Raw genomic sequence first — 112,154 nt, 5'->3', positions numbered from 1 at the left:
TTTATCTTTCTGGCTTACTTCACTCTGTATAATGGCTCCAGTTTCATCCATCTCATTAGAACTGATTCAAATGAATTCTTTTTAATGGCTGAGTAATATTCCATGGTGTATATGTACCACAGCTTCCTTATCCATTCATCTGCTGATGGGCATCTAGGTTGCTTCCATGTCCTGACTATTATAAACAGTGCTGCGATGAACATTGGGGGTGCACGTGTCTCTTTCAGATCTGGTTTCCTCGGTGTGTATGCCCAGAAGTGGGATTGCTGGGTCATATGGCAGTTCTATTTCCATTTTTTAAGAAATCTCCACACTGTTCTCCATAGTGGCTGTACTAGTTTGCATTCCACCAACAGTGTAAGAGGGTTCCCTTTTCTCCACACCCTCTCCAGCATTTATTGCTTGTAGACTTTTGGATAGCAGCCATTCTGACCAGCGTGAGATGGTACCTCATTGTGGTTTTGATTTGCATTTCTCTGATAATGAGTGATGTTGAGCATCTTTTTCATGTGTTTGTTAGCCATCTGTATGTCTTCTTTGGAGAAATGTCTGTTTAGTTCTTTGGTCCATTTTTTGATTGGGTCATTTATTTTTCTGGAATTGAGCTGCAGGAGTTGTTTGTATATTTTTGAGATTAATCCTTTGTCTGTTGCTTCATTTGCTGTTATTTTCTCCCAATCTGACGGCTGTCTTTTCACCTTACTTATAGTTTCTTTTGTAGTGCAAAGCTTTTAAGTTTCATTAGGTCCCATTTGTTTAGTTTTGCTTTTATTTCCAATATTCTGGGAGGTGGGTCATAGAGGATCTTGCTGTGATTTATGTCGGAGAGTGTTTTGCCTATGTTCTCCTCTAGGGGTTTTATAGTTTCTGGTCTTACATTTAGATCTTTAATCCATTTTGAGTTTATTTTTGTGTATGGTGTTAGAAAGTGTTCTAGTTTCATTCTTTTACAAGTGGTTGACCAGTTTTCCCAGCACCACTTGTTTAAAGAGGTTGTCTTTTTTCATTGTATTATCGTCTCCTTTTGTCGAGATTAAGGTCCATAGTTCGTGGATTTATCTCTGGCTTCTATTTCTTTCCATTGAGGCTATATTTTGTCTTTGTTGCCAGCACCACACTGTCTTGATGACTGTGGCTTTGTAGTAGAGTCTGAAGTCAGGCAGTTTGATTCCTCCAGTTCCATTCTTCTTTCTCAAGATTACTTTGGCTATTTGAGGTTTTTTGTATTTCCATACAAATTGTGAAATTATTTGTTCTAGTTCTGTGAAAAATACCGTTGGTAGCTTGATAGGGATTGTATTGAATCTATAGATTGCTTTGGGTAGAATAGCCATTTTGACAATATTGATTCTTCCAATCCATGAACACGGTATGTTTCTCCATCTGTTTGTGTCCTCTTTGATTTCTTTCATCAGTGTTTTATAGTTTTCTATGATAGTCTTTTGTTTCTTTAGGTAGATATATCCTAAGTATCTTATTTCTTTGTTGCATGGTTAATGGTATTGTTCCATTTTCTTTTCTGTTTTCTTGTTTAGTATATAGGAATGCAAGGGATTTCTGTGTGTTAATTTTATATCCTGCAAATTTACTATATTCATTGATTAGCTCTAGTAATTTTCTGGAAGAGTCTTTAGGGTTTTCTATGTAGAGGATCATGTCATCTGCAAACAGCGAGAGTTTCACTTCTTCTTTTCCTATCTGGATTCCTTTTACTTCTTTTTCTGCTCTGATTGCTGTGGCCAAAACTTCCAACACTATGTTGAATAGTAGTGGTGAGAGTGGGCACCCTTGTCTTATTCCTGATTTCAGGGGAAATGCTTTCAATTTTTCACCATTGAGGGTGATACTTGCTATGGGTTTGTCATATATAGCTTTTATTATGTTGAGGTATAAAACGTACCTCTTTTTAAAGTTGTTATAGTGCTGATTCTTCTTCATTATTGTTGTTGATTTTAATTAACCTTTCTTTTTCATATCTTTGGGCTTCCCTAGTGGCTCAGCTGTAAAGAATCCCCCTGCAACGCCGGAGACCTCAGTTCTATCCCTGGGTCGGAAAGATCCCCTGAAGAAGAGAACAGCTACCTGCTCCAGTATTCTGGCCTGGAGAATTTCATGGACTGTATAGGACATGGGGTTGCAAAGAGTCGGACACGACTGAGCAACTTTCACTTTCATGTCTTTAAAAGTCTTCTGGATGTTGACTCTGTATAAGGCATTATATTACATGTGTGTAAATACAGGCAATTTATAGTCATACCCTAGTTCTGTATTTTCTATTTTCAAAGAAAAATACTTGAAGAAACTTAGTAGGCTATAAAGAGATAGTGTTTGGAGAGTCCAACTGCCAGAAACCCAGACTTATTAGTTTATGCAAGAAGCGAAGGACTACAGCTGGAACTCAGGTAAAATAAGAACCATGGGGACTTCCCTGTAGTCCAGTGGTTAAGATTCTGCACTCCCACTACACAAGTTTGATCCCTTGTTGGGGAACTAAGATCCCACATGATCAGAGACATGGCCAAAAAATAAAAGCAAATTAAACCAAGAATCATGAACTGGAACAGCCTCAAGATTCTGCATCGTGTGTCTCTGCTCCCATCTGTGCTCCTGCCTCTGCCTTCTCCCACAGTGCAAATCCCTTTTCTTCACATAGTAGGAAACATGGTTGTAACATCTCCCAGTTTCATGTCTCACTACCTCAGGCACCAGAGACAGCCTTTTAAACACTTTTTCTGGCACTAAGTTTCCAAATCCTCTTCAGGGACTCCTCAACTTAGGTTAGGTGCTCACCAGGAGGAAATAACAATGTCCATGGGCCAGGATTATAGCAGTGCATTGCAGTTCCCAGTGAATCCAAATAAGAAAGGGGAGAAGTGCATTTTGTGGAAGAGTATACAGATGTACAAACAGAGTTTTCTTTTTAAATATAATTGACTTGGGTTTCAGTATACCAGATTATATGTAATTTGTCAAATGTTCAAAAATTAGTTCCATTTGAAAACAAATCAGAAAAAATTAAGCATCTCTAAAATTGACTTAAATCAATGGCAAAATGAGATTCAATTAACAAAAACCAAATTAATAAGCAACCTTGTAGGGACATAAATTTTATATAAAGTAAAGTAGAATTAACAGGCTGTTAAATAGAAATTTAACTAAGATACCAAGACAACATATATCCTAAGACAAAATGAGATGCAAGGCCATAAAAGCAGAATTTTCAAAGGACATTTAGTAGAAAGTCAGTTTTGTGGCCCTTGAACCCCTCACCCATATTGAGAATAAAAAGGGTTGGGTTGGGATTAGAAGCTATTTAGAGAGGCTGCTACTGTACTGAATGTCCCCTTCCACTCACCCCCACCTCCTACCTAGGGAAAAGGGTACCTGTCTCTCACCACAGCCTAGGGCAAGGAAGTTCAGTAAGACTACCTGAAAAGTTTGGTATAAAATTCTTATGGTTTTTAAGACACAGTGGACTGGTATCTGATTCATGCTTAGGAAACATGTGCTAACCATCCTCACAATAAAGTGAAAGAGAAGCTGTGCCGTAGACAAGTTACACCCTCAGAGTTTGTTGAAACAAAGAATGTGTGAATATTTCTCTGGTACTCTTGTACCAGAAGTAGGCTGTGAAAAGAGAACCAAGGTGGAGTTGTCTTAAATCCTGTCTGAAAGGACTAAAGAGCTGTTTGAAGAGATTAACTTCCTCAGGAAAAAAAAAAAATGGTGGAAGTACCATCAGATATCTAGAGATTGTTCAGAAGGAGACATAAGTGACCAGCATGATGTCCAACAAGAAACTACAGAAGAGATTTCCTAGTAACTAGGTGGGTCTACAAAGAACCCACAAAAGAGCTGATAAGGGAAAGAAAGAGCTTCACGAGACGTCAGGGCAGAAAACTCAAGTGCTGCTCACCATGGTCTTAGGTAAACACTGGCCTGCTGGCCCTTTCCTCACCTCTCTGTTCTACTGGGACTCTGAGGGGGTTGGCAAGCTAAAGAAACTGAATCCTAGATGGGAAAAAACAAGAAGCCAAAAATGCCTCTCTCTCATCATAGGCCTTTTGTCTGTGGCAGGTCTGAGCAGAGGTAGAGAAAGAAATTTTAGTTTAAATCAAGACTGAAGTTTTGATGACTGTGCTAGGCCAAACATTTTATTAATTGAAAGTGATAAGAAAGGTGGTGAGATTTGCCCTGAAGTTCATCTAGAGCAAACAAAGAACCAGCCTCAAAAAACGAGTTCAAAGAGACTCTGGGAAAAGTCACAAAGGCCTTTACATCACACAAGTTATACTTGTTCCCATACTTAAAATACTCAGCTACAATACAATCTCACACCTGTTAGAATGGCTGTTAACAAAAAGACAAGAATAACAAGTGTTGGGGAGGATGTGAAGAAAAGGGAACCCTCATGTACTACTAGTGGGAATGTAAACCAGTGCAGCCAATAAGGAAAACAGTATGGAGATTAGTCAAAAAACTAACAAGAGAACTACCACATGACCTAGTTGGGGCTTCCTAGGTGGTGCGGTGGTAAAGAATCCACCTGCTAATGCAGAAGGTGCAAAAGACACAGGTTCAATCTCTGGGTCGGGAATATCCCCTAGAGTAAGAAGGGGCAACCTGCTCCAGTATTCTTGCCTGGACAATTCCATGGACAGAGGAACCTGACCAGGCTACAGTCCATGGGGTCACAAAGAGCCAGACATGACTGAGCAACTGAGCATGACCCAGTTATCCCACTTTTGGATATTTATCCAAAGAAAATAAAAACACGAATCCAAAAAGATATATGCACAGTGAACTCCAACAGTCATCTTGGTCATGTGGTGGTCTGATCAGCATCATCTTGATTGTTTTAAGCATTAGTTAATCTTCATTTCTAGGGCTGATTTGTTCCCACTTTCTTGAGGCCAGTTCTTGGAAATATGCAAGATGGAGCAGCTTATCTCATGGCTACAGTCTGGTTATCATACAGTTAGCTTTTTCACTCTGGTTATAAGTAACTGCAAGACAACTCAGGAATGTGCATCAGACACTGTTATCTATGTCCTTCAGGGAGGAAATAAAGATTCTGTGATGCTATTGTCCTAATCATTAACTGCCTGAGCACCTGTTTTGTGTGTGTGTGCGTGTGTGTGTGTGTGTGTGACTAAGAGGAGTCCTGGATGACTACAGATTTTTTTACAAACAAAGAGGCAGGCAACATAGAGGGGCTTTCATACCTCAGAGGGCCCTGCACGGTCTTGCTTGGTTTCAAAATGAATTGAGGCAGCTGTTAGAGAAACATCCTAAATTCTAGACACTTTACATATGTAATTCTCATATAAGTCCTATAACAATCCTTCAAAGTAGGAATTAATAACCCCTCTTTTTTTTCACATATGTGAAAGAAGACTGAGTGACTTTCTCAAAAAGCAGAGTCATGATTCATATTCATGTTTATCTGGTCCCAACAAACATGTCCTTTCTAAAGGTCACATTAGTTCCTGTTTCTGACATCTTTAAATTCCAGATAATTTATCAAAAATCTCTGAGCTCTAGTTTCTTTGTGGACAAGATTGTATTAAAAATGCCTGTTCTCCTTCCTTCTAAGGATACTGGAAGAATCATGAGATAATACATTATACATTATAAAGAGGAAAGGAACAATACTTTATTGCTCCTTCCTCTGCAGACAGATTTATATTGGAGGTAATCATATGAGGGGATCATATATATAATCATAAATTGCTTGGGGTATACTATACTAAAAGCCATTGTATCTTCTCTGAAAAACATTTAAAAACGGAAATGCTTGCTTTAAATATAAGTTTACTGGCCTACGAACATAAAAAACAAAAGTAGAGAATGGAAACCATTCCTTTTTCACTTGTTCACTGAAACAAAAAACTTATTTGGATTATGCAAATCATTACCAATCTGATAATTATCTTGGCTACAGTAATCCAGACTGTACATGCATGATGTGGAGGAAGGCTGGCCACTATGTGCACCTATTTGAATTTTCTTTGGGCAAATTTGTTTAGCCTCAGAATAACTTCCTGTTGCCTACATAACATCCTGCATAGACCTCTTGGTAGCCTTTTGTGATATGTCAGGGTGAGTAACTAAATAACATTGTAAACAACATTTCAACTTGCAGTGAGGCATTATTACCATCCTCTCCCTAGGAAAACAAAGGTTATTTATGAGAAAGAGAGGATGACTAAGAAAATTGACTACTATAAAATTACTAAGTTTTAAAAAATGAATTAAAATATGCCCATTTTAGTTACCTTTTTATTCTGTTTAAATGCTAAGGCATTTAATCTTAAATGCGAGGCTTCATTAGCCGCCTGTGTTATACTAAAATTTTTTTCAACCATTTAAAAATTCTCCCCTTTATACCAATTTCTTTTGCTATTTTTAACTGACCTATATAATTTCATTTCTGATTACGAAATGATACATGTTTATTGTGTGGAAAATACAGAAAATCACAAAAGAAAAAAAGTAAGCATGATCCCACTGTCCAAAGGTTTAACTTAAATGTGAAGACTTTCACTTCCTCCCTCCGCTGTCTTTTGTATAACTGCTTTACTGCATATTCCTTTTGTTGATTAAAATAATCTCAGATTACATATTACTATTTTGAATACTGCCTTTCCTAGTTCATATAGTATAGCCATTTGTCCATGTCATTAACACTCCTATGTCATTATATCAAATAACTGTTTAATACTGTATTGTGTTATGTTTAAATATTTTGTTAAACATTTTCATTATTACAATTCTCTGCTATTATAAACAATGAAAAATATAAACTCTCTAAAAGATAAATCTTAACCTTTTTTCCCCTCTCTTCCTCTACTGCTTTATTTTGCATTACATGAATATTTTCTACATAAAATGGCCACATCTTAATAGGGTATTAGCTCTATAAAGGGTTTTTCTTTCATTAATTCACCAAATACTCAACAAGAAGCTTGTACTGACAGGCTATATTGCTTTAACAAATAGACCCAAAAATGTAACCAGCTAAAAGTAATTATTTCTCACTCACATAATAGTACTACACAGGTGTTCCAGGTCACAGTTACCTTTCCTCCATGCAGCTTCAGGAAATCTAATTTCAGGCTTAGAAACTGTACTTGTCATTTCCACTCACAGTTCCATTGGAAAGAACTTCACCATATGTCTACCCTCACTACTGGGGATGCTGAGAAATCTTTAGGTGTATTTCAAGGAAGAAGGGGAGATTGCATATTTTTTGGACACCCAGACATCTCTTAACTTAGTACTATGAAGAAACCTGAGGAAATATGTTTCTCTGGATAGTTCAATATTCTGGAATTAACTCCTTAATTTACAAGCAAAAATCCTAAGCTTTATTTTTAAAAATTAAGCAATATATATACTTTCACAAAAGAAAAATTAAAGCAGGCTACAGTGTCACGATGCCTTAAAATTTTTTTATAGACCCACAAAATTTAGAGTAGGCTTTTCTTTCCAGGATCACCTGTAGGAGCTATTCCACTAAAGTCTATATATTACCTAGTGCTTCACAGTATGTCTAATGTACCACTATTTCTTGGTATTCTTAATCTATCCTCCCCTGATGTGGTTATTGAGGTCATTATACTCATATGGTCCTTCCCTCGACATAATCTTCCATTTTCCTATGGCAGTGTTCTACTGGTCTGACTTTTCCAGTAATAAGATAAAATTTTATGTTTTCACATAGCCCTGTGTCTTCCTTAACCAGACTTCTTTTTAGTCATTCACAGAACCCATAGCTTTTATAGAAGGGACTTTTAAAAATCATTTCCTTCCTGATATTTTCAGTGATTATAGTTATTTTAAAGGAGATATAGCAGATGTCAGGTCAGAAATTCATTCCTTCCTCTTAAGGCTTTTCTTCTCTGATTATAGATCCACTACCTTGGCTAAGAAAAATCTCTGCTGAGGCTGGTATAAGTATGAACTCTAACAGAACAATATTACATTTCTTAAAGTTCAGTTACTACTCTACACAGCAAGGAAAGTCAACTACACTAATTGATTACAGGAAAATCACATCAATGACAGTTTTCACTTGTCCTTCCAGTAATAGGTCTGAGAATTCAAGTGTATTCAGGAGTTTCTAACTCCCTCTGTTCAGTTCAGTTCAGTCGCTCAGTCATGCCCAACTCTTTGCGACCCCATGAATCACAGCACTCCAGGCCTCCCTGTCCATCATCAACTCCCGGAGTTTACTCAAACTCATGTCCATCGTGTCAGTGATGCCATCCAACCATCTCATCCTCTGTCGTCCCCTTCTCCTCCTGCCCCCAACCACTCCCAGCATCAGGGTCTTTTCCAATGAGTCAGTTCTTCACATCAGGTGGCCAAAGTATTGGAGTTTCAGCTTCAGCATCAGTCCTTCCAATGAATTCAGGACTGATTTCCTTTAGGATGGACTGGTTGGATCTCCTTGCAGTCTAAGGGACTCTCAAAAGTCTTCAACACCACAGTTCAAAAGCATCAATTCTTCTGCACTCAGCTTTCTTAGTAGTCCAACCCTCACACCCATACATGACTACAGGAAAAACCATAGTTTTGACTAGACGGACCTTTGTTGGCAAAGTAATGTCTCTGCTTTTTAATATGCTGTCTAGGTTGGTCATAACTTTCCTTCCAGGGAGTAAGCGTCTTTTAATTTCATAGCTGCAGTCACCATCTACAGTGATTTTGGAGCCCCCCAAAATAGAGTCTGTTACTATTTCCATTGTTTCCGCACCTATTTGCCATGAAGTGATGCAACTGGATGCCATGATCTTAGTTTCCTGAATGTTGAGCTTTAAGCCAACTTTTTCACTCTCCTCTTTCACTTCCATCAAGAGGCTCTTTAGTTCTTCACTTTCTGCCATAAGGGTGGTGTCATCTGCATATCTGAGGTTATTGATATTTCTCCCAGCAATCTTGTTTCCAGCTTGTGCTTCATCCAGCCCAGCATTTCTCATGATGTACTTTGTATATAAGTTAAATAAGCAGGGTGACAATATACAGCCCTGACATACTCCTTTCCATATTTGGAACCAGTCTATTGTTCCATGTCCAGTTCTAACCATTGCTTCCTGACCTGCATACAGATTTCTCAAGAGGCAGGTCAGGTGGTCTGGTATTCCCATTTCTTTAAGAACTTTCCACAGTTTGTTGTAGTCCATACAGTCAAAGGCTTTGGCATAGTCAATAAAGCAGAAATAGATGTTTTTCTGGAACTCTCTTGCTTTTTCGATGATCCAACGGATGTTGGCAACTTGATCTCTGGTTCCTCTGCCTTTTCTAAATCCAGCTTGAACATCTGGATGTTCACAGTTCATGTACTGTTGAAGCCTGGCTTGAAAACTCCCTCTGTAGTTTATCATTAATATCCCATCATCAATATTAATGTAATTAACAACATCATCATTGTAACAATGTACTGGGCTGAACATCAAATTATCTAGTAAAAATATTTCATACAAACCCTATGGCAAGTGAAACAGTGTCATTAGCTATTCCTTTAAATAGCTAATGCGTGTGTGCGTTCCCCTTTACCTTCAATTTTTCTAGGTGAGCAAGCAGAGGGAAGCCATCAGAGCTTAAAGTTTGGGACTAATTCAGTAGGTGTTCAGTGAGCACAATACCACCTCCTAGAAAGCAACTTGAAAATTTATGAAAGAATTTTAAAATTATTCTTAATAAAAAATTAATTTTGGAGTAGTTTGAGATTTACAGGAAATTTGTGATGATCATACAAAGAATACTGAGGTATTTCATGCCCAGTTTCCTCCTGTTATTAACATTTGTAATTAGTAAGGTACATGTATCATAAAGAAGCAATATTGCTAAGTTATTAACTGAAACCCATAGTTTATTCACATTTCTTTGTTTTTAACCTACCACCCCTTTTATTGTCCAGGATCCCACCCAAGATACCACATCCTGTCCAGTCATGATGGTTCCTTAATTTCCTATTGGCTTGGCTATGAGGGTTCTCAGATTTTCTTTGTTTTTGATGATCTTGAAAAACTTTGATGACAGTTTTGTGGAGTACTAATCAAAGAATTTTGTAAACTCTCACTCAGTTTAGATTCCTCTGATGTCTTTCTTATAATTATGGGGTTTTGGGAGGAAGACACAGAGGTAAATTGCCATTCTCACCACACAGTACTGGTAATACATATGATCAGTATTGAGCTTCCCTGGTGGCTCAGACAGTAAAGCGTCTGCCTACAATGCGGGAGACCTGGGTTCAATCCCTAGGTCGGGAAGATCTCCCGGAGAAGGAAATGGCAACCCACTCCAGTATTCTTGCCTGGAAAATCCCATGGATGGAGGAACCTGGTAGGCTAGAGTCTGTGGGGCCGCAAGAGTCGGACACAACTGAGCGACTTCACTTCATATTATCAGTATAACTTAGCTGATACTGACTTTGACTAGCTGGCTGAAGCAATGTTTGTCAGATTTCTCCAATTAATCTAAGTAACTTTTCCACCTTCCATATTACACTCTTTGAAAGTCACTATGCATAGCCCACACCTAATGAGTGGAGAATTGAGGAGTTAATTCTACATAAATTATTTGGAATTCTTCTGCAAAGAAGAGTTGTCACTTCTCTCCCGTTTATTTATTCAATCATTAATTTACATTAATGTGTACTCATGAATATTTTATGTTGGATTATAATGCCATACCACTTCATTCTGTTGCTAAAATTTCTCCAGCTTTGGTGATTTGGAGCTCTTTCTGTGGGCTCCTGTGCCCCGTCGACATATCTCCTTCAGTGTGTGCACATGTGTGGGTTTGGCTTTTTGTTTTATTTGGTTTTGTGAGCACTTCTTTACTTTCTGGCACTACAAGATGCTTCAGGGTCATCACAGGTCCTTACTTCCCGATTCCCAGAACCAGTTATTCCCTGGAGTCCTGCTTCCTTATTGGAGAATGGTATTAGAAACCAAGATTTGGGCATAAGATGTGCTCACTGCTACAGGGGTGTTGTTTCTCTGGGGCAATTTCAGCTGATGATGCAAAGAAACATAGGTGCGTATGCTGTAAATACAGCTAACTACAAATGTTCCCTAGATGTAACTATCTGTATCTATATTAAGATAAATATGAGTTCTTACTGATGTCTCCAACAGTAGTCCTTAACACATAGAATAGGGCCTCCTGCTCTTGTTTATCTCTAACTTCCACTCCACAGTGAGAAAGGTGGCTCCCATCATCTGCCATCATGTACTTAACTATCAAATTTCAGTATCCATGTATGCACATGTTAGTTGCTCAGTCATGTCCTACTCTTTGCAACCCCATGGACTATAGCCCGCCAGGCTCCTCTGTTCATGGAATTCTCCAGGCAAGAGTACTGGAGTGGGTTGCCATTCCATTCTCCAGGGGATCTTCCCGACCCAGGGATCAAACCTGGGTCTCCCACATTGCAGGCAGATTCTTTACCGTCTGAGTCACCAGGGAAGCTCATACATGCATAGTGGTTTCAGAATTGTTAAACTGTACCTCTGTGGGAAGCAATTTTTATCAACTATAGCATAATGCTCGTGTGCAGTTCTTTTTGCCTTTAGTCTTAACAGACTTGTGGAAGCACTTTTTGATGGTCATAATGTTTGTAGGGGTGGCTCTGACATTTATAAGGGAGGATTCAGGAATACTAAATGTCCTGAAATGTGATGCACAATTCTGCACAAAATATTGCATACATGACTTAAACATCCCACTGGCCATGTGTGCAAGTAAAACCTGTTTATTATCTATTTTTACACAGTTTTAATTTTCATTAAACATTTCAAGAAAGTATCATGTAAATCAAGGGAAAATCACATTTCTTTTGTTCAGAATGTTACCAAGTAAACATTTACCATTTGGGAAAATAATGACACTGATGGTAACACTGCTTGTGGTATTTGAGCTGCCAAAGCAACTTCTCTGCATCTGTTGTTGTCACATTTGTGTAATTCTGTGTATGTATACAATCATGCTTATTTATCCTTTATTTTAAATGTCAAATACAAGGAAAAATTGTCTAAAGATTCAACTGAATATATTTGCCTTACTTGGAGTTCCTGGTTCCGATGAAATGAAGTAGATGCTAAGTTTTTAATTGTTCTACTTCTCTTAGAAACTGGAGGAAAAGTAAAAGGAAATAAAATCCCTTAAATACATTTCAGTGAAAATGGGAGAGAGTGAAAATCTGAAAATTTCAAAATTGGGCATGAGTGCTGCCCTATGGCCCCTAAGAAGTTGGCATAGGAGTTTGTAACACATGTCCTAGGGAGGAACAGAGGACTCAGCAGTAGATCTCAGAAATCTCCACAAAATGTTGTACTCTCATAGAGGGCCCTATGTGTAGAGGAAACTATGTTGAGCAAGACTGAAACTGGATATGACACATGAAGGGGAGAGGCAAAAATAGAATGCTCAGAAAGTGCTGGTGGACTGAGGCCCTGAAGGTGCAGATTTCACCAAGTTCCCACACACTAAACCTTCTAAGATCGCAGCATCTTGGAAGGTGATTACTTTGTTTCCTGGTAATGGAATCCTTTAAAGAATGTGTGCAAGTCCACTGGTCCTTAACTAGGCTGGGTTTAAGAACCCAGCAAGAGGAGATATGACTACACAAAGGCAGCGATTTTAAGTTGTCCCTTCAGCAATGAAGCTTAGAAAGCTACCTTGGCCTCCTCTACCAGAAAAAGATGTGCCCTGGAGAAGAGATGAAAGTATTCTGGCTAATGGAAAGTATTAAGCGCCATTGTAGATTAATAACTTTGCATTATGGTATAAACCTTAGACTTGTAATTTTGGTTAGTTTATCACCAATAAACTGATCACCTTGAGGAAATGAATAAAGTCAAATTTTCATATCAGCAAGGCTAAGTCTCCAGGCCTGGACTGTATCTGTTTAGCCTGGAAGTTCTTCAGCTGAGTCTGTTGTGGCCACCAGCCCATTACCACTGTCTCATCACACTTTTTAATTTCAGCATAGAATATGATTCTTTTTTTCATAAAACCAAGAAGAGAGAGTTGGAATTTCAACTGACTCAATCAACTCCTAAGTTGAAATAAGAATTGCTTTCAGAAATAATGGATTTAATTTTAAAAACTCAAATGTTTTTCAAGCAGAAGATAAAAGAAAATTCCTCCAATGCTAATTTGTTTTCAGTGCTGACTTCCTTTAAACAATTGAAAGTATCAAGAATAAAAACCAACAATGTTTACATTTGCAAATGAAAGTACCCAGAGAAATAAGCAATGTGTTATGTCATCACTATTCCATCTACAATCTGATAGAAGGAATTATGAAACTCACATTTTATTTTGCTTAAAAGAAGGGAACTAGACTAATCTTCCACACAACATCAATTTTAAATACACTGATTTTTCTTCTAGTGTATAAAATATTTTCAAGCTCTGCTTTTTAAAAAATTGTTTAAATACAAAAAAGCTAACACAAACTGCTACAACTAACCAAATGTCTTATACAGTGTTACTATGGTATCTTCCAACCCAATAAAAACAAGTTTCAAGTTAGGATTCTGAGTAGTGGGAAATGTAAATTGAATCTGTGGGTGTGAAGGATTTCAAATAAAAGAACTTTAACAGAATAATTATTTAATATATAAATTCAGTAATAGATAAAAAGAAAATATTTTAACAATTACTTGATATCTCTTTCCTTTCAGGAAAAAAGTCAGTTTCTCCTTACAAACAAGTATTACCTTACATAGTAAAGGAAACAATTTGATATTCTACTTTCTAAGTGAATCCCACATGTCCTCTCACTTTTTCAAAAGTCACACAGCTAATGCATACTGAAGGAAGCACCTTTATGATGTTTGGCGTGACGCCCCTGAAAAATCCCCTTTTTCCTTCTTTGTTATATATATCTTGAATGAGCTGAATCATAGACATTGTTCCTTTTTCTTCCAGTGCTATAAAGGAAAAAATCAATGTAATACAATACTTAATCTAGAGATAGTTCAATGGTTAAAGTGAGAATTCATAGAGGTTGAAATTACTTCAGAGTATATGTCTCTCCCTACATGTAGAATTTTCCTGTGCAGTCCAAGCTATAGTCTCTAGATAAATGAAGCTACACATTTAAATTAATTAAAATTAAGCAAAACCAGAAAATCAGTTTGTCAATTGCATTAACAACATTTCAAGTGCTGTGTCATTAATGGCTACCATACTGGATAGCACAAATAAAAAACAATTCCATCACTGCAGAAAGCCCTCTTGGACAGCACTTGAAATTCTTTCACAAAGGACCTCAAAGGAGCATCTGGAATTGTGTATGACATACATAGTTTGATAGAGGGATAGACAGATCTTCACCTGAACTGCAATATAAATAAATTTTTAAAAATCTCACTAAAAAGAGGAGAAAAAGCATTTAAAAAAAGATAACTTACCACATGACCCCTTGAATAGTTAACTCAGGATGACAATCAGATTATGTGGGGTTTCTTTTTCTTATCAAAAAATGACATGTGTATTTTCTTATAGTCTAAATTCCTAATATTTCACTTGAAAGAAACAAAACAGATACCCTCTACTTAATATCTCTTGCTAAATGTACTGGAATACAGAATAACTGCATTCAGATCCACAAGTGTATTAAGTTCCTGATGCAGACTATGATAAGAGCAGAACTAGGGGGAAATACGTGCATATTGAGTAAATGATGACTCAGTTTGAAGAAAGAAAAATCTTTTCTATTGTTCTGCATGGAACTGCCTAATTTGAAACTCTATGAAAATCATCAATAATTGAAGGAAATGTGGAGAGTTCCAAATAGAACTTTGGAGAAGAAATAAAATCTAAAATTTGCAAGACTCTGCAATAAAACAACAAATCCAAGATTCATGCTTTAAATATCAGAGAATTAGCTTTTGACTTTTTTATTAATTCTACCATTTTTGTTTTTGAAATCATTAATTTCCACTCATTTAAAACAATTTATTTTTAACAGTCTTAAGTTAGTTCTTACTACTGTTTCATTAAAATTATTTTAAATAACTTTTAAAACTTATGATTATTTCACTTATATAAAACTCACCTTGAGCCTGCATACGAGTTCTAATAAGGTTCAGGGGGAAGCTGGCCATCTGACCACAAGCATGAGACAGTGTACTACATCCCAGCAAAATCACTATTCCAGGGTCTAGAGAGCTTGTGTGTTGTTCTAGCCAACGATTCTTCAAATGCTGGCAGAAAAAAGAGTAGTAAATACCCTTAAACTACTATGCAAGTCTAAGCACAGCACAGCAAGTCTAAGTAGAACAAAGCTCACTGCTCACTCAGTTTCAATAAATATTTATGAGTAGCTTCTTGATTCAAGAATTATAAAGAACATTTTCATCGACATCATCTCATTTAATCCCTACAGAAATTTGTTAAGTTAATACTGTCACCTCATTTTATAAATTTTATAAATGAAGAAAGTAATTCAGAGACTAAATGAATTATCAGGTCAGAAAGCTGAAAAATAATAAGTCAAGCTTGGTCACTTGAATTTAGTAACTGTTCTTTCCAAAACCTTCACAAAAGATTGTTCCTGCTCTTCCTTGTACAGAGGAGGCATCTCTGGTGTCCTATTGGGCATCGAGTGCACAGATGTTTTCAAATTAATGATTCATACAATCTCAGTGTGAGTTCTCTGTTTGCTCTCTGTTCATGCTTTATTTTGTTTGGCTTGATTGTTTTGGTCTGTGAGGATATTCAAAGACCTAAGCAAAATCCGGAGATTCTCAGAGGGATTAACAGGACACTGCAGAGAAGACTGGATAATGCACTCTAAATTAACAAATCCATATTTTCTCAAATTTTAAGAAAGATTCATCTTTCTAGATTTGCTTTTCTGTGAATAAAAATGGCCAGAAAAATTATATACAAGTAATTGGTTGAAAATATCAACTAGGTGCTTTTAGAACTATTAATGAATTAAAGGATACAACTCCACCATTATATACTGGGACAATTACTATCAAATATATAATTTGACACTTTTGAAAAAATGAATTTCAAAATGTCCTTACTCAGTGTGCATTTATTAGAGTTATGCAATAATAAAGAGAGAAATGTGTAATGGCACTCTGTCACAACAGCAAAAAATATTTAACTGTAAAAATAAAAGAATGGAGGGAGCCTAACATAAACAGGGGCAAATAATTTATTTTAATATGATCATAGAAAAGAAAATAAATATATGGTATAATATTGAATAAATTCTATGAAAACATAACTGTATTTCTTTCACAGCTAAATGAAATTGGCTATCTTTCATATAATGGTGGTACCACTTACCAGAAATACCACTAGGCTTGTACCTAGAGAGACAATTTCTTGTACTGAGAAAGAATTTTAAGTTAATCTAGTCACATACTCTCAATGTCCTTATAACCAAGGACATTGTTGGTTGGTATATATTGTTAAATATATGGTATATATTGTTATTTAAATGGTATATATTGTTAAAGTGGTCTACCTGAAGCAGATGAATAGCCATAAAATGAAATGACTGGCTGAAGTAAGGGGAGCAACCTACGCTTCACTAGAAGGCTATTTACACTATCACTCTTGCCTCTCCCCCCATGTCCCCCAATTACTACTCTCCTCAATTCTCATTTTCACAACTGTACACTATTACCTCAGTTTTCTTAGTTTTAACTGATATTACATCAGATTTTTCTAGGGAGCTAAAAAACCTGAATTTCAGGCCTCTTCCAAGAACAATGAAATCAGAATATCCTAGGATATAGCCCAAAAATCTTATTTTTTAAATATCCACAGGCAGATGATTCTGATATGCATATAGAGTTGAAAACAACTATTTTATCAGCCCTGAGGTACTTAATTATTTTTTCAGACCCACCCCTCTTAATTATGACCTCATAACTATTCTGTAGCTTTTACGTTACTTATAATTCACAGTAAATGTCAGATGTCAACTTAATTCTTCTTCATATGGGTGTTTCAAGTTTAAGGTAACTGGTGCAATAGAAAACTGTGAGACAATCATAAAGAGTAAATTCCTAGGTAAAAAAATGAAGTGATAAGTTTAGAGTAGAATATTTAGAATTTGAGTAATCGCCACAAATAGCTTTGGAGTATATTCAGCTCAGTTTGGGGGTTTTATTGTTCTTTCTTTTTTTAATTAAACTATAGTTGATTTACAATATTGTGTTAGTTTCAGGTGTACATCAGAGTTTTGTATGTACGTAAGTTTTCAGATTCTTTTCCACTGGACAAGATATACTGAATATAGTTCCCTGTGCCATACTATAAATTCTTGTTTATCTATTTTATATATAGTGATGTGTATTTGCTAATTCTATGCTCCTAATTTGTAGCCACTTCCCCTTTGGTAATCAAATAAACCATATGTTTATTTTATGTGTCTCTGAGTCTGTTTCTGTTTTGTAAATTAAATCATTTATACTATTTTTTAGATTCCACATATAAGTGATCAAATTGCCAACAAAGTTGACAGAAAAAGCAAGAGAATTCCAGAAAAACATCTACTTCTGCTTCATTGGCTACACTAAAGCCTTTGACTGTATGGAACACAACAAACTGTGGAAAATTCTTAGAGATAGAAATACCAGACCACCTTACCTGCCTCCTGAGAAATCTATATGCAAGTCAAGAAGCAACAGTGAAAACTGAACATGGAACAAAGGACTGGTTCCAAACTGAGAAAAGGAGTACGACAAGGCTGTATGTTGTCACCCCTCTTATTTAACTTATATGCAGGGTACCTCATGCGAAATTCTGGGCAGGATGAAGCACAAGCTGGAATCAAGACTGCCAGAAGAAATGTCAATAACCTCAGATATGCAGATAACACCACCCTAATGGCAGAAAGAAAATAAAGTTTTGCACTATTTCCATTGTTTCCCCATCTATTTGGCATGAAGTGATGGGACCAGATGCCATGATCTTCATTTTTTGATTGTTGAGTTTTAAGCCAGCTTTTTCACGCTCCCTTTCACCTTCATCAAGAAGCTCTTTAGTTCCTCTTTTTTGGAAAAATGTCTCTTTAGGACTTCTGTCCAATTTTTGGTTAGGTTGTTTGTTGTTGTTCTTCTTTTCCTTTTTTGATACTAAGGTATTTTTACATTTTAGAAATTACGCCTTTGTCAGTTGCATTGTTTGCAAATATTTTCTCTCATTGTGTAGAATGTACTTTCATTTTGTTTACAGTTTCCTTTTCTGTGGAAAAGTATTTCCCATTTGCTTAATTTTGCTTTAGACTCATTTAAGAAAACACTGGTACAGGAAGGGATACAAGATGGTGGAATAGAAGGACTTGAGCTCACCTTCTCTCAGGAAAACATCAAAATCACAACTAACTACTAAAGAACCATAGATAAAATATGCACACTACTAGATAAAAGATCAACAAGGACCTAATGCATAGCACAGGGAATTCTACTGGGAAAAGAATTGAAAAAGAAGGGATATATGTATATGTATAACCGAATCACTTTGATGTACACCAGAAACCAATACATTATACATCAACTATCCTACAATATAAAATAAAAAAAAATTTAAAGCAAAATATTGGTATGATTTATGTCCAAGAATGTTTTGCTATGTCCTCTTCTAAGAGTTTTATGGGGTCATTATTATATCTAACTCTTTAGGCCACTTTGAATTTATTTTTGTGTATGCTATGAGGAAGTGTCCTAACTTCACTGATTTACATGAGGCTGTCCAGCTTTGCCAACACCACTTTCTGAAGAGGCTGTCTTTTCTCCATTGTATATTCCTTTCTCCTTTGTCAAAGATTAATAGATAACAGGTATGTGTGTTTATTTCTGGGCTCTCTATTATTCAACTGATCTAGATATATATGTTTTTGTGCCAAAGACACGCTTTTTGGTTATTGTAAATTTTGTAGTATTGTCTGAAGTCTAGGAGGGTTATGTCTCCATTTTATTCTTTTTCTGCAATATTGCTTATGCAATTCTGCTCCACATAAATTTTAGTATTATTTGTTCTAGTTCTGTGAAAAATGTCATGTGTAATTTGATAGGGATTGCATTAAATCTGTAGGTAGCATTGTGTAGTATGACCAATTTAACAATATTGATTTTTCCAATCCAAGAGCATGGGATATCTTTCCAGTTTTTAAATCATCTTCAGTTTCCTTTATCAATGATTTATATTTCTCAGAGTACAGGTCTTTCACCTCCTTGGTTAGGTTTATTTCTAGGGTTTTTTGGTCCCAATTTAAACAGGAATTTTTTTAAACTTTCTTTTTGTAATATTTCATTGTTAGTGTAAAGAAACTCAACAGATTTCTGAGTGTTAATCTTGTACCTGCTACCTTGCAAATTCATTATTTCTGGTAGTTTTTATGTGGAGTCTTTAGGGTTTTCTATATAGAGTATCCCGTTATTTGCATATAATCACAATTTTACCTTTTCCCTTCCAATTTCCATATCTTATAGGTTTTTTTGTTGTTTGATTGCTGTGACTAGGACTTCTAATACTATGTTGAATAGAAATGGTGAGAGTGGGCAATCCTTGTTTTGTTTCACAATTTAGAAAGAAGGCTTTTATAATAGCTTTCACTGTTGAGTATTATATTGCTGTGGGTTTGTCATAAATATTCCCTCTATATCCTTTTGGTGAGAGTTTCTATCATGAATGGATGTTGAATTTTATCAAATGCTTTCTGTGTATTTATTGAGATGATCATGTGGTTTTCATCTTTTCTTTTGTTGATGTGCTGTATCACACTGATTGATTTGTGTATGCTGAACCATCCTTCTGACCCAGGGATGGATCCAACTTGGTTGTGGTGCGTGATCTTTTTTATGTGTTGCTGGATTTGCAACAAAATGTGTTTGGATTTGTAACAAAAATGTGTTGAGCATTTTTGTATCTATATTCATCAAAGACACTGGCTTGCAATTTTCTTTTTTTTGTAGTATGTTTGATTTGCTATCAAGGTGACAGTGGCTTCACAGAAAGGTCTTTCTCTATTATTAACAAAAATGAATTCAAACAAAAAAACACAAAACAAAAAGTTATTACTAGACTAGCAGACAACTAACATATAAAAAGAAAAGCCAAATAAAACAATTCAGTTTACTTCTTGGTTGGAAGCTATTTCATGAAAAGTCCTTTATAGCCAGATTTTTAGAATAAAAACTAGTACTGAATCAAATTTTCAAATATAATACAAAATATCATGTTATAAGAATAAGCTCACCTCATAAACACAAAGATCTATGCCTGCATAAGGTATAATTCCTAGCAAGTTAGGAATATAACCTTTGAAAAAGGCTCTAGCACCTTCTTGCTTCAGAAGCTGCTTGCCACAATCAATAATCCCTGAGTACTGTCCAGTTTTACCTACAGCCAGTCTGGTCTTTATAACCTAAATGTGAAAGAATACAATAAAAATATATTGATCAGATTCACTCAACTCACCTAGCAATCTATTAAACTGTATTAGGGCAGGATGTTTGCTAATTATCACAGAAATAAAAAAAAGCAATCTCAAATATAATTTTAACTTTTTGCTAACTCTTAATTATAAACAACTGATACAGTACAGAGGTTTTTTAAATTATTTAAACAGGAAAATATTTGTGGCTTTAATTGATATACCCACTCAAACACCTTTCATGTGCTATAGGAAACATATTCTAAAACAAACCAGCTGAGATAACATTATTGATTTAAGATAAAGCAATAACATTCTCGAGGCAAGAATACTAGAGGTGGTAGCCATTCCCTTCTCCAGGGGATCTTCCTGACCCAGGGATTGAACCTGGTCTCCCACATTGCACACAGATTCTTTATTGTCTGAGCTACCAGGGAAGCCAAAAATAAAGCAGCTATAGCCAAAATTCAAGTTTTAAAAAAGTATATGGTCATGGTAAAGTGAACAACAAGTGCGGAAAAAACATTCTATAACATACTAAAAAATACATACTCTGGGAACTATCATTAACAACAAGGTCTATAAACTAATTTAATATAACTTGGGTTCATTTTGTGCTCATAAAGTAATAATATAACATGGGTTATTAAGACAATATAGCCTCTTGTAGGCTGTCTGTGATCCATATTCCTGTGTTTAGTGTAATTCTTCTGATAGAACTTCACTTACTGTCCTTTTAATTTTTATTAAGCTAATTTAACGGAGTTCCAGATACACTTTTCAAAGGAGGAAATGGCAACCCACGCTAGTACTCTTGCCTGGAGAATCCCATGGACAGAGGAGCCTGGCCAGTTCTGGCCCATAGGGTTGTAAAGAGTCAGACACAACTGAAGTGACTTAACATGCACACATGCAGATATACTTGGAGAAATGGCTCTCTAAAATATCCAAGACAAGAAAAACACAAACTTTGTCTTGATTGGGCAACTGTATGTCCTGATGGAACTTCCTCTGAGTAGTCAGTTGGAAGCCCTCTGTACGAACTTCTCTGTAGGACCCAACACTTTGGATAATCCCATTCTTAAAACTCTTTGCCTTCTCCAGGGCAGTGCACTCTCTTCTTACCCAAGTAAATTTTTTCTGTCTGCTTCCCTGGCATGTTTTTTGTTCCTTTCATTCTCTAAACTAAGATTTTCTCAAAATTTAAAAATAAAATTATGACTTATTTCTAAGCAGTTTCAAGGCTTTAACTAACACCTCTTCACAGATGACACATCAAGACTTGAAATCTCTCAAGTCTTATTACTACATTTGCAACTGCCTGTAGAAAATCATGACTCAGTTGCCCACCAATAACTCAAATTAAATACAGGCAAACCTGAACTCATCATCTTTCAGAGTCTGGCTCACTTCCTTCATTCTGTACCTCTGTTAGAGACCTAACTCAGATATAACTCTCCTAAACACTTGGGCACAGAACCCAGACAGAACTTTGTCATCTTCCTTTCCCTTTCTTCTGTTCTCCATTTCTCAAGTGATCTTATGACTGTTCTAATGACTATTCTAATGTGAGTCAGTTTCTGCTAGTCAATATCATATGTCAAGTCCTTATTATCACTTCTCTGAATGATAGCAATATCTTGTATCTAGTCATCTCATTTCTCTAGTCTCTAAAAAACTTTACCAGGATTACACTTCAAGCTCCAAAGTCTTTAATGGCTCTTATTTTTTTAAGAAATTAAAGCTAAATTTCTTAAGTTGCATTGACGAGCCATTCTGATCTAGTTCCAACCCATTATTTATAGTATTGTCCCATCTACACCTGAATATCTGCTCTTATACCCCCATTCCTTTGCTCAAGTTGTTATCTGCACTTAAAATCCACTTCCTCATCATCTCCAAACATCCAAATTCTAAGTCAAACTCGCACATTCAACTCATGTCCTTCAGGAAATCCATTAACTGGAATAATATCTCCCTTCTGAATTTCCATAATACTTGGTATTGATCTCCCTTCTAGAATTTATATTTATATTTGGACCCACTCCATTTTTCTGGCCTGGAGAATTCCATGGACTGTATAGTTCTTGGGGTTGCAAAGAGTTGGACACAACTGAGCAACTTCCACTTTCACTTTTCATCATTACTGATGTACATATTCTATCTCCCCTTCTGGACTATAATAAGCTCCATGACCAAAATGTCTGTCTGATTCAACTCTGGATCCAGAGAAGTACTTTAAAGTTTGTGGGTGTTCAGTACAAATTTGATTTTATTAATGAATAAGTGATTCTATCAATTAATTAATCAATGAAATTATTTATCTTCTTAGTACAATACTAATTTTTTCCTAAATCAAAAATGACTGGGCAACTGACAGTTACTAAGGGCAACCGACACTTCATGTGAGACACATCTTATAACTATAAAGCTATTTATTGTATAAAATACTGATCTGTGATTCACTTGTTTTTTTAAATTACAATTTGCATTAAAAACATTCCTTTGGTTAAAATTTTGTAATAGTACATACCTCCATAGGGTAAATACATGTCTGTGCAGTTGCACCAGCCAATGAACCAGAAATAAATCTTTCAATAATTCCTATTTTAGCACCATCAGAACTAAGCCATTTCTTATACTGTATAAATAAAAATATTAAAATGTAGAAAATTACTGAAATTGAATATACATTGTTTATTTGTTTATAACATTAATATTAATAACAATTATTTGAAAAAGTATTTCAGACACCCAACATTAGAATATCTAGTAGAATATCTGATTTTAATTTTATGCAATTAATTATCTAAGATAATAAGTAAGACCCCTCTATTTTCACCTCCTTTTCCTCTTTTTCTGCAGAAGAAGTTAGCTATTCATGAATTCATAAAAGTATTTCATAAAAGGCATGCAAATGACACAAAGGAACTGTATTCTCTTATCTCTTTTTAGCCCCACCCCTTACACATGGAACATACTTCATATTGTTTAGATAGTAGATAATCAGGAATAGTAACTTTATGTGAGAGGCTTTTTGTTACAAAGAACAACAGTTTCCTGTTGTTAGCTTAATAACAGAGATTATTGAATTACATGTGGAAATAAGGAAAACAGAAATATCAGTGTAAAGGTCAGGCTTCACAGGGACTAAACTAAGTTTCATGAAAATTGAAACTGGAAACTCATTTAGGATCCAAGATAACCTCAGCAAGCAGATTATCTTGTTACTTCCTAGGCAAAATGTTTTTCCATTTGCCTCTTCTGATGGTGTTTCATCAGCATGATTCAGCCACTCTCTATGAACTAACTCTCTGGTCCTCAAATCAGTAACTCCCCATCAGAAAGTGTGATGGTTCACTTAACGTGTCAGAGACTGCTATCTGTTCCCATCCGTGTGTGCTAAGTCACTTCAGTCATGTCCGACTCTGTGACCCTATGGACTCTAGCCTGCCAGGCTTCTCTATCTATGGGATTCTCCAGGCAAGAATACTGGAGTGGGTTGCCATTTCCTCCTCCAGGAGATCTTCCTGACCCAGGGATTGAACCTGCATCTTTTACATCTCCTTCATTGGCAGGTGGGTTGTTTACCACTAGCACCACCTGAGAAGCCTAGTACTATCTATTCCCAGTCTTATTTGTTCCAAATACCCTTTATCTTTTTCTTCCTTTTAGTGTAACACAGCTGACTCAGCTACAAACTACATTTTCCTCTTCTTCCTTGCAATAGACTGTATGTTCTGATTCCTACCTCCCTCTCAGGTTTATTCTCTGATATCCCTTCTCAGGTAAGCAGAAGCCTAGCACACTTGACAGACTGAGGTACAGGGTCCTGGAACTCTGCCCTAAGGATGTATAACCAGAGACTGTCCTAAGAGACAAGATCCAGGGACAAAAGAAAAATAAAGCCAAGAAGACAGTTTGCTTGCCATCAATCTGAAAAGACTAAGCAGAGTGGGAGGATATAGGATTGAGATGAGATAATCAAACCAGAGCAATACATTTTTGGAGTACAGAACTCAAGGAATTTCCTGAGCCATGGGAACCATTTGGACCTCTAATACACACATACACACACACACACACACACACACACACATCTCACTGGTAGAAAGCTGAACAAGTAGGTTAATATCAGAAGACTGTTTTGCACTGGAAATAAAATGATTGTTTTCTCTTGGTATTCTGAAACTTCCATCTAAACAGTTTTTAAATAATCAAGATTCATCTAGAAAAAAAAAAGATTCATCTAGAGAAGAAAGGCATCCCTAATTTAGGCAAAGTACTAAAACAATCAGCTGAAGAGTAAATCCATGGATCAAGGTCTGACTCCCCTTGGGTCTTTGGTATGGGATCACAGCTCTGGGAACCCAGGTGTGCCTGTCATTTGAAGAAGACTCTGAAGCATGAATTGTGGGTGGTGAATGACTAGAGAAAAGATAAAGTCTTTGACTTCTGCACTGGCAAAGGCTAATGAGGCCTGTGAAATCCTGTGCCAGTTCAGTAAATGGTGAATGAGTCACCAGAAACCAAATCAGCATCTTCCAAAAACCCCAAGAGGAGGTTCTGGTGTTTGTTCAAAGTGATCACTTTAAGAAGATGGAGACGGTGTTTTGCTGGGCTACCTTTTCCCTCATGAGAGGCTCAGGGAAGTTATGCCCACCCAGGACCCTTGGGAGTGCCTCTGGAAAGGGCAAGTCTGGATTTGAGACAGGCTAGGACCTGGGACCCTTTGCGGAAGTGCTTGCATTTTCCTGGACAAACATCTCCTGGAGCAACAAAATACAAAGAAACTATGAAGGACTAAAAATAACGAAGTGGATGCACCCTGGAACAAATTATGGACAAGGTACAAAAAGACAAAAAACCCAACCACCACTTCTGAAGAACCTAGAGCAAAAACAGAGATACTGCCCAGGCCCCCATGCCAATGGGATGGGCAAACCACCTAAGCCACCCCTCCTGCCTGATGGCCTGAACACATTCCTACCCTAACCCCCTAGTAGGAATCATCTTGCTCCCGCCTCTGGGAGCAAGTAAGGAAAACTGTTACTTGTTTACTCTATATACCCTGTTGCAGCAGTGGCCCCAATAAAGCCTTGCCTGAATTTCCTGACTGACCTCTTATTAATTTTTATTGATTAGGGAAACCCAAGAATCCTGGTCCAGTAACACCTTTACCCTCTGCCCAGCACCTCTCCGGACCCGCGGGGCCACTCACCTCCCGGGCAAAAGAGGGGTTCCAGTTTTTCAGGCCCTCTTGGAGCTCCAAGATGTCCACCACGCCGTCCCCGTTGTGGTCCAGGTCTTGGAAAAGGATCTTGTAGTGTAAGTAGTCTTCCTCGTCGGTGTGGCAGCTCGCCGCGGGCAGCACGAAGCCCCGCAGCCGGCGCAGCATGGTCCGGCCGGCGCTGCCCCGCGGCGGCGGGGACCGCTGGCCGCCTCTCCTCCCGGCCCCAGTGAGGGCGCCCCGCCGGCGGCCGCGCCACCTGCCGCCTCCTCGACGCCGCGGCTGCTCAGGGCGGCGGGTCCGCGCGGTCAGCCGGGCTGCCGCAACCGCCCGACTCAAGCCACGGCGGTTCTCAGCCGCCTGAGGCGAGAGGGTCCGCGCCAGTGGCTCTCGGGCGTCGCTTGAAGAGCCTCGTGGGGGGGGCGCTGGCCGGGACGCCGCGGGAGCGTCCGCCCTCCCAGAAGTTGGAAGTGCCAAACGCGGCGGCCGGGACCTTCCAAGCCTAAGTCGACCTCGAGCCGAGGAGAGCTTGGGAGAGAGGAAGAACGCCCTCCCTTGGGAGGGAGGAAGGCGTTCCTCCCCGCCCCCGGCGGCATCTAAAGAGCGCTCCGGTGTCAAGGATCTTCCCTGCAAACTCAGTGCATCTGGGGCAGCAGGTCAGTGAGTTGCTCTGACCTGCACCTCTGCTGAGAGTGCCCAGTGCCACAGCGTAGGTCATCGCTTTGCAGTCGGGGCCCCGCTGACCCAGCGGAGGAAGAGCTAAAGAAGGTAGTCCCCAGCTAGCAGCCTTCATCTCTGTCTCTCTCTTCCTCTCCCTGGGAACCTGCGGTTGTTTCCTCTTCAACCTGTCTCCTCTTCAACTCCCACTTTTCTCCTGGATCCACTGCAGTCTCATCTCTGCCACCACCACCTACCTCACTGAATTTCCTCCTCACAGAATCCAGAGGACACTAAAACGCTTGCTTTATTTAATCCCAGTTCTAAGACACTACTGACCACGCCCTCCATCCTGAAATATTTAACTTTTTACTTTGTCTTCTGGAACATCACATATTTCTGCCATTCCTGCAACCCACTCCTGGTAGGCTACAGTCCATGGGGTGGCAAAAAGTCAGAGACGACTAAGCGACTTCACTTTCTTATACTCTCTTGCAGGCTCCCACAAAAAGAGCCTGAAATCATCTACAGTTGAGGCTCTACAGATTGCAGTAGATAGGGTTGAGGGAGTAGGTAAAAAACTAGTTCTGTAATTTGTTGCATTGAATCTTTGCACCCTCAATCCCTAGTCATATCCTTTGAAAGTCAATGGCATAATCTAATGACAAACCCACCAGTGTTTTGAAAAGTTTTCTTGTAAAATTCCACAGACCACAGAATAAAATTCACTTATTTTTCAAAATAACAGTTTAAGATGTTATTTATTCCATCAGTTTTTATACCATTTGTTATTAATAAGTGTTAAAGATATAAAAGTAAAGAACATTGAATCTGCTCTCATAGAACCTCACCATCTAGTGTGCTCTAGGTGTGTAACCAAATAAAATTCAACCTAATAAACTTTAGGCCTAAAGCCTAATAAGCTTTATATTAGATATAGTGAAGTGAAGTCGCTCAGTTGTGTCTGACTCTTTGCGACCCCATGGACTGTAGCCTACCAGGCTCCTCTGTCCATGGGATTCTCCAGGCAAGAATACTGGAGTGGGTTGCCATTTCCTTCTCCAATATTAGATACAAAGCATATATGAATAAAGATAACTGAGATGTGACTACACATGATAAAATACATGTTATTTAAATGAATGAGATTTAGGAGTTAATAAACAGAAGGCTATTAATAAAGCTTTTAGAAAATATTCTAAGTAATAGGAAAATGTAAATATTAAGGACTTTTTCTTTAAAAGATAATTAACTGTCAAAAACAAAATATATTGTGGAACTTATGTAGAAGTAAAATGTATGACAGCAGTAGGAAAAAGGATGGTAGAGGAGACATAGAAGTATACTACTAAAAGCTTCTCACATTATATGTGAGGTAGTATACATTTAAATGGAGGAGGACCTGGCAACCCACTCCAGTATTCTGCCTGGAGAATCCCCATGGACAGAGGAGCCTGGCAGGCTACAGTCCATAGAGGTGCAAAGAGTTGGACACAACTGAAGCGACTTAGCATAAATTTAAAACTGCATGCTAGAAACCCTTGAGCAACCATTGAAAAAACATGGAAGTATAGCTAATAAACCAATAGAAGAGATAGAATACCAAAAAACACTGAATTAATACAAAAGAATATAAGAGGGGAAAATGAAAAAGAACAGTTGAGATAAGCAAAACAAGAAAGATGTGGGACTTAAAACCATGTCAATAATTATTCTATATGCTTCAACAAAGACAGAGCAAACAAGACCCAACTATATACTTTCTAAAAAACTGAAATATAAAGATACGAATAGGTTAAAAGTAAAAGGATGGACAGGAAATACTTGAAAACACTGATCTTGAGGAAGCTGAGGTAGCTATATTAATATTAACCAAAGAAGACTTCAAGACAACAAAGACATTTTATAATCTTAGGAGGGTTTATTCACCAAGATGGTATACCAATCATAAAGTATATGGAGCTAATAACAAAGCTTGAAATTACATAAAGTAAAAATGGACAGACTGCAAAGTGAAATAGATACATCCACAATTAGAGCCAAACAATTGACAGAATGAGGAAACTGTCAATAGGGTATAAAATACTTCAGTAATATGATCAACATTATTTTCAACTGCACATGTAAAGTTAAAAGACTAAGGAAGATCATATGCTGGGCCATAAAGCAAGTCAATAACTTAAATGACTGAAATCATACAGAGTATTTCTTTGATTACAATAAAATTAAATTAGGAATCAATCACAAAAAGATAGTGAAGACTACACAAACACTTGGAAATTAAATGATTTACTTCTAAATAATACATGGGTCAAAGAAGAAATCACAGGAAAAACCAGAATATATTTTGAACTGAATGATAATGAAAGCATATCAAAACATGTAGAATACAGCTAAACTAGTAGTAAAGTAATGCTCAAAATTCTCCAAGCCAGGCTTCAGCAATACATGAACCATGAACTTTCAGATGTTCAAGCTGGTTTTAGAAAAGGCAGAGGAACCAGAGATCAAATTGCCAACATCTGCTGGATCATCGAAAAAGCAAGAGAGCTCCAGAAAAACTATTTCTGCTTTATTGACTATGCCAAAGCTTTGACTGTGTGGATCACAATAAACTGTGGAAAATTCTGAAAGAGATGGGAATACCAGACCACCTGACCTGCCTCTTGAGAAACCTATATGCAGGTCAGGAAGCAACAGTTAGAACTGGACATGGAACAACAGACTGGTTCCAAATAGGAAAAGGAGTATGCCAAGGCTGTATATTGTCACCCAACCTATTTAACTTATATGCAGAGTACATCATGAGAAATGCTGGGCTGGAAGAAGCACAAGCTGGAATATCAAGAAAACATCAGCTTCTGGTTCAAGATGGCAGAATAAAAGGACATGCACTCATCTCCTCCTGTGAGAGCACCAAAATTGCAACTAGTTGTTGAACAACCATTGACAGGAGAATGCTGGAACCCACCAAAAAAGATACCCCACGTCCAAAAACAAAGAAGCAACAGCAAGATGGTAGTAGGGGTGTAAACACAATCAAATCAAATCCCATACCCGCCGGGTGGATGACCCACAGACTGAAGAACAATAATACCAAAGAAGTTCTCACACTATTGTTAAGTTTGTGAACCCCACATCAAGCTTCCCAGCCTGGAGATCTGACAAAGGGACTGGGAATCCCCAGGGAATCTGTCCTTGAGGGCCAGCAGGATTTGATTATAGGACTTCCAGAGGATTAAGGGAAGCAGAAACTCCAGTCTTGGAGGGCACAAACAAAAATTTACACGCACCAAGACCCAGAGTAGAGGAGCAGTGATCCCACAGGAGACTGAACCAAAACTACCAGCTAGTGTTGCAGGGCTTCCTGTGGAGGTGTGGGGACAAGGGCACTGGAAGGTCCCCCTTGGCATAAACCCTCTTGTAGTTTGCCATGAACCCTACCACAAAGCCTGTAAACTCCAGATCTGGGTTGCCCCAGGCCAGACAACTACCAGGGAGGGAGTGCAACCCCATACATCAGCAGATAACTGGATTAAAGCTTTACTGAGCAAGGCCCTGCCCACCAGAGCAAGACTCAGTTTTTCCAATCACCAGTCCCTCCCATCAGGAAGCTTACACAAGCCTCTCAGCCTCATCCATCAGAGGGCAGACAGAAGAAGCAAGAAACAGTTTCACAGCAGCTAAAACAAAAACCATATTACAGAAAGTTAATCATGGTGAAAAAGCAAAAAGTTATGTCCCAGATGAAGGGACAAGATAAAATCCCAGAAAAACAACTAAAGGAAGTGGAGATAGGCAGCCTTCCAGCAAAAGAATTCAGAATAATGATAGTGAAGATGATCCAGGATCTTCAGAAAAGAATGGAGGCATAGATTGAGAAGATACAAGAAATGACCTAGAAGGACTAAAGAACAAACAAACAGAGATGAACAATACACTAGAAGGAATCAATAGCAGAATAACTGAGGGAGAAGAATGGATAAATGACCTGGATGACAGAATAGTGGAAATCACTGCCACACAACAGAATATAGAAAAAAGAATGAAATGAAATGAAGCCAGCCTAAGAGACCTCTGAGACAACATTAAATGCACCAACAATCACATTATAGAGGCCCCAGAAGGAGAAGAGAGAGAGAAAGGACCTAAGAAAATATTTGAAGAGATAATAGCTGAAAATTTCCCTAACATGGGAAAGGAAATAGTCAACCAAGTCTAGGAAGCACAGAGACTCCTAGGAAAGATAAACCCAAGGAGGAACACACCAAGACACATAGTAAACACACTAACAAAAATTAAAGACAGAGATAAAACATTAAAAGCAACAAGGGAAAAATGACAAATAACATACAAGGGAACTCCCATCAGGTTATCAGCTGATTTCTCAACAGAAACTCTACAAGCCAGAAGGGAATGGCATGATATATTTAAAGTGATGAAAGAGAAGAACCTACAGCCAAGACTATGCTAATTCAGCAAGATTCTCATTCAGATATGATGGAGAAATCAAAAGCTTTGCAGACAAGCAAAAGTTAGGAGAATTTAGCACCTCCAAACTAGCTTTACAACAAATGCTAAAGGAACTTCTCTAGGCAGGAAACACAAGAGGAAAAGACCTACAGAAAATAAACCCAAAACAATTAAGAAAACGGTAATAGAATCATACATATCAATAATTACCTTAAATGTAAATGGATTAAATGCACCAACCGAAGGACATAGACTGGCTGTGTGAATGAAAACATATGCATATATGCAGTTCCACTTACCACATCACTTTGCCTGGCACCCCCCCCCCAAATTGTATGTAATTATTTTATATTGTTAAGTTAATTATGTTCCCATTATGGCTTAAAATTATAATTATCTTTTATTTTTTGTCTGGTTATTGATTGTGAAAACTGATAAAACATCTTTTACTATTGTGATTATGTAACTATTTTTCACTTAATACCATTGTATCATGATTGGTCAACAGAAAAACAAGAGAACTCTATATCACCAAAACTAGGATCTAATAGAAAAACTTGTAATCACTTTTTAAAATCCAGCTGCATATCAGAATTATCTTGAAATTTTTTGAAAAATACAAATGCTCAGGTATGGCATTTTCTCCAGAGTGCCTGATAGGTCTCTAATAAGCCGTCATGTTTAAAAATAATTGGACTTATTATGATCCTTTACCTAGTTTGTTTCACTTTCTCTATTTCATATTCAGTGCTCCCATTTCATTTAGTTTATGTTCCCCAATTTCTCCATCTCTCTGTTTTTGTTTTTGATGTTCTTTCTCCAGCCTTTAGCAAATGTAGTAGAAAAGCTTTATACACACACACACACACACACACACACATATGTATTGTTGTTGTTCAGTTGCTCAGTCATGTCTGAATCTTTGCGACCCCATGGACTGCAGCATGCCAGGCTTCCCTGTCCTTCACCGTCTCCTGGAGCTTGCTCAAACTCATATCCATTGAGTTCGTAATGACATCCAACCATTTTGTCCTCTGTTGTCCCCCTCTCCTCCCATCTTCAATCTTTCCCAATATCAGGGTCTTTTCCAATGAGCCAGTTCTTCACATAAGGTGGCCAAAGTATTGGAGCTTCAGCTTCTGCCATCTGTCCTTCCAATAAATATTCAGGATTGATTTCCTTTAGGATTCACTGCTTTGATCATCTTGCAGTCCAAGGGACTCTCAAGAATCTTCTCTAACACCACAGTTCAAAAGCATCAATTCTTCAGCACTCAGCCTCCTTTATGATCCAATTCTCACATCCATACATGACTCTTGGAAAAACCGTAGCTTTGACTGCACAGACCTTTGTTGGCAAAGTAATGTCTGTTTTATAATATGCTGTCTGGGTTTGTCATAGCTTTTCTTCCAAGGAGAAAAAAAATTAAATTATTTTAATTTCATGGCTGCAGTGACTATCTGCAGTGATTCTGGAGCCCAGGAAAATAAAGTCTGTCACTGTTTCCATTGCATCCAAGTCTACTTGCCATGAAGTGATGGGACCGGTTACCATGATCTATTGATCTATTTTCCGAATGTTGAGTTTTAAGCCAACTTTTTCACTCTCCTCTTTCACTTTCATCAAGAGGCTCTTTAGTTCCTCTTTGCTTTCTGCCATAAGGGTGGTGTCATCTACATATCTGAGGCTATTGATATTGAAATTTCTCCCAGCAATCTTGATTCCAGCTTGTGCTTCATCCAGCCCAGCATTTCTCATGATGTACTCTGTAAGTTAAATAAGCAGGATGACAGTATACAGCCTTGACTCCTTTCCTGATTTGGAACCCTTCCATTGTTCCATGTCCAGTTCAAACTCTTGATTCTTGACCTTCATACAGGTTTCTCAGGAGGCAGGTAAGGTGGTCTGGTATTCTCATCTCTTGAAGAATTTTCCACAGTTTGTTGTGATCCACATAGTCAAAGGCTTTAGTGTAGTCAATGAAGCAGAAGATGCTTTTCTGGAATTCTCTTGCTTTTTCTATGATCCAATGGATGTCGGCAATTTGATCTCTGGTTCCTCTGCCTTTTCTAAATCCAGCTTGAACATCTGGAAGTTCTCAGTTCACATACTGTCTTGAAGCCTAGCTTGGAGAATTTTGAGAGTTACTTTGCTAGCATGTGAGATGAGTGCAACTGTACAGTAGTTTGAACATTCTTTGCTTTGCCTATTTTTAAAATCTTAAGAATTTTTGCCTAACTAAAAAAATTATGACATTTTTATTCTACTTCTTTGACTTAGTATAAATAGAATGCTAGACTTCTAATTTAAAAATAGATATGCAACAAGCAACCGAAGTTTACTGTATAGCATAGGGAGCTATAGTAATAACCTATGATGGAAAATAATTTCAAAAATACTATATGTGTATTTGTATAACTGAATCACCTTGCTGTGCACCTGAAACATTGTAAATCAACCATACTTCAATAAAATATTTTTTTTTAAAGAAAACATCACTACAAATTCTACGCATACTGAAATAATAGAGAACATTATGATCTCCTCTATGGCAATAAATTTGACAACTTAGATGAAATGGAAACATTCCTTGAAAGACATATTTTCAAAGCTGGCAAAAGAAGAAACAGTAAACTTGAATAACCAGTTATGTAAACCTAAAGCTAACATTCATACTTAGTGGTAAAAGACTAAGTGTTTTCTCCCACTAAGACAAAATGACTGGGTAAGAATGTTCTCACCCCTTCTATTCAATGCTGTACTGGATGTTCTCTCCAGTGCAGTGAGGCAAGAAAAACAGAAAAACACATATTGAAAAGAGGCAAGTCAAACATTGCTTATTTGCAGATGGCATGATCATTTACACAGATAATCACAAGGAATGTACAAAACAACTCTTTGAATTGATAAGTGAATTTAGCAAGGTTTCCAGAAACAAGTCAATATAAAAAGTTATATTTCTATATATATAATAACAATTGGAAAATAAAATTTAATAACACTTAAACAGCATCAATACTTAGTAATAAACTTAGTTAAATATGTGCACCATCTAAAAGTGAAAGTATTTTTGAATTAAAGAATACCTAAATAAATGGAAAGATATATCATCTTGATAGATTGAAAGGCTCATAGATAGAGTTGATTCTCTACAATTTGATTTAGAGATTTAATGTGATCTTAAACTAATTCCTAAGTGACTTGTTTATACAAACTGATAAGCTGATTCTAAAATTTATGTGGAAATGCAAAGGATGTTGAATTACTAAAACTATCTTGAAAAAGAATAAGTTTCAGAGGTCAGAAATAAACCTACACATGTATAATCAATTTATTTTCAACAATTCCATGAGGAAGGATAGTCTTTTCAACAAATAGTACTAGAAAATAAGATATCCATAAAGAAAAAAAAAACTTGAAACTGTGTCTTGAAAAGATATTGTTATGAAAACAGGCAAGACAGAGTTTGGGAGAAAATATTTCAATACTTTTATCTACAGTACTTAAGAACACTTAAAATATTACCAAAAAAACAATTTATTTTTTTAATGAGCAAAAGGTCTGAACAAAAAAGAAAATATGTGAATGACCTATTTTTAAAATGCTCAAAAATCCTTAGTCGTTATGGAAATACAAATTAAAACCACAATGAGATACCACTCTAGAATGGATAAAATTAAAAACACTAACAGTATCAAGTAGTTCTGAGTTTATAGAGCAACTGAAACTCTAGTATGTAGCTGCTTCAGTTCAGTTCAGTTCAGCCGCTCAGTCATCTCCAACTCTTTGCAACCCCATGAACTGCAGCACGCCAGGCCTCCCTGTCCATCACCAACTCCCAGAGTCCACCCAAACCCATGTCCATTGAGTCAGTGATGCCATCCAATCATCTCATCCTCTGTCGCCCCCTTCTTCTCCTGCCTTCAATCTTTCCCAGCATCAGGGTCTTTTCAAATGAGTCAGCTCTTCACATCAGGTGGCCAAAGTATTGGAGTTTCAGCTTCAACATCAGTCCTTCCAATGAACACCCAGGACTGATCTCCTTTAGGATGGACTGGTTGGATCTCCTTGCAGTCCAAGGGACTCTCAAGAGTCTTCTCAAACACCACAGTTCAAAAGCATCAATTCTTCGGCGCTCAGCTTTCTTTATAGTCCAACTCTCACATCCATACATGATTACTGGAACAACCATAGCCTTGACTAGTTGGACCTTTGTTGACAAAGTAATGTCTCTGTTTTTTAATATGCTGTCTAGGTTGGTCATAATTTCCTTCCAAGGAGTAAGCGTCTTTTAATTTTATGGCTGCAATCACCATCTGCAGTGATTTTGGGTAGCTGGTAGGAATGTAAAATAGAACAAGCAAAAAGACAGTTTGCTAGCTTCTCATAAATTGAACAAATAGTATATAATCCAGCAATTCCACCTCTACATTTTAACTCTAGAGAAATGAAAATATGTGTCCAAAAAAAAGGTGTTGGTACATGAATATTCAGAGCAGCCTTATTAATACTAGCCAAAAGCTTAGAAGCAACATTCTTCATCAGTGGATAGATGAATTGTGGTATAGTCATGCTATGGAATACTACTCAGCATTTAAAGGTAATGAACTACTGATACATAACACAGATAACACTCAATACATTGTGGAAATAATAGAAGTCAATGTGATAGTCATTACACAAATGTATACTTTCATAAAAATTCATCACAATGAATACTTAAAATGAACACAATTTATTAAATGTAAATTATGCATCAACAAAGTTGAATTTTAAAGTTAAGTAACTAGCTATTACTAACTGAATATTGTTCAATATTTTCCTATACATATAGTATTCTGTACATTTTGGGTTTATCAACATAAAAGGGAACTATAGTAGGAATGTTCAAGCTGGTTTGAGAAAAGGCAGCGGAACCAGAGATCAAATTGCCAACATCTGCTGGATCATCGAAAAAGCAAAAGAGTTCCAGCTGCTGCTGCTGCTGCTGCTGCTAAGTCGATTCAGTCATGTCTGACTCTTTGCATCCCCATAGACGGCAGCCCACCAGGCTCCCCCATCCCTGGGATTCTCCAGGCAAGAACACTGGAGTGGGTTGCCATTTCCTTCTCCAATGCATGAAAGTGAAAAGTGAAAGTGAAGTCGCTCAGTCGTGTCCGACTCTTAGCGACCCCATGGACTGCAGCCCACCAGGCTCCTCCATCCATGGGATTTCCCAGGCAAGAGTACTGGAGTGGGGTGCCATTGCCTTCTCCACAAAAGAGTTCCAGAAAAACATCTATTTCTGCTTTATTGACTATGCCAAAGCCTTTGACTGTATGGATCACAATAAACTGTGGAAAATTCTGAAAGAGATGGGAATACCAGACCACCTGACCTGCCTCTTGAGAAATCTGTACGCAGGTCAGGAAGCAATAGTTAGAACTGAACATGGAACAACAGACTAGTTCCAAATAGGAAAAGAAGTATGTCAAGGCTATACATTGTCACCCTGCTTATTTAACTTATAAGTAGAGTATATCATGAGAACGCTGGGCTGGAAGAAGCACAAGGTGGAATCAAGATTGCCAGGAGAAATATCAATAACCTCAGATATGCAGATGACACCCTTATGGCAGAAATTGAAGAGGAGTTAAAAAGCCTCTTGATGAACATGAAAGAGGAGAGTGAAAAAGTTGGCTTAAAGCCCAACATTCAGAAAACTAAGATCATGGCATCTGGTCCCATCACTTCATGGCAAATAGATGGGGAAACAGTGGAAACAGTGACAGACTTTATTTTCTTGAGCTTCAAAATCACTGCAGATGGTGACTGCAGCCATGAAATTAAAAGATGCTTACTCCTTGGAAGAAAAGTTATGACCAACCTAGACAGCATATTAAAAAGCAGAGACATTACTTTGTCAACAAAGCTCCATCTAGTCAAGGCTATGGTTTTTCCACTAGTCATGTATGGATGTAAGAGTTGCACTATAAAGAAAGCTGAGCATCGAAGAATTGATGCTTTTGAACTGTGGTGTTTGAGAAGACTCTTGAGAGTCCCTTGGACTGCAAGGAGATCCAACCAGTCCATCCTAAAGGAGATCAGTCCTGGGTGTTCATTGGAAGGACTGATGTTGAAGCTGAAACTCCAATACTTTGGCCACCTGATGTGAAGAGCTGACTCATTTGAAAAGACCCTGATGCTGGGAAAGATTGAAGGCAGGAGGAGAAGGGGGAGACAGAGGATGAGATGGCTGGATGGCATCACTGACTCAATGGACATGGGTTTGGGTGGACTCTGGGAGTTGGTGATGGACAGGGAGGCCTGGCGTGCTGCAGTCCATGGGGTCACAAAGAATCAGACATGACTGAGCGACTGAACTGAAATGATAGTAGGAATGTAATCAAACCACTCACCAGGAAAAAATTACATTTATCATATTATGGCTGACTATGTTTCTATCTGATGACAGGAATGGAGTCTTACTCAATTTCTGAGAGTAGCAGAGTTCTGGACAGAAAAAAGACTTAAGCATATGTTTAAAGTTTTATTAAATCTATAAACAAAGTTATACTATCCAGAGGGATTTTTCATTCCATTGTCCTAGAAACTTAACTTTTTCTAGTATTCCATGTTTGGTGGGGGACTTAGAATCTCTTCAAAGTTTGTTTCATTTCTCTACCCCTTTATTAACTTCTTTCAACCATATGATTAAAAGCACTAGAAGTCATACCTGAACTTGAATCCCACCTCTACCACTTACCACATATGCAACCTTAGGCAAACTACTTAACTACTCCAAGACTCCATTTTCTCATTTGCAAAAAGGGGATAACAATTATACCTACCTCATAAGATCATTATCAAAGTAAAAAAAAAAAAAATGATGTAAAGTGTTTGCAACTAGCCCATGGTAAGCATTTAAAAGTTTGCTATTACTACTTTCCTTGTTAGAAACCATATCCTTACAACATGCAGTTTGGAAATTTCATTAGTGGGATATTTTGGTGAAATAGTATCCGTTGTTTATAGAATTACTTGGGGGCTATGGCAGATACTTTGGACTGGCTCTTCCAACCTTCATTCTACATTTTTCTTTGGAGACTGTGGAATGCTCAAAACTGCGTTGCTAAACTCCTTTGAAGTTAGGGTTCTATATGAAAATTAGCTTCCCCAAAAACCTTACACAGATTTTGGAAAGAATAAGTAAGGCTGCTTATTCCTGTTGTTTTCATGGATATTCCAGTTTAGATAAGTTTTGGTGCCTGGACTCAGCAATCCAATGTTTATTCACCGATTTCACAGATATCTTGAAGCAGATTTGACAGTGGTGATGGCAGCTAAACAAATTTCTAAACTAGGAATCACAACTATATTCAGCTTATTAGTATAGTTCAGGGATTATCTTTTTTCCCTACAAAGAACTAATTAGTAAATACTTTAGGCATTGTAGGTCACATACAGTCTCTTATTATTTTTGTTTTTACTACAAACCATGAAAGGAAAATTGAGAAATTATAGACTTCATCAGCATGTGGAATTGCTGTTCATCCAATGACACAATTAAGAAAGTTGATATTCCAGTCATAAACTGAAAAAGGTATTCACAATACATACTGCTAACAAATGAGTCCTATGCAGAAGTTTGAAAAAGTCCTACAAATCAGTAAGAAAAAGGCAAACAATATTTAGATTAAAAAAAAAAAAAAGAAGAAGACTTGCCCAGACACTTCAAAGAAAGAATATCTAATGACTTTTGCTTTGGTCTCTTTGGCCACTCTGCATATCATACGGAACTTCCCAAGCAGGGATAGAACTCATGGCCCTGTAGTGGAAGTGTTGAGTCTTAACCGTTGGATCACTAGATGTTCCAATGACTTCTTTTTTATGATTTTATTTTATTTTTAATTAATTTTTATTGGAATATAGTTGATTTACAATATTGTGTCAGTTTCTGCTATATAGCAAAATGAATCAGTTACATATATATCTACTCTTTTTTAGATTCTATTCCCATATGGGTCATTTCGGAGATTTGAGTCGAGTTCCCTGTGCTATACAGTAGGTTCTCATTAGTCATCTATTTTATGTATAGTAGTATGTATCTGTCAATCCCAATCTCCCAGTTTATCCCTCCCTGCTTTCTTCCTTAGTAGCAATAAGTTCCAATGCCTTCTTAACAGAGCTGGTTTTGGGGGTTTTTGTTTTGTTTTGTTTTGTTTTGTTTGGCTCTTCTTGCCATGGAGCATGGGCTTTAGGGCTCATGAGCTCAGTAGTTGCAGCTCCCCGGCAGGCTCAATAGTTGTGACACATGGCCTTAGTTGCTCTGTGCTGTGTGTGATCTTCCCAGGTGGGGAATGGAACTTGTGTCTTCTGCATTGGTAGGCAGGTGGATTCTTTACCTCTGAGCCACCAAGGAAACCCCAGTAAAGGTATATTATTAAGATTAATCAAGGGGGAATTCCAGACATTATGCTGTGTTTTTAACCCCGGAAAGTCTAAAATTGCAAATCTTAAATAGTAATTTATCACTCTGGTAATAATGTTTAAATTGACTTCTCTGTTTTCTGAAGTGTGAAGTTCAAGCGCCTTTGTTTCTTCATCAATTCTGAAGAGACTCTTGGATTTCCCCCATCCTTTGCTCATAAAAGTATAAAAACCTCTAAAATGGGTTGAATTTTTACTCTTTGAAAGGAGTGCTGTATAGATGGAGAAGTCTTGAGCCTACTGTAAGAATAAGACTGAAAACCAGAGGCATGAGGCTTAAGTCCAAAACCTGAGACCAGAGAACTCCTGACTCCAGGGAACATTAATTGATAAGAGTTCATCCAACAGCCTCCATACCTACACTGAAACCAAGCACCACCCAAGAGCCAACAAATTCCAGAGCAAGGCATACCACGCAAATTCTCCAGCAACGCAGAAACATAGCCCTGAGCTTGAATGTATCAGCTGGCCAAAGTCACACCAAACCCATAGACATCTCAAAACTCACTACTGGACACTTTATTGCACTCCAGAGAGAAGAAATCCAGCTCCACCCACCAGGACACCAACGCAAGCTTCCCTAACCAGGAAACCTTGACAAGCCACCCATCCAACCCCACCCACAGGGAGGACCCTCCACAATAAAGAAGAACCACAAACTGCCAGAATATGGAAAGGCCGCCCCAAACACAGCAATATAAACAAGATGAAAAGGCAGAGAAATACTCAGCAGATAAAGGAACAGGATAAATGCCCACCAAACCAAACAAAAGAGGAGGAGATAGGGAGTCTACCTGAGAAAGAATTCAGAATAGTGATAGTGAAAATGATCCAAAATCTTGAAAACAAAATGGAGTTACAGATAAACAGCCTGGAGACAAGGATTGAGAGGATGCAAGAAATGTTTAAGAAGGACCTAGAAGAAATAAAAAAGAGTCAATCAATAATGAATAATGCAATAAATGAGATCAGAAACACTCTGGAGGGAACCAACAGAAGAATAACTGAGGTAGAAGACAGGATAAGTGAGGTAGAAGATAGAATGGTAGGAATAAATAAAGTAGAGAGGAAAAAAGAAAAAAGAATTAAATGAGGACAACCTCAGAGACCTCTGGGACAATGTTAAATGCCCCAACATTTGAATCAAAGGAGTCCCAGAAGAAGAAGACAAAAAGAAAGGCCATTACTCAAGGACATAATAGTTGAAAACTTCCCTAAAATGGGGAAGGAAATAGTCACCCAAGTCCAAGGAACCCAGACAGTCCCAAGCAGGATAAACCCAAGGCGAAACACCCCAAGACACATATTAATCAAATTAACAAAGATCAAACACAAAGAACAAACATTAAAAGCAGCAAGGGAAAAGCAACAAATAACACACAAGGAGAGTCCCATAAGGATAACAGCTGATCTATCAATAGAAACTCTTCAGGCCAGAAGGGACTGGCAGGACATACTTAAGGTGATGAAAGAGAAAAACCTACAACCTAGATTACTGTACCCAGCAAGGATCTCATCCAAATATGAAGGAGAAATCAAAAGCTTTACAGACAAGCAAAAGCTGAGAGAATTCAGCACCACCAAACCAGCTCTTCAACAAATGCTAAAGGATCATCTCTAGACAGGAAACACAGAAAGGGTGTATAAACATGAACCCAAAACAACAAAGTAAATGGCAACTGGATTATACTTATCAGTAATTACCTTAAATGTAAATGGTTTGAATGCTCCAACCAAAAGACAAAGACTGGCTGAATGGATACAAAAACAAGACCCCTATATATGTTGTCTACAAGAGACCCATCTCAAAACAAGGGACACATATAGACTGAAAGTGAAGAGCTGGAAACAGACATTCCACACAAATAGAGACCAAAAGAAAGCAGGAGTAGCAATACTCATATCAGATAAAATAGACCTTAAAATAAAGACTGTGAAAAGAGACAAAGAAGGACACTACATAATGATCAAAGGATCAATCCAAGAAGAAGATATAACAATTATAAATATATATGCACTGAACACAGGAGCACCACAACATGTAAGGCAAATGCTAACAAGTATGAAGGGGAAATTAACAATAACACAATAATAGTGGGAGACTTTAACACCCCACTCACACCTATGAATAGATCAACTAAACAGAAAATTAACAAGGAAACACAAACTTTAAATGATACAATGGACCAGTTAGACCTAATGGATATCTATAGGACATTTCACCCCAAAACAATGAATTTCACCTTTTCAAGTGAGCACGGAACTTCTCCAGGATAGAGCACATCCTAGGCCATAAATCTAGCCCTGGGAAATTAAAAAAAATAAAATAAAATCATTCCAAGCATCTTTTTTGACCACAGTGCAATAATACTAGATGTCAATTACAAGAGAAAAACTATTAAAAATCCCAACACATGGAGGCTGAACAACACACTGCTGAATAACAAAAAAATCACAGAATAAATCAAAAAGAAATCAAAATATGTATAGAAATGAATGAAAATGAAAACACAATAACCCAAAACCTATGGGACACTGTAAAAGCAGTGCTAAGGGGAAGGTTCATAGCATTACAGGCTTACCTCAAGAAACAAGAAAAAAAGTCAAATAAATAACCTAACTCTACACCTAAAGCAATTAGAGAAGGAAGAAATGAAGAACCCCAGGGTTAGTAGAAGCAAAGAAATCTTAAAAATCAGGGCAGAAATAAATGCAAAAGAAACTAAAGAGACCATAGCAAAAATCAACAAAGCTAAAAGTCGGTTCTTTGAGAAGATATATAAAATTGACAAACCATTAACCAGACTCATCAAGAAACAAAGGGAGAAGAATCAAATCAACAAAATTAGAAATGAAAAATGAAGAAATCACAACAGACAACACAGAAGTACAAAGGATCATAAGAGACTACTATCAGCAACCATACACCAATAAAATGGACAACTTGGAAGAAATGGACAAATTCTTAGAAAAGTATAACTTTCCAAAACTGAACCAGGAAGAAATAGAAAATCTTAACAGACACATCACAAGCATGGAAATTGAAACTGTAATCAGAAATCTTCCAGTAAACAAAAGCCCAGGACCAGACAGCTTCACAGCTGAATTCCACCAAAAATTGAGAGAAGAGCTAACACCTATCCTACTCAAACTCTTCCAGAAAACTACAGGCCAATATCACTGATGAACATCAATGCAAAAATCCTTAACAAAATTCTAGCAAACAGAATCCAAAAGCATATTAAAAAGACCAAGTGGGCTTTATCCCAGGGATGCAAGGATTCTCCAATATCTGCAAATCAATCAATGTAATACACCACATTAACAAATTGAAAGATAAAACCATATGATTATCTCAGTAGATGTAGAGAAAGCCTTTGACAAAATTCAACATCCATTTATGATAAAAACCCTCCAGAAAGCAGGAATAGAAGGAACATACCTCAACATAATAAAAGCGATATATGATAAACCCACAGCAAACATTACCCTCAATGGTGAAAAATTGAAAGCATTTCCCCTAAAATCAGGAACAAGACAAGGGTGCCCACTCTCACCACTACTATTCAACATAGTTTTGGAAGTTTTGGCCACAGCAATCAGAGCAGGAAAAGAAATAAAAGGAATCTAGATTGGAAAAGAAGAAGTAAAACTCTCACTGTTTGCAGATGACATGATCCTCTACATAGAAAACCCTAAAGACTCCATCAGAAAATTACTAGAGCTAATCAATGAATATAGTAAAGTTGCAGGATATAAAATTAACACACAGAAATCCTTTGCATTCCTATACACTAACAATGAGAAAACAGAAAGAGAAATTAAGGAAATAATCCCATTCACCATTACAACAAAAAGAAATCCTTAGGAATAAATCTACCTAAAGAAACAAAGACCTATATATAGAAAACTATAAAACACTGATGAAAGAAATCAAAGAGGACACAAACAGATGGAGAAATATACCATGTTCAGGGACTGGAAGAATCAATATAGTGAAAATGAATATACTACCCAAAGCAATCTATAGATTCAATGCAATCCCTATCAAGCTACCAACGGTATTTTTCACAGAACTAGAACAAATAGTTTCACAATTTATATGGAAATACAAAAAACCTCAAATAGCCAAAGCAATCTTGATAAAGAAGAATGGAACTGGAGGAATCAACCTGCCTGACTTCAGGCTATACTACAAAGCTACAGTCAACAAGACAGTATGGTACTGGCACAAAGACAGAAATATAGATCAATGGAACAAAATAGAAAGCTCAGAGATAAATCCACGCACCTATGAACACCTTATCTTTGAAGAAGGAGGCAAGAATATACAGTGGAGAAAAGACAATCTCTTTAACACGTGGTGCTGGGAAAACTGGTCAACCACTTGTAAAAGAATGAAACTAAAACACTTTCTAACACCATACACAAAAATAAATTCAAAATGGATTAAAGATCTAAACCTAAAACCAGAAACTAAAACTCCTAGAGGAAAACATAGGCAAAACACCCTCCGACATAAATCACAGCAGGATCGTCTATGACCCACCTCCCAGAGTAATGGAAATAAAAGCAGAAATAAACAAATGGGACCTAATTAAAATTAAAAGTTTTTGCACAATGAAGGAAACTATAAGCAAGGTGAAAAGACAGCCTTCAGAATGAGAGAAAATAATAGCAAATGAAGCAACTGACAAAGAATTAATCTCAAAAATATACAAGCAACTCCTGAAGCTCAATTCCAGAAAAAGAAACGACCCAACCAAAAAATGGGCCAAAGAACTAAACAGACATTTCTCCAAAGAAGACATATAGATGGCTAACAAACACATGAAAAGATGCTCAACATTACTCATTATCAGAGAAGTGCAATTCAAAACTACAATGAGGTACCATTTCACACTGGTCAGAATGGCTGCTATCCAAAAGTCTACAAACAATATATGCTGGAGAGGGTGTGGAGAAAAGGGAACCCTCTTACACTGTTGATAGGAATGCAAACTAGTACAGCCACTATGGAGAACAGTGTGGAAATTCCTTAAAAAGCCAGAAATAGAACTGTCATATGACCCAGCAATCCCACTGCTGGGCATACACACTGAGGAAACCAGAATCGAAAGAGACACATGTACCCCAATGTTCATCGCAGCACTGTTTATAATAGCCAGGACATGGAAACAACCTAGATGTCCATCGGCAGATGAATGGATAAGAAAGCTATGGTACATATACACAATGGAATATTACTCAGCCATTAAAAAGAATACATTTGAATCAGTTCTAATGAGGTGGATGAAATGGAGCCTATTATACAGAGTGAAGTAAGTCAGAGAGAAAAACACCAATACAGTATACTAACGCATATATATGGAATTTAGAAAGATGGTAACATAACCCTATATGCAAGACAGCAAAAGAGACACAGATGTATAGAACAGTCTTTTGGACTCTGTGGGAGAAGGCAAGGGTGGGATGATTTGAGAGAACAACATTGAAACATGTATATTATCATCCATGAAACAGATTCCCAGTCCAGATTCGATGCATGAGACAGGGTGCTCAGGGATGGTGCACTGGGATGACCCAGAGGGATGGGATGGGGAGGGGGGTGGGGAGGGTTCAGGATGGGGAACACATGTGCACCCATGGCTGATTCATGTCAATGTATAGCACAAACCACTACAATATTGTAAAGTAATTAGCCTCCAATTAAATAAATTTTTTAAAAATAAATAAAAAATCAAAAAGAGAAGGTTAAAATAAAATAAATAAATACATTTGAAGAGAATTGACATGTTTACCATATTGAGTCTTTCAATCCATGAACATGGTATACATATCTGATTTGGGAGTGTTACAAAATGTCTCTCACTAAAGTTTTATAATTTTCTCTGTAGTGATTCTGCACAAAATTTATTACATGTATTTATAAGCTCTTCATATTTTATATGATTATAAAAATTATTAAAATTTCATTTGCTGAATAAAAAAGAAAATTGCAACCAAAACTTCTCATGAATATAGATATAAAAATGTTAAAAATATTAATCAAAATATTATCAGTCAAATTAAACCCTATACAAAATGGCAATGCAGCATGAACAAGTGAATTTTTCCCCTTGATTTCAAGGTTAACATTTAAAAATCACTGTGTAATTTATAGAAGAAAGGAGAGAAATCAGTGTTATTGTGATAAATGCAGAAAAAGCAATTGATAAAATTCAATGCCAATTCATAATTTAAATTTCAGCAAACTAAGAACAGAAGGGAACTTTCTTAATCTCCCCAAGGGTATATTCAAAAAACCCACAGCAAACAACAAACTCAATGGTAAAATGTTGAACAATCTTCCTCTGAGTAGGAATGAGATAAAGATGCTTACTCCTACCATTACCATTGTAGCATTACACTGGAGGTCTCAACCAGTGCCATGAGGCAAGGAAAAAAGGTGAGAAGTATAAAAACTGGAAAGGAAGACCAAACTATTGTATTCACAGAAGGCATATCTGCGTCCATAAAAACCCAAAATGGAAAGAAAAATTGACAGATAAACTATTACAATTAATACATATATTTAGCAAGGTTGATGGATACAAGATTATTGTTCCAGAACCAACTGTATTTCTAAAATCTGGCAAAAGCTAATACTTAGAAACAAATACTGTAAAAAATTCCATTTGTTATCACACACAAAAAATTAAATGTCTAGTAATATACCTAAGAAAAGATACACATCACCTATATATTGAAACACATAAAATATTACTATGAGAAATTAAATAAGACCTAAATAAATAAGTGAAGGGGTATACCATGTTCATGGACTTCTAAGATGTAAATTATTCCTAAATTAACCTAAAAAATAATTTACATTACCATTATTAATCAAAAAATCTCAATCAAAATCTTAGCAGGGTTTGTTGATGTGAGAATTAACAGGATGGTTTTACAGTTTATGTAAAAATGCAAAGTGCCAAAAATTTCTAAGATAATCTTGAAAAGCAGCAACATTAAAGGGCTTATAATACATACAAAGATTTCTTATAAAGCTACAATAATTAAAACAATATACTTATTAATATAAGTAGTTAAATAGAACAGAGTAGAGAATTCAGAAACAGGACCATACAACGAGAGTAACCTGATTTACCACAATGCAATAAAGAAAGAACGATCCTTTCAATAAATTGATCTAGATGCGAAAAAAATAAGTTTTTACTCTCATCACTATAAATACACACAAAATATCCTGAGTTGCAGACCTAAATAGGAAAAGGTAACATGATAAATTTTCTAGTAGAAAAGAGAAAAATTTTGTGATCTTGTGTTAGGCAGTTTTTTAAACAAAATACCAAAAGAAAAGATTAGTAATTTGTACTTCAAGAAAGTGAGGAATATCTGTTCATCAAAAGATACCCTTAAAAGACTGAAAATGCAAGCCACAGACTTGAAGAAAATGTTTGCAGTATACAAATTTGACAACCGACTTGTATCCAGAATATATAAAGGACTTCTACAAATCTGGGGGCGAGGGGAAGCAATCCAGTTATTTTTTGATGGACAAAAATACTTTATAGAAGAGGATATACAAATGATAAGGGCTTTCCTGGTGGCTCAGTTGGTAAAGAATCTGCCTGCAATGCAGGAGACTTGGGTTCAGTCCCTGGGTCGGGAAGATCCCCTGGAGAAGGAAGTAGAACCCACTCCAGTATTCTTGCCTGGAGAATTCCATGGACAGAGAAGCCTAGCAGGCTACAGTGCATGGGGTCACAAAGAGTTGGACATGACTGAGTAACTAAACCACCACCATACAAATGGTAAATGAGCACATAAAAAATACACAAAATCACTAGACACTGAGAAATGCAAATTAAAGTCACAAAGAGATTTTATTGTACATCAGCAGAATATCTAAATGTAAGACTGACAATAAGAAGTACTAACAAAGATGAGTGACTGGGACTTATAGAATGCTTTTATAATGCAAACTGAAATAAGCATTTTGGAAAACAAATTTAACAATATCCACTAAAGTTGTGAAAGGTTGTTGCTGAACGATAAGACGCGGGATTCTTGGCCTCCGGAGGAGACGAAATCAATCCGGGGCCAGAGACTAATTCAATCTGGGGTCAGAGATGAGGCTGGATCACTCAGAGCTTTTGTGTAATAAAGTTTTATTAAAGTATAAAGGAGAGAGAGAAAGCTTCTGACATAGGCATCAGAGGGGGGCAAAAGAGTACCCCTTTGCTAGTATTAGCAATGGAGTTATATACTCTCCAATGAATCCAAAGAATGTCTGGAGGTTGTAAAGACCTCACCAGACCTACTCCCATAATTTACATTTTAAGATAACAGAGTTGGCCAGAAGGTTTAATCCAAAGATTGTCTTCTGGCAGGATACATCCTTGTAAAGACCAGACCTACTCCCATAATTTATGTTTTAAGATAACAGAATTAGCCAGAGGGTTTAATCCAAAGACTGTCCTCAGGCAGGATACATGATTGTTATATAGTCACTCACAATCTGAGTAAGTAGGTTGGGCCATTTGGCGGAACCAACTTGAAGATAGAGTCATAGCTTAAGAGAACATTTCCATAAGAAAAAGAAATGTATTGGTAACTCAAGGTTTGAGAGTAGTTAGCTTCAGGTGAAACCAGGTGTCATGGCAACACAGCATTTTAAGAGAAACCTCCTTTTAAATTTGTATAGAGAAGAAAAAATATCACTGGTTTATTTCCTCCTGCCGCTTAAGAGAGATAAAAATGTCTGGCACTTGCAGCCTCTTTCCTCCGTTTGGAGACCCCTGGCCTTCCTGCCTGTTACCCTCTCAGTTGAATATGCATTTATTCTATAAATAAAAAAGATGCTTATGTTTTTCAAAAGACAAGTACATGAATATTCATATCTGTTTTATTCATAATAGCCCCAAAACAGAAACAACCCAGATGGTCATCAATAGTATAATGGATAAAGTGGAATATTATAGAGCAAAGAAAAAGGCTACATGTAACAATGACTCTCCAAGACAGTACACAGTTTTTAAGAACAGATAAACTAATAAATGGTGATAAAATCAGAATAATAATTACTTCAGTGTGGAAGGTTTATTAACTGGGAAAGGCACAAAGAAACCTTCTGTAATGCTAAAAATGTACTGTCTTAATCTAGTTGGTAGTTTCATGTATATATATATTTGTAAAAATTCCTACAATCAACAGTTGTCAATTGAAAGACAGACTTTCTGAATTCAAGATAAATTTTTTCTAATAATTGGCAGATATTTTATCAACTTCTTTTTAAATGAATTTGAATCACTATATACCACCTTGCAAAAATCCTTTAAAAGTCACTTAGATAAATACCTAAATTTTGAATCCTTCATTATCACAATATTGTAAACTCTAGTTCAAGAATAGACTGGATACCTCTGGGCATGGAGACATTAATTCTACCACCCAAGGCAGAATATCCCATCTTCACATGGCTATAAAGTTTAGATTTGATCTTAAAAGCTCAATTTCAAATAAATAGCACCATTAAAACTCATATGAGGAGGATTTCCTAATTTAGTCTTTTCAAAAGAACCAACATGAATGATGGTAATGAGGAGAATTCTAAGATATTCTTCAGAGCAGAAAGTAAAAATCCTAAATCATGTGGGGCTTTGTAACTATCATCCCTCTCACAAAAACTCACCTTGAACCTGCTTGCAAGTTCTCACTAGGTTCAGGGGGTAGCTGACAAACTGACCACAAAAGTTAGAGAAGGCACAACATCCCATCAAAATCACCAATCCAGGGTCTTCTGCATGAGTGTTTAGCCAGTGAGTCTTCAAAAGCTGACAGAGAACAAAGCAACAATACACTTTAGCAGCTGTTAAAGAAGAATCAAGATAATAAAATGCTAATATGTTTTCTCACCATAGTCATACTCCTTGCTATCTTCTGTGTTACATTAGGAAAGTATATAAAATGCAGAATGCAGTAATCCAGTACAGAATAGCAAGAGCCATAGGATATATGTTTTTGAACTGCTAACTTTTCACATAATTTAATGCAAATTAATAAAGCCCTCAATATTTCACTTTCCTGGTGGCTCAGATGGTAAAAAATCTGCCGGCAATGTGGAAGACCTGGTTTCGATTCCTGGGTTGGGAAGATCCCCTGGAGAAGGGAACAGCTACCGACTCCAGTATTCTGGCCTGGAGAATTCCACAGACTGCGTAGTCCACGGGGTTACAAAAAGTCGGACCCAAAAGAGCGACTTTCACTTTCTTTTCTTTTCAACATTTCAAGGACTCAAATTATCTAAATATTATCTCTTTTCCTAAGCACCATCCTAGCAGTCAAAATTATCCAGAGGTATTCTCTATGCATAAAAACACCATGAGATCAGAGGACCTTGTTGATGGAAACTGAATCTGGACTTTAGATCCCTGGTTGCCTAATCTTTATGGAAGCTTATTATATCAAATTGCATTTCTTCTTACAGCAGTATTTTTGTTTCAGCACTCCTTTACACTTTTAAATATCCTTGAGGACACCAAAAAGTTTTTGTTTATGTATGTTACATCTATCAATATTATCTATCATATGAGACATTAAAACAGAAAAATTTTAAACTGAAGAATATGTTCTTATTAACCAGCAGAGGAATGATGTTATCACTAATCTGGGGCGGGGGGGGACAAAAAACCTCTTTCATCGCAACAGAATGAAAGTGACAAAGGCAAATAACATCTTCATATTATGAAAATAGTTCATGCTTCAAGGACCCTTAGAAAGGGTATCAGAAATTCATCCCTCAAGTGTCCAGATCACGCTTTAAATGATTGATTAAATGGTTTTGAAATATCAAAATAATTATTTTAATCTAAAGATACTAGACAATGCCATTGTTTACTTCTAATGGGCTGAATTGTATCCCCCCACCACCAAAATTCTTATGTTGAAGCCCTAACCCTCAGGACTTCAGAATGTCACTGTTCATGGATAAAGTCTCTAAAGAGATAATTAAGTTAATTTCATTAGGTATTCAGAGTGGAGTGTTTGTGTTCACACACGCTTGGTTGTGTCTGCCAGGATCCCCTCTCCATGGAATTTTCCAGGCAAGAATACCTGGATTGTCATTTCCTCCTCCAGGGGATCTTCCCAACCCAGGGATCAAACCCAGGTCTATTTTGTCTTCTCCATTGGCAGGCAAATTCTTTACCACAGTGCCACCTGGGAAACCCCTATTCAGAGTGGACCCTATTCCAATATGTCTGGTGTTCTTTTAAGTAGAAGTTTGGATACATACGCGCTTTCACACAAAGGAAAATATGTGAGGGCAGAGGGAGCTGGCCATCTGCAAGCCAAGGAGAGAGTTCTCAGGGTAACCTTGATCTTGGGCTTCTGGTCTCCAAAACTGTGAGAAAATAACTTCTCTTACATAAACCACCTAGTCTGTGATATTTTGTTATGACAACCCTAAAAAACTAGTGTACTACTTTTAAGGCCTTTCCTCATTTAATGATTCCCCAATTTGATTAATTATCATATTTACTTAGGATTTTTTAATTTATTTTTTATCAAAGTATAGTTAATTTCACCTGCTAGTACTCATTTCACATGCTAGCAAAGTAATGCTCAAAATCCTCCAAGCTAGGCTTCAAAAGTATATGAACCGTGAACTTCCAGATGTTCAAGCTGGATTTAGAAAAGGCAGAGGAACCATAGATCATATTGTCAACATCCACCAGATCATAGAAAAAGCAAGAGAATTCCAGAAAAACTTCCACTTCTGCTTCATTGACAACACTAAAGCCTTTGACTGTGTGGATCACAACAAACTGTGGAAAAATCTTAAAGAAATGGGAATACTAGACCACCTTACCTGCCTCCTGAGAAGTCAAGTCGCTCAGTCGTGTCTGACTCTTTGTGACCCCTTGGTCTGTAGCCTACCAGGCTCCTCTGTCCATGGGATTTTCCAGGCAAGAGTACTGGAGTAGGTTGCTATTTCCTTCTCCAGAGGATCTTCCCAACCCAGGGATCGAACCCAGGTCTCCCGCACTGCAGGCAGACACTTTACTGCCTGGGCCATCAGGAAAGTTCCTGCCTCCTGAGAAACCCGTATGCAAGTCAAGAAGCAACAGTTAGAACCAGACATGGAACAAACATACTGGTTCCAAATTGGGAAAGGAATATATCAAGGTTGTATATTGTCACCCTGCTTATTGGACTTCTATGCAGAATACATCATGTGAAATGCTGGGCTGGACGAAGCACAAGCTGGAATCAAGATGGCTGGGAGAAATATCAGTAACTTCAGATATGCAGATGACATCACCCTTATGGCAGAAAGCAAAGAAGAACTAAAGAGTCTCTTGATAAAGGTGAAAGAGGAGAGTGAAAAAAGCTGGCTTAAAACTCAACAATCAAAAAACGAAGATCATGGCATCCAGTCCCATCACTTCATGGCAAATAGAAGGGGAAACAATGGAAACAGTGACAGACTCCATTTTCTTGGACTCCAAAATCACTGCAGATGGTGACTGCAGCCATGAAATTAAAAGACACTTGTTCCTTGGGAAAAAAAGCTGTGACAAACTTAGACAGCATGTTAAAAAGCAGAGACATTACTTTGCCAACAAAGGTCTGTATAGTAAAAGTTATGGTTTTTCCAGGAGTCATGTATGGATGTGAGAGTTGGACCATAAAGAAGGCTGAGCACCGAAGAACTGATGCTTTTGAACTGTGGTGTTGAAGACTCTTGAGAGTCCCTTGGACAGCAAGGAGATCAAAGCAGCCAATCCTAAAGGAAATCAGTCCTGAATACTCATTGGAAGGACTGATGGTGAAGCTGAAGCTCCAATACTTTGGCCACCTGATTCAAAGAGCCAACTCACTGAAGGCAGGAGGAGAAGGGGACAGAGGATGAGATGGTCAGATAGCATCACCAACTCAATGGACATGAGTTTGAACAAGCTCCAGGAGATGGTGAAGGACAGGGAAACCTGGCATGCTGCAGTCCATGGGGTCTCAAAGGATCAGACACGACTGAGCAACTGAACGACAATAGTTAATTTATGATGTTGTGTTAATTTCTGCTGTACAGCAAAGTGACTTAGTTATACACATATACACATTCTTTTTTATATTCTTTTCCATTATAATTTATCCCAGGATATTTAATATAGTTTCCTGTACTGTACAGTAGTACCTTGTTGTTTATACATCCTATATATAATAGGCATCTACTAACCCCAAACTCCCAGTCCCACCCTCACCTACCATCACTCCCCCTCAGCAATCACAAGTCTGTTCTCTATATCTGTGACTGTTTCTGTTTCATAGATAGGTTCATTTGTGCCACATCTTAGATTCCACATGAAAGCGACGTCATATGGTATTTGTCTTTCTCTTTCTAGCTTACTTCACTTAGTCTGATTTTCTCTAGTTGCATGCACGTTGCTGCAAATGACTGCAAACCATCCTTTTTATGGTTGAGTAGTATTCCACTGTATATATGTACTACATCTTCTTTATCCATTCACCTGTTGATAGTTGTTCAGATTGGTTCCACGTTTTGGCTATTGTAAATAGTGCTGCTATGGACATAGGTGTTGGTGGTTTAGTCGCTAAGTCGTGTCTGACTCTTGTGACCTCATGTGCCTGCTAGGCACCTCTGTCCATGGGATTCTCCAGGCAAGAATACTGGAGTGGGCTGCCATTTCCTTCTCCAGAGGATCTTCCCCACCCAGGAATCAAACCTGGGTTTCCCGCATTGCAGGCAGATGCTTTACTGACTGAGCTACGAGGGAAGCCATGAACACAGGTGTGCATGTATGTTTTTGAATTATAATTTTCTCCAGATATATGCCCAGGAGTAGACATGCAGGATCATTCTATTTGTAGTTTTCTAAGGAACCTCCATACTGTTCTCCAGAAAGTGGCTGCACCAACTTAATTCCCACCAACAGTGTAGGGGGATTCCTTTTTCTCTACATCCTTTCTAGGATTTATTATTTGTAGATTTTTTAATGATGGCCATTCTGACTGGTGTGAGGTGATACCTCATTGTAGTTTGACTTACCTTTCTCTAATAGTTAGTGATATTGAGCATTGTTTCATGTGCCTGTTGGCCATCTGTATGTCTTCTTTAGAGAAATGTCTATTTGGGTCTTCTGTGCATATTTCCCTTGATCATTTAGTCTCCCAACATATCAAAGACCAGTTTTCAAGCTTTGTCCATTATCCTAGATGGACTTCTTCTAACATAGTGTGTGTACTTAGTCACTCAGTCAATCCTAAAATTCACATGGAAATGTGAGGGACTCATGATAGCCCAAACAATTCTGAGAGGAAAAAGAAAAACCTAGAGAAGTCACATTTTCTAATTTCAAACTTACTACAGAACCACACCAATTAAAACAGTTGTGGTTCTGGTATAAGGACAGACATATTGATCAATGAAATAGAATTTGAGGGTTCAGAAATAAACCTTTAACATGTATGGTTAACTTCAAAAATATTGCCAAGACCATTCAGTGGAGAAAATAGTCTTTTCAACAAATGGTATTGATACAACTGGATATCCACATGCAGAAGAATGGAGTTAAACCCCTGCCTAACACCATATTCAACAATTAATTCGAAATGCATAGTAGACCTAAAGTAAGAGCTAAAAATGTAAAACCCTTGGAAGATATAAATCTTCTGTGTTCTTGGATTAGGCAGTGGTTTCTTATAATACAATAGTAACAAAAGAAATAATAAATAAATTTGACTTCATCAAAATTTAAAACTTTTGTATAAAAGACAATACATGGAATGGAAGAAAATAATTGCATATCAAATATCTAAGGTACTTATAGCTATTATATGCAAAGAACCACAACTAAACAAGAAAAAAAATTAATAGTAGACAACAATACCACTTTCTATTCACAAAGATAACAAAATCAAGAAGACAGATAATAACAAGTGTCAGCAAGGATGTGGAGAACTCAGAACCCTCATTCACTGCTGGTGGAAATTAAATGGTGTAGCCACTTTGGAAAACAGTTTGGCAGTTCTTCAAGAGGTTAAACATAGAGTTATCTAATGACACAGCAATTCTACTCCTAGATACATATCCAAGAGAATGAAAACATATGTCTACACAAAAACTTGTACTCAATTTCACAGCAGCATTACTCATAATAGTAAAAAAGTGGAAATGGCTCAATTCTCCATTAACTGATGAATGAGGCAAACAAGAGATAGTATATCCATATAATGGAATAATATTCAGAAAAAAAGAATGAAATGCTGATAAATGCTATAAGATGGATAAAACTTGAAACCATATTTCTGAGTGAAAAGAAGCCAGTCATAAAAGATTACATGCTGTATAATTGCATTAATATGAAGTATCCTAACTGGACAAATCTATAGACACAGAAAATAGATTAGTTGTTTCCAGGGAGTGGAGGAGTTAGAAGTGGGGAGTGATTGCTAATGAGTACAGGGTTTCTTTTAGGAGTGATAAAAATGTTATTGAATTAAATAGTAGGGATGGTTGTACAACCTGTGAGTATATTGAACTGTACACTTTAAAATGGTATATGAATTATATCTCAATAAAGTTTTATGATAAAAAGTCTTGTCAGCTGTGGCATTCCTATGCCCAGAGCCCTCCAACAGTTACCCATTTCACCTAGAGCAAAAATTAAAGTCCCTTCTACAATCTGCAAGGCCTTGAGAAATCTGCCCCGACCCAGCAGATCTCTGACCTCATCTCCTACTTTTCTCTTCAGGCTCACTCTGCTCCAGCTGCACAGGTATGCGCCCACCCTAAATGTCCTCCTTGTACATGTATGTGTGGCTCAAGCCCCTCACATCCTCTGGTCTTTACTCAGAAGGTGTCTTTCCAGGAAGGCCTTCCAGTCACTAAACTATCTACTCTCCTCTCCTGCTTCATTTTTCCCCACAACCCTATTACTACCATATGCCATGCTGCAAAGGGTTATTGTCTGTCTCGCAGTGAAAGAGTGTTGCGCTCCCTACAGATAGGACTTTCGGTCTCTTCTAGAACAGAGCGTGGTACATGCAACTCAATAATTATTTATTGAATGAATATATCCTCATTTTTAAGGTGAGAGGATTCAGGCACAGAGAGGTTAAGCAAATGGTGAAGCCATAATTTGTACTCAAGCAGTCTGAGTCCATGATCCTAACTGCTATCCTAACCGATAAGAATTAAGAAGTTTGGTGGCGTGGAAGGTACTCAGGATTACTAAAAAAGAAGGGAGTTGTACAGGGAATGTCATGCTTGATGGTCTGTTAGGATCAGCTACAGAGAATGACCAAAGTGAAACTGGACAGTACTAACAGAAAAAAAAGGTCATTGTTATTTTGCACTCCTATTTCCCTCCCCAAAAAAGAACTTACATTCTTCTCTTCCTTTTTCTGAACCAAGTGACTATAATTGATCTGGAATAGATGATTACTATAACCAGAAATTATTCACGAGGATTACCAGAACAGAAGTAACATGAGCCAAATCAAACTTCTGACACTAGGAAAAAATGGGGAGCAAAACAGTATCATTCAATCTCCTTGGTGGTCTGAAGATCAGGAAAGAAGTTTTAAAAAACAGTTGCAAGTTACTGATATACCAGCTATATAGAAACCCAGCAACAAATGGAGTCACTAAGATGGAGTGGGTTGTGTGCAGGGAGAGGAAAGGAATGGTCAAGGTCAATACTTATAGAAAACAAGCTTATAGAAAACAATACTTATAGAAACAATCCTGAGAAAGAGAAGCCAGAAAAACAAACTGTAAAAAGGAAAATGTGTTTTCTATTCACTCAGTTTTAAATGTATTTTTGATTTAAATTTTTTTCAATTGTAATATATTTTCAGATCTAATAAATCTGATGTAAGGCCATCATAGAAACAAACTCACCTCATAGAGAGTGGTATCAGACCCGCATACGGTATAACAGTCAGAAGACTAGGAATGTAGCCTTTGTAAAAGCCTGTAATCCTTTCAAGCTTCCAGATCTTCCTGGCATAGTCCAATAGCCCAGCATACTGTCCAGTTTTACTTACAGCCAAATTAGTTTTTAAAACCTGAATGTAAAAGAATGTTATAGGGTCATTGATCAGTTACCCAACCCAGGGCAATCCTATAAAGTGTGAGTTACAGAATTAAAAAGAGAAAAGAATCTTAGGTCAAACTAAATTTTCAATGACAGTATACCTGCTATCATTTCCTACTTACTCTTGGAATATTTTACTTTTGCATACTACTATGTAACAGTTCATGGGTTCACAAAGAGTTGGACACAACTGAGCAACTGAGCACACACACATACACACACATGTTACAAATACAGTGCTTAAATACAAATACAGTGCTTTTACCAGATTCCTGAACTTAACTTTGCAGGAAGATAAAGTATCTGAATCCAGCTGTTCTTCTTTCTGTCTAAATTACATACTAGTGTAGCCACAGCTATTGCACTGTAAGTCAGATAAGGAACCCAAAATAGAATATAATTGGTCCAACTGCTATGGAAAACAAGTTGGAGGTTCCTCAAAAAATTAAAAGTAGATCTACCCTATGACCCAACAATTCCTCTTCTGCTTATAATACGCAAAAGAAATGAAAACAGGATTTCAAAGAGATGCATGCACTACTATGTTTATACGTTTAGCACTATTCTGTAGCACTATTCACAATAGCCAAGATATGGAAATAAGCTTAATGCTTGTCAACAGATGTACATACGACAGATGCATATATAACAGCTATATATACACATATATGTATATACTATAATAGAATGTTATTCAGCCATGAAAAAGGAGAACATCCTGCCATATTTAGGCCACCTCATGCGAAGAGTTGACTCATTGGAAAAGACCCTGATGCTGAGAGGGATTGGGGGCAGGAGGAGAAGGGAATGACAGAGGATGAGATGGCTGGATGGCATCACCAACTCGATGGGCATGAGTTTGAGTAAACTCTGGGAGTTGGTGATGGACAGGGAGGCCTGGCATGCCGTGATTCATGGGGTTGCAAAGAGTCGGACACGACTGAGTGACTGAACTGACTGAACTGAAGTGAAATAAATCAGACAGAGGAAGACAAGTACAGCACAGTATCATTTATGTTTAATCTAAAAAGCCAAACTTGCAAAAACAGAGTAATATGGTGGTTACCAGGGCATAAGAGGTGGGGCAGGTCAGATAGATGCAATTTAAGGGTAGAAACTTGCAACAAGTAATAATTAAGCTCTAGAGATCTAACACACAGTATAGTGAATACAGACAACAATCTTGTACTATAATCAACCATCTTGCTGAGAGACTAGAACTTATTTATTCCAACCACTAAAAAGAAAGAATAACTATAAGTGTGATTGTAGTGCTAAATATTGCTATAATATATAAATGTATCAAATTAACTGTTGAACACCTTAAATTTACATAATATTATATGTCCAATATGTTCAAAAAAGAAACCTAAAAGAAAAATGAAGCTCCTATAACCTCCATCTCCAACATAAGTGTCCTAGCAAACTGATATTAGGATTTCACAAACATCAACACATGTATACATATACACACAACTTGTGAATGGCAATAGGTTTTTTAAACCATATATATATAAATATGTAAGAGCATACACACAAATAGCAACACAAACAAATACCCAAAAAATGGAAAATAAAAGACTAAGGAACTTATCCAGATGAAAGGATGTTAAAGAGACCTGACACATGATCTGAATTGGATCTGGAAAAAGAAATTACTATAAAGACAATTATTAGAACAATTAACAATTAATTACATTTCAATAAGGACTGTGGATTAGATAACAGTATTGTACTGCTGATAAATTTCCTGATTTTGATAATATATAAAAGAAAGTTCTTTGTTCTAAGGAAATTCACACTGAAATTTTTAAAGGTAAAGGGACACACGTTTCCAACTTGCTCTGTCTCTACACAAACACACACATATGCACACACACACACCTGTATGGAGAGAGGCAAAATGTTTATTGGAAATTTGTGTAGAGTATCCAGGGTTTCCTTGGAGTAATGGAAAACACAGAAAACTCTGCTGACACTGAAGTTTAGCATGAAAGAATAAGCCATGTTTCTTTACCAAGTATGTGGGCCTTAATTGTTATACTATTTATTCATTTTTCACTGAGAAATGCTATGGTAGAAATGTATTTGCAGGAATCTCCTTATCTCCTACTATATCAGTTGCTTCTTTACTGTGCACACATAAAGCTACACAATCTGAAGGACATACTGCTTATCCTAGATTATATAAAAATACTGCCAGATAAACACACAGGTCAATTTATACTTTGAAGAGAAAATAATCTTAAAATTCAAAAACCACATGGAAAATCTGTATTGTTTTTAAAAATTGGATATTTCTTTCTTATAAAGGAGTAAAGAAGTATCATCATGACAGAAAAATATATTCTGAATATATTTAAATTTTGTACATCTGCTCTGACTCATAGCTCTAAAATTAATCACCTTCCTGATTAATCCAGGGTCTCTGGGTGTTCCTTGCATTCATTAACTTGAGATTTAGAAAAAATAAATAATAGCAAAACAAATTGGAGACTTTAAAACAAAAATAATTTAAATCCTCAGAGGAATTCAACAGTATATTTCATCTAGGAGGACAGTTCAATATTTGCAAATCAATCAATGTCACACATTACATGAACATTGAAGGATAAAAATCATGTGATCATCTCAAGATGCAGAAAAAACTTTTGATAAAATTCAACATTCACTTATGATAAAACTCCCAAGAAAGTGGGCATAGAGGGAAAAGTGAAAGTGAAAGTGAAGTCGCTCAGTCGTGTCCAACTCTGCGACCCTGTGGACTGGAGCCTACCAGGCTCCTCCGTCCATGGGATTCTCCAGGCAAGAACACTGGAGTGGGTTGCCATTTCCTTCTCCAGGGGATCTTCCCAACCCAGGAATCAATCCCGGGTCTCCTGCATTGCAGGCAGATGCTTTAATCTCTGAACCACCAGGGAAAATATAGAGGGAATATACCTCAATATAATAATGGCCATAAAGACAAACTTACTGCCAACATCATACTCAATGGTGAAAAGCTAAGATAAGGAACAAGAAAAAGATGCTCACTAAACCACTTTCATTAGACATAGTATTGGAAGTCCTAGCTACAGTAGTCAGACAAGAATAAGAAAATGGATTTAAATTGGAAAGAAGTAAAACTGTCATTGTTTGCAGGTGAGATGATACTATATAGAAAATACTAAAAAGCTGACACCAAAGAAACTATTCAAACTCATAAATGAATTCGGTAAAGTTACAGAACACAAAATTAACATCTAGGGCTTTCCTGGTGGCCCAGTGGTTAAGAATCCACCTGCCAAAGCAGGGGACAAAGGTTCAATCCCTGGTTTGAGAAGATTCCACATGCTATGGGGCAACTAAGCCCATGTGCCACAACTGCTGAGCCCATGCTCTAAAGCCCACAAGCTACAACTACTGAAGCCTGCATGCTATAACTACTGAAGCCCATATACCCTAGATCCCATGCTCTGCAACAAGAAAAGCCACTGCAATGAGAAGCCTGCACTCCGCAACTACTGAGTAGCCCCAGTCACTGCAGCTAGTGAAAGCCTATGCACAGCAACAAAGACCCAGTGCATTCAAAAATTAATAAATTTTTTAAAATTGACATGTGGAAACATCATTGTTGGTATTTCTTCACATAGACAATAAACTAATAGAAAGAGAAAATTAGAAAACAACCCCATTTAAAATTGCATCAAAAAGAATAAAATACCTAGGAATAAATCTAACCAAAAAGATAAAAGACTTGTACCAGAAAACTGTAAGACACTGATGGAAGAAACTGAAGACAACACAAACAGATGGGAAGATAACTATGCTCATGGATTAGGAGAATTAATATGACTATATTACCCAAGGCAATCTACAGATTTGGTGTAAGATCTATCAAAATACCAATGGCATTTTTCACAGAACTAGAGCAAATAATTTTAAAATTTGCATGGGAACACAAAATACCACAAATAGCCAAAACAATCTTGAGAAAGAAGAAGAAAGCTAGAGGTAACATACCCCTTGGTTTCAAACTATACTACAAAGCTACAGCAATCAAAACAGTATGATGCTGGACCCAAAACAGACACATAAATCAACAGAAGAGAATAGAGAGCCAAGAAATGAACCCATATTTATATGGCTAATTGTAAATAATGCCAGAGGAGGCAAAATGTTGGAGGTACAATGGAGAAAAGACAGCCTTCTCAATAAATGGTGCTGGGAAGACTGGATAGTTATATGCAAAAGAGTCAACCCAGACTACTTTCTCACATCATTTACAAAAATAAGCTCCAAATGGATTAAAGATTTAAATTTAAGACTTGAAACTATAAAACTCCTAGAAGAAAATATAGGCAGTGTACCCTTGACATCAGTCTTAGCAATACTTTTTGTATGTCTCCTCAGGCGAAGGGAAACAAAAGCAAAAATAAACAGATGAAATTACATTCAATCAAAGGGCTTTTTCACAACAAAGGAAGCTATCAAGAAAACAAAAAGGCAGCCTACTGAATGGGAGAAGATATTTGCAAATGATACATCTGATAAGGGGTTGATATCCAAAATATACAAAGAACTCATATAATTCAACATCAAACTCCCCACCAAAAAATGGACAGAAGACCTAAGTAGACATTTTTCCAAAGAAGACATACAGATGACCAAGAAACATGAAAGGATGCTCAATATCACAAATCATCAGAGAAATGAAAATCAAAACTATAATGAGATATCACCTCACACCTATCAGAATGGCTATCATCAAGAGACATCAAATAACAAGTGTTGGCAAGGATGTGAAGAAAGCGAACCCTTGAGCACTGTTGGTGGGAATATAAATTGGTGCAGCCACTATGGAAAACAGTACGGAAGTTCTTCAAAGAAACCTAAAGATAGAACTACCATACAATCCAGCAACACCACTTTTGGGTGTTTTTCTGAAGAGAGAAAAAACCCTAATTTGAAAAGATATATACACCCCTATATTCATTGCAGCATTATTTACAATAGCCAATATATGGAAGCGACCAAAGTGTCCATCAATAAATCAATGGATAAAGAAGACATCATACATATACACAGAGGGATAAAAAGGAAAGCAAAATCCAAAATTATTTAATAGTAGAAGATTTCCCAGAGCCAGAGAAAGCTAATTAAAAAGATCTGAAATTAACCGATGAAAGAAAAGGGCCAGAATCTACACATTTCATGATAAAATTTCAGGAAAACAAGAATTAAAAGAAACTCTTAAGAGTTTCCAGATTATTTAATAAGAGTAATGTAAAGTGGTTGGATGTAAGTTTAACTTAAAAATTCAGGAGTTTTCATATATACCAGCAATAAGCATTAGCAAAATCTAATGAAATACATTAATAGCAACAAATACCACAATGTATCTAGTAATATAAAAGCCTCAAATGCATAAGACCTATATAAGAAAATTATAAATTTTATCAAATAATACAAGAAAAGATCTAAATGGAAAGGAAGACATACCTCATTCTTGGGCAAAAAAGAAATTCAATATTATAATTGTCATTTCTTCCCCAAATTCACTAAGTACAACTAAGAGTCAAAATCCCAAATTGGTTTGCTTTGGTTTTTTTAAGAAACTTGGCAAGCCAATTCTAATGTTCATATGGAAGGGAAAATGCAGGAAAATAACAACAACAAAATGTCCCATTGGCAGATGAATGGATAAAGAACATGTGGTATGTGTGTGTATGTGTGTGTATATATACATATATATATATATTCATACATGCAACAGAATGTTACTTAGCTACCAAAAAGAATTAAATAATGCCATTTGCAACAATATGGATGGACCTAGATATTATCACACTAAGCAAAGTCAGAAAGACAAATACTATATCACTTATATAAGTAAATATAAGTGATATTTATATTTTAGTAAAATAAAACATGATACAAATCAAATCAACAGAAATGCCAGCTTAGATATCACAGCTCTGGTAACACTGCCCTAGCAACAGATTTTCTCTACTCAATAGCTACTAATAACAAGAGGATTCTGGCTCACTTGAAAAAAAATTAGCCATAATTTTCATTAAGGATAACAAATCTTTTTCAATAGCACTTACCTCTAACCGGTAGATAAAAGACTGAGAAGTGGCACCAGCCAAAGAAGCAGAAGCAAATTTCTCAAGTGTTCCTAATTTGGCTCCTTCAGAAGAAAGATACTCCTTATACTGAATTAACAAGAGTTCAAAGGTATGTTAGCATTGAAAAAGTTCAAAGAGGCATGCAAGTCATTCAATATCAGTGGATACCTAGGCATTTAATTTATAGTTAAAAACTATAATCCACATTTTTGTGCTGCTTAGCCACTCAGTCAAGTCCAACTGCGATTCCATGGACTGTAGCCCACCAGGCTCTTCTATCCATGAGATTTCCCAGGCAAGAATACTGGAGTGGGTTGCCATATCCTTTTCCAGGGGATCTTCCTGACCCAGGGATTGAACCTGTGTCTCTAGAATTACCTAATACCTAAATATAGTCATATATATTAGATAGGAGGCCTCAATCTTAACAGTAGAGACTTCATCTTGTACCTCAATTTGCTTAGAATAAGACATACAGCAAATAAGGTATATAGCAAACATTCAACAAGTGTTGATTATGATAAGCAATAAATATAAAGAAAATGGAAAACTTTGAGATGGAAACAACTGAGAACCTTATGCAATATGTTTTGATGGCAACCATGTTATATTATAATGAAGCAACATGACATGACAAACAAACCCAGTATTCTTGCCTGGAGAATCCCATGGAGAGAGGAGCCTGGCAGGCTACAGTCCATGGGGTCACAAAGAGTTGGACATGACTGAAGCAACTTAACACACACACATACACAATTATAATAATAACATAATTATATAACTTAATAGTAATGTTCCAACACAGATATTAACAACTACTTCCCTTTGTTTTGTAATAACCCCAACCGATTTTTTAAAAAGTAAAACTGAATAATATTCCCTTGTTAATAAATGTCATAGGCAGTATGGTTTTACCTGTTCATAAGACCAGATCTTAACAGCTATTTCAGGAGCAAGCTGGAGAATATTCGTACGATTTCCTCTCCACCCTCTTTCATCATCTCTATTAAATGGCTCATTATCTTCACATTCTTTGTTTCTAAACTCTGAGCCTTGAAAAGGAAAGGAAGAATTTTGAAAATTGTAGTACAATTTGAAGAACTTTGAAAACCACATATTGTAATTGGCAGGACAGAGTTGAAGTTCCTAAAATATGGAAGGTCTCTCCTGTTGGGGAAACAGCAGCTGTTCAGGTGATTAGACAGCTGTGGAGGCATGTTTATTTTAATCCCTGCACTGTAGCTTAAGAAGAGGACACCTTACACATGGGACACAAGATCATGCTGCAGACATGGTTGCTTTGTTGCCCCCTTCTCAGAGGAATGAACAAATGACTCTCTCATCAGGAAGAGTGAAATCAGGTGTACATTTCAAGAGACGTGTCAGAAAAGCAACATTTCTGAAAAGTTAAGGCCACGGAAACTCAGAGAACTTACTGCTAACAAGTAGCTATGAGGCCTTTAACAAGGGTGATCAGCATGATCAGTGAAAGCAGAGAAAAAAGAGCAGAATCCAACTAACTCTGTGGCCAAGATCTGAAACCTTTCTCCAGGGCATGTGTTATAAAAGAGATATACACTTTAGTCTTAAGACAGTATCAGAGAATGTGCTCTGGACATTGACTATACTGCATTAACATAAGAAAAATTAAACCCAGAACAATATGACTCAACATGTGAGTGAAGATAACAGGAAAAATAAAAGATAAATTCAACAAATATATAGTCCAGTAAAAGAAGCTATAAAAGTGATTTAAAAATAAGAGGTATTAAAGAGCTATGTATCTGTTTTTAAGGAGACTGGCAGCAGTCTGATGGCTGTAGTAGGATAGTTGGATTCCTAGTAAATGTGGAGGGGATCAGCAGGCTCATTGTAAAACATTTATGAAGAGAAAAGGAGGGAAAACTGACCAAAAATGGGGAAAAAACAAGAATGAGTATGAAGATAATTACCAACTCTCTACTGAGCAGAAAAAGACACAAACTCAGAATGATACTTGTATTTTACAGCCATAGTAATAAATAGATTTAATTTGTGCAATAAATCTACAAAAAAGAGTTGAAATTCAGTCAACATATAACATAAGGAAATCTTTCTGAACTGGCTGTACACAGTCACTGAGCTAAGCCCTTGCATACCCACTCTCTCCTACACCAGCCACTCTAGCTCCAGGGAGTCCCAGGTAGACGCCACTTTAAATGGGTGCCTGCCTAGGTGACCATTAATCAGTCTACCTACGTGCCTTCCTACCAGCCAACTGCCCTCTTGCATCATCCCTTGGCCTCTCTGTTCAGAGCATTAGTAAGATAAAAATACAGTTGACAATATCCATTAGAGTATTTAGATCCTTTTGGAAATTTTGGTGCATCAATTATTGTCTCTCTTGCCAGCAAGAACTTTTATAAAATAATATGATCTGATGTTTGGGAGGATACAGGAAAACAGGTAGTTTCATACAGTACTAGGAAAAGTAATGTATGATAAATGTGATTACATATCAAAAGCCTTATAGAGTAACCATTATAGTCAACAAAAGAATCCAAAATGCAGTACTTGGATGCAATCTCAAAAACAATAGAATGATCTCTGTTCGTTTCCAAGGCAAACCATTCAATGTCAGGGTAATCCAAGTCTATGCCCCAACCAGTAACACTGAAGAAGCTGAAGTTGAATGGTTCTATGAAGACCTACAAGACCTTTTAGAACTAAGACCCAAAAAAAGATGTCCTTTTCATTATAGGGGATTGGAATACAAAAGTAGGAATTCAAGAAACACCTGGAGGAACAGGCAAATTTGGCCTTGGAATACAGAATGAAACAGGGCAAAGGCTAATAGAGTTTTGCCAAGAGAACACACTTGTCATAGCAAACACCCCCTTCCAACAACACAAGAGAAGACACTACACATGGACTTCACTAGAAGGCCAACACCAAAATCAGATTGATTATATTCTTTGCAGCCAAAGATGGAGAAGCTCTATACAGTCAGCAAAAACAAGACCAGGAGCGGACTGTGGCTCAGATCATGAACTCCTTATTGCCAAATTCAGACTTAAGTTGAAGAAAGTAGGGAAAACCACTAGACCATTCAGGTATGACCTAAATCAAATCCCTTATGATTGTACAGTGGAAGTAAGAAATAGATATAAGGGACTAGATCTGATAGACAAAGTGCCTGATGAACTATGGACAGAGGTTCGTGACATTGTACAGGAAACAGGGATCAAGACCATCCCCAAGAAAAATAAATGCAAAAAAGCAAAATGGCTGTCTGAGGAGGCCTTACAAATAGCTGTGAAAAGAAGAGAAGAAAAAAGCAAAGGAGAAAGGGAAAGATATATCCATTTGAATGCAGAGTTCCAAAGAATAGCCAAAGGAGAAATAAGAAAGCCTTCCTCAGCGATCAGTGCAAAGAAATAGAAGAAAACAATAGAATGGGATAGACTAGAGATCTCTTCAAGAAAATTAGAGATACCAAGGGAACATTTCATGCAAAGATGGGCTCAATAAAGGACAGAAATGGTATGGACCTAACAGAAGCAGAAAATATTAAAAGGAGGTGGCAAGAATACACAGAAGAGCTGTACAAAAAAGATCTTCACGACCCAGATAAGCATGATGGTGTGATCACTCACCTAGAGCCAGACATCCTGAAATTTGAAGTTAAGTGGGCCTTAGGAAGCATCACTCTGAACAAAGCTAGTGGAGGTGATGGAATTCCAGGTGAGCTATTTTGAATCCTAAAAATTGATGCTGTGAAAGTGCTGCACTCAATATGTCAGCAAATTTGGAAAACTCAGCAGTGGCCACAGGACCGGAAAAGGTCAGTTTTCATTCCAATCCCAAAGAAAGGCAATGCCAAAGAATGCTCAAACTACCACACAATTGCACTCATCTCACACGCTAGTAATGCTCAAAATTCTCCAAGCCAGGCTTCAGCAATACGTGAACCATGAACTTCCAGATGTTCAAGCTGGTTTTAGAAAAGGCAGAGGAACCAGAGATCAAATTGCCAACATCTGCTGGATCATTGAAAAAGCAAGAGAGTTCCAGAAACACATCTATCTCTGCTTTATTGACTACGCCAAAGCCTTTGACTGTGTGGATCACAATAAACTGTGGAAAATTCTTAAAGAGATGTGAATGCCAGACCACCTGACCTGCCTCCTGAGAAATCTGTATGCAGGTTAGGAAGCAACAGTTAGAACCGGACATGGAACAACAGACTGGTTCCAAATAGGAAAAGGAGTATGTCAAGGTTGTATATTGTCACCCTGTTCATTTAACTTATATGCAGAGTACATCATGATAAACGGTGGGCTGGAAGAAGCACAAGCTGGAATCAAGATTGCCAGGAGAAATATCAATAACCTCAGATATGCAGATGACACCACCCTTATGGCAGAAAGTAAAGCAGAACTAAAGAGCCTCTTGATGAAAGTGAGAGCGAAAAAGTTGGCTTAAAGCTCAACATTCAGAAAACTAAAATCATGGCATCCAGTCCCATCACTTCACGGCAAATAGACGGGGAAACAGTGGCAGACTTTATTTTTTGGGGCTCCAAAATCACTGTAGATGGTGACTGCAGCCATGAAATCAAAAGACGCTTACTCCTTGGAAGGAAAGTTATGACCAACCTAGATAGCATATTAAAATGCAGAGACATTACTTTGCCAACAAAGGTCCGTCTAGTCAAGGCTATGGTTTTTCCAGTAGTCATGTATGGATGTGAGAGTTGGACTATAAAGAAAGCTTAGCACTGAAGAATTGATGATTTTTTAACTGTGGTGTTGGAGAAGACTCTTGAGAGTCCCTTGGACTGCAAGGAGATCCAACCAGTCCATCCTAAAGGAGATCAGTCCTGAGTGTTCATTGGAAGGACTGATGTTGAAGCTGAAACTCCAATACTTTGGCTACCTGATGTGAAGAGCTGACTCATTTGAAAAGACCCTGATGCTGGGAAAGATTGAGGGCAGGAGGAGAAGGGGATGACAGAGGATGAGATGGTTGGATGGCATCACCAACTCAATGGACACGAGTTTGGGTAAACTCCAGGAATTGGTGATGGACAGGGAGGCTTGGCGTGCTACGGTTCATGGGGTCAGCAAAGAGTCGGAGATGACTGAGGAACTGAACTGAACTGAACTGATGTATAGAATTCCACTTGCAGTAATGGCAAGCTGGGTAATAAGGAAGGAATGAACCTCCAAGTAAGGATAACTGAAAAAGCCAATGGCATATTTATTTCTTAAAGTTTCTTAAAGGTATCCATGAGCTAACAAGACAGAGACTACTCCAAGGCCAGTATCTAGGAGAGAAGAAGAAAATCCAGAAAGGTAGGATTAGCACTCAAGTATATTTCTCGACCCAGAAAAAAACAGTTATAAAGTTAACTCATTGTTTTGTTGCCTCGCTAGGTTAACAGAAAACAAAAGACAAAGCTCAGGGTTCACTGAAGGTACAGGTCTCTGAAGAACCATCTCCACTTTAAACTGGGACTTTGCAGGTCTGTCCCCTCATGGGAAGGGTAAACCGGAAGAAACCAGCCTCTGCAAGGACTTACAGCATGGCTTTGTATCAGCTGGGTGGTTCTGGGAACTTAAAGACTCAAATCTGAATTAAATAATGTGATCCCAGATTGATAGTCCTCCCAAGCACCTAACAGAAACAAATAAAAATAAATGTAGTCTGAAGTTGGATATCATCATCATAGTTCCTCAAGTTATTACTCCAAGTGATATTTTAAAAACAACATCAAAAACTAATGGAAGGGGAAAAAAGTAGAATAACTTTAAAAAATATAACTGAAGGCAAGAAAGGAAATAATAAAATCTTAGAACATGCAGGACAAATAGAAAGCATAAAATAAGATGGCAGTTTTGAACAAAATACCAGTAAGTACACCAACTGTTCAGTGAAATAAGTCTTCCAGTTTAAAATATAACAAAATCCAGGAAATTCCCTGTCAGTCCTGTGGTAAGGACTCTGTGATTTCACTGCCGAGGGCCTGGTTCAATCCACAGTAGAAGAACTAAGATCTTGCAAGCCATGCTGGCAAGCCAAGCAAATGAAAAATATATAAAATAAAATAAAAACCACCTATATGTCATTTACCTGTGACTTATCTAAAGCATACAAATGCTGAAAGCCTGAAAGTAAAAGAATTACAATGGATATATAACACAAATCCCAAGCAAGAGTAGGGAGTGCATCTATATTAATGTCAGACAAAATAGAACTAAAGGCATTTACAGAGACAAAGAAGATCACCTCACAGTGACAAAAGGTTCAATTCACCAAGAGTATTGTAATTTTCAGCATCAGTGTATATAATGGAAAAGTGACAGTGCTACAAGCAGAGCAGGGCTAGACTGGGAAGGGTTGCTGCCCCTGGTCCTCGATCTCAGCCTCCCAGAGAGGAGAGGCGGAGAGTGTGGAGCGCAGAAGCTTAAACCTGCCCTGCATAGAAGAGTGAAGCTGATAGCAGAAGCAATGAGACTACAAAAAAAAGTGTGGAGTTTTCAAGAGGCTGATTCACAGGGACTTATTTCTTGTGGTCATTCCTTGATTTTCTTGGTGACATAAAGACAATGTAAATAAACAGATGTATAAATTCCTTTTTTAACAGAAATTCTGATTTGCTAAGTGAGTAGATTTTAAAACTCATCAGAAGAAAAAATGTAACTATATATGGTGATGGATGTTAACTAGATTTATTGTGGTGATCATTTGCAATGCATACCTACATTGAATCATTATATTGTACACATAAAACCAATATAATAAGTCAATTATATCTCAATTTGTAAAAAAAGACAAAATCTGTGAGAGAAGCATAGCTAGAAAACACAACTGCAGAAGAAATCTATACAAGCTACCTAAAATATCCATTCTTCATTTTTAATATAAAAGAACAATAAAAGGTCATAATATATCTGAAGTAGGAAAGGCAGCATAGAACCCAAAACTAAGGTAAACAGAATAATTAAGTCCACAGAAAACAGTGACAATTTAGGAAACTACAGTTAACTAAAACTAAACAACATAAAGAACCCTGTAATGTCCTCAGAAAGAATCAAGATGATATTGAATTCATTTTAAGAAATACCAAACAAGAAAAAGATACTATGAAAAAAGAACAATCAAAAAGATAAAAAGAACTCTCAGAAATTTAAACTGTGATTACTAAAATAAGAAGTTCAATAGAAGAGTTAAAAAACGGTACTGAAGAAATGTCCCAGAATGTCGAGTAAAATGCCATAGTAATAAAAATATTTATGAAAAGATAAGATTGCAATGCAGGAGACCCAGGCTCAATCCCTGGGTCAGGAGGATCCTCTGGAGAAGAGAATGACAACCCACATCAGTATTCTTGCCTGGAAAATCCCATGGAGTCTGGCAGGCTACAGTCCATGGGGTCACAAAAAGTCAGACACAACTGAGCAACTAACACACACATACACACACACACACACACACACACACACACACAAGCTGCATCGAGGTCAGTCTGGGAGGTACCACATTCAACCATTCAACCAGAAGAACTACAGAGAGAATTAAGTGAAGAAAACTAAGGAGGAAATAACTAGAATACACTAATGCTGAGGAAAGACCCAAGTTTACAGTTAAGAAGAGCCCACCAAGTGTCAAGCACAATGGGTTGAAAAGAACCTACCTAAACTCACATTGCACAATTTCAGAATACCCCGTACAGTACTTAGTTGCTCAGGCATGTCCAACTCTTTCAGATCCTTTGGACTGTAGCCCACCAGGCTCCTCTATCCATGGGATTTTTCAGGCAAAAATACTGGAGTCAGTTGCCATTTCCTCCTCCAGGAGATCTTCCCCACCCAGGAATCTAACCTGTGTCTCCTATGTCTTCTGCATTGCAGGCAGATTCTTTACATGCTGAGCCATTGGGAAAGGCCAAGGTAGAGGCATGACTAAATGCTTCCAGAGAGTAAAACCAGGTAATCAACAAAATATCAAAATGGCATCAGACTTTTCAGAAGTAATACTGAATGCTAGAAAATAATAGCATAATGCCTTAAGAAGTTCTAAGGGAAAGCATTTTTGACCTTGATGTCCATATTCTGCCAAACTGCCAATCAAGGAGAAAAGAAAAATAAAATAATTTTAGACACATAAGATACTGACTTTCAGTAAAAGTGGTAGAATGACCTCACATGTTTATTTCCTCATCCTCCCAAAACCACACAAAAACGATAGTAAAGTGACAAAGAAGGCAATCTAGGGCACCCATCAATCCCAATTTGCCCAAAAGCTGTCCCTCCATGATTATTAAGCACCCCTTTCTTTTTTAAAAGTGTCTTGGCTCAAATGAAAATTATATGGTCACCTCATTACTAATCTGCAGGGGAAAAGGGTACGAGTGGTTTCATCCGATTTGGGGGAGGTAGAAAGCAAATGGAAAAGTGATAACTAATTTAGCAAAGTAAAAGTTATAACTTAAGGGTCTGATGAGGGGAAAGCACATAGAAGTAAATTTTCCGTTAAAAATCCATGAGGTTTTATTCTCTGGAGGAAGCAAAGAGGATCTTAACTCAAGAATACAGAATTCAAGAATTCAGTGAGGCATAGGACTAAAAACAGATGAATTAAGTGAGTAAATATACACAGTAGGCCTCCTGTCCCTTCCCCCTGCTTTGAACTCAGAATACCAGCTGCCAGACATGCTCCCTTGCTTTGTATATTTCTATAAAAAGTTAGAAACAGATTTATTCTGTGGTGACCCAAAAAAGCTAAAAGGAGACAGTGACTGAATGTTGTTATAGGTCCATCATTTCTGCCTTGAATAGAGCAATGAAGAAGGTGTACACCCTTCTCACCTGGTTTCAGTTGAACAGTCATAACCAGAGACTTGGCCATGAGGCTCAGGCAATTTCTTCATTGCCTGCATCAATTTGAAAGGGACCTGAAACTTCAGAAAACTGAAGAATTCCAGCTGCAGGGCCCTGCATTCGATAAGGAACAAAGAGGGAGTGCAACCCTGACCGCTTTCTGTCTCTTGTCACAATTTCTAGTCCAGGGAGAGAATCAAGAGTATTGTGTAGCCTTCCCTTCCCAGGCTCCACCAAAAAAACAAAAGATTTTCCTAATTTTTGCCCTCTCTAGAATACTAGTACTAGGTTGTATTTAATTATTTATTTGCAGACCTGTCTCCATCACAAAACTCCAAAATGCAAGTGAATGAGAATGCTATATCACTTGGTTGTTGCACCCTCAAGGTGAGTTGAGTGTCTGGGAACTTATTGAATAACTGAGTCTAGATTACTGGCAATGAAGTAATTTGCACACGACAAAATCAAGAAGTATTATTAAGACTTCTGAAATCCTTCTTTTTAAAAGCATCAAACATTATTCACATTACTCAAAAACAAGTACATGAACTATGCAACACACCTGCATGAGGGTTTTCAGACGCCCTAATGGCACTGTACATGTTTGAGCACAAGTACCCGCTATGCCTCCAACCAACAGATATTTCCATAGATGGCCAGATTTTCTCTTTTCATCAATTAAATTATGAAAAGTCCATCTATCTCCCATGTCAATTCCCTATCAAAACAAATTTTACATAACATTATAGTTAGCTGATCTCAAATGGAAATGTTATCTCCTAATAAGGTCTAAATTTTTTATATATTTCATCTCCACAGGAAATTAATATCAGCCTTTCCTAAAATTTTGTGTCTTACCAACTAATATAACTTTAAATAACTCATAAATTAGCTTGAAATACTGTCAATTATAAGTTAATATAATTATATTAAAAATATAAACTGATAATTTTTTGTATCATGCTTAGGATAACCTTTACAATTCAACCATTTAAAAATCTGTATCTCATTTTCAATACAAAATTATTTGTCTAAGATTAAATACAAAAAGAACAATCTGTCAAATTCTAATAAATACTTTTAGCTCTCCTGTGTCTCCTGCATTGCAGGAGGATTCTTTGCGCGCTGAGCCATCGAGGGTGCCCCGTAGTCAAATACAGGCTATTGAAACAGGGGTGAGAATAGTAATTTAAGAGGCAATAATGTATAAGTATCTTCGGTGTTCAAGACTAGTGGATTCTCCTATTATCTTCAGTCACACTCTTCACTTATAACAAGTTCAGTTCAGTCACTCACTCATGTCGTGTTGCCCTAATGGTCCGGGAGCGAGCAACTGAGAATGAAGACAGAACACGAAATCTGGTGAAATGTGTCAGGGGACCTGCAGCCGCCATTGGACTGAGGTGCAGAGTCCACTCTGAGTCCAGCTTTTATTCCTAATTGCAGACTACAAGATTTTTGTATTTTATCTCTCCTAAGACACTACACTGACACAGTCCAGATCTCCTCGTTTTTACCCCAGGCCATTCCCTTTTGGGCTAGTCTCAGGAACAATCAGCAAGTGCGTAGGCAGTGTTCATGCCTGATGCCAACCTGGGTGTTCCAAGGTCCATGCTTTCATGATCCCAGTCATACTCCATTCTGGGTTTGGCCTTGGGGTTTGTAACAAGGAGATTATTCTTAGGAAAAACATGAAAGATAATCATTAACACAATTTCTTAATATATGCTGTTTTTCCAAGTGCTATTTCTGTGGAATTTCTCAAGGCTGTGAAAGTACATTATGAGGAATTCCCACTACAGTGTCAGACTCTTTGCGACCCCATGGACTGCACCACACCAGGCTTCCCTGTCCATCACCAACTCCCCGACCTTACTCAAACTCATGTCCATCAAACCAGTGATGCCATCCAACCACCTCATCCTCTACCGTCCCCTTCTCCTCCCACCTTCAATCTTTCCCAGCATCAGGGTCTTTCCCAATGAATCAGTTCTTCGCATCAGGTGGCCAAAGTATTGGAGTTTCATCTTCAGCATAAGTCCTTCCAATGAATATTCAGGGATGATTTTCTTTAGGATAGACTGGTTGGATCTCCTTGCAGTCCAAAGGACTCTCCAGAGTCTTCTCCAACACCACAGTTCAAAATCATCAATTCTTCGGTGTTCAGCATTCTTTATAGTACAACTCTCACATCCATACATGACCACTGGAAAAACCATAGCCTTGACTAGATGGACCTTTGTTGACAAAGTAATGTCTCTGCTTTTTAATATGCTGTCTAGGTTGGCCATAGCTTTCCTTCCGAGGAGCAAGCATCTTTTAATTTCATGGCTGCAGTCACCATCTGCAGTGATTTTGAAGCTCAAGAAAATAAAGTCTGTCACTGTTTCCACTGTTTCCCCATCTATTTGCCATGAAGTGATGGGACCAGATGCCAAGACCTTAGTTTTCTGAATGTTGAGTTTTAAGCCAACTTTTTCCCTTTCCTCTTTCACTTTCATCAAGAGGCTCTTCAGTTCTTTACTTTCTGCCATAAGGGTGGTGTCAACTGCATATCTGAGGTTATTGATATTTCTCCTGGCAATCTTGATTCCAGCTTGTGCTTCACCAAGCCCAGCATTTTGCATGATGTACTCTCTATAAGTTAAATAAGCAGGGTGACAACATGCAGCCTTGATGTACTCGTTCTGATTTGCAACCATTCTGTTATTCCATTCACTTCTAACAAAGCAAATATAAAATATATAACAATACATTTAGAAGCACTTTCCTGTGTAATTGATAAAAACCTGGGCCTTCCCATGTAGTGTGCAGAGCAGATAATAAATTCTGTGATATATATATCACAAGTAGGATTTTTTTTGAGGATCTAGAAGTTTGACCACATATGTCATGATTAAGGACCTAGGCTCAGGAGTCAGGTGGGATTCAAATTCCAAATCCCCGAGATCCTAACTGAATGAACCATCTGTGACTTAGTTTCCTCAGATGCAAAGAGGAACAATACTAATACCTAACTGGGTTGACTTATTAAAATTAAGTAACTTAGAGCATATAAAGCACTCAGCATAATGCTTGGCACTAAAAAACACTCAGTGAATGTCAGTTACCAATACTATTAATTGTAAAACAGAGTGCTTGAAAGCAATTAGGCCTCCAAGTGCTTGGCTGCACTTAGTCACTAGGAATAATATGACTAGGAAATAGCTCAATATCTATTTAAGAAATAAAAACTGACATTTACAGAGCAAACCCAGTGCTGTATTAAACAGTTATATGTGTCATCTTCAGTTCTCAAAATAACCCTAAGAGAAGTAAGTATTACTATCCCAATTTTACAGTTAAGAAAACTGAGGCCCAGAGAGATTAAACAATTTACTCCCGCTCACCCAGACGGTAAATGGCAGAGCTGGGATTTGAACCGGAGCCGGCACTCTGTCTCCACCCTGCAGAACCGGCTGCTTCCCACCTCTGGGCTGTACAGCTAGAGTTCCAAGCACATCTGTATCCTGAGAAATTACTATAAACCAAACAGTGGACCTGCCCAAGGAACAAACGAAGGGCCCTTTGTTAGCACTATACCCAAAAGGCAGTTCATTGAGTTCATTTTAAATGACTTTAGTAGATTATCACCAACACTATATCAGTTAATTTTCAGAATAGGCACTTTCCATGCCTGTTTGCTGTTTATCTCATTATTAAACAGAAAACCTATCATATATTAGGCATACAATGGGCTTTCCAGGTGACACTACCAATACAGGAGACATAAGAGATGAGGGTTAAATCCCTGAGTGGGAAAGATATCCTGGAGGAGGGCATAGCAACCCATTCCAGTATTCTTGCCTGGAGAATCCCACGGACAGAGGAGCCTGGAAGGCTACGGTCCGTAGAGTCACAAAGAGTCGGACACGACTGAAGTGACTTAGCACGCACATAGGCATACAATAAATGTATTTCTCATTTACTTGAATTTGCTCTAATCATCTCTAAAAGGAAGGCATAGAATGAACACTTCCTAAAGGAAAAAATCTCTTAATGATTACATATTTATTGAAAGAATGTTGGTAACTAGACAGTTTTGTAAGAGTCATATTATGAGTAGAGAAGGTACACTATTACAGATAAGACAGTAAGATTATTATATCTATCAATAGTAATGTGACCCTACTGATCTTCACCCTTTCTCAGAGACAGGACATATGGATGCATGTATATATTTGACCCTTGAATAACACGGGGGTTAGAGGCACTGATGCCAGGTACAGTCAAAAATCCATGTAGAACTTTACAGTTAGCCCTCCATATCCATTGTCAACCATAGATCATGTAGTATTTTAGTACATATTTACTAGGAAAAAATCTGCATATTAAGTAAATCTGTGAAGTTCAAATCTGCATTGTGCAAGGTTCAACTGTATACATATAATCGTGAGACATAGAAGAATAGTATAGATTTTAGTTTGTAGTTACTAAGCAAGACTTTTAAGATATTTTAAGAAATTTTGAGAACTTTAAGAAATTATGAAGCATAGATTTTTAAGTGCACCAACAGACAAGACCTATGCCGACTCTAGGTATATATGAATATGAAAAAAACTAAAGCTTTGACACTCTTTCAAAAGCTTCTGCTCAAAGTTTATTCATTCATCCAACAAGTATTTATCAGTGAAGTGTTATATAATACAGCAATCTGCAATTCACACTCCCTACTTTTCAGGCAAGAAAATAAGCAACTACAACACAAAATGATGGTGCTGAGTAGGAGTAATCAACTCTTAAGAATGTACTTCATCTCAACAGATGTGTGCCTTTTGCAGGTTGAAACTTTAGTTGAAGTAGATATTACATGTCAACTCAGATTTTTTAGCATCATACAAATTTCTGAGGAAATATCACTTATAATATAGTATAGCATCAGTTTTTTCATCAGCAAAACCTCACTAAATAATTTTCTGGCCCCACAATTTTCTAAAAGTATGTAATGCATTACATTTATACCCATGATTCATAGAATGAGACATACAAATTCTTAAAAAGAGATGACTTACAGTAAAATGGCTCCAGTAATGGGCAATTTCCTCCATAAATCTTGCAGGTTTAAATAAAAAATACTTCCTCCATTCATCCCAATCCACTGTCAGTGACCCATCAGCATCGATGCTATAAATTAATACAAATTACAATTCATATATTCTAAAAAGCATCATCAAAATGACATCTCATACTCTTAAAGTCGGAAAATTTGAGCTGTGTTGAGTTCTGCACATTATTACTTTTGTGATGTAGAAAGTGCATCTCACACCTCTAAATTTCGTTTTATATGGGAATAATTCCTACAAAACAGAGCTATTAGAGTACTAAACAGGATTATATGTACAAAGGCCTTGTAAATTATAAAGAACTAACAAGTTGTCAGTATTACTACATCCCAACCTTCTAGTATTTCTCCTTTAAATATTTCCCCTTCTTCCTATTTGTAACTTCACCTTGTAACTCCTTTAACAATCAGAATGATGGCTGACAATTACCCTTTTTGGTTATGGATCTCAAAAGGCAATTTTCTTTTTTATGGATATAAAATATATAATGTCAAAAATATCATAAGAAATGCAAATATCAATGGAAATAGAATTTTCATTAATATGAGATAATAGTAAACTAATTTTAAGAATTCTCATCAGGGAATTTCTCAGATCTTTGAATGAAATTAAAAATGTGAAGAAAGATAATGAAATATATCGTTTTGAAATGTGAGGTTCCCAAAATTTCAAAGTTACTTGTTTGAGGTAGCACCCTTTCTCATTTTCCTCAGTGATTATTGCTAATTTTCACACATCTCAAGCCACCAAATCAATTTTTGACTCTCACTCTCAAGCCATGTTGTCTCCCATTTCTCCATAAAACATGAGTATTGAAGTGTTCTCATCTTAAAACCTCTTAACCCCACCTTTCCCACAGTCACCCCTTAGATCTCTGCCTTTGCAGTAACACTCTCTAAAGAGTTGTCTAGGGACATTCCTGGTGGTCCAGTGGTTAAGACTCTAAGCTTTCAATGCAGGGGGCCCAGGTTCAATCCCTGGCCAAGGAAATTAAGATCCATAAACTGCACGGTACAGCCAAAAAATGAGAAGGGCACAGCAACCCATTTCAGTATTCTTGCCTGGAGAATCCCATGGACAGAGGAGCCTGGCAGTCTACAGTCCATGGGGTCGCAAAGAGTCAGACACTACTGAAGTGACTTAGGATGCACGCACATACAGCCAAAAAAATATACATAAATAAATTACTTTATAGAGCTACCTACCTTCTGTCTCCAATTTCTCATTCTCTCTTGAACTCACTCCCATCAGGCTCTCACCACTATTACTACACCAGTATTCTCCATGGCACCAAATTAGTGATCCATTCTCTATCCTCATCTTTACCCTATCAGCAGCATATGACAAAGACAGTTGTCTCCTCCTTGAAACATTTTCTTCATCTGGTTTCCAGAAAAGAGTGTTCTCTTAGCCCTCCTCCTTTTTCTCTGGCTGCTCCTTCTCTGTCTCTTTCACTGGTTTGCCCTCATCTCCACTGCCTCTAAACTTTAGAAAACACCAGGACTCAGAGCATTATACTCTCTCCTTGGTTATCTCTTCCAGTCTCATGGCTTCAAATACCATCTATGGGCCTATGACTTCCAAATGTCTCTCTTGAGCTGAACTCCAGATTCCTATTTCAAGTTGCCCATCTAACATTTCTACTTAGATGTCTGGTTAGCATCTGAAACATAACAAAAACAAACCTGAACTCTGATATCTACTCCATCCCAAACGTGCTTTTCTCACAGTTTTACCCCTCTCAATACATGACAATTCCATTCTTTCAGATGCTCAGGCCAAAAATCTAGGCACCATCCTTGACTATTCTTTTTCTTTTACACCCCACTCACAATTCAGCAGTAAATATTGTGAACATTTCGAAATACATCCAGAATCCAATCACTACTTACCTCCTCCATCTTGGTACAAGCCACCGTCAAATGCTGTCTGTATTATTGCATACCTGTCCTCCCTACTCTCACCCTTGTCCCCCCTATTCTCAACACATCAGCCATAATGATGCTAAAATCTAAAATCATGTCATACCTCTGTCTAAAACCATCTAATGACTTACCAGGGCAAAAGCCAAAGTCCTTGTAATTTCCTGCAAGATCATATGCGATCTGACTCCTGTTTACCTCTTAAAGCTCCTACCACCCTCTTCCTCATTCACTCTATTCCAGACACACTGCTCCCCTCTCAGTGTCCTAACCTTGTCAGATACACTACCTTTCCGGTGACTTTGCTCATGCTACTTCCTTTGCCTAGACTGCTCTTCCCTCAAAGACCATCATGACTCCTTCCTAACTTCTTCAAATCTCTACACAAATGTCACCATCATGGCCTTCCCAATTCACCACATCTAAAACTGCAACTCCCCTATCACTCACATATCCATACTGCTTTCCTCCCTTCTATTGTTTTTCCACTTATCACCATCTAACATAATTTGTTTTTCTACTATTGTCTCCTCTTGGTTATTGTGTGTTCCATAGAGCAGGAATTTCTGCCTGTTTCCTTCACTACTACATCCCTACCATCTACATAAATGTCATGCACTCAGTAAATGAATGAATAAATTTCTCTCTACCCACTTTTATCCTTACCTTCTATGTTCCTAGACTCAGAGAATTACATGTTGACTCTTACTCAAGGACCCTCTCTCTCTCTCTCTTGAGCTATATTGGTCCTACTCCTTCTCAATCATTAATTTCCTTTCTCTACAATATATCCAACAAATGTCTCTCTTTCTCATGGCTACTTCTCCACAAATCTCTCCTATTCTTCAAAAAATTATAAAAATGCAATGTAAAAAGACTTGCTTAGTCGTCGTCTTCTTCTTATCTAAACTTCCCAAATCAGTAAACCACATTCCTCATACCCACCTCCTCACTTCCCATTCGTTCAGTAGCCCTATGCAATCTGACATAACCCTTTACCACCCACTGAAACTGTTTTCACTGAGAGGCCCAGAAATCTCAAATGAGCAGATCCAAGGAATTTTTTTTTTCAATACTTATGTTGCCAGTCCCTCCTGTTAAATCCGATACTCTCCACCCTTGGTTTTTGTGACAATATTAAGTCAGTCAGAAAACATGTATTGATCTGTTAGTACGTTCCAGACACTGTACTAGGCATTGACTATAAAATGATGGATAATATACTTTGGTCCCAGCTTTACAGTCTATTGGGAATACAGAATATGACAGATGAGCCTCTGTAAAGTTGTAAAAGCAAATACCAGCAAAACCAAAAAAGTTTCAGAGGTCAGAGTCACATCTGAACAGAGACCTAACGAATAAGCAGGGGATATCCAAGTGAAGGAGCTGGAATGGTCTCCCAGACAGAAAGAACAGTTTGTACAAGGGCTGAAGGAATGAGACTCCAGGGTGTTTGTTGCTGTTGTTGCTGCTGTTGTTGTTTAAGACTGAAAGCTCAGTCGGCCTGGAGCACAGAGTGGAAGGAGAGTTCTGGATGACAAGGCTAGAGAGTGGGCCAGACCACGTGGAGCCCTGTAGACCACAGAAAGGAAACAAGGTTCCATCTTAACCCTTGGAATAGTATCGATTTTTAACATGGATATGAAAATTCTAAATGAAGTGATAGCAAATCAAATTCCTCTGTATACTTAGAAGAGCAACAAAAATCTAGTTTCTGTGAGTAAATCCAACAAAAGTTATATAAAAGCTTTATAGAGAACATACAACATTTTATTAAAAGACATTAAAGAAGATCTAAAAAGTAAGACATACATAATATTCATGAAACAGAAAATGTAACATCATAAATACATCACTTCTCCCCCAAATGGGTCCATAAATTACATGCAATTGCAATCAAAATTCCAAAAGGGGGGAATTAAATTCCTGGTGGTCCAGTGGTTAGGAGTCCACACTTGCAGGGCAGGGGTCACAGGTTCAATCCCTGGTTGGGGAACTAAGAATCCCACATGCTGCAAGGTGCAGCAAAAAAAAGTTTCAAAAGGGGTACGTGAGTGTATGTATGCACATGTGCATATTTGTATATGTATCCGAATAAGATGATTCTGAAATGTATATAGAAGATTAAAGGGCCAAGAATAGCATTGACATTATTGAAAATGAAGAAAGTAAAACCAGATATCAAGATGTATCCTAAAGTGATAGCAATTAGGAGATGGTAACGATGCATAACAGACAACAGCCAATGTAATAAAATAGATGAGAAACACATCCATATACAGATGGAAATTTAATAATATGACAGAGGTAAGCATTTCAAATTGTGGGGAAAAGATGAGACCAGTCAATTAATGGTGATAGAACAACAGACCATATAGAAAAAATGAAACTGGACATGTAATTTTATAATATACATGAACATCAATTACAGATGAATTAAAGAACTAAATGTAAAATTATAAAAATAAGATATACATTAAAATTTTTATATCCCAGGATAAGGAAGAATCTTTCAAGGTGTTAAAAGCACATGCATAAAAGAAAAAGGTGGACAAATATGACTACATTAAAGCTGAAATTTTCTGCACAATGACAAAAACACAAAAAAATGAATTTAGAATAAGAAGCAAGCTGGGAAAAGACATTTGCAGCACATATAACCATCATAGAATTAACACCCAGAATTTATGAAAGAACAGCTAGCTACAAGCCATTAAGAAAACGATGACTAATTCAGCTTAAAAGTAGGCAAAATACTTAACTTACATAATTCATAGGGAGGTAATATCCAAATGGCCAGCTAATACATTAAAAGATGTTCAGACTCACTAGCAATGAGGAATATAAGTAAATTAAATCAAATTATATTAAAACAACAGGACACTATTTCTGACCCATGGGTTTGGAAAATATTTAAATATTAGAAGACTATAGTATCAAGTAATAGGAAGGATATACATTTCTAGTAAAATACTAAATTGGTACAACCACTTTGGATAAAATTTGTAATATCTAATTAAAGGTCTGTACACCCTACAGTCAAGCAACTTGACTGCAAGTAATAAACAAGATGATGTATACGAGACTATTCATTCCAGCATTGTTTTGTACTAATAACAAAACAAAATTTTTTAAAAACCTAAATTCTATCATCATAAGGAGAATTCATAAGTAAACTGAATCATATACATTAAATAGAAGCTGTACACTGACTAAAATGATTGATGCTATAGGCATCAACATCAACAAATCTCTAAAATATAATATTTAGAAAAAGTGATTTAAAAAATATGCAGCATGCCACCATTTAAATAATGTCTTAAAATATGAGAAACAGTATCATACTTTAAGGATATGTATGTAGTAAAATATACACAGAGATAAAAATGTGTATGGGGATAAGTTCATGATAGTAGTTACTTCTGGCAGAAGAGAAGGAAATGGGTTTAAAGACACTGAAAACTTCAGCTGTCTGTAATGTTTTATTTATTTGAAAAATCTGAACCAAATATGGCAAAATGTTAAATATGACAAATCCAGTGATGGTATGGTTGTTTGTGATAAAACTCTCTGTTGGTCTGTCTCTATTGGTCTGTATGTTTCTTGAATGAAACAGTTCATAACAAGTTAGCTTTATCTCAGGAATGTTTAATGTCAGATCTACTACTATAGCATATTAAATAAATAAGTCAAGTGAAGGGTTTCCCTGGTGGCTCAGTGGTAAAGAATCCACCTGCCAGTGCAGGAGACACAGGTTTGATCCCTGATCCAGGAAGATCCTACATGCCTCGGAGCAACTAAGCCTGGGCACCACAGCCGAGCCTGTGCTGGAGAGCCCAGGAGCTGCAGCCGCTGAGCCTGAGCACTTCAGAGCTCATGCTCCCAACAAGAGAAGCCACAGCAATGAGAAGCCTGCGCACCGCAACTAGAGAGTAGCCCGGACTCGCCACAAATAGAGAAGCCCGTGCAGCAATGAAGACCCAGCACAGCCAAAAGTAAGTTTTTAAAAAATAGGTTAAGTGAAAAAAGCTGTATAGTTGACAAAATTCAGTTCTCTTTCCTAATAGAGATACTTTCCTTCAGTGTTTTCTTATGTGTCCCTATCATAACTTTCGCCACTCTGCAACTCAGCTCCCCTCAGCCCCATAAACTATTAGCTCTGCAAGGATGGGCACCAGGACCATACCGTTTATACCACTGAATCCTCACTGGCTACTGCATGTGTGGCAAAAAGCATCAATCAATATCTGACTGATAGATGACTTGATTGGTTGGATGCTTGATGGATTGACTAATAGTATAAAGTATATGATCTTATAAAAAAATAATAGATATATACATAAATATAAAATAGATATAAAATTATATCAGTGGATTAATATTGCAGAGGTGGATTATGGTGACCTTGAGCAAGTTACTTAACCTCAGTAGAACAAGGAAAATAATAGACTTTTCCTCTAAAGTCTTAAGAGACTTAAAGCAGATAATATATCATGTAGAAGAGTGATAGCAAACAGATGATTAGGAGCCATTATTCATGTTTTCATAAAATTTCCATAGTTTTCACTTTCATAATGAAAAAGCTGTTTGTGTTTTTTGTTTATTTGTTTGCTTGTGGGGTTTTTTTTCCCTTTTTTTGGCTGTACTGTACAGTGTGAGGGATATTAGTTCCCCAACCAGAGATTGAACCCATAACCCCTGCAGTGAAAGCACAGAGTCCTAACCACTGGACTGCAAGGGAAGTCCCAAAAAGGTTTTAAAGAAAGAAAGTGAAGTCGCTCAGTCGTGTTCAACTCTTTGTGACCCCATGGACCGTAGCCCACCAAACTCCTCCATCCATGGGATTTTCCGGGCAAGAATACTGGAATGGGTTGTCATTTCCTTCTCCAGAGGATCTTCCTGACCCAGGAATTGAACCCAAGTCTCCTGCATTGTAGGCAGACTCTTTACTGTCTAAGCCACAAGGGAAGCCCAAAAGGTTTTAAAGTAAATAAAAATTAATTTTAAAATGTATATAATATGTAAGGGCTGACCTTTCAAGAATCTTCAATGCCTTTTTTTCAGAAATATGTATACATATTAAGTTGAGACTATTGATAATTTCTGAAGGATCAATCACTCCTTTAAAGGAATAAAGAAAATGAGCATCAACTGGAAGGTTTGAAAATATGCAGAGGCAAACAGTAAAGCAGTATTAAGCACATTATCACAACATGCCATAAAACATCAACATCCCAATTATGTTTTCTACTTGCTGAGACAAAGAGACTGGAAAGTCCATATAATATTTCCTATATTAATAAATAAAAAGTTTATCTCCAATATTGCTTAAATAAGTCATTCTTGTCTCTTTTCTTTCCCTCAACCTACTACACATTCAACCACCAAATGTGGTCTGTTCTGTGCCTAAGTGTTTCCCAAGTCATTTATTCCCATCAACCCAGTCCCACAGTGGTTCAAGATGCCAGTCCATGCTCTACACAAATATGATGGTGTTACTACCCCTACTATTGAAAACTCTTCAGAGGCTTCCCACCTCATTCCCCTTTATGATCAAGTCCAGAAACCTTCCCAGACCCCAAGGCCCTCCAAGACCCTACCTGTGCCAGCCTCCCAGCCTCATCTCTGACACGCTCAGCTCTCTCAGCTTCACCCTCTGACAGCTCTCAGCTCCACCCTTACTGGTCTTCCTCTAGTCCCTCAGACATGACCTACTCCCCCGGGGGGACCACAGCCTCCCAACAAGCTATTTCCTCTGCCTGGACCATTCTTCCCTACTCTTCACTAGGGTAACTTCTACTGATCTTTCCAGACTCAGCTTAACCACCATTGCCACATGGAGCTTCATGCAAAAACCTTACCAAAATGAAACAAATATTTCTCAGATCTTTAGTAAAAAGCATATTACTCAAAGGGTATAATCTTTTTGTTGGTGGTTTTCTTTTTGAAAGGTAGTATGTAAATAAAAATGACATCATTTAAAAATATTTCTTAAAAGTAATAATAAAACAAGTGGCAGAATTAAATAAATGAGTTTTCAATAACCTTTCAGAGAAGCCAAACACCTAAAAATAAACCTTTACTAAAACACAATTAATTTTCTGATAAGATTACTACTTGTATTAAAAACAAACCATCATTATTTGTGTCCAAACTCTTAAAAGTCAATTTCATGTTTATCTCATTATCTTGTATGTACTGCATAAATGTGCCAAGGTCCAGCAGATTATGCTCATTAACATCAACAGATTTTAAAATTATCTCCAAGAAAGAAAAAATGATATTAGAGATACATTCACACAAGGTAGATAACAAATTACAGCATTCAAGTATTTATATATTTATCACATGTAATGGAACAACAGACTGGTTCCAAATAGGAAAAGGAGTACGTCAAGGCTGTATATTGTCACCCTGCTTATTTAACTTATATACAGAGTACATCATGAGAAACACTGGGCTGGAAGAAGCACAAGCTGGAATCAAGATTGCTGGGAGAAATATCAATAACCTCAGATATGCAGATGACACCACCCTTAGGCAGAAAGTGAAGAGGAACTAAAGAGCCTCTTGATGAAAGTGAAAGAGCAGAGTGAAAAAGTTGGCTTAAAGCTCAACATTTAGAAAACTAAGATCATGGCATCTGGTCCCATCACTTCAAGGGAAATAGATGGGGAAACAGTGGAAACAGTGACAGACTTTATTTTGGGGGGCTCCAAAATCACTGCAGATGGTGATTGCAGCCATGAAATTAAAAGATGCTTACTCCTTGGAAGGAAAGTTATGACCAATCTGGATAGCATATTAAAAAGCAGAGACATTACTTTGCCAACAAAGGTCCGTCTAGTCAAGGCTATGGTTTTTCTAGTGGTCATCTATGGATATGAGAGTTGGACTGTGAAGAAAGCTGAGCGCCGAAAAATTGATGCTTTTGAACTGTGGTGTTGAAGACTCTTGAGAGTCCCTTGGACTGCAAGGAGATCCAACCAGTCCATCCTAAAGGAGATCAGTCCTGGGTGTTCATTGGAAGGACTGATGCTGATGTTGAAACTACAGTACTTTGGCCACCTCATGCGAAGAGATGACTCATTGGAAAAGACCCTGATGCTGGGAGGGATTGGGGGCAGGAGGAGAAGGGGAGACAGAGGATGAGATGGCTGGATGGCATCACCAACTCAATGGACACGGGTTTGGGTGGACTCCCGGAGCTGGTGATGGACAGAGAGGCCTGGCGTGCTGTGGTCATGGGGTTGCAAAGAGTTGGACATGACTGAGCAACTGAACTGACTCACTCACGCACTACATCCTTCACATCACATACATACATCCCCCACTGTCACAACCATCCAAAATGTCATATGTCTCTGAGGGACAAAATCACCCCTACATGAGAACCATTGAGATAAATGAATAGAAGATAAATTGACAGGCTGCTAAAGCAGAAGACCCAGCTCCTGCCTGAGAAGAGAGAAGGAATAACAAGATTCTGGGGCTTCATTCTGCAAGAAAGCATAACTTCATCTGTTTGTTTGCTGATTCTGTGCAACACAAAGTGAGTGCAACAAAAAGCCTTGGACACACAGAATCCAGTGAAAGCAATACATGTTATATAAAATTAGGACTGGAATCTGTGGTTGGTTGGGCCTTAGGGATCAAACCATCAGTTTCCATAACAAAAATGTTAGATAGCATTAATCCATCCCTCATTTCTCTGGCATACACTGTATAAATCCTAAGAACTATGGTGCATAAACTACATGTTACTGTGCTGACTGTATGTTTTTTCTAGATTCAGTGTTCTCTGCTCTCACATCCATCATTCAATTCAAGCCTACCAGATGGAAACTTATTAAATACTATTTCCCGTAATTGAATGTAATTCAGTTGCCTCACAAGGAAAAGATTTCTATAAAGCCTGGTGTATTGTCACCTTTTCAAACTCATGTGCACACATGTTCCCATGCTGCTGCTGAAGCTACTAGCCTCTTAGAGAAGCTTTAAGTAAAACAAAGACTTTATTTTTACTGTAACTTAGCTGGTTAAACATACAGTTGTGGAAATGAGGACCCTCTGAGAATACAATAGTGAGTATTGATATTGTCATGTGTTGAGCTTAAGGATAACTTTACCGTGTAAGGTACAGGGCAGTACAGTGACTTCTAAGTGTAGGGTTAAACCAGCAAGTATTGGTTTTAACTGAGGTTTCCCAGGTGGCTCAGTGTAAAGCATCCGCCTGCCAATGAAGGAGTGGCAAAACACGTGGGTTTAATCCCTGGATCTGGAAGATCCAATGGAGAACTAAATGGCAACCCACTCCAGTATTCTGAGTAGCAAGTGCCCACGCAGGGAATTCCCAAAGGTCTAGGCGGGGAGCTGTCGCCCTTCAGTGCAGGCCCCACTTCCCAAGCTATGGGACGCCCTCGCGTAGAGATCAGGAGGAGCCATCAAGACGGACTCTTGGAGTTTCCAAGAGCGAAACGAATTTGCGCCCAGGCCCAGGCAGTCGGCTTCCTGCAGGGGTTCCGTTAACCTGTAGGAACGCCTAGCGGACCTTTTGTGTTTCGATGGCTTGGACCCTATTTTTAGGTAAGACTGCTACATGTTTCACCGGAGCAGCTCACTCATAGGACAGAAACGTATGGAAAAATGTTCTACCAGCGGGCTGTCTCTGGTGAAGCAGCTCACACCAAAAAACCTCTGGGGACTGGGCCCCGAAGAGATGAGGGGGTCTTCACCACCCCCACCGCCATATCACCCCTGCAGAGCCTCCCGCCCCGCACTCCCTGAGGCCTGAACGCAGCGAGACCCACCTCCTCCCCGCCCGGAGGGAAGCCCAGGGCCTCCAGTCCTTCCTGCAGTTCCCCGATGTCCACCATCCCGTCCCCGCGGCGGCCCGGCTTCTGGAAAAGCTCTTAGAAACGGCTGTCGAGAACTCGTGTTCCTGGCCAGCCACGATGGGCGGCAGGAAGCCCCCTCTGCCGCGCAGCATGGTTATGCAGCGCCAAGGGAACCCCGAGAAGTGGGAAAGCCCCACCCGCGGGCCGAGCCGGGAGCCTCCGAGGGGGCAGCCCTGTGGGCAGCGAAGCAACTGCCCCTGGAACGCGTGTCCAACGCCTCTGGGTTCCTCGCCAGCGGGCGAGGAACATCCCCTTGGTTCCGGGTTTCCTTCTGCCAGTCTTCTTTGTTGTTTTTTTTTTTAGTTGAGGTTAATGTTTGGCTGGGGATTCCCAGATAGAACAGTCTTAATTGAAACTTTAAAGTGACTGAGGGTAGTCCCAGGGTTGTAAATTTTTAGGGGAGTTTTTTGGGGGTTTTGTTTTGTTTTGTTTTTGGTTTTGTGCTCAGAGCCGAGGTTGATGGAGATCAGCCTCCATGAAGCTGCTGCTGCTGCTGCTGCTGCTAAATCACTTCAGTCATGTCCGACTCTGTGCGACCCCATAGACCGCAGCCCACCAGGCTCCCCCGTCCCTGGGATTCTCCAGGCAGGAACACTGGAGTCGGTTCCATGAAGCTACCCTAGGTCTATTCTCTCTCTTCCTTTTTCTAGGCCAAAGCTTCATCTCCCATTCCCATGGAGTTGTTGAAATATAGTAACCAAGAGAGAAAATATGAGGACTTCTTTTTGTATTTATAAAAGGGGAAAAATAAGCTTTCTAATATTTAACATGAACTGACATTTGCACATATATACAATATTTAAGTAAGTATACCAAAAATGACGGTGATTGAACAAAGAAATTTATCTAGTGTAATGGAAGCCATCATCCAGTCAATGGGCCAGTGAGCTACTTGAAGGGTTGGCAAGAAAATCAGCAGCGGTCAAGGAACCATCAGGAGCACTGCTCAAACTGAAAGAACAGAGAAGACACAGCAGTGGAACAATGGAGGCAGCACTGGACACAGACAGGAGACTGACTGATGCCAACCAGTGTGCTCTCAGAATCTGCACAGGCCGCGTGTCCCTTAGTCTCAATGCTGCAGAATTCACAAGTAAGCCACATCCCTCCCTCAGACCTCCACATGCCCTCTTAGGGGGAGAACTAGTGAATCTTTCCATCCAAAAGGAGGTAGATACTATCTAAAGCAGAGTCCCCAGCCTCCAGGATCTAATGCCTGAAGATCTGAGGTGGAGCTGATGTAATAATAGTAGAAATAAAGCCCACAATAAATGTAATGCACTTGAATCACCGAGGAACCATCCCCCAGCCCCAGTCCAGGAGAAAAAGTCTTCCACAAAACTGGTCCCTAGTGCCTAAAAGGTTGGGGACCACCGATCTGAAGGGGCTAATTCTGAGTCTAAGCTTTAAAAGAAATTAGATACTTGGTTAACTTTTCACCCCATTATCTAACAGATGGGGTCAGGAGAAAGAGCAGTTTAGGCAAATAAAGTACATTTTCTGTACATATCTGAATTTAATATGAGCTGAGATTTAGAAGTCTTTATCCCATTGGTAGGGCTTCCGTGGTGGCTCAGCTAGTTAAGAATCCGCCTGCAATGTGGGAGACCTGGGTTTGATCCCCTGGGATTAGCTCCCTTATAAAAAAGATTATGGCGAGATCCCTTGCTACTTCCTCCTGTGAGGACACAGCTAGAAGACAGCATCTACAAACCAGGAAGTAGGCCCTCACCTGACACTGAATCTGCCAGTACCTTGATCTTAGACTTTCCAGCTTGGTTGATAAGACGCCCAGTCTGTGACATTCAGTTACAGCAGCACTCCCAGGCTCAGACAGCACCAAAAACAGTACCAAAGACAGTACCAAAAACCTTTAGGTTTCTGGCATGAGACACCATGGAGATGGAATTGTCGATCTCTGAGGTGAAGGAGATTGTTTGGAGATAAGATCAAGAGTTCAATCCCAGACATGCTAAGTTTAAGATAACTGTGAATCAAACAAGTGTCAAAATTGCATGCACAGCTCAGAAAAGAAGTCCAGGCTGGAAATAATCAACATAAATTTGTAAGTCATTGGTATACAGACAGTTTTTAAAGATATAGGAAAAAAGAACATCACTTTAAAAGTACGGAGTAAGAAGAAGGCCCTAGATTGAGCTCTGGGAAACTAAATTGTAGATGTCAAGTGCAGGCCACAGAGCCGGTACAAAGTTTAGGCTCAAATTCAAGCTGCCTGCATTTGAGTCACCTGGAGCAAGTTACATCATTTCTCTGAGCCTCAGTTTCCTCATCAGTACCAGGTCTGTCTCAACAGTCTGTTGTAGGATTAAGTAGAAAAGCAAAAAAAAAAAACCTAACATGGGGCCTAGCACATAAAAAAGCACTTTATAAATGATAGTTGTTATTTTTATTTATATTAAAGGAGACTGAGAAAGAGCCTTCAGAGACATAGGGGAAAACAGGCAAGCGTTAAAGAAACCATAAGAAGAGACTGTTTTTAGAAAAAGAGAGCTGCCAAAAGTGTCAAATGCTACTGGAAAACTGAATAAAATTAAAAGCTGGGGCTGAAAAATATCTTTCAGATTTGGCAAGAAATGTACCAGCATTTTTAGTGAATTGGAGAGGCACAAACCAGCTTGGGGAGAGTTAAAGACTAGATGGATGGATCTTTACCTCATGCGTGTGTGCGTGCTAAGTCGCCTCAGTGTGTCTGACTCTTTTGTGACTCTGTGGACTGTAGCTCACCAGGCTCCTCTGTCCATGGGAGTCTCCGGGCAAGAATACTGGAGTGGGTTGCCATGCCTTCCTCCAGGGGAACTTCCCAATCCAGGGATCGAACCCACGTCTCTTATGTCTCCGGCACTGGCAGGTGGGTTCTCTACCACTAGCACCTCATCGTAATATGCACAAAAATAAATTCCAGGTGAAGTAGATAAAAAAGTAAGATGTAAAACTTGAAAATATTATGAAGAAAATCTGGAAGAATATCTCTGTGATCTCAGTGTAGAAAAGGAATTCCAAAACAAGACAAAAAATATAACCCATAAAGCACAAATTTGACAAAATTGAAAACATCTGTGCATCAGAATTCATAACTTAAACAGTGAAAAAAGCAAGTTACAGATAGAAAATATAAGCTTACAGACAACGAAAAATGTATTCAAAGTATGTAAGGAATCCTGTAAATCGATATGAAGAAGACTGTCTAATAAATGGACAAATAAAATGAACAGGGAATCACACTGAGACCTACAATATATTAATATTTTCACCTTGCCAGTGTCCTTACCCCATAGTGTCATTCCTTTCTTTACTTCCACTTAGATTCTATAATCTATGGTCTTGGTCAATACCTTTTATACCCCTTTAAATTTTTGGTCCCTTTTCCGCTGCCTTATTCATCTGACAAAACCATAACCTTGAGTGAATTCAACTTTCCATGTTGCCTGCAGCTTCACCCCTTATCTGTGGCTGACTACAGCTGTAGATGCCCTTCCCCCAATGCAGCAAAAACAATAATAAAAAGTGCAAGTTCTGTTGAGAGTTTGTAGAAACGATGATGGAAAGATGATGGGGGCCCAGGCTCTTTGAAGAATGATTTCCATTTCTTCAATGAATGAATGAAGGAATGGGGAAAATGAGAATGTAAGGGAAACATACAACATGATGGCTATAGTTAATACTGCTGTATTGGTACATTTGAAAGATTCCAAGAAGTCCCATCACAAGGAAAGAAAAGTGTAATTTTTTTCTTCTTTTTCTTTCTGTTTTTTTAATCCATGAGATGGTGGATGTTAACTAAACTTAGTGTGGTAATCACTTCACAATAAATGAAAGTGAAGCCATTATGTTTATACACCTTAATTTTATGCAGTTATAAGCCAATTATATAATAAAATTGGGGAAAATCTATCTTTACCACTTAACAAAAAAGATGTGAGGGAGAGAGAGTCAGAAAAAGAGGGTGTAAGGGCCAGAAGTTTGAAGAGATGGAAGATGATCATTATTGTAGAGCATGGGAAGGCTGTGTTACAAGAGAAACTAGGTAAGATTTGGGGGCATTTTGAGTACCAATTTGTGGTCATGAATTTATGGAATATCACTTGTGAAACTTAATGTGCATATCATGTAGCCCAGAACTGGCACCAGCCTCATCATAGTTGTAATGGACCCAGCCCATTAGATCAGCATCTTTGATCAGAACTACTAATATACCAACCTCCACTTTGCTATGCCTTGGAGTTTAGTCTACTCTCCCAAAGGCTCTGCACCTATTTATTCTGCTTAATATACACAGCTAATGCATGCTTACACATGATTGAGCAGTATGACAAAAAATCATGTCAGCCCTGGACTATCTATGTGAAATGGAAATAAACTCAGCCCTTTAGCCATCTGTCATTTCAGCCCTCTGTCCCCCACAGCCAATTCTAACAACAGCAAAATCTTCAATAATACACAACTAATAAAAATAACAGTTAACCAGAAAAATGCCCAGGCTAAATCACAATCAAAATGATGATGAACATAGGTTTAAAACTGTTAAAATATATTGAAGTTAAAACAACTTAAGCATTTTAAATGAAATCAATGGGTTGGGAAAAGGTTTTACTAATTTTATATAAATCCATGCAATGATGATATTTGGGTTTCCCAGGTGGCTCAGTGGTAAAGAATCCTCCTGCAATGCAGGAAATGCCAGAGATGCAGGTTCGATCCCTGGGTCGGGAAGATCCCCTGAAGGTGGAAATGGCAACCCACTCCAGTATTCTTGCACGGAGAATCCCATGGGCAGAGGAGCCTGGCAAGCTACAGTCCATAGAGTTACAAAGAGTCGGACGCTACTGAACACACATGCACTCAGTTCAGTTCAGTTCAGTCACTCAGTCGTGTCCGACTCTTTGCGACTCCATGAACCGCAGCATGCCAGGCCTCCCTGTCCATCACCAACTCCCAGAGTTCACCCAAACTCATATGCATTGACTCAGTGATGCCATCCAACCATCTCATCCTCTGTCGTCCCCTTCTCCTCCCACCCTCAATCTTTCCCAGCATCAGGGTCTTTTCCAATGAGTCAGCTCTTCACATCAGGTGGCCAAAGTATTGGAGTTTCAGCTTCAACATCAGTCCTTCCAGTGAACACCCAGGACTGATCTCCTTTAGGATGCACTGGTTGGATCTCCTTGCAATCCAAGGGACTCTCAAGAGTCTTTTCCAACACCACAGTTCAAAAGCATCAATTCTTCTGCGCTCAGCTTTCTTTATAGTCCAACTCTCACATCCATACATGACCACTAGAAAAACCGGCTAGACAGACCTTTGTAGACAAAGTAATGTCTCTGCTTTTTAATATGCTGACTAGTTAGACACTATTTAGACAATAATGTTAATTATAAAACAACTTTATAAAATAATGGTAAATGAAGATTGCTATAACTGTGAAAATTGCCTCAACATACCATTTATCCAACATTTACTGAGTGTATATACGGTGCCAAGTCGTATACTAACCACTAGGAATATTAAGATAATGAGTCTTTGACTTTCTTGGAGAAGCTCACACACTAACGATAAAGACATAAACAAATGATATTTGATAAATACATAAACAAATGATATTTGATATACTTAGTTTCAATATTTTTTCTTAAATTAGTGAACAGATTTTTGTAGATTTAGCAGTGAACAAATTTTTTTTTTTTGTCTTTGAAGAAGAAATCCACTTTGGAGTGGGAAAAAGGCTAAATGTAATTTGGCTCACTGATCAGTAGAGGGTGATAGAACACCAGAATAACAGCTTAAAATGCTTTTATGGACCACGTTGTAGACGTTTTTCTAGAATTTATTCAATTAAACACTTTTCCCCAGGCTCATTGACATACTTTGCTATGAATATACAAAGCATATAAAGTCATTCTGAATCAAATATATTATTATTTGGAAAAAATTTAGTGAAATAAATAACAATTTTCACTTATTCATGTTTTATTTCTCATTCTTTTTAAATTTTTTTCTTCTATGTCCTATAGTATCATGAAAGTTCATCAACTGAAAAAATGTACTGCATCAGCTTTTTTTTCTCATGAGTGTTGAAAATAAAATCTGCCTTAGTATCTTTCCAAGAATGGTCAAGTTAATGAAACCCAATGCAATGGTCATATCAAGCCAGCTGTGGTTATTGACAGAAGATAAATGATAAAGTCTTTGTATTATCTGTGAGTAACATCATTTTAAAGCATGAAATTTGATTCTTTTCATGTAAGTCAGTTTCTTTGGCTATAATTCATATATGTAGTATTAATGAGTTCAAAACTTTTCAAAATACAACTATAGTAAAGCATTTTATAACAGTGTGTTTTCTACCCCAAAAGAAAAGTTTTCTTCATCAGAAAGTGTTTTGTTTAAAATTACTGTGGAAGTCCCTCTCTTGTTTAGATCATTACAAAATTTCATTCTCCCTTTTGAAGGATATCAGTTGGCAGTTATTTATGGAGCACTCATGAGCTGCTCAATTTATGTGCCATAACAAACTAACAAATTACTAAAACCTGGGCAGCTTAAACAACAGAAAATCGCTCTCTCACAATTCAGGAGGCCAGAAGTCTGAAATCAAGGTGTAAACAAGGTTGGTTTCCTCTTGGGCTTCTGAGGGAAAATCCTTTCCTTGCCTCTCTCCTAGTTTCTAGAGCTTGCCAGCAATCCTCAACTTGTAGCCATATTGCTCCAACGGGCGCCTCTGTCTTCACGTGACCTTCTCCTCTATGCATTTCTGTGTCTTCACACATAGCCTTCTTATCATGATACCAGACATTAGATTCACGGCCCACCCTAATAGAGTATGACCTCATCTTAAATAATTACATCTACAAAGACCCTGTTTCCAGTAAGATCACATTCTGAATAGACATGAGAAATAATATGGCTTTCTGTTATGGAAAATGAATATATTGTATTCAAAGTAGACACATCCCTTGGGAATTCTCTGGCAGTTCAATGGCTAGGATTCCTGACTTCCACTGCAGGGGGCATGGGTTCTATCCCTGGTCAAGGAATTAAGATCCTGGAAGCCACCCAACCAAAAAGAAAAAAAATACACATACCCCAAAGTACACTCAACTGAGTCTTTTTAACTTACTTTACTTTTATTATATTTTACTTTTACATTTTTTCATATTCATGTACTTATACCTTGCCTTGCTCTGTAATGGTTTGAGCTGTCTTATAACTAAAAAAGTTTAATTAGTAATGTGCACAACATAAAATATATGTGTCTCACTATTAAAAAACAATGTATGCTTTTTACTGAGACCCAATAGAGTCAGAGATTTAGTAATAAAGGAACATATAGACAAACCCTCTCTATAAGTGGAATCCCAAAAGTTCCATCATAGAAAATTCATAGTCCGATTATTGCAGTGTTAAAGAAGACTCTTGAGAGTCAGTTGGACTGCAAGGAGATCCAACCAGTCCATCCTAAAGGAGATCAGTCCTGGGTGTTCATTGGAAGGACTGATGTTGAAGCTGAAACTCCAATACTTTGGCCACCTGATGCGAAGAGCTAATTCATTTGAAAAGACCCTGGTGCTGGGAAAGATTGAGGGCCGGAGGAGAAGGGGATGACAGAGGATGAGATGGTTGGATGGCATCATCAACACAATGGGGGTTTGGGTGGACTCCGGGAGCTGGTGATGGACAGGGAGGCCTGGCATGCTGCGGTTCATGGGGTCGCAAAGAGTCGGACACGACTAAGCGACTGAACTGAACTGAAAGAAGACATCCCTTTTCAATTCATTTTCCAGTTACTGTGTGTTTTATTCATCTTCATCTATGGGATGTGTGGGTCTGGGTATAACCTAGTTTTGGCTTCCCTAGTGGCTCAGCGGTAAAGAATCTGCCTGCCAATGCAGGAAACTCAGGTTTGATCCCTGAGTCAGGAAGATCCTCTGGAGAAGGAAATGGCAACCCACTCCAGTACTCTTTCCTGGAAAATTCCATGGACAGATGAGTCTGATAGGCCTCAGTCCATGGGATCACAAAGAGTCAGACATGACTGAGCAACTTCACTTCACTTCACCAATATTCTTGCCTGGGAAATCCCACGGACAGGGGAATCTGGTGGGCTACAGTCCAGTTCAGTCCAGTCACTCAGTCGTGTCCGACTCTTTGCAACTCCATGAACCGCAGCACGCCAGGCCTCCCTCTCCATCACCAACTCCTGGAGTTTGCCCAAACTCATGTCCATTGAGTCAGTGATGCCATCTAACCATCTCATCCTCTGTCATCCCCTTCTCCTCCTGCCCTCAATCTTTCCCAGCATCAGGGTCTTTTCAACTGAGTTAGCTCTTCGCATCAGGTGGCCAAAGTATTGGAGTTTCAGCTTCAACATCAGTCCTTCCAATGAACACCCAGGACTGATCTCCTTTAGGATGCACTGGTTGGATCTCCTTGCAGTCCAAGGGACTCTCAAGAGTCTTTTCCAACACCACAGTTCAAAAGCATCAATTCTTCTGTGCTCAGCTTTCTTTATAGTCCAACTCTCACATCCATACATGACCACTGGAAAAACCGTAGCCTTGACTAGACAGACCTTTGTTGACAAAGTAATGTCTCTGCTTTCTTGTCCATTGGGTCACAAAAGAGTTGGACATGACTGAGCGATTAAACAACATGAGATGTATAAGAAATAAGCCAATTATTAGGAAATGTGCACCATACACTGAACTGAGAAAGCCCCAAATAATCATAAAGCAGTCATTTTCTGACCCACTCCTCAGAAGATACTACTGATCCCTAGTTGAGATCTGCAGCTGGGTGGAGGATGGGAACCAATTGTCATCTGAGTTCTGTCTGAACTTGCATTATCTCAGAGACTGTCACATTTTTAAGATAGAATAGAAAATCAAGATCAGATAATGCTGAAACACAGATGGTAAAAGGGAAGTATGGTCCCTTGCACCATTCTCATTATCAGAAGGGAGAAAATACACCAGCTTCTCTGGAGAACCCAAGTGTTTTGTAGCAGTGAGTTGTTTAAAAACATGTCTCACTGAGTAAATGGAGAAGATAATGTCCTTTGAAAGTTCCTAAAGTAATTGCAATAACAGGAAAACCTGCTTCTCGTCACTCGTTTTGTTACAGTGAAGGCCAGAACACTGACACAACTCAGCCAAGGCAGTTGTGGAAGGGCCACGATAACACAAGCACAGTGGTTGGTTGTTCCGCCTCATTCCAAGGATAGACGTTAAACAGAAGAGAAACTGAAACACAGATCTTTCAAACCTGCCTCCCCAAACACCACCCTCCCCTCTGGCCATTAAGTAGATAGGGGATGGCAGTCTCCCAGCTTATGTTTCACTGATGAGAATACAGAAAACTAATGTCTTGAGTTGCTAGATCTATACATGTTTTAAAAACAAGTGAGCAGATAGTAAGGTTAGATTTCTTAAGAAAATTAAAGACTTGAAATAGAAACCAGGACAAATACTCCAATGGTTCCTGCAGGGAAATAGGATTTTCCTCAAGAAACAGTTCTCGGGGCTTCAGGTTCAGTACAGTAAATCCAGCGAAAACCTTTATCTTCTCTACCTCCCTACCTTCTGAGACTTAATGATAACACAGGAACAAACCTGGAGTGATAAAGAGAACAGAAAAGTTGCTAGTGGATGAGGGGTTAAAACAAATATGTGGAAGATGGAAAAAGCCTAGAAGCCTGTGGTTAGATAAGAAAAAGTGGATAGCACAGAATATGCAGGAAAGGACTGTCAGTAGAAGAGGGGTCAGTCTCCATGGCAAACCCACAGACGCTTCAGGTGGAGTGGCGGGTACCTTGGGGACAGGAGGCAGGGGGAGGGCTACACCAGAAGGACTGCTTGAAAATGTGTCTAGTACATAGTACAAGACTGTGCCAGACACCTGCCTACACTCCCTCCCCTCTTCTACCATTCCTAAATGCATGGAATACCAACTAACATTTGACTTCTGCCCCCAACCACCCAAAAAAATTTACCTTGAAAAATTGAATAAACTGTGGCAAATTAGGAATGCTAAAGTTGGAAGTCAGTGCCACAAGTAAAGCTCTCCCCATTCCTGCATTTTGGAGTGCCAAATCTCCCCCACAAAAGCTAAAAGACTCCAGCATTCTTAGCCTAAAATGAAGGCAACCAGTGGATAAGTCTATTTATAGAGGCAGCAGCTGGCTGCCTACCAAGAATTTGCGCTCCTCATTCCTTAGTGTGATACTTCCTATGGGAAGACACTGCCCAGCCGGGGACTTCATTTTACAGGCTCTCTCGGACTCAGGTGTAGTCCCCTAACTAGTGAATGTGGGTAAGAGGGATGTGTGTCACTTCCAGGCCAGAGCTTTTGAGAAACCAGGTGTACCTTTTCAGTTACCTGTTTAACCCTCTGCAACAAGAAGCAGAAGCCCCCAGGCCCCAGCATGATGCTGGCAGCACCAATGGAAGAAGCCTGGGACTCTGAATCACCACAAGGAGGAAAGCCACCTTTCAATAAGAAAACTTGCATTGGATTGTGTGACAGATGAGAAACAAACATATATTGCACAAAGCAATAATGATTATTGGGTAATGCAATAATCAGTTATCCCTTCTATATGCACAGAGCTATCCCATAGGAGGACACATCTATATATACAACAGTGAGAAACTCCCCAAAGCTATCTAGAACAGTCCCATTTGTAAATATAATGGGCAACTAAAGATCACAAGATCACAAGAAAGAAAACAAACAACATTAAAGGAGAAAGACCAGGGGACTCCCCTGGCGTGCTAGTGGTTGAGACTTTGCCTTCCAATGCAGGGGTTGTGGGTTTGATCCCTGGTTAGGAAGTTAAGATTCCACGTGCCTTGCAGCCAAAAAACCAAAACATAAAAGCAATATTATAACAAATTCAATAAAGGCTTAAAAATGGTCCACATCAAAAAATTTTTAAAAAGAGAAAGACCAACATAAATAGTACTACTCTTAACAGAAAAGCACAGACTATCTATGGAATAGACATAGAAACTTTAAAATTTTTAAATTAGCATCATCAGAGAGATTTGAAAAGATACTGCTTCCAGAAAGTTAGAATTGAATGCTCCAAGCTCTCATCCTGATCTCTCCCACACACCAGAATAAAAGTCCAAAAGGAGAAAGACTTCTTGGAAATTAAGCATATAATTGCTGAAGTTTTAAAAATCAGTAGAGACTTGAAAAACAAAGTTTAGGACCTCTCTTAGAACATAAAGCAAAAGACAAAATGCAAGAAAACTTTAGAGAAAAGATGAAACAAAATCCAGAAGGTCCAATATCCAACAAATAGAAGTTCAAAAAAAAAGGGAAGAATTAATATATATATTAATAAGTATATTAGTATATATATTTGCCTAGAAGCAATAGATGATTAGTTCTCACCCAGTAAATGCAAGGAGGGCTTTCAGTCACTAAATGAACTTATTAGAATGCTTACTGAGCACTGTAAAGATGATACATACTAATATTCTCAGAAAAATTACAGATAGGCTGAGTAGCTTGGATTTGGATCAAAAATGGCAGTAGAAAAAATATATTAATTAATTTTGCTAACTGTAATAGATGGTTTACTGGAACCCCTCATAGAGTTCTTCAAAAGGGCTTAACAGATTTTATTTTAACAAGACATAGTAAAGAGGAAATGGTTCAAAAGACGTCATCAATCTTTTCTTTAGCTAAGAACTGTGCTTCATTTAAAGGAAATACAGTTTCAAACTGGAACTTCCTTCTCAAGAAGTGGTATGATGTTACAACATTGATTTAACATACAAGCTTCAATAAGGATAAAGTTTACACAATTCACCTTAATTGGAATTTATCATATTAGTCAATGTAAGTCGCTATGGGTCACAATTATTATAACTATAACAAAAAACATAATGAAAAGTTGAATAAACCAGTCAAGTTCATAACCACTCTGATTTTTTTAAAATACAAATAAAATATAACTTTCAAAAAAATCCATTCAATAACCATGATCACACTAGATTTCATTCTAATTTTTAAAAAACACTTAGGTAATCACATAATATCAAATATTCAATACAGTGAATCCCACTTTGTTAAGCAAAAAAAATTAATAGAAAACAAGTAGTCAGATTTTTAGCTCTTCACAGCATATGCTGTATATAATTAAAGTTTTGCTTATATATGTGTGTGTAAGCAAAACTTTTATTTTTTAAGCAAAATCAAAGTTTTGAGCAAAATCAAAGTTTTGCTTATACATATATGTGAGTATATTTACATATATATGTACATATATCCGGGCTTCCCAGGTGACGCTAGCAGTAAAGAACCCACCTGCTGATGCAGGAGACATAAGAGACCTGGGTTCAATCCCTGAGTCAGGAAGACCCCGTGGAGGAGGACAAGGCATCCCACTCCAGTATTCTTGCCTGGAGAATCCCATGGACAGACGGAGCCTGGCAGGTTATAGTCCATAGGGTAACAAAGAGTCAGACATGACTGAGCACGCACACACACATGTATATATCTTCCAGAGTTAAAATCATAAGATCATAAGTGTTCCTAGTAAAAGAGAGAAATGATTGTCAAGCAAAATGAATGAAAAAAGACCATCCAGACACAATATCATAAAACTTTAGAACAACAAATATTGAGATTTTTAATTAATTAATTAATGGTTTTTATTGTGGTAAGAACACATAATACAAGATCTATCTTTTTAACAAATCGTTAACTTACAGACACACTGTTGTAGAGCAGATCTCTAGAATTCATTCATCTTGCATAACTGAAACTTTAAACCCATTGAACAGCAGCTCCCCATTTTTCCCTCCCTCTACCCTCTGGTAACCACCATCCTACTCTCTGCTTCTATGAATTTAACTATTTTAGATACCTAATATAAGTGGAATCTTGCAACATTTGTCCTTTTGTGACTGGCTTATTTCCCTTAGCACAATGTCCTCAAGATTCATTCATGTTGTTACATTTGGCAGAATTTCCTTCTTTTACTGCTAAATAATATTCCATTGTATTATTATATTTTTTAATCCATAAACGGACATTAAGGTCTTTCCACATCTTGCCTATCATGAATAATGCTACAATGAACATGAGAAAAGAAGATTTTTAAAGCCTTTAGAGAGGAAGACGGCTTCCCTGGTGGCCCAGTGGTAAAGAATCCACCTGCAAAACAGGAGATGTGTGCAGGAGATACAGGTTAAATTCCTGCATTGGGAAAATATCTTGGAGAAGGAAAAGGCAACCCACTCCAGTATTTTTGCCTGGAAAATCCCATGGACAGAGGAGCCTGGTGGGCTACAGTACATGAGGTCACAAAAGATTCAGATATGTCTCAGGGACTAAACAACAACAAAAGAGAGGAAGAGGAAAAAAGTAACTAACCAAGGAACAATCGGAGAAGGCAATGGCACCCCACTCCAGTACTCTTGCCTGGAAAATCCCATGGACGGAGGAGCCTGGTAGGCTGCAGACCATGGGGTCGCTAAGAGTCAGACACGACTGGGCGACTTCACTTTCACTTTTCACTTTCATGCATTGGAGAAGGAAATGGCGGCCCCCTCCAGTGTTCTTGCCTGGAGAATCCCAGGGACGGGGGAGCCTGGTGGGCCACTGTCTATGGGGTCGCACAGAGTCGGACACAACTGAAGTGACTTAGCAGCAAGGAACAATAATAAACTAACATCTAACTTCTTATCAGGAATTCCTGTGCTAGAAGATAGTGGAGCAATACCTCCATAGTTCTGGGGGTGGAGGGAAGTTTGAATACAAAATTCCATGCTCTGCCAAACTATAAATCAATACAAAGGCATACTAAAGACATTTTCATATTTACAAGTACTCAGAGATTTCATCTCCCATCTGTTCTTTATGATGCAGGTTTTTAGATACATATTCCAGAGAAATGAAGTGTAAACCAACAAATAGGAGATATAGAACATATAAAAGAGTAGAATTAATCCAGGAGTCTAATGACAGACAATTCCAGGGTGAGACTGTTTACAAAACAATTTAAATCATAGTAAGAAGTCAATGGGCCTCAAGCACAATGTCTTCAAGAAGAAAAATGAAATTTAGTCTTTGCAAAAGATAGAATGACCATGGAAATAGATGAAATCAGAAATATGGTATAGAAAATATTTTTTTCAACAAGATAAAAGAAAGACTTTTGGGAATTCAAAGGGAGACAAAGAAAAATTGCATTTCTAAAAACTCATGATTCAAATATGGAATCAGATAAAATGTGGCAAAATTTTACACAATTTATGAAATTATAAAAGAATGACTGAATTTGGACACTAGAACATTCTTCTTCAAGGAGCCCAGAGATCATGACCTTGGACCTCTGAAAAAAGAAGCAATTTGTGTACATTACTTGGCTATGCAGTGAACAATAATTAAATAAGCATAATAATATAAATTGAAAAAAAGTTGAATTTTAACTTTCAGAATCAACCTGTAAACAATAGATGAGATCTTACTTACAAAGCAGAATAGAGACATAAACGTAGAGAACAAACGTATGGATACCAAGCAAGGAGGTGGGATGAATTGTGAGATGGGGATTGACATATATACACCATTAATACTGTGTATAGAACAGATAACTAATGAGGATTTACTGTGTAGCACTGGGAACTCTACTCCTAAATGGGACGGAAATCCAAAAAAAGAGGGGATATATGTAAGCATACAGCTGATTCACTTTAATGTACAGCAGAAACACAACACTGTAAAATAACTATACTCAAACAAAAATTAATTTTAAAATACATGAAAGGTGGGTTACAATAAAAAATTAACTCAGCATTAACCTTGTAAATGTAAAAGCAGAAGTATAGTTGACAAAGTATGATAGGTAGAAGAGCAGAAAATTGAAAAAAAAGGAGTTACTAGTCTCATCAAAGTAAATCCAGAATGTGACTGCTTCTTACCAATTCCATGAGCACTCCCTGCTCAGACCTCCCATCATCTCTGTCTGTGTTACTGTAATAGGTGTTGTTCAGTTGCTCAGTCATGTCCAACTCTTTGCAAACCCATGGACTACAGCACGCCAAGCTTCCCTGTCCTACATCATTTCCCAGAGGTTTGCTCAAACTCATGTCCATTGAATCAGTGATGCCATTCAACCAATCTAATCCTCTGTCCCTCCTTTCTCCTCCTGCTCTCAATCTTTCCCAGCACCCAGGTCTTCTCCAATGAGTTGGCTCTTTCCATCAGGTGGCCAAAGTATTGGAGCTTCAGCTTCAGCCCCAGTCCTCCCAATGAACATTCAGGTTGATGTCCTTTAGAATTGACTGGTTTGATCTCCTTCTGTCCAAGGGACTCTCAAGAGTCTTCTCCAATACCACAGTTCAAAAGCATCAATTCTTCAACGCTCAGACTTCTTTATGGTCCCACTGTACATGACTACTAGAAAAAACTATAGCTTTGACTAATATGGGCTTCCCTGATAGCTCAGTTGGTAAAGAATCTGCCTGCAATATAGGAGACGATTCCTAGATTGGGAAAATCTGCTGGAGAAGGGATAGTCTACCCACTCCAATATTCTTGGGCTTCTCTTGTGGCTCAGCTGGTAAAGAATCTGTCTGCAATGCAGGAGACCTGGGTTCGATCCCTGGGTTGGAAAGATCCCCTGGAGAAGGAAAAGGCTACCCACACCAGTATTCTGGCCTGGAGAATTCCATGGCCTGTATAGTCAACAAGGTCACAAAGAGTCGGACCCAACTAAGTGACTTTCATTTTCACTTTTCACTTTGACTATATGGACCTTTGTCAGCAAAGTGGTGTCTCTGCTTTTCAATATGCTATCTAGGTTTGTCACAGTTTTTCTTCCAAAGAGCAAGCATCTTTTAATTTCATGGCTACGGTCAGCATCCACAGTGATTTTCGAGCCTCTCTAACTAGTCTCTCTGCTTCCAACAACATCTCCCTACACTTATTCTCAACATAGAAGCTATACAAATTCTTCTAAATACAAGTCAGACCACGGTTACTTCTCTGCTCAAAATCTGCAATGGCTTCCCATTGCACGCAGAGTACAGTGAAGTTCCTTCTATTGGTCCATATGGCCCTACATCATCTCATCCTCTGTCATCTCTCAGACCTCCTTGTCTATCACCTTGCCCTTTACTCACTCCATTTCAGCTATGCCAGCCTCCATGCCAATCCTTGAATGTGCCAGGCACACTCCAATTTTGGGGGGCTTTTACTATTTCCTCTGCCCAGAATGCTCTTCCCTAAAATAATTCACTTGCAGAACTCCCTCCCTGCCTCTCAGTCTTTGCTCAAATATCATATGGTGCTGGTGGTAAAGAACTCACCTGCCAGTGTAGACATAAGAAACACGGTTCGATCCCTGAGTTGGGAAGATTCCTTGGAGGAGGGCATGGCAACCCACTCTAGTACTCTTGCTTGGAGAACTCCATGGACAGAGGGGCCTGGCGGACTACAGTCCATAGGGTTGTAAAGAGTCAGACGTGAATGAAATGACTTAGCACACACGCACACACCTCTCAATGAGGCCAAATCTGACCACACTGTTTAAAATTGTTACTCCTACCTGTCTGACTCCTGATCCCTTTTCACTTTGTTCTACTTTTCTTTTTCACTGAACTTATCACTGGTTCCAGTATAATCTAAGGGTCTCAACATCCAGCTCCTCAGTTGAATGTAAGTGCCAATGAGGCTGAGATTTTTGTTTGTTCACTGAGCACTTAGAATAGTGCCTGTCACCATAGTGGGTATTCAGTAAGTAATCGTGAAATGAGTAAATATAGCTTAGGCATCATGAGATTATATGAGACTGATGGGACAAAGCCTAAAGCCTTAAGTATATTATTAAGAAATATAAAAGCAACCAAAAATAAAGCTATAATAGTAAATATCAAAACCCAGAAGGGATAGCTAAATTCTTCTTTTTATTGTGGATAGTGAATAGATAATGTCTTTTAAATGGAGAAACTAACAAGTGGCAGCAACAGCATATAAATTGAAAGCCTGGAGACAATTACTAGAATTCTGAAAAGAAAAAGTTCCTAAGAAGTGGCTGCTACTTCTGTGTGTGTGTGTATAGTATAAACACAGAAACAAAGACTTGAAGGCTATATACCAGATAACTTGCCATTGTAACTTCTCAAGAAAACAAAGGGGTATATAATAAAATTAAAAGTAATAAAAGGGTAAAAATCAGTAATTATTTAAAATGATTTTAAACCTATTACCAAATAAAGGAAAGTTGTTTGTCTCTGGAAAGTGAGATTGAGAAGTGGGGCAGACAGCTGTTGTTTTTCAGTATAAATTCTTCAATAACATTTTATTTTTATCATGTATATGTATTACTGTAATAAAACTGAAAGAGAAAATTAATTTTTTAAAAAAAGAAGGAAAGAAGAAACAGTTTTAGTTTTACTCCAGCACATGGACAAACACCCAACAGATTCCACAAAAACCATCATGGCCAAGATGATCACCAAATGATCACCATGGTCAGGAAAAATAAAATGAGATGAAATAACACTACACATTTGGCTTTAATAATTTTCAGTTTCTACATGTATGGATTTCCAAATGTTCCTCTATTATCTCAAATAGTCTCTTCTTTGAAATCAAAGGCTTCTTCTCACATACACCTGTCCATTACTAGAGAAATTACTCCAATATTTTAGCATTTGCCTTATTTTCTCCTTTCTGGATCATGTGGGTTGGTGTTGCCCCTTTGTGGGTTTGCCAAAAGCAAAAGCAACAAGCCAAACCAAGTATCTGTAACTCAACAGCAGGAGATTTATTACTTTCACATAAAAGAATGTTAGAACAGAAATACTATAATCATTAAACCAGGATGAGGCCCAGCCCAGTGGATGGTGTAACATTAGACACCACGGTCTCAGGGAACAACCTGCTTCTTCCCACTCTCTAGAGCCCCGGAGACTTGCCTTCTTCCTCTACCTCACTCTCCCTATCCAGTCATCCTCTAGGAAGTCCTAGACTATAATCTAAAATACATCATGAACCTTTCACACTCCCTAGTTACGCATATTCCTGTCTCTCAGTTGGGCTACTATAATAATACTTTTAAAGTGAAAATAGTCACAAACACTTCATAATACTTGCTGTGGGTCAGGCACTCCTCTGAGTACTTTACATATATTAGCTCATTTGTTCCTCTCACAACCTTATAAGGCATTCCAGTACATTACCACTTTAGGATGAGGAAACATGCACAGAGAATAAATGACTTGCCCAAAGTCACACATCTGCAAAGTGGAGAAGCCAGCAATCACTTCCCAACTCACACTCTGCGTTCACACCTGTCATCCTCTGATCTCACGCCCACCTCAGCAGCCTGTGTGATTGTCTGAAACACTTAACCCTTACCAGAATCAGAAACTCTCTTAAGGTGAGAACAGAGACGAGTTTTATTCTTTTCTTCCCAAAAGCCTGATCAAACCAGCTCTGGAGGACAGATTCTTTCTTAGTACCTAGGAGAAATGCCTTGACTTTTTTTTTGGTGCTCTCAGTTAATAAAAATTCTTCTTTTTAGTCACAAAATAGTCTCATTTCAATAATAAAAATACCCAGTCCAGTGTGTTTGTCAAAACCTGAATTTCATTACAGTCAATGCGTCCTCCCACCATCCACCCAAACTGCTTAGTCTGGGGGCTTTGGTGGGGGGGGGGAATAGGGAGGGTCAGCTCGTTTCTTCTTGCCCTTTTCCTTCTCATTCTCTCAGCAGGCCTTGGGTCAGCTAGGGGTGGAGGAGCCAGAAAAGGGAGATAAGGAAATTCCTTATTTGACAGGTACAGATGTAACCTAGTGTTGGTATACTCTGGCTGCAGCAGGTATTTAAAATTAACTCTTGCTCTCAGGGATGTTTTTGTGAGCACCCTGGATATACCCCTGTGGGTTCTTCTGACCATAGCTTCCTTGAAGCAAGGCAAAGCCTCCATCTTAGCTGGACACTTCCACCCCCACCCCAACCTCAACCTCACTTTCTGCCTCTGAATCTGATGGCACAGTATAATTGCGTGTACTACTTTGTGGATATATGGCCAGAGACTGCTTATCTGTTTACCAAGCATTTCCATTTTCCTCCTGGGCATACGATTGGACTGCATTTCCCAGCCTCCCCTGCAGTTAGATGCAACCAAGTGACTAAGTTCTAGCCAATAGAATGTTGGCAGAAAAAGACCACTTCCAGGCCTGGAAGCCTTCCAAGTTTGAGTTGATTACAGTTGTGAACCTCATCTAGAAAACCTGGGTTGACAGGGGTTCTGCCACTTACTGACTGTGTAATCTTGAGAAAGTTGCTTAATCTCCCTGTGCCTCACTCTCTTCATCTATAAAGTTTAAATAAGTGAATAAATGAAGGTGCTTAGACTAGAACAATGACTAGTACATAGTAAGTGCTCAATAAATGCTGATATTATTGTTATAATGTAATTTTATTATCATAGAATAACTATTAATAGCCATAAATATATGCAATAAGAGACAGGTTCACCAGCCTTAAATTGATAAGGTAGAGAAAGCAGACATTTTTCACATTATAAAGGAATTTTAAAAATCATAACCAATAAACATGGATTTGACTATGTAAGAGGTAAGAGATAGTACAGAAATTTAGAATTAAAGTCTTAGAAAGCTCTGCCAATTAAAGATTAACCAGAATGAAAGTAAAAGAACTCTGAAAATATAACAGAGTCATTCAGATTTGATTGATAGCCCCCAAATCAGTTTATACACCACTTTTCAAGAATACATCAGTGTGAAGTTAAAGCACATCTGTGTTTTTCAATACCTAAGCACCTCTAATCAGCAAAGACAGATGGGAGCCTTTCCCTCCTGCCTCTGTCCCTCTATGCCACATAATCACAATATCCCCTGCTACTGATGACTTCTATCTGGAAGTCAGCACCATCATTCTTACTGGAGCCGAGGCTTATCAAACTAGTGCACAGCTGATATATTTGACCCAAAACAGGGTTTCCACAACTGCAGGTGCTTGATTAGTTAAGATATGTGTTAAGAAATCATCTGCTCTAAAGATAAAGCCAAAGTTTGAAGCAAATCACTGGATAATTTTGATAAAAGTTACTTTTAAATCAGTTGTTTGTGCATTCATCTCGGTTTCCTTTCTTTCATGTTATTGCAAAAAAAAATTTTTTTCTTTTATTTTTTATTATCCACAGTGTTATTATGGGTTTGTTTGAGAGAGGGGTTGGTCTTGTTTTGTTTTATTTTGCTTGCTTCACAGTAAAACCACCTGGGTGAGATTTTGACACAACCTCCTTTGGCCAAACTGATTTGCCATGTACACAGCAGTCTTCTTGTTCCTACAATGCAACTTCCCATCTTCTCTTAGCTAGTATTTTGAATTGTGCCAAAGAAAGGAAATGATACTGCGTGTCTCAATGTATCTTAAATCTTGGCTCCCCCCTCAAAAAAAAAAAAATAAGAGGGGCTTTTTATAAAGATAGCTTTTAGGATTTAAAAGAGAATTTTAAATGAGTAAAGATTAATATAACTTTAAAATATGAAACTAAATAGGCCCACTGCATATTCCTACCGTAATTCTTTTCAGTTTGAAAGTGAAAAACCAGATAGGGAGTAAGGTTCTGCTTAGAACAATTTGTGCTATAAATAGATGCACTTTTCATGATGGATCTTCCTTATCCACATTCTTTGGAGGTATTCTGGTAAAATAATTGTTAAAGCCTTTAAAATTTTTTTTTAATCTTAAACAATTATATTGAAACCTGAATTTTCCTTCTTAGATTGTACAAGTAAAAATTACACTTTCCAACTGGGAAATTATATTGGATCCCATTTGTCATGATAATGACAGTAGTTGTTTGGGGGCCATTTATTTGAAATATATTAACTACATGACATTTAATCTAGAAAGCCCCTGTTTAAGTGTTCAAAGAATATATAAGCTAAAATCTATGTCCAGTCCATCCAAGGATGGGTGCTTCTTTTGTTGTTAAAAATAAAAATCTGCTGTGCTATTTTAAGAATCTCCTTGGTTAAAGATTTTGAACACAGTGAAAAATCTATACACCTCAGACACTTGGCTAGCCAAGAAGGTCAGGTTAAGGTTGCAAGAGACATTTCTCCAACTCATCAATCTGAGAACATAATACACTTAAGTAATAAAGGAAACAACATTGAATATAAGTAACCTAGACACTCATTATTACCATAATGCAAAATTCAAGGTGTCCCCTAGTGTACTTCATATTTTCATTACTAGACTGTTAAAGTGAGTTGAATATATAAATTTCCAGAATACAGTATAAATATATTTCTTTCCTACAAGAACATATTTTTTATATCAATCTTATTCCTTCCTTCCCTAAATCTGCTTAAAGTATCACCATCCTCTCTGTCAAGGAGGTTTATAACACCCTAGTCTTTTTTTTTACTTCTTTCCTTATTCCATCACCATACGCAATGAGTTGCCAGGTCCTACTGATTCTAGCTTTACAATAACCTCTTGTGAGTCTTCTTTTCTCTAACGACTCTGCTAATATCCTAACTCAGAGCCTCACGACCTATTGTCCGCACTGCTGTAGTAACTAGCCTTCTATTGGCCCCTGCATTAGCCCCTTCCTACTCCGATCTATCTTATATGTGCCTGTCAGCTTAATGTTCCTAATGAACAACTCTGATTTTTCATACCCTTGTTCAAATGCTTCACAATCTACAAAGTGAAGTGTAGACTACCCAGCCTAGCATTTAAAACCAGGTTCTGGCCACAGTCTGTGTTTTGAACCCATTTTGTTCTGTTTTGTTTTTTCCTACTCCTTTTTATAGCTACTTTTTTATGTGTTTCAGCTCAGACTTTTCTCCTCCCTAACTTTGTGCTTCCCTTCCTCTCTCCATTGGCTCGTCGGAAATGCCTTTCCTTCCTCCTCTGCATCTGCAGATCTTACGCTTCCTTCAAGACTCAAGGTCTAGCTCATTGCCACATCCTCCACAAAGCCTTCTCTTAATGTCTCATGTGGAAGTAACTGCTTCCTCTGAGGTACACTGGTAGGTATGAAAATGCCTCTTTCTCAACTTTGTTCTGTTTTAATTTCGCCTACTCTGAACTCCTTGAGAAGATCCAATTCTTATTTGCTTTTTTAATCCTCCAATTGAATGGTTGCATGTTGGATACATATATATATCCAATAAAAAAGACATTTAAGATAAGCACGAGTTTCATGTAAAAGAAGACATGATCTAATGCATAGAAAAACACTGGGCGATATTATAGCTAGATACCAATAAAAAAAAAAAAAGAACACTGAAAAGGAATAAATATTTATATCTAGGGTTTCCCCGGTGATCCCCAATGGTTAAGAATCCACCTTGCACTGCAAGGGAATCAGTTCGATCCCTGATCTGAGAAGATCCCACATGCCATGGAACAACTAAGCCCAGCACCCCAACTACTGGGCCCAGGTACCACAACTACTGAAGCAGGCATGCCCTAGAACTGGTGCTCTCCAACAGAAGAAGTCACTGCAAGGAGAAGCCTGCACACCACAACCAAGAGTAGCCCCTGCTCATCGCAAGTAGAGAGGGCCTGAGCGCATCAGGGAAGACCGACCACAGCCAGAAAACATAAAAACAAATAAGTCTTTTTTAAAAATTGTATCTAAGCAATAATATACAGTAATCTTTTCTAAGAAATATCTCCTCAAAGTATTTATTTTCACTGATGCAAAATTTATGAGGCATTTTTAGTGGACAACCATGCCTAATTCTTCACTTCTATACTTTCTTTATTATTAATACCAACTAGTGCTGCTGATATGGCTCTAGGTAGTTGAAATAACATTTGAAACATCATCAATTCCTATTGAGACCAACAAGAACAAAACTGAATTGAACTGAATTGAAATACTATCAATCCAAATACAACCAAACCCATCACCTGGTGATTTATTTCATGAAAAATAGAGTCAAAGTCTGTTTTTGTTTTACTGTACACCTTTGAGATCACCTTTAAAACATCATCCAATTCCTTTTTTTCCTCACTTGCCCAGCAAAGAGCTTAGTACACAGAGAAACACTCGCTAAATATTGAACGAATGAATCTTCAAAATTAGAGTGCTAATATTATTTGTCATCTACTAACTCTGAGTGATAATGCTATACTCAGAAATCAAGTCAATAATAAGCTGGACAGAAAATAGCTGCTCTGTAAATATGTTGAGTTTAATTAATGTGGGAGCTTCCCTGGTAGCTCAGCTGGTAAAGAATCCGCCTACAGTGCAGGAGACCCTGATTCAATTCCTGGGTCGGGAAGATCCCCTGGAGAAGGGATATGCTACCCACTCCAGTATTCCTGGGCTTCCCTGGCGGCTCAGAGGGTAAAGCATGCATCTGTAATGTGGGAGACCTGGGTTAGGAAGATCCCCTGGAGAAGGGAAAAGCTACCTATGCCAGTATTCCTGCCTGGAGAATTTCAAGGACAGAGCAGCCTGTCAGGTTACAGTCCATGGGGTCACAAAGAGTTGGACACGACTGACTGACTTTGATGTAGTCACTCACTCAATATAATTTTAGAGCTGGAGAGGGTCTTAGGGATGATCTGCTTTCTGGTAATTGCTTTTTCCTCTATGTGCCCCAGTGCTTTTTTGCATAGATTATTGAAGCACAGTATTAGCAAGTATTTATTTAGCTTTTCTCCATGTTAACTCCTTGAAGGCAAAGACCTTAGGATGACCCACCTTCCCCAGGTAGCCTGATGCTTGGCAGGTTGTAGGCACTCAGATACTTGCTGAGTGAATAAGAGTGAATCTAGACCTCTGACACCCAACATGGCAGCACTTAGCCACATGTGGCTATTTAAATTACTTATAATTAAATAAAAATTAAAATTCAATTCTTTAATCATCCCAGCCATATGTCAAGTGTTCAGTAACCACATGTGGTTATTGACTACCATTACTGAATAGTACAGAGAAATTTCCATCATTGCAGAAAGTTCTATTGAACTATGCTGGTCCAGACTATTTCCCTCATTTTGCAGAACAAAATGAGCTCAGGGAAGTTAAACCATCAGAAGCAGAACTGGGATTAAAATCTGAAACTCCTAAATCACTCACTGTTCATTGTTGTTAAGTCATAACTATGATCCATTCTAACTTAGGGCCAGTGATACAGCAAGCATAGTCTTTAACTTATGGTTGTCATGGAAGTTATTAGATTTTTGTACTGTAATTGATCAATTTGCAGGTTTTATAAACAAAACTGTACTTAGAAGTTCTACATACCTCTGACATAAAGGAGAAAATAACACCAATTTTTAAAATGTTTTCTGGGTGCCTATCTAAAAAAATACAATACTCTGGTCCTATGCCAGTTTAATTAGAAAATGCATAGGATAGGTTCTGGTTTAATGTTTGCTTTTTGGTTTCATTTCTTTAAAGTATTCCTCTTTGATTTACTAATTTATAAAAATTACTGGGATCTAAATCAACAAATTAATAAAGTTTGCTCAGATTTAAGATTCAAGGTTGATTTGGCTTGAATTTTTAGAAGACTTTCTACCTGTTTTGAGAGCATCAGTAATTTCTAAAATGCTCTTAGAGAAAGAACCTTATTTTCTATAACTTCCATAATGTATTTGTTTGTGAAATTAGTATTTAGTATTCTCTGGAAAGAAAAATCTAGTTCTACCCAGTAAGAATAATTATAAAGAGGTGAGGAAATAATCATTCATGTGGTTACCTTAACATTAGGCTATCAAGGTGACAAGGAAAGGAAGGACCAAATGAAAATTTAAGGAGTCCCCAAATGCTATCAGTTTAGAACACTTAGTCTTATCACACTGGCTCAGTTAAAAAACCCTTCTCAATCCAC

At 37.9% G+C, this 112,154-nt stretch overlaps 1 protein-coding gene across 1 annotated transcript; it reads right to left on the bottom strand.

Moving 5' to 3' along the window:
- Positions 1–13,551: 13,551 nt before the first annotated feature.
- Positions 13,552–87,524, bottom strand: LOC122428712 (calcium-binding mitochondrial carrier protein SCaMC-1-like). Its single transcript, XM_043448767.1, has 11 exons — positions 87,413–87,524; positions 87,189–87,289; positions 84,513–84,639; positions 83,412–83,499; positions 76,406–76,517; positions 68,100–68,148; positions 63,406–63,542; positions 22,959–23,066; positions 20,249–20,416; positions 15,080–15,227; positions 13,552–13,949 (listed from the first exon to the last, which is right to left on the bottom strand). Exons 1-11 carry the CDS (start codon positions 87,522–87,524, stop codon positions 13,774–13,776), a joined length of 1,326 nt encoding a protein of 441 aa, XP_043304702.1. The 3' UTR covers positions 13,552–13,773.
- Between the last annotated feature and the right edge of the window lie 24,630 nt (positions 87,525–112,154).

This window comes from Cervus canadensis, chromosome 2, assembly GCF_019320065.1.
Source record: "Cervus canadensis isolate Bull #8, Minnesota chromosome 2, ASM1932006v1, whole genome shotgun sequence".
Taxonomy (NCBI): domain Eukaryota; kingdom Metazoa; phylum Chordata; class Mammalia; order Artiodactyla; family Cervidae; genus Cervus; species Cervus canadensis.
The sequence above is the reverse complement of the archived record's forward strand: the minus strand, read 5'-3'. Positions and strand labels throughout refer to the sequence as shown.

Coding starts and splice junctions, on each gene's coding strand:
- LOC122428712 (XM_043448767.1), bottom strand. CDS start 87,524: ATGTTCCTCGCCCGCTGGCGAGGAACCCAGAGGCGTTGGACACGCGTT. Junction 83,500..84,512: donor TTTGGACACAAATAATGATG/GTTTGTTTTTAA, acceptor ATTCCTTTAAAG/GAGTGATTGATCCTTCAGAA. Junction 68,149..76,405: donor ATTACTGGAGCCATTTTACT/GTAAGTCATCTC, acceptor TGTTTCTGTTAG/GTGCTTGGGAGGACTATCAA.